Source organism: Chiloscyllium punctatum, chromosome 44, assembly GCF_047496795.1.
Source record: "Chiloscyllium punctatum isolate Juve2018m chromosome 44, sChiPun1.3, whole genome shotgun sequence".
NCBI classification, from domain to species: domain Eukaryota; kingdom Metazoa; phylum Chordata; class Chondrichthyes; order Orectolobiformes; family Hemiscylliidae; genus Chiloscyllium; species Chiloscyllium punctatum.
Genome location: NC_092782.1, coordinates 8,188,151 through 8,310,046, shown reverse-complemented (window position 1 = coordinate 8,310,046; position 121,896 = coordinate 8,188,151). Strand labels below are relative to the sequence as shown.

Sequence of the window (121,896 nt, the reverse complement as noted above, 5' to 3'; positions counted from 1 at the left end):
GATAAGTACATGAATAGGAAAGGTTTGGAGGGATAGAGGCCATGAGCAGGCAGGTAAGACTAGCTTAATTTGGGATTATGGATTAGTGGTGCTGGAAGAGCACAGCAGTTCAGGCAGCATCCAAGTAGCTTCGAAATCGACGTTTCGGGCAAAAGCCCTTCATCAGGAATAAAGGCAGTGAGCCTGAAGCGTGAAGAGATAAGCTAGAGGAAGGTGGGGGGTGGGGAGTGCTGCCTGAACTGCTGTGCTCTTCCAGCACCACTAATCAGAATCTGCAGATTTCCAGCATCTGCAGTCATTGTTTTTACCTAATTTGGGATTATGTTCAGCATGGACTGGTTGAACTGAAGGGTCTATTTCTGTGCTGTATAACTCTACGTTTTTTCGTCCCCTTCCACCCACCCAGTTTATTCCTTCGTCAATAAAAACCGTGAATGCCGTAAATCAGGGTCAAGAGTGGAAATGGCTGGAAAAGCTCAGCAGATCTGGCAGCATCTGTGGAGAGAAATCAGCGTTAACCTTTGGGGTCGAGTGAGCTGTCCCAGTTCTGAGGAAGGATCACTCCACCCAAAACATTAACTCTGATTTCTGTCCACAGAGGCGGCCAGACCTGCTGAGCTTTTCCAGCCATTTCTACTTTTGCCTCTTTATTCCGCCGCCCCTGACCTGGACAATCGCAAAAATGTCAATCCCGTGCTGATTTTGCCGTGATCCAGTCCGCATGTTGTGGCCGATATAGTGGAGGAGGAGGCACCCTCTGTCAATGGCACATCCAGGCTCCCAGGCAAGCAGAGGTTCCTCTCCTGACTGGCGGAGTCGCTGGCAGCAATACCAGTCCCCACCTCTTCTCCCCCCACCCCCCCCAAAAACAAATCCTTCTCCGTTTGCAACCCAGCCAGGACAACCCATTTTCCATGTTGCAGCCTCAGTCTTGTCCCGACCTGGAGTATTGCAGCGGAACCGAGAAGCAAAAGGAGTTTAAACAGATGGGAGCAGCAGCCGCCGGTGTGTGTGTGTGTGTTTATACTTCATGCAGTTTTTTTTTGTGTTTTACTAAGGATGATTATTTAAAGGGAGAGGTGGAAAGTTAATACCACTGGCACTGCGGAAACGGAGTTGAGTGCGATCGGTTCACTGGGGTAATGGGGACTAAGTGAGAATTGTCCTTTTTTTTACCCCCCAGTGCAAACACAACCCCCCAAAGTCTCTCCCCGATTCATGATATGCCGAATCGGTGAATGCAGAGTGGAATACACAACCCCCAGTCCCCTCTCCCCCCTCAGCACTTAAAAGGATGCCGATCCTTGTCACCTTTTGGAATGGTGGGATATAGAGGTTTGCACGTTTGAACCATTTGGTATAAACCTGATACAGATGGAAAAGCCATTGGTTGTTATCTGGCCCAGTGATGGTGATACCGTTAGTCAGTGTCCGCCTTGATGGGGGAATGTGAAGCAATCTCACTGCTTCCTGTATCGGTCACAGATACAAGAACTGTAGAAGCCAGGAGCCGGTGGAATGACAGCAGTTGTTTCATAGCCTTGTCGAGCTGTCATTGTTGGTTTGTGAAAGTAACTGACCCGTTTTACCTTCCACTTTAACATTCCTCTCTTCTGCCACCCCCCCCCCCCCCACCTCTTTCTTTCCCCCAGGCAGAGAGGGTCGGTTTTCAGCTGAAAGGGAATGAAGTTTGACTCTGGACCGGACAGGATCGCTCGGTGTTGATCTCTGCTCCTGGACTGAAGATTGAAGAGGTCCCCTTCCTGTTCCCTGGACCATGGCAAAGAGTGCTGAAGTGAGACTCGCCGTCTTCGGGAGAGCTGGCGTGGGCAAGTCAGGTAAGAAATAAAAAGACAAAATAGATCCTAAATTTCGGGAGACGACCAAGTGCTTTCTTTCTCTTTTAAAAAAAAATAAACAAAAATAGATTTCTTTCCCTCTTTACTCCTCGGCTCCTTTGGTATAAGTTGTTGTGAATCACGAACATACCTGACTGAGACTGACTAACAATGTTAAAAGATAGTGTCCATTCAAACCAATGGGTTGCGATTGAAATGTTGAATTGACAATTTCTCTCTTTTGAAAACCCCAATTCATTCCAAGGGTCAGTGGAAGTCAGCTGCAAATGTTCATTGTTAGTGGAGACCGATTGTCTGGTGGCTTGCTGTTGTCTGTTCACTCAGACTGCCTTTGGTAAACCATACCCTTGCCCTTGAGCCGCCCGCGCCTGTTCTTGTTTCCCCTGGCTGCACGGCAGAGTGAACAGACCGCGCTCCACACTGGGAACGAGTGGCCAGCTCCCGAATGCATGCAGCCGGCTCAGAGAGTGCCACCTGTGGGCCAATGTTGCCATTCCCTTGCCAGTTGGTACCGGAGCTTACCACTCTCTTTCCCCCTCCCCAAAATGCGGAGGTCTTGTTGAATGTCGTCATGAGGAGGGGAGGAGGGATTTGGGGATGGGGTGTGCAGGGGGGGGGGTGGGTAGTTTGGTTGGACTCATACAGGGCTCTCCTACAACAGTATGGGTAATTTCCACATCAGTCCAAGGTACATGGTATTTTATAGGGAGGCTTTGTGGAGGTACCCAACAAGTTCTTAAAACCTGATTGAGATATTTTGCCAATTTAGCCATTTTTCAGTCACCACTGTTCTGTGAGGCAAGTCTGAATTGAGATTTAATTAATCGTTTCCAGTTCATGAAAGGATGGGTTCCCCCATTGCCTGGCATCAAGCTGCTGTTATTATGTATCAAACCATATCAAAACTACTTTAGAATGCATCCCTTGTGATCAAATTCCTTTCACAGGTTCCCGTGCTCTAATTAAGTGTTTTAAAACATGGTGGAAAGATGGGAGTTGTTCTGTTGACTAACTTTCCCATCCGTCCTAGTTTTGTGTTCTACATCAGCCAAGGAGGCTGGGCTGTCTCAGATGATAGACCCCATCACAACTGGTCTCACAGCTGTTCTAGGCAAAAGTGAGTACTGCAGATGAAGGGCTTTTGCCCGAAACGTTGATGTTCCTGCTCCTCAGATGCTGCCTGACCTGCTGTGCTTTTCCAGCAGCACACCCTTGACTCACAGTTGATCTACCTTCTCCCCTGGGCTACAGGCAAGTGAAGCTCATCCAGAGACCAGTAGCCTGGTCAAGTTGACAAGGTCAATTTGAGTCGAATCCCATCGTGGACTCATCTGCTTTTACTTCTTTTTCTTTCTTTTTTAAAAATTTAAACTTATTGACCTTCTGTGGAAAGCACCCAGCAGCTTAAGCGGTAGCTGCATTGTCGAGATCAGCCCAGTGCAGTCTCATGGCAATGATATGGCAACACGGTTCTGCGGTAAGGGGACTCACATTGGTGATGGTCTCAGCATTGGTGTGGAAGATCCTAGATCCAGATCCATGGCTAAGCACTTAACAAGAACATGAGAACTAGGAGCAGGAGTAGGTCATCTAGCCCTTCATGGCTGATCTTTTCATGGACTCAGTTCCACTTGCTCGCCCTCTCACTGTATCCCTTCATTACTTTATTGTTCAAAATGTATCTACCTTAGCTTTAAAAGCGTTTACAGAAAGAGCGTCAACTACTTCACTGGGCAAGGAATTCCATAGATTTACAACCTTCTGGGTGAAGAAGTTCCTTCTCGATTCAGTCCTAAATCTGCTCCTCCTAATCTTGATGCCTTCTTGTCCTAGTTTCACCTGCCAGTGGAAACCGTCCCCATGACTTGTCCGGACTTGTCCTACCTGCCTATCTCCTTTTCCACCTATCCACTCCACTCTCTCCTCCTTGACCTATCACCTTCATCCCCTTCCCCACTCACCCATTGTACTCTATGCTACTTTCTCCCCACCCCCACCCTCCTCTAGCTTATCTCTCCATGCTTCGGGCTCACTGCCTTTATTCCTGATGAAGGACTTTTGCCCGAAATGTCGATTTCGCTGCTTCTTGGATGCTGCCTGAACTGCTGTGCTCTTCAGGAAGGACATACTGGCACTGGAACGTGTCCAGCGGAGATTCACACGGATGATCCCTGGAATGACAGGTCTAGCATATGAGGAACAGCTGAGGATACTGGGATTGTATTCGTTGGAGTTTAGAAGATTAAGGGGAGATCTAATAGAGACGTACAAAATAATACATGGCTTTGAAAAGGTGGATGCTAGAAAATTGTTTCTGTTAGGCGAGGAGACTAGGACCCGTGGACACAGCCTTAGAATTAGAGGGGGTCATTTCAGAACGGAAATGCGGAGACATTTCTTCAGCCAGAGAGTGGTGGGCCTGTGGAATTCATTGCCACGGAGTGCAGTGGAAGCCGGGACGCTAAATGTCTTCAAGGCCGAGATTGATAGGTTCTTGTTGTCTAGAGGAATTAAGGGCTACGGGGAGAACGCTGGCAAGTGGAGCTGAAATGCGCATCAGCCATGATTGAATGGCGGAGTGGACTCGATGGGCCGAATGGCCTTACTTCCACTCCTATGTCTTATGGTCTTATGGTCTTATGGTCTTCCAGTACCACTAATCCAGAATCTGGTTTCCAGCAGTCATTGTTTTTACCTCGTGGAAACATCCTCTCTACTTCCATCTTATCTATTCTCTTCATAATTTTATATATGCAGTAGAACCCCATATCCGTGGATTCGGTTTCTGCAGTTCCAGTTATCTGCGGTTTACTGCAGCCTGAAGATATTATGTGGAATATTCCAGAATTAATTCCAGGGGCTGCTGGGGAGGTAAATTTCCCATTTAAGTGATAGGGTTTGCTACTATCAGTGGCTTTGGGCATTCGAGGTAGGTCTTGGAATGTGTCACCCACAGATACGGGGTGGGGGGGGGCGGTGGGGGAGCAGAATTGTAATGCTAAACTTTTAACTTTGCTTATTTATTTTCCACTTAGGATTTTGTACTTAGGCACCTTTGTAAGTAAGATGACACCAGAAAATGGTGACCTTGTACACTTTTCACTGTATTCCGTAGCCCTGTACCTGAGTATATGTGATAATAAAACCTACCTCTAATTCCAATTTGTTCCACTGTTGAGTTTAGGAATCCAACAGTGTATACTGTTAGTCTTCAGGGATCAATGTTTTGTTAGTGAAATCACTGCTTAAACATAGAGTCAAATCTTTTGAAACTTTATGAACCCTCAATGAAACACTGTTGCCATGGTAAAAGTGAGAAGATGATTGCGAAGGTTAAATGGTAGAACCCACAATCGTGACTTGACTCATCAGGTTGAATATTTTTACTTTAGCTTCAGTGTTCTTAATTAAAAGTACAAACAAAAATATTGAAGGATCTGGCTACAACCAGAATAACATCTGTCACACAGATCCTTGGAAGAAATATCACACTGTAAAGCAGCTGGAGCAGAAGCCCCTATAGCCTACAAACTGAGTAAGCCAAATGCTCCACTGAACTAACAGGAGGTGAATAAGCACTCTGCTGTTGATTTACATTATTGCCTGGGAGCAGATCCTGAGACTTAGTTAACAGAAGTAAGTGGAATATATTTTCCAAATGGCATACTTTTAATAGGCTCCTTTTCTTTCTCATTTCTGGTTTTAAAGTTGTTCGTCACCCTTTTCCACCATTTTCTGTTGTAGAGGTTGGGTGTTGGACCTTTTCCCAGGCCTCTATTGTATCCGTCTGCTGCGATGCGCATTCATAAAGCTTCCATTTCCCCTTCCTTTGGCCCTATCAAATCCCCCATATTGCCCAACAGACTACCTTTTTATCGCCAGCTCCTGCTGTATCATGTAACCTCATCAATCGCCAGAGTGACTTGGCAATTCTCCCATATTCTTCACCTCATGCTGAGCGCTGGTGTGAGCCTGCTTGTGGTTTCCATGATAACTCTGCTACCAATATCACAAGTTCAGCGTTGTCACCCCTTTTCCATCCTTATCCAGTGAATGAAAATAGGGGGAGATAGGGGTAATGTCACCAGATTACTATTCCGGCATCCCTCATTACTGATTTGGGAGAATAGTTTCAAATATACTCCATGGCAGGTTTGAATTTAATAAAATTCTGGAATTGAAAGCTAGCCCTGAATTGTTATAAAATCTATCTGGTTCACTAATGACCTTTAGGGAAGGAAACTTGTCAAGTTTACTATAAAGGTATGGCTTACATGTGACTCTAAACCTGGTTGACTCTTAACTGCCTGCTGAAATGGCTACTAACAGGTCAGTCATTTCTAGGACAATAAATACTAGCTCAGCCTGTATCCAGTGAATTCAAAGAGCAACTGCTTGGGTAAGAGAGTGTTTAGTCCAGCAAAAACAAGATGCTGTGGTGTTAGAAGCTTCTTGTCACTAGTGACATGAAAGCTGGGTAAGTCCCTTTTGCCAGTAGCATTTCTTTGTTTTCTTTTAAGTAACTTTTACATTAGGAATTTCTCGCTCTTTGTGCACCTTCTCTGCAGCCGTAACATTGTATTCTTTGCTCTATTCTATTACCCAAATGCACTTTGCATTGTATGATCTGCCTGTAATGCGTGTGGAACAAAACTTTTTACTGCACCAAAGTCTTTTCCCCAGGGTCAGGGAGTCCAAAACTAGAGGGTGCAGGTATAAGGCGAGAGGGGAAAGATTTAAAAGGAATGTAAGGAGCAGCTTTTTTACGCAGAGGGTGGTACGTGTATGGAATGAGCTGCCAGAGGAAGTGGTGGAAGCAGATACAATTACAACATTTAAAAGGCATCCGCATGGGTATATGAATAGGAAGGGTTTAGAGGGACACGGGCCAAATGCCCGCAAATGCGACTAGAGAAGGTTAGGGTATCTGGTCAGCATGGACAAGTAGGACCAAAGGGTCTGTTTCTGTGCCGTACACCTCTATGACTCTATGTGACAATAATGAATCAAATCAAGTCAAACAATGGACAATTTGAAGTATTATTGATGTAGACCATATTCAAGAGGTTAAGATAAAGTATGGAGCATAGGTGGAGGGAGAGGAGAAGAAAATCCAGAATTTACAAAGGACGAGATGAAACATTCAGGAGCACATTCAGAATAAGGCCTCATTCCTGATGAAGGGCTTTTGCCCGAAATGCCGATTTTCCTGTTCCTCTGATGCTGCCTCACCTGCTGTTCTTTTCCAGCACGACTCATCACTTGACAGATAGCTAGCTTTTATTTGTGTTCTATGCACAGAGAGGTGACAGACAAGTCTTTTCCAGCATGTAGGCGATATTCAAGTCTTGGGCAGAATTATCGTTCATAAAAGCAAAAAAAAGTTGTTAGAGGAAAAAGTGAACTGTTTGCCATAAAAAGACAAAATTATGGAAACAGCTTTAAATATGGAGGTAATGTGAGAGTTCCACGAGAGATCACTGTGGAGATTGACCGATAACCTCAAACAGTGAAGTGGGGCCAAAGGTAGAGCCATCAAAAATAAAGGTTTTAGATAACCTTGTGAGATAGTAAGGATCTTTAAATGAATGAAGGATAGCAGATAATTATTGCCACATTAAACTGTAAGGATAGAAATAAGGTGCATTAATTTAAACATTGATTGTGAGCAGGGTGTTGGTTTTCAAAACTGTGATGAAAGCTTGAGAGTGTAGAACCAAATTATTAGTTCACTAAATTAGTGTTGGATGATGGAGTAAATGATTTATGTGGAACAAATTAGATAAGAGGACAGAGTCCTTTGTCAGTACAAAATAATAGTCAGAGGGTGAACTGCAGCATCCCTGATTTCAGGAGGCAATTAGTCAACCATGACTACCTTTTGGATGCGAAATCTGTGAAAGATTTAATTCTCTTCAGTTTCTGTGTTCTGTTTCTATTGATGCATTTTCAGTTTGTGGGCACATCACTGAAGGAACAAAGGACCGGACCATCGTCATTTGGCCACTTCCTCAAGATTTTTGCTTCTCAACATTTGGCAGAGTCGCAGCCTTTATGTCATGCCTTCACCATATTTGGAGCTCCATATGGGGGGGAGTATTAGCTGTGATCTCACATCATGTTCCCACTTTATCCATAAACTGGCTTTGATGACATTATTTCAAAATGTTGAGATTGGACATGTTGACCTTATTGTAGTTTGATGGTATCACTCCTTTGGAGTATAATTTGGTCAACTATTAAACGTGACCTTATTTATGAACTGCACAGAAACTATTAAATTAAAACGTAACCATCAATTGAAATGAAATAAAAGGAAAACATGTAAGCCCAGCTCTAATCTGATGGTGACTTTCGTAATGTTGGTTTCATAATCCAATAACAGAGTATGACGGCCAATGGATATGAAATGTTAAACAGGTTCAACCTATACTCATTGGAATTTTGAAGAATGTGATGTAACCGTGTGGGACCATAAAAGATTCTGATTGGGGGTGTAGGGTGCTGGGGAGGAGATGGAGGGAATGCTATGACAGGGTAGATGTTGGGAAGGTGTTTCCCTTTGTGTAGGTATCTAGAACAAAGAGGCATAAATTTGAAATAGGGCCTTTAAGGCTGAGACGAGGAGAAATTTCTTCTTTCAGGGAGTCATTAATCTTTGGAATTTTGTACTCCTGGAGCAGTGGAGGCTGAGATAAGCAGATTCTCAAACTAGGTGGGCATCGAGGATTATGGGAAGCAGGCAGGAAAGTGACTTTAAGGTCAAGATCAGACAGGCTATAATTTACTGAATGGTGGAACAGCCTTGAGGGTTTGTGAGTCCTACTCTTACTCCCATTTCACATATTCCTGTGTTAAGTACTGAATACTCAGTGTTGCTGGGTTTAAAAAGCAAGACACACTGTGATAACCTTTGGATTTTAATCTCCAGTCAAACACCATCCTGATTTACAGCACATACTGAACTCAAAATCCAAGCCATGGGCCAAGAGAAAGATGATAAGTTGTATCAGGTAAGGAAGTGCAATACTGACCCAAAGGTTATCTGACTTAACTGATGAAAATTAATCATGAGATATTTATGAAGGTAGTTGGGATGTGTAAAAATATCAATACATTTGATAAATGTCAAAATTTATTGATTAGTTGAATAGATTTGTAATATGGAGAAAGTGGCAGTTTAGTCTTCCACTTATTTTAATAAAACTGTCCAGACTGATTATGACATACACCTCTGGAGCAGGTGGGACTTGAATACAGACCTTCTGGGCCAGAGATAGTGACACTACCACAGTGCCACAAGAGGCCACTTGCCTAGGCTATCTTGTATCTAAAGTATGCTCCTGTTCATGTGGTGTATTATTGACCACTTGTGGTAATTGATGACCTCCTTCATTCAGGGATTGCACATTTGCCTCTGAGTCCAAAGGTCAGAGCTTCAAATCCCACTTGAGACATGAGCACATTGCCCTTGCTGACACTTCGGTGCAGCGTTGATGGAAGTTCTGACTTCTGAATGGGATATTAATTGTTGGATGAAATTAACCTTATTCAAAGAAGAGCGATGGAGTTCTGGCCAATAGCTATTCCTCAACCAACATCACTATTATTCTTGACATTACAGTTATTGGGACCTTGCTGAGTGTATATTGGCTGTCATTTTTCTTGAATTGCAACTGTGTCAGTAATTGAAAAACAATTCATTGGCTGTTCAGTACTTTGGAATAGCACTCCAGCGTGCTGTCTTCCCTGTTTGCTTCATAACATGGGAATTCTGCAAGGATGTGATATTTTCAGTAATCATACAAAATAACTCAATTTGTGCTATCTATAGCTCGTTACCATGCTTAGACTTCAAGCTGAGAATAATTTGTCTTTTCAAAACAATGCAGCCATGGTAACCAATACAAGAAATGTTATAGCTATTTCCCCAACCTTGAAACCAGAACCATTTTGCATTAATCACGTGACATCCTTGCATAATTTTGATGGAGAGTTAATATTGTAGTTTTTTTTGAATTGTACATTAATTTCCCCCACTAGAAATCCGCCATGAATCTACATATTTTTCTGCCAACTGCTCTCAAAGTAAACCTGCTAAATTTTGATAGCTGTGACAATGTATTGTTGGGATGGAACAGAAAGTGACAATATTTATATTAGTTTAATTGCTGCAAAGAAACTTCTCATATAGTTTTTCCTGTCCCCAAACCCATGTTAACTTGTTTCGCCTAGCTTTTGTATATTTCTATTTGTAAATCACAGAACTATGAAGATGTCTTGGAGCTCTTTAAGCAATCCAAGACTAACCTGATTGCTCTCATCATCTCCCTGTTATCCCATATCTTCTTCTCCTTCAAGCAGTTAAACAGTTTTCCCTTAAAATGTGCAACCTCTTCTGCCTGAACCATTCCCCCACGGTCTTATATTTTATGTTCCAACAGCACTGTGTGAGGAAAACACTGCTAACCTTTCCCTCGTAATTTTAAATTGATGACTGTTCAACATTGACTTCCAAACTAGAGGAAATAACCTTTCCCTGTTCGTTCCATAAAAGTGCACCGTGATTTTAAAAACCTCCATTAATTTATGTCTGTCTTGGCACAAGAGTGCCATACTTGCCTCTGAGTCAGAAGAATGCAATGGATTTAAGGAGAGGCCTGAGCAAATAATTTAAACTGCCATATCAGTGCACTGCTCAAGATTTGACCTTTTAAATAATCTGTTAAACCTTGCCCCTGTCAGCTGCCTCAGACACCAGAAATGACTGCCCAGGGCAGTTCTCTTAATGTCCTGGTCAATGTTTGCTCTGCAGTTAGTGTGACTCAAACAGATTGTCTCGTCATTTTATATTGCTGTTTGTGGGCACAATCTATTTGAAAATTTGCTGTCATTTCCTTATCTTACCTTCCTCGCTCTATAATCTCCTCCAGCTCTGAGATACCAGTTCTGGATTCTTGAACATCTGTATCGGCACCATTCAGCTGCCAAGTCCCTAAACTCTGAAATTCCCCCTCTAACTCTTTCTGTCTCTCTCCATTTCATTTTGCACCTTTAGGATACACTTTTAAACTTATGCCTTGGAGCAAGCTGTTGGTCAGCTGTGCTAATGATGCCTGATATGTCTGGATGTCACACTTGGTTTAATAATAGTCCTTGGAAGCATTTTAGGACACTGTGTAAATGCAAGATATTGATGTTGCATTGTAATAGTAACTGCACTTCAAAATAATTTGCAATCTATAAAGTCCATTGCCACATAGAATCATAGAATCCCTACAGTGTGGAAACAGGCCATTTGGCCCAACAAGTCTACACTGATCCTCTGAAAAGCATCCTACCTGGACCCATCCCTCAAGCCTATCCTTGTAAGCTTGCATTTCCCGTATCTAATGCATCTAAACTACACATCACTGAACACTATGGGCAGCCTCAGGCAACTGTCTGTGTGGAGTTTGCACATTCTCGCTGTGTCTGTGTGGGTTTCCTTTGGGTGCTCCGGTTTCCTCCCACAGTCCAAAAATGTGCAGGTTAGGTGAATTGGCCATGCTAAATTACCCTGTAGTGTGAGGTGAAGGGGTAAATGTAGAGGAATGGGTCTGGGTGGGTTGCTCTTCGGAGGGTGGGTGTGGACTTGTTGGGCCGAAGGGCCCATTTCCACACTGTAAGTAATCTAATCTAAAAAAAAATTAGCATGGCTAATCTACTTATCTTGCACATCTTTGGACTGTGGGAGAAAACTGGAGCACTTGGTGGGAATCCATACTGTCATGGAGAGAACGTGAAAACCCTACACAGGTAGTTGCCCGAGGATGGAATCAGTCTTGGGTCCCTGGCACTGTGAGATAGCAGTGCTAACCACTGAGGCACCGTGCAATGTCCTGTGATTAGGGAAACAGGTCTTTCAAGTGCAAATACTTTAAACCTTCTCATAGTCTTTGAGGTTCCAAAGGAAACAGTCTAGCATTTTAAGTCTCTTTCTCCTGATTATAGTTTCTCTTTTCTTGAATCTCTAAGTTTTCTGTGGCTTTATTGTCCTATACCTATACTATTTCACACTACATATAAAGTTCAATATTGTTTTTCCCTTGTGTACAGCTTTATCTACCTTTCTGAGCACCTGTGCATCAAATCATTGAGTTTTCTCTGTTCTTCTACTCTCCTCAAGTGTAGCTTTCTATTAAGTTTATATGTCAGTCCTCTTTTCCATTACATTGCATTTATGCAAGTTAAATTGGTCCTGCTTTCTGTTTGTCCATTTTGTTAAGCTTCCTGTGCCTTCCTAAAGTGTTTTACAATTCCCTTCCAAGTTTGCCAAACCTGGTAGCTTTCTGTTGTCAGTCCATTTTGGATATCCTGTTCTCTCCATCCTTGTTCGAGTCTTCAACATACCTAGAATAAAAGTAGACCAGAGCACCACTCAAACCTACTGCCGTTTGGTGACAGCGTTCACACTAACCTCTGATTTCCAGTTTGTCAGCCAATTCTTCACCAATGTCACTAACATTTCTTCCACTCTAAGCTTGAAATTTGGAACATTGCTTAAATTTACCTCAAATTTGCCTGGATTTTATACTGTTTTTATCTCCTCCATTCTCTGGTTAAAAGCTCAGGCACACTCACTGAAGAGGACAATGAGGCAGGATCTGTGTATCTTAGGAACTGAAAGGCCCAACTCCGAAGCCTACTGGCCAATCCCCCCACCCCGCCCACCCCCCACAGTTATTATGGCTGCTACCAATGTGCCATTTCACTGGGGTCAACTTGGCAGGTCCCATTTAGGGAAAGGTGGGGGAGTGGGACAGGAGTTGAATGCCAGGGGTAGGAGAGCGAAAGGCAAAATACTGTGGTGGCTGGAGATCTCAAAAAGGAACTGAAAGTGCTGGAGAACCTTTGGAAACATCTATGGAGAAAGAAATCAAATTAATATTTCAAATTCAGTATGATCATGCTTAGGAACTGAAGGGAGCTGGAAGTTGTTGTTTTTATCCTATTGACAAAGGAGGAGGAAGTGGAGCAGATGGTGAGGGTGTTAAGTGCTAATGGTAGGAGAGGAGTGATATAGATGCAGAATGGTTGTTGCTGGGTGTGAACAGTAGGAATTAGGTCAGTCTTGCTGGGAGCAAACTCATGCACACACAGCAGGGAGATGGAGCTGGGGCAGGGAACATAAACAAAGTGGAAGATGGTGTTTCTGGCCTTACATTGTTAAACTCAATGTTGAGCCCTAAAGGTGTCGAAGCGGAAGATGAAATGCTGCTTGTGTTGGGCTTTACTGGAACACGGCAGCAGGCTGTGGACAGACTGTTCGCCTGAGATGGTATATTGAAATGGCAAGCACCTAGGCAAAGTTGTTCTGCAAAGCTATGAGCCGATCTGCCTTTGGCCTCTTCGATGTAGGTGCACTGTGACCAACAAATACAGTAAATAGATTTGTCAAGCAAAATTTTGATTCATGTGGAATATGTGTTTGGGGCCTTTGACAGTTAGGAGAGAGGAGGTAGTGGGATAGGTTTTATATCTTATGCTGATTATAGGGGAGGGTGCCATGGATGAGAGAGAGAGTGGCTAAAGGGATGTTGGAGTTTTGGAATATTCATCCAAGGTGCAGTGGAAGGAATGGACTCTCGTATACCTACAAGGGAGGGTAATAGAAGGTATTTGTGGTAATGACATCCTGTGGAATTGGCTGAGGATAATCCATTGAATGCAGAGGCAGATAGAAAGTGAGGACAAAGGATTTCCAGTGTTATTCTGGGACTAAAGGTAAGGGGTGCATGCAGGAAATGGGTCAGATATGTCAATCATATTAGGGATGGAATCCTCAATTGTGAAAAGTAAAGGATCTATTGGAACTATCGGAACAGGTATGATGGAGAAACCAGGAAAATGGAATGAAATCCTTGGAGGAAGCAGAGTGTGAGGAAGTGTAGTCAAGGTAACAGTGCAGGTCAGTGGATTTGTAGCGGGTATTGGCAGACAGCATATCCCCAAGAAAAGGAGAGGAAAAGTCAGAGATGGACCAGGTGAAGGTGAGAGAAGGGTGGAAATTGGAAGCAAAACTAGTGGGTTTTTCCAATTCTGAGAGCAGGAGGCAGGGTCAAGTTGCACAACAGGATTCTGTATATGGGCAGGGAAGCTAATCAGAGGTGATCACCTCACTCTATGCATCACTTTTCGTTTGATTTTAGCTTCTTGATTTATCCATGAAATTCTATTCTTTGATGCAGCTTGCTTTTGGGCCCATTTGAACAACTTTATTTGCTAGTCCATGCAAATCATACATACTGGTTTGCTCATGCTTTTGTCCAATTCGTTCAGCCAAGCCTGTCCTTATCTTTCTGAACTTTGCATTTTTTTCCAGTCTAACAGCCTTACCGTGGTCTCTCTTTTGTTCTTTCATTGCTTACACTGGACCTAACCGTGCTGAGGTCACTTTGAACGTTTAATCTGTGCTGTTTTTTTGTGTCAGCCACGACAGCTGATGAACAGAGTTGATTTAGTAGTGATTTGTAATTATAGTAACCACTCATTCAATAAAGATAATGCAAGAAAATGTCATGATAGCAACAAAATAATTGGTCATTGACTGTGCGCATGAGAATGGTATTGACACAGGTGGTGAGAAACCTGTTACCTTAGATTGGCCTCAGACTTCATTACTCTATTCTCTGTGTGGGAATCACATTATAGTTCAGCGGCTAGAATGTGGGATCCTACTGCTCCCTGTACAGTGAATTCTGAATTATTGAGCAAGCCATGAAGGGGAATGCAGAAAAGAGCATTGTAGTTTCCACACTAGTTGTGAGGGAAGATCAGAATGCAAGGCTTAAGTCATATTTCTCCAAGAAACTGTACTGCCCTGGTAATTGCATCAGAGAACTGTGAGGTGTGTGTTGAAATGGGAGTCACAGTTGTGTTTGTTGTGGAAGGAGGCAATTTGCTCCATTTTGTCGACACCAGCTCTCCAAATAAGCAACACAACTTTCCCCATATACCTGAACATCATTTTTATACAGGTAATCAATCAATGCCGTCTTGAATGAAAACTATTGGAAAGCAACACATATTGAAAATGTAAGTCAGGTAAAATTGCCCAAATCCCCAATGTTACCTGTTTATGATCTTTCACATGTTTCAGAGCTGCAGGGGTGATCCCACCAGTTGGTTTTTGTATCAAAACCAGGGGGTGCAGTGCTCATGCTCGATTTTGTCAGCAGTAAATGCCCTTGTTTATTTTATAAAGTGTTTTGGAAAGCCTATGATTTGAGCGTGGGCTGCGGGGACTTCCCGGAGTTTGGATGCAGAAGTCTGGCTAGTTCCAAGCATTATCCTGAGGAATGCATTGTAGAAATTCGGAGCTGCTGTGGAGGGGCAGTAAAACTGTATAATGTTAGGAATGGGAACCCAGTGAGTACACATTCCAGGCAGCAAGAACACGACTCAAGTACAGCACAAGCTGATGTAGAATAAGTAAAACCTGTTTTGAGTTATCACTTGATTCCCCATATAAATATCCAATTCTTAAAATGATTTCTGAATGATTTTTCAACAATTATTTCACTCTGCCTCAACAATGTTGGTAACTAGTGAAGTTTATAAGGATCTTGCTCATCTTGCAATCGGTGTGGTATTTAGCACTGTCAAGAAAGTTGCTACGATTCTCCAGTGCTGATGTTTGCCCATCAGTGTTCATAGGGGAGATTTGCAAGTGTTTTTGCCTCCAATAGGTGTTTATCCACATTGCGTGGGAATCATAGGGGATATTGGGTGGCTTTTGTGGGGAAAGTGTGCATTTTCTTCTAATTTACCTTGGTATATTTATTTGAGCACTAATGAGAAAGCCCAGTGTTGCGAGCAATCTTTAATATTTGTACTTGTTTCCTCTCCGTTACACCATAGCTTTGCTACTTGGGCAGTGAGCACCTTCCTGGTGATAGCCCCTGATTTGTCCACTGCTCGTCACCTTCTCTTAGTCTCCTATCGCATTGGTCTACCTTTCTTTGGTATTTCCCATTGTAGTGTCCTGTTCAGAAGGTTTGATTCATTCCTCCTTAACAATAAGGATATTTATTTTAAATAAGAGCAATTTAAGAAATAAACCTCCCTGTATAATTAGCTGATGGGTAATTTTAAATTCTTCCCTACTCCCTGGCATTGCCTATGAAAACTTAAAATTGGAAAAGACTCCAACATTTTGCTTGATAACGCTGTGAGTTTTGCCAAATCTGTACAGTCAGAAATGTAGCTCAGATTGAGTGTTAATAGTGCTAATGGCTCAAAGATTTACATCGCTGAAACAGGATATCTGGAGGTTTATTGCAGTTTGGAGGATTACAAAGCTCACAATTTGCTAATATCAAAAAGAAACGTTTGGGGAAAGGTGCCCTTGGTGAACTATTGGGGCACCACAGAACTCAGAAGAGCTCAGGTTTCTCTGTTTTAATGAAGATCAGCACCACATTGTTGTCAGAAACAGTTGCTGTAAAGCCACGACTGTGAGGGAATGAAACCGGTGTTATCTTACTTCTCTGTATTGCATGCTAAGGGAATGCTTTAGGGAATGTTTTAACAAAAATAGTTATGACTTTCTTTCAAAGGAGAAGCCCTTGAGAGCTTGTCGGGAGTCACCTTTGTGAGTCTTGGCTCAGGTGGAGCACTCACAGCTGTCAGTCAGATGTTATGAGTTCAGGCCCTACTCTAGAGAATCTCGATTAGCATATCATGATGTACCAAGGGAATACTGCACTGCCTCACATGCTATCTTGTGTATGACATGAAAGAAAATGATCTGGTGATTGTAACGTTGCTGTTTTTTGGACATTGCAATTTATAAATTGCTTGTTGGGTTTCATTACAAACGAATTTCAGAGATGGTTGGAGCGTGTGTGACGAAATGTGAACCAACCCTGAATTGAGTAACTATTGTCTTGGAGAGTTCCCTGTCACCTGAAAGCCTGTCAAGAACAGTTCACTTGGTTTCACTGTCACTCAATTGTCCAGTTTTATTCCTCTGAAGTAACCATTTGTTATGGAAATATAATGCTCCTGATTACTCTGTATCAGAAGCCACATAGAACTTCTTTAGGGTTTGATGCTTGTGGTAATGAAACAGTTCCTGTCAGAATCCATAGAGGTACACAATGTTTACACAAAAAGTATGTGTATTTACTTCATCCTGAATCTGGAACGCCCAATATCAGTGATGAATCAAAAATTGAATGAAGACATCGATTACTGAGGGAGCACTGCATAGTTGGAAGTTTCATTATCACAATCCAAGGCTCTGTTTGGATTTATTGGGTGAGTGTAAAGGATCTTAGATTGTTATAAAGAAGAGTAGGTGATCTCTCCCTGGTGTCTGGGCAAATATTTAGGCCTGGACCAACACCGTATGACAAGTTATCTTGGCATTATCACATTGCTGTTTGTGGAATTATTTGCTTAAATTGGACCAATGGATCATGAACACTATTATGAACACCAACAAAATTAATTGTTGACAGATATTTTAATTGTGAGCTTTATCAAAATTTTTGACAAGATTCCAAAATAAAAATTCTACTTTCTAATCTTGCACACATTCACAGCATGCATCAGAATTCTCGTAGCCAGTGAGAAATTCTGTACTTGTCTTCAGAGAGCTACAATAGTCCAAATGCTTTATAAGTAGTGCTGGTTGCAGTACATTCACTAATATTATGAATAAATCATATCAGCATCCTGGTAAATCAAATGCAGTGAAGCAATATTTCTTTTCAAATTAAGATTTGCAACTGATATGGCAAACCCTTATATAGATCATGTCTATCACTGAGATTTATGTAATACTGAATCAAATTATGCTAGTTTGCCAATTAAATTACAATATTACTCAACTAGTATGGAATCTTCATTATTGTACTGTGCATATTTGATTTCTGTTTTTAGATTTTCTTATTCAGAGAATTCTGGAAACGTAACTGTTCAGTAAGTATTGATATGGAATGTACCACATGTGTCATATTATTTTCACTAATTAACCATCGATTATCAATGCCAGTAATGGTCAGTTCATGGAGGTCAACATTGTGTGTAATAACTTGATACTTGTGCTCCTGGGCATGATCAATGCAGAAGAAGGAGTTGGGTCAGCTGTTCTCCATGCATATGTTTGTGGACTTTTGATTTGTGGTCTGAGTGATTTGGTAGATTGGTTGGCTGAGCATGGAAATTAGCCATCAGAAACTTGAAAGGCAATGAATTATGCCCAGAGGTTAGTAGACTCAGGTCTATCCCTCTCTATGTTCTTGCTGTTTAAACAACTGAGAGATCCCAGTGTCTGATTACCATCCCATTGAGGAGGTGCTGTTCCAATTAAATTGCTGACCACATTAGATATCATTTTGGTAATGGGATTAATGCAGGTGGAAAAAATGTGCTGGGGAGGCATATAGAAACGTAGTCTGGTTATATTTGTGTCTGGCAGTCCTTGGAGAGGGTGCACATAATGTGCATCAATGCTCTTGATGCCTTTTGAGAGAGGTGGGCACCATGGGGGATGCAGTGTTTTATTTCCCCATCAAACTCCATTTTGATTTATCCCCTTCTCCCTACCCCTCGCCTCACTAGTGATGGTTATAGAAGTTTAGAAAATCATGAGGGGCATAGATAGGGTAAATAGACAAGGCCTTTTACCTGGGGTTGGGGTGTCCAGAACTAGAGGGCATAAGTTTAGGGTGAGAGGGGAAAGATTTAAAAGGGACATAAGGGGCAACTTTTTCACACTGAGGGTGGTGTGTGTATGGAATGAGCTGCCAGAAGAAGTGGTGGAGGCTGGGACAATTACAACATTTAAAAGGCATTTGGATGGCTATTTGAATAGGAAACATTGAGAGAGATGTGGGCCAAATGCTGGCAAATGGGACTAGACTAATTTAGGCTATTGATTGGAATGGACAAGTTTGACTGAAGGATCTGTTTCTGTGCTGTACATCTTTTTGACTCTAAAGTTGCCTGTAAACGGGCTTTGCTTGTAAATATTTAATTGATTACTGGTGGTGGCTAGTGGTTAAGAAGAGAGTCACAGTGATCTTGGTGATGGGAAAGCTGTGTGAGATAGCACTGCTGGGTAAAAAGGAAAAAAGAACTATCATAAGACTTCAATGGTCAGTGATGGTGTCCCTTCCTCTGGTGCTGAAGGCTAAGGTTCAAGCCCCTTCTGAATTCAGACGTGTGACTCTGAACAGATTGACTCAAAATATCTATAGAAATATAATAAGAGCCCAAGTGGTTGAGTGGTAGTGCCCCTACCTCTAAAGCAGTAGGTCTGACTTCAAATTTTACCTGCCCCTGGGCTGTATCACTACATATTTGAACAGTTTGATGTAAAAACTATTGAGAAAGGATGGTTAGTGGCATCACCCTACCTCAAACATACAGAGGCTAATTGGCAGAGTTACTCATTGGGAGGGGGAACAGAATGTGTGTCCTAGGGATCCCTTCAAAGCAGCTTTAATCTGGGAATGCAGTGAATTGCAATCCTATAAGTTTTTAGAAATAAAGCAGGGGTGCAGTGGTAGTATTCCTACCTTTGAGCCAAGAGACACGTGTTCAAGTCTACGTGCTGCAGAGATGTGTTATTACATCTCCGAACACCTTGATGAGAACATTTTTTTTAAAAAAAGCAGACCCAGCTGGTACAGTGGTAGTGTTCTTACCTCTGGGTTGTGGAGGACTTGAACTAAGGCCCCTGTGCTCCAAAGGTGTATCATAACAAATCTGTACAAGTTGCTTAGAAAATATCTGTAGAACCATAATGGGTGGGGCTCTTGTGGTGCAGTGGGATACCTCTGATCCAGGAGATCTAGGCATAAGCCCCACTTGCTCTAGAGGTGTCGAACAGCATGTCTGAACAAGTTGTTTTTTTCAGTCAAAATCAGTAGCAATATTATGAACCAGAGAGCCCAGGTTCAAGTCCCACCTGACCAGAAGTGGATAATTACATCTTCGAACAAGCCCTATGCCAGTTATCACTGTAACTATGGGCTTGCTGGCTGGCTTCCCAATGTATTAAGTATTTCAGTGTGTTGATGGCTGAGAGTGTGAAGGTGGTTATGCTTTATCACTGTCTTCCTGCTTTTACTCCATTGTCTGACAAACTGGAAAGGTGAAAAGCTTGGCTCGTGGTGGTGGAGGAGAGAAAAACAAGAGGCTTTGGCAATTTGTGAATTTGAGAAGCTCATGGGATGAAGAGAAGGTAAAGTATAAGAAGGAGAATTTGGTACCACCCACTTCCAAAGCCTGCCCCAGTGTAACCACGAGCTTGGTCGTTTTTGCTGAAGAGAAAATTGAGCAATGTCTCCAACCTGATGTCGAGAGTGTATGAGTGCACCTCACCCCCAGTTTTGGAATTGCTGTCTCCGGCTATGCACTACTTTGTTCGGCAAATGGGAGATCTCATGGAATACAGAGGGATCTAGCAATTTGGATACAGAATTGGCTCAAAGGTAGAAGAGAGACGGTGGTGATGGAGGGTTGCTTTTCAGACTGGAGGCCTGTGACCAGTGGTGTGCCACAAGCATTAAGTGCTGTTCCACTACTTTTCATCATTTATAGAAATGATTTAGGTGTGAACATAGGAGGTATAGTTAGTAGGTTTGCAGGTGACATCAAAATTGGAGGTGTACTGGATAGTGAAGAAGGTTACCTCAGAGTACAACAGGACCCTGATCAAATGGGCCAATGGGCTGAGGTGTGGTAGATGGATTTTTGTTTAGATAAATGCGAGGTACTGCATTTATCTCAGCAGTTTGAAAAAACAAATCAGAGCAGGACTTATACACTTAATGGCTGAACAAAGAGACTTTGGAGTGCAGGTTCATAGTTCCTTGAAAGTAGGGTCACAGGAAGATAGGATAGTGAAGAAGGCGTTTGGTATGCTTTCTTTTATTGGTCAGAGTATTGAGTACAGGGGTTGGGGGGTCATGTTGCAGCTGTACAGGACATTGGTTAGGCCACTGTTGGAATGTTGCATGCAGTTCTGGTCTCCTTCCTATCGGTAGGATATTGTGAAACTTGAAAGGGTTCAGAAAAGATTTACAAGGATGTTGCCAGGGTTGGAGGGTTTGAGCTACAGGGAGAGACTGAACAGGCTGGGGCTGTTTTCTCTGGAGCATCGAAGACTGAAGGGTGACCTTATAAAGGTTTATAAAATCTTGAGGGGCATGAATAGGATAAATAGACAATAAATAGACAAGGTCTTTTCCCTGGGGTGGGAGAGTCCAGAACTAGAGGACATAGGTTTTGGGTGAGAGGAGAAAGATATTAAAAGGACCTACAGGGCAACTGTTTCACACAGAGGGTGGTATGTGTATGGAATGACCTGCGAGAGGAAGTGATGGAGACTGGTACAATTGCAACATTTAAAAGGCGTCTGGATGGGTATGTGAATAGAAAGATTTTAGAAGGATATGGGCTAATGGGGCTAGATTTGATTTAGATTCCCTACAATATGGAAACAGGTCTTTCGACCCAACAATCTACTCTGATCCTCTGAAGAGTAACCCACCCAGATCCATTCCCCTACTCTCAATTTACCCCTGACTAATGCACCTCTTTGGACAGTGGGAGGAAACCAGAGCACGTGGAAGAAACCTGCGCAGACACAGGGAGAATGTGCAAACTCCACACAGACAGTCACCTGAGGCGGGAATTGAACCTGGGTCCCTGGCGCTGTGAGGCAGCAATGCTAACCACTGTACCACCAGATTAGGTTAGGATGGCTGGTTGGCATGGACAAGTTGAACCGAAGGGTCTGTTTCCATGTTGTACATCTCTATGATTCTACGTGTGACTGTGGTGCCATGTATTAGATCAATGTGCTGATCATGTTTGAACACCTGGCAGTGTGTACAAACTGTGAGACATGCTGGTGAAGTTTTCAGCAGTACAACATGGTGGTTGGTGAACTGTTAGGTCAGAATGATCAAGACTGTTGCTAGGTGAGTGCTAGGGTGTAGTGCATTCAACAGTATGCATTGCTTGTTGGTGGGACGTGGCATTTGAAAATGCAAGTACCAACCTTAACCATTTTCTGTCACTGCATCTAGGTGAATGACCATCACAACAACTTGCTCCAACTACCTCTGAGTTTGGTTGGAGGTCTTCAACATGTAGTTGCCAACATCCCTTCTCTTCCTTAACAGTTTGGTTAAGACCTTCTGTATATTGTCAGAAAATCTTGGATCTCCCTCCCTGCTATCAATCTGTTTTATTCTAGTTTGGTGTCCCTTCAGACCCAGTTCCAGTATCTACTCCAGAAAGAGATACAGGCAGGCTTTAAGCGATGCTTGCTTCATAATTTTCCACTTTGCTCATGTGTGCAGCCACTCTGCAGCAGACTTAATACTGGCTGCATGCTGCTATCATACAACTCAACAGATAGGGCAAAATTTGTGTTGGAAAATGGGGGGCATGGATTAATTGCACATTGCAATCCCCATGACCTTTTTCAAACTTTGTCTCATTTCATGGTCTTAGTGTCTGGAGTGCTAACCTATAAGACCTATATGCCATGGTAATAAAGCTTAGCGTAGAATTTGTAACTAATCAACTTCAGTAGAATTGCTGTTGATCAATTGTTAAACCTTTCTTTGACTGTCATTAAGATCTTAAAATTCACCACAAAGCAAAAGGGAAATAAATCTAACTTAGTATAGTTGTGTGCAAAGCAATGTGTTAGAGTTTATTTATTCTCCAACACACAAAAATAATGAATTCAGTTCTATAAAAATACAGCCATATATCTCAACAACTCTACAACTTGTTGGCAACACATGTGGTGAATATTTCTGCATGATTAATTCCATATTCATATAAGACCAGTTCATGAGAGCATAGAGACCTGTAAAATCAATCTGAAAACATTAGTTGGGAAAAGCAACAATCTCTCTACATATTTCCACTTGTCCTAATCCCTGCATTGCCCCCTCTGTCTCTGCAAACTCCTTCAGCCCCATAGTCTACTAAAACCACTGGTGTCATGTGTCTGCCCCAATTCCGACCCCATAACCAGAAGCTGTGCCTCCAGTATCTGTGACCTGAGCCATGGAGTCCAGCCCTTTAAGGCTCTCTGTTTCTCCCCTTGTCTCTTGAGGACTGTGTGAACACTCAGCCAGGCCATTGCCCTCATCATCCTGTTGTCTGGCGTAAAATCCTGGGTCTGCTACAAGCACTACATCAGAGCTCTGGCACACTTTTCACTCATGCCACCCAGGGTTCACCATGAGAATTCAGTGGCAGAAAGGAAGTCACAAACAGTGAAGTCTTTCATCATGCTCAACACGAGGACCCGTCTTCAGAAAATTCGAACTGGAAGAACTGAGGATGCTGTGAATTGGAAACAAAGACTGAAGTTGCTGGAAAAGCTCAGCAACTCTGACAGCATCTGTGCAGAGAAATCAGCGTTAATGTTTCGGGTCCCATGACCCTTACCTCAGTCCGAGACGTCAATTTTGATTTCTCTTCACAGATGCTGCCAGATCTGCTGACCTTTTCTTGTTCAGAAAATTCAAGTTAGATGGGCAGGCCATGTTTTGTACATGGAAAATTCCAGAATCCTCAAGCTGATCTTCAGTGGCCAATTGCCTCAAGCCAAAAGATATCAAGATGGGTTAGTACCAACTATAAAAAGTAATAGCCTCACAGGCTGCATTTCTGACCACCTCCCCTTGGGAAAACTCAGCAGTTGACTGTGTGGAGGCCAGAAATGAGATTTGGTTCCATATGTTTGGAATAGTCTATGTCAAACCTGCACCATCTAATGTACCAGAGATGGCACAATGGCATTAGATCCCTGAATCACTGACAGTGACAACATGAACTGCCATTTCTGTGGAAACCCGTACTCAAAAATTGAGGCATTAGCAAATATTCAAAAATCTCTCCCTCTGACCAAGCATTCGGGTCCTAATTGTAGTACCAGCATGGTGGTAGTTTATGGGATCATTTTCCTGTGAAGCACCTTGTGAGGATTTGCTACTTTACTGGTGGTATATCAGTGTAAGTCATTGTTGATGAACTTTATTTAAAATCTATGTTGTTCCTTTTTGTTGTGATGAATATTCATAAGATCCTCGCTGTTCAGCAAGCGAAGTGTTAAACCAAATCCATGTCAGCTGTGTGGGAGACCACAGTGGCAGTTTACAGTCTGCACTCGAACCTGGAACCAATGTGTTCAAATCATTTTTTTTTCCCCTGGGCTGGCATGTTGCCAGGTGTCAAGCTGGTTTTAGTGAAGTGGAGCGTTTGTGTGTTTTCTCTTGACACTGCTTGTCACATGAAGGAATGAAAAATGATCCAGAGGTAGTCCAAAGTTCAGCTATTTTCATTGTATTTGCTCCAGACAAATACGGTATGTCTTAAAAGGAACAGTTGTGATTTAAAAAAATGATGATTCTGATCGGTCGTCCATTCCCAAATTGTCTTCCCTGTCACACGGGCAGCCATGCCTCTGACTGTGAAAGATCGAATTCCTTCCCCATCTTATTTCTTCTTTGCTCCTTGAATTTCATCCTTAAAACTTACCTCGTTGACCAAGCTCTGTTCACCTGTCCTAATTTGTGGTTAAATGTCACATTTTGTTTGAAAGCACTGTTAAGAAGTGCCTTAAGGCATTTGCATTCAAAGTATTATATAAGTGCAGATTCTTGTTGTTGCTGCATTTTAGCTTCAAATGCATACAGTCATACAGCATGGAAACAGACCCTTTGCTCCAAACAGTTCATGCCGATCATAATCCCAAACTAAACCAGTCTCACCTATCTGCTCCTGGCTCATATCCCTCCAAACTTTTCCTATTCATATAACTAGCCAAATGCCTGTTAAATACTGTAATTGTACCCATATTTACCACTTCCTCTGGAAGTTCATTCCACATGTGAACCAGCCTCTGTGTAAAAAAACGAGGCCCTCGTGTCTTTTTCAAATGTCTTTCCTCTCACCTTTAAAAATATGCCCCAAGTTTTGAAATCCCCCATCCTAAGGAAAAGACAACTACCATTAATTCTATTTATACTTCTCATTATTTTATAACCTTCTTTCAGGTCGTCTCTCAGTCTCCTACACTCCAGTGAACAAAGTCTCAGCCTATCCAGCCTTTCTTTATAACTCAAACCTCCCGTCCAGGGCAACATCCTGGGAAATCTCATCTGAACCCTCTCCAGTTTAATAATATCCTTCTTCTAACTGGGTGACCAGAACTGGAAAAGTATTGATCACGTTTTGCTCTTAATTGACTCACCTCATCCACCTTCACCCAGAGAAGAGGAGAGGTTCTGAACCTAAAGCTGACCAGCCTTATTATTGCCTGCTTTTACTTTGTGTTTCAAGATTGAGGTTAGAAGTTCCCTCCATTGAAACCTGTGACCCTCCACAATGAAGTATTCTGCTGCCCAATGTTGTTTTGAAAAGAAAATGACATTTGGGAAACTAGACTGAAAACTCTTTCCTTAACTCTGATGCAATGTTTAAGTGATGAGTTTCTAACCATGGGCCATAGGGACAGAGGAACCCAAGTTGTGATCATAACCCTTCTCGAGAGGAAAAAAAAACATTTAATTAAAGCAAACCACCAACCTCTTAATCCCAGGTTTTCCTGCTGTTCCCCCACAGTTTAAAAACCAAAATAGAAAATCCATGTGGCTAATTTAAACATAACTGTGTGGGTTTGCATGTTTGTTCAATGGATGAGGGATATTTATAAAATTGTGGCGACGTGATGCAATTTGCAATTATTTTAACACAGGATGCTAACTGCAGGTTTTTTTAAAAGAGAAACAATAGTCCTTAAATATTTGCCTTCTGCATTTCCATTCAGACACTTGCTGCCAAATCATTAATGCAATGTGAGGATGATATTGTAATTGATTCATATTCATTTAATCCTCTTTGCAGTGTTTTACCAGGTGTGATTTAAGGAATCAAGTATTTTTAGATTTATTAAAATCATCCTACTTAATTGAAGCTGACTGAAGCAATAATGGAAGGATTTTCATAAGCTAGTTCTATCTGTTGTCCAGTACCATCTGTTGGAATGGCGACATTGAGCTGATTAAAAATCAGCAATTGTAGGGGTGCTGGGGTTCCTGTGAGTATGTCAGGAATGTGGAGTGAATTGCTGCAGTTTGAACTCACAGCTTTACATAGCAATGTTAGGCATATAAAGTTACTTATATTTTACACACAAGGCCAAATTCAACAATCCACATTCTCATGAAGGGGCAATATTCAACAAAAGCATACAGCAGAGAAAAGGCTGCAACAGCAGACTGCCAGTCCTCCAATCTACTCTCCATTGGCAGTGCAGGATTCCTGAGTAAACCAGCATGTGTTCAGACTGTTCCCTTTGTCTGCTAATTAGACATTAATAGAAAATTAAATCTCTGGAGGAATACAGTGCTCAGTACCTGCCACGTGGTATCATCAGTCATGTGTTTAACAGATCCAACTGCCAAGAGAAAGGTGTGATTGTTGAGTCATGTCTTCTTTACTGATTTTGAATTGTTTCTGGTGAACTAACTGCTTGTCGAACATTTAGTTTCCTGGTTTGATTTTTCCGACTGGAGTAGGCTGTCCTGTCCAGTTTCACCGAAGCCTCTAACCACATCTTCTGAGCTAACTCAAATTCTTGGATACTCTGTTGCATCAGCCTGTTCTCCAACGAGGAGGGTGACAATCTGACCAAGCTGTGAAGAAGGCTCCTCAGGATTCACAGCTATCTTAGTGAACACCACAACTGTGTAAAATGCTTCCTCAAGACATTAGCACAACTTCACTTTTATCCCACACCTAAAGTCTAAACCTATTTACATTGTTTAATCTGATTCATGAGGAGTCTGTTAGACCTTTGGGATATTTCTAAATTCGACCCAACTTTAACTGAAATGTTTTGAGGAGAAATTCTGAGCTTCCCAGTCTTTAAACATGTGAATTTCTAATTGTTGGAAATAGCAGTGATCCTTCCAGGGCAGGATCGACTTCTCCTCTACATTGTTCCAACCCGGTTAGGACAGGAGATCAAAGATTTGTAAACATGGTTTTGACGGGTTAGAATTCAGAAATGCCATCTTTAGGTAAGAATTTGAATCGTGACCTTGTCTTTGTTTATTGAAATTAAAGAATTCCCTGAGCTTACTCAAAGCACAGCAGGCAAGTAGTTGCTTGGCTAACATTTACCCTGAACCAATAGAATCAAAAAGGTAGACCAATTGATCACTTATATCACCATTGTTTGTGGGATCTGGTGTGCAAATTATCTATTATATTATGTCTTTTCATTGAGTTTATTCCATATGCTATATTGTAAACATATGTCATGTTTTCAAAGAAAATTGCATATAATTACTTAGCACCTTTTCGTTTTTAGGTAGATAATTTGTTCACAGCAAGGTCTCACAAACAATGGCAATATAAATGACCAATTGGTGTCTGCCTTTTTGATTCTATAGATTAGATTCCCTACAATGTGAAAACAGGACCTTCGGCCCAACCAGTCCACACCAACCCTCCAAAGAGTAACCCACCCAGACCCATTTTCCTCTGACTAATTGACCTAACACTATGGGGCAATTTAGCATGGCCAATTCATATCTTTGGACTGTGGGAGGAAACCAGAGTACCCACGCAGACACAGGGAGAATGTGCAAACTCCACACAGAGGGTTACCCTAGGCTGGAATCGAACCTGGGATCCTAGTGCTGTGAGGTAGCAGTGCTAACCACTGAACCACCATGCCACCCCAGGTTCAGGATAAATGTTGGCCAAGCAATTACTTGCCTCCAGCCCAAACAGTAAGGTCAATGAATTCTTTAGTTTCAATAAACAAAGGCAAGGCCATGGGAGAGACTTAAGAAGGACCTGAGGGGCAACTTCTTCTTCACGCAGAGAGTGGTGCGAATATCGAATGCAGTGCCAGAGAGAAGTGGTTGAGGCAGGTACAATAGCAACATTTGAAAAAAAACATTTGGACAGGTTCATGGATGGGAAGGATTTGGAGGGATGCAGACAAAATGCTGGCAATTGGAACTAGCTGAGTGGGCACCGTGGTTAGCATGGACCAGTATGGGCTGAATGGCCTGTTTTCATGCTGTATTACACTCTCTCTGTTGTTCAACATTGTACCTAAAAATTGGCATTTCTGACACTGCAGTATGCCCATTTCTGTGCTGAGGTGCCAACCTGGATATTATGCTTCACCCCTAGAATGGGACTTAAACTTGCAAGCTTTAGGCTCTGAGGCAAGAATCAGAACTGAGCCAATTGACTGTTTCAGATGGCCAGTTCTCTGACTGGGTGCTGTTTGTGGGGTTATAATGAGAACTGCAAGCAGAGTATTCTTTGTGTGGAGAGCTCCAAGATGTCTGGATTCCTCCGTGTCTTGTTCACGTTAATGGTGTAGCCTTTGTGCACTCGTGGAGGTTTGCAGTTGGGGCAGACCACAGAGGTGACAGGTTGTTCAGATAAGAGAGAATTGCTTCAAAAGACTGACTCATAACTAGCCTTGGGGTCCTTGGATGACTGAAAATAGTTGATTATTTTGGCTTGGGTCTGTCTAGAAGTTTGCAATAAAATGCTTTTAATTTAATAATGGCTGAATCATACCCTGAAGTGCTCTTGCAGTTTTTGAAGTTCCAATCTTTGATTTTTATTCATTTCTCCAGAATGGCAGCACTGTGGGGAGGAAAGAGCAGGGTTGCTTAATTTGAGATGAACAGATTGTGGAGAGCTAGAGGACAGTGCTGTACCTCTCCTCAGCAGGGTGTCCCTCGCTGGACTGTAGGCTCACCTCCCATCTCTGCTGTTAAGATACAGGGACCAACCAAATCTCCATAGGTAAAGGGTACCCTCTGAATGGAAAAGGTTGTTAGGAGAATTTGGTCAGAAGCTGTTAACAAATTTGGAAGAATCCAGTGATTGTCTGAAAGGACTACTAAAGTTCAGCTTAAAGAATCCCTGGGCATCCCCGGATAGAGTATCAGTTACAGGGTCAACTTTCTCTTTGCTCCCCCTGCAGCTGCCATGCTGACTTCCTGTTTCACTATAGTTACTGAAGACATAACAAAGGAATGTGATTGAGATGGCTTTCCATGATGGAATTGGAAGTTTCACTGGAAGCAATGCCTAGGGCTGCTCATCTAACATTTAGATAAGTGTAGGGAGCCACACATCACCCTGGGATCATTCAAGAGCTAGACTCCATTGGAATCTCACAGCTTACCCCAGAATTAACTGGGGTTCTTACTTGGTAAGATTGGGAACTACCTTTTCTCCTTGTTCCATGTAGCAATTGGTCCTATCCCCCAATGTCCTGTCAGTGGCATTCCACTTAGAAGGAGCATTCGATTAGCTGGGCATAAAGCCCCAACACAGTGGTGAAAAAAAGTGAGTAGGAAGGAAAGATGTAGTGTGAAAGTGTAGGTGTTTCCATGAAAGTTTATTGGAATTTGATTACCTTTCCTGTCTCACTTTACAATAGTGACATGGGGGATGCAATGCAAGATATATTCACTGGTGATTTGGGAAAGGGCAGATGATTGATCAGTCAGAGTCTCTTTGACCTGGTTGTGCTTCTAGGCTGTTGGATCGGGAAATGGAAGTAAGATTCCCACTCTTTGCCCATGAAGTGGTTGATAGTGACCCTTGAGAGGGGCAGGCAGATACTTTCAGCAGCTGTCAAGAATGGTTGTTGCAATTAAATGTGAATAATCCATTTGGTGAAGAGGATTTTTTAAAAACCCTTGTACAAAGCAACCTCTGTCACTGAGTGAAAAAGAGCTGCTGCAGTATTCTCCAGTGCGTTTTGAAGGTGGAAAACATTATCCTTGGCTTTTGGGGAAGGAAAAGAAAGAGATTTCTTGTTGAGAGCAGCTTGTGCCTTTTGATACAGAATGAGGCCAAAACTGCTTCGTCCTTCTGGCTTGCTGGCATCAGAACTGGTAGAAGGGCCAGAAATGAGGTTGGCCCTCGATACCTGATCCTGGTTGGAGTTTGTGTTTGGCTTTGACTGGATTTGAGTCTCTGCTGACTGCTAAAAAGGCCATTGGTGATGGAAGGTGTAGGAGCTCCCAACACCAGGATTCATGAGGATCCAGTATGAACTTAATGGGCTGTCAGGACCAATTGGGCCAAGCTATTGAATAGTCATTGTAATAGATTAGATTCCCTACATTGTGGAAACAGGCCCTTCGGCCCAACAAGTCCACACCGACCCTCCAAAGAGCAACCCACCCACCTCTGACTAATGCACCTAACACTTGGGCAATTTAACATGGCCAATTCACCTGGTCTGCACATCTTTGGACTGTGGGAGGAAACCAGAGCACCCGGAGCAAACCCACACTGACACGGGGAGAATGTGCAAACTCCACACAGACAGTCACCCGAGGATGGAATTGAACCTAGGACCCTGGTGCTGTGAGGCAGCAGTGCTAACCATTGAGCCGAGCTGTATTGTGACCTTAGCACTGAAATGCAGAAAATGAATGATGGAAATATTCAGGAGGTCTTCAAATGGTCCTGAGGAGGTTGGGGTTGACGCTTCAAGCAGCCTTTTTTTAGTACTGAGGGATCAAGCCTCTCTCACCTCCTGGAACTAGGGCCGTTTCAAGCATTCACTATTAGTTCTGAGCAAACATGTGCTCTTATGTTGTAAAGTAAGGGGCCACCTCTCAAGGATATTGCAAGCAAACAAGTTTGTACATTATATAATATTTATGAGTCCTCATGCTTGAATCACAAAAAGCTAGCATCCAAGTTTAACAGCTAATAGGGAAGACAAATGGAATCTTTATTTGAAAGGAAATGGAGTATAAAAGTAGGGAAGTTTTGTTAAAGCCATTCAAGGTATTTGTCGGACTACAGCTGAACCACTATGAACAGTTTTGCGCCCTTTTTCTGAGCAAAGATGTACTGACATTGGAAGGAGACAAGAGAAGATTCACCAAGCTGATCCCAGTTTTGGGGGCACGCTATTGTGTACTCATTGGCATAGAGAAGAAACATACAATTGAAACATTATTGAAACATACAAGGTTCTTGGGAGACTTGACAGGGTTAACGCCGAAAGGTTGATTCCCCTACTAGGCGAGTCTAGGATAAGAGGGCAGAGGCTCAGAATAAGGGGTCATGCATTTAAGATAGAGAGGAGGAGGATTTGTATTTCTTCTCATTGGGAGTGAATCTGTGGAATTCTTTAGTTCAGCAAGCTTTTGAGACTGGGTCACTAAGAATATTTAAGGCTGGGATAGCCAGATATTTAATCAGCCAGGCAATTGAATGAGGATAAAGCAGCAATGAGGAATTAAAGACTATTCAAATCAGCCATGATTTCATTGAACAGCGGAACAGACTTGGTGGACTGAATGGCCTCAGGCTTCCCCTACATCTTATAGTCTTAAGCTCCTTAGTGCTTTTCCTCCTGCATTTTCGGCCAACAGCATTAGAATTTCCAGGGAGCAGTTGGCCCCTGTACTGTACCCAGTGCTGCTCCTGCAGCAAAACAGATCCTGAAGTGGATTTGCAAGCAGGTTATATTGTTTCACCTTCCCCATGCCAATCCATCCGAAAATCCACACAGGAAATTCAACTGCAACACTATTTAGATACACAACAGAGCAAAAGGATGTCTTTTTTCCATGCTCTTCGCGATTTTTGTTCATGAGCCACCTCCTCAAAAACCAAGAAAATCTGCTGTACCTCATCCTGCATCGTATTGTATGTTGTTTTCACACTAACCATCTGTGGGAAGAGGTGTGTGTGAAGGAGGATGTTTGAAGTATGAGTGGAGTTGGAGAGGCTGAGAGACCTGGAATATGGCTTTAGCCCTGAAACAGATGGAGTTAATAGAAACACTAATAATAATAATAAGACTTATGCCTTTCTGTTTTGAGTCATAACCAGCTAGTCTCTTTATTTTAGTCAAGCATCTGTTGTATTCATACCTCAGGCACTAGGGTGAAACAGCCTGAAGAGCTCAAGATTCAAGACAAATGGAAGCGCTGATGATCTCTTACGTATTGCATTGTGATGTTGAGCTTGCATTTATGTTTGCGTTCATGTCTGGAGATCTCTCGAGAATAGAACAAAAGAAACAAACTAAAGGTGGTGTGAAATTCATCAGACCAGTCAACATCTGCAGAGAGGGGCGCAAAGTTAACTTCTTGGGTGTGTGACCTGTTTCAGGACACACATGCCTGAGACGACAATCCCAATTTCCTGGATGATGTCCCTGAACTTCGCTGTTATCTTTTGAGCTATGCTATCTGAAATGCTCATCCCAGAATTCAATCTGGGCTGGATTCTTTCTGGTATCACCCAGGGCAATGGGTGCTGGAGGCAAGTAACATAGATCACATAGTTAGCCTACTACCTGCCTGCCCAGCCCCTAGCTGCCTCCTATAACACACCAGATGTATGGACAGTGAAACCTCTCTGCCATATGTAAATATATCAAGATTTGTTAACACACTTATTGACTTCAATGATATGCTGTCAGTGCCAAAAAACAAATGATATGTTTTGATTTGATTTATTACTGTCTCATGTACCTAGGTACAACAAAATGTTTTGTTTTGCATGCAGTATAGGCAGATCATAGCATACAAAGTGCATTAGGGTAATAGAACAGAGTGAGGAATACAATGTTACAGCGGCAGAGAAAGGTGCACAAAGAGTGAGGTCAACGTTAACTTAAAAGTTTGCAATGTCCAGTCAGAAGTCAAATAACATTGGGGAAGAAGCTGGTCTTGAATCTGTTGGTATGTGGGTTTAAGCTTTTGTATCTTCTGCCAGTTGGAAGAAGGTGGAAGAGATTATACCTGGGAGGTCTTTAATTACATCTAGTTGCCTTTCCGAGGCAGTGGGGTCAATGGATGGAAGATTGGCTTGCTTGAAAGACTGGGCTGTGTTCACAATTTTCTTATGGCAATCGGTGTGGAGCTGGCAGAATCCTTTTGAGGCCTTCATGAGAAAAGATGGGGTTAGAAGGATAGGGCACCTCATCATGTAATGCAGGAGGGCAGCCTCTCTTTCTTTCTGTGCTGCCCGCAGTACAAAACATGGTCATTTCCCCACTTCTCCGGGCTGTACTCCCAAACCATTAGACATACCTTTCTGAGGTAGCCATGTTCTCCCACACGCTCCTTCCTGCAGTAGCCAGTAGCTCTGGTGCTACTCAGACTGATGGGGCTGTGACCTAATCCGATTCCTCTCACTGAGAGGCAGCAGTCCCATTCTTAACCAGTTTCGCCACGATTGAGGGGCAGGTTGGCACAGAGCAGTAGTTCAACTTCCAACTTTCCTTCTGGGTTCCTTCTGTCTATTTCACTTCCCCCAGTAAAATGGAGCTCAAAGATTCTGCCATCAATGATAGTGCTCCAGTTGTCTTTTACTTCAGATTACCCCTGTCCACCTTCTTTTGCTTTCATGGAAAATAATAGTATTCATCTGAGATTGAATTCAAGAGGCACTTTACTCCTAGTGTCAGTACCTCTTGGCTGCAATGTTCCAATATAAGTTGGCAGTGGGAAAGATTTCCTTCCAATGTCTTGTTGTTCAGAAAATAAGCATCAAAGACTCATCATTATTGGCAAAGTTATGGACCTTTCCTGTGTGTCTGACTCGATGGTGACTCATCTTGCTGTACTTATTTTTAGCACTGAATCAACTGTAGAAAGATATTCCTTTCCCAGGTTGTCTTCTTCTAATAGCAAAAAAAATTTCACCAGAACAAAAACCAATTAAATGAGGAGAAATTCACAGATAATCCATATCTTGGTCCAAATGCTAATGGCAACCCTAATAAGGTCTGAATTTATTGTCCATGAATAAACATCTCTTTGCTGAGCCATGTTAGCAATGGACAAGCTGTTTCAGAAGAAATTCTCCATTTTTAAAGGCTGACAGAAATTTTGCCTCTGTCAAGTGGACATACTAGTGCATTCTGGTTGAACAAAGAATGTTACATTGACTGAAGGCTTTTGTGAGAGTCCTTCTTTACTGCTGTGAATTACCTTTTTCTGAATGAAGCCACCTGATAAATATAGATTTTGTGACTCATGCTTATTGATGATTGCAGCATTTTGCACAAAGATGTGTTTCAAAAACTAAGGAGACAAACATGTTTCCATGAGACCTTGAGACCAGTGCACCCAGTTCCTCAATGCGTAATAAGCTTATCAAAACCTCTTCCTTTGATGTATTTTGGAATGCTGTGCTTATCCCATGATTGATTTATATCCTGCTGTACATGTTTCTGTTCCAATTGTCTTTAATTAAGCAGCTTCTTTGTGAGTTAAAACAAACAGTAATCAATGTGATTTGGTGAATGGATGAATGAGTGACCAAAAGTCAATAATTTGGGGGTTCTGCATCCGAGCTATCATTAACTACAGCTTGTTGTTCTGAATCTACATGCTTCTTCAGTAATTGCATGTGGCTATACAAGAATTCAGAATCCACAATTATGGTAATGAAACTAATTATAAAGGAAGACAAAGTCAGCGGAGAAAGTGGGTGATTAATTACATTTAAAGAAATGACGAGGAGTCTAGCCAAATTGCTGCCCTGGTGTTCATGATTCACAATCAATATTATTGTCATCTGTTGCATCCCTTAGGCATCTCTGTGTGTATAATATTGACGCATACAGGTATCATGTGATAGTTCTTGGCTAAAGCTTCTATCCTTTTGGAAGGGATACTGATGTCTGGATCTCAGTATTGCTCCTGTCCACCACCTCATCACTTTTTACTCAGACAACCACCTGATGAAGGAGCAGCGCTCCGAAAGCTAGTGCTTCCAAATAAACTTGTTGGACTATAACCTGGTGTTGTGTGATTTTTAACTTTGAACATCCCAGGTCAACACAGGCACATCCAAATCACATTTTTACTGGGCTATGCTTAAGCCTGCTGTAGGAATATGTTTGGAAGCTTTCCTTTACATATTTGAGTAAAAACAATAATTGAACAAAACATAGCAAACAGTACTGTCAGTGCTTTTGAGTGTTCTTTGTTCTCCACATTAATGCTCCCATCTTTGATACATTTAGGATAATACTTATAAATTAAAATTATTTATCTTCTACTGAACATTAATTCTAGGTAGCATGAAGTTTCATCTTGTGGTTTGTTGAAAGATAACGACCATGCATTTTAAATGTTTTATCATGTCTTGCTGTTTTGGAGTCCAGCCCTATTTTCAGTACTTTATTCTGAGCATATTTGAACAAAGGTTTTGGAACTCATCCACTGCTACACCAAGTGTAACAGAGCCATAACCCCAGTAGTGCATTGTTCTGTTTGAAATGACCTATCCCTATTTATCCTTATTCCATCACAAAGAGATATTTTTGTACTGATTCCAGTGGTTCTTTCAAGGCTGGCTTCTTCTTGATATGATCACAAATTGGTTTCCTGCCCTCTCTTTCTACTGCTTTTGCGTCACAAAGCATTGAAACTTCACTAGGTTGCAGTTCCATGGGAACATTCCCGGTACTTTACCCGAGTGGTAATATTCATATTTATTCTTCAAATATGGCCATGGTGGAGTCTAACTCCTTATTTAGCACTCACCTATATTCATGCCTGCAGAGGCGTCTGGTTATTTTTTAACCATAACATTTGATACCAGTTGGAACTGTCTTCTCTCTCCTGTTTTCTTTGCAAAAGTCAAAGTAGTCTGGTGATTGGGTAACAGTGGTGTCTATGGCTCGGTTATTCATGGGATCATGAAATTGGAAGAGTCCCCAGCTCAGGGCTGTAAATAATCAGTGAAACTATTTAGAATAGCACATTCTTGGTTAACTATCAGAGGCTAGTCATGAGAATTTCAAAAAGGAGCAGATAGCCATATGATTCCTTTCTTGACGTTTGAAGCAGACAACTTGTGTTTTGCCTTGTCAGGGATGATTGGTCAGTTACCACTCCTGATCTTCCATCTACAGATGCTGTGGGGTGATGATGGCATAGCAGTTTTGACACTGGGCAACTAATCCAGACACCCAGGCCATACTCTGGACACTTGGGCTTGGATCCCACCATGGTGGAGGGTAGAATTCCAATTTTACCTAGTCTGGGACTAAAAGGCTGATGAGCATTAAACCATTGTCAATTATTGTAAAAACCCAACTTGTTCACAAATGTCCTTTAGTGAACTAAATATTTCCTGCCTTCTTTACCCAGTTTGACTTAACCAGACCTACATAAATGTTACTGATTTTTAACTGCTCATTGAAGTGACCTTACAAATTACACAGTTATATCAAACGTTAGAAAAGAATGAAGCCAGATGGATTATCTGGCATTGACCTAGACACCTGAAGTGATTGTGGCAAACTCAGCCTTGTTGGCATTGTAAAGTCTGCCATACTAACATCTGGAGCTAGCGCCAAAATAGGGCAATCAGTCTTACAGGCTACTCAACAGCTTGACTTACGGAATTGTAACTTCAAGATAATATTCCAGACAACACCTTCACCATTCCTGAACGTGTCTTGTCCCACCAGCAAGACAAATGCAACAGACGTTGCGGAACAGTGGTATGCATTTGAGAGGGAGGTGCCCTGGGATTCCTCAGTATTGCCTCCAGCCCCCATGAAGTCTCAACTCATCAGGTCAAACATGGACAAGGAAACCTCCTGCTGATTTCCATAGATGGACTTTGCCGATGATTCAGCACAAGTTAAACATCCGCTGGAGGAGGGGTCTGAGGGTGGCAAGAGTGTAGATGTCCACTGAGTGAAGAAATTCAATATCCACCATGAAATGTGGTTCAGCAACGCAACTACTGACTGAATTGGTCAGGTCCTGTTGGACACTGCTGCTAGACTGGTTTACAGCAGGTGGTGAAGGACCCAACAAGAAGTATCAATAGGAGTGACTGTTGCACATTCCTTGTGGAGGCAAAATCCTGTTTTCACATTGAAGATGCCCTCCATGATATTGTGTGGCAATATCACTGTGGTATTTGGGATAGATTTTGAACATTTCTTGCAAATCAAGAGTGGGCATCCATGAGGCAGTGTAGATCATCAGCACAGGAGAAGTGAACACCATCACAATCTGCCTTCCCATTTCCTGGCATAACCCCCACTCTATTACTGTCAAGCCAGAGTTCAAAACCCTTACCGCCTGATGCCTGGAGGAAGAATGCCTTATATTCTGCCTTGGGACCCTCCAATCACACATGATCAATGTGGATTTCAACAGTTCCCTCATTTCCCCTCCCTCCCCCACTTTATCCCAGTCCCAAGCCCCCAACTCAGTACCACCTTCTTGACCTATCCATCACCTTTCCCATCTATCTGCTCCACCCTCCTTTATCACCTATCACCTTCTCCCCCACCTTCATCTACCTATCACATTCACAGCTACTTCCCCTCAACCCCAACTCCCCTTCCCATTTATCTCTCAGCCCCTCGGCACACAAGCTTCATTCCTGATGAAGGGCTTATGCCCGAAACGTCGATTCTCCTGCTCCCTGGATGCTGCCTGACCTGCTGTGCATTTCCAGCACCGCACTCTTGAAGCCCGAGATCGACCTTGGTTCAGTGAAGAATGAAGAAGGGTATGTTGGGAGCAGCATCAGGCACACCTAAAAATAAGGTATCAGCTAGTGAAGCTACAATATTGGACTAGCTGCATGCCAAACAGCACAAGAAGCAATTGATAGACAGACAGACCGAGCCAAGCCGTTTCACAATCAATGGATCAGATCTGAGCTCCACAGTCCTGACATATCCAATCGCGAATGGTGATGAGCAATTAAGCATCTCTTAATAAATGCTGGCCCAGCCAGCAAAGCCCACACCACCTGAATGAATTATAAAAAGTACACTCTGTGATTTTCTTAGTTTTCTCCCCATTAAATATGTGTTGAGTATCTGTACCTTTCAGAGATTCACTCGCTGCATGGTGCCAAAGACAGATCATGAAATCAGTCACACTTTCTGTGAAACGGGAAAGTTGCAAATGTGTGGAGTTGCTGTCAGACTTCTGAGCAAGGCTAGGATTTTTCCTGTTGTGATGATCCAGCCACATATCAAGAGCACCTGCAAAATTAATCTGGGAATGTTTGATTTCGGGTTATTATTCCAGATGTTTCTCTGGCTATTTCCATCTAGCTGGCAAAGATTTGAGGCATTGCTTTGTTTTAAATTTTAAAAAAATTACTTAAATCTTTTATTTAGTAAGATAGTGTCACGAAGCATTTGAAAAGTTAAGAGTGCGTTGGATTACTTAGCCAGAGTTGAAAAAAGCTATCGTGAGACTTAATACCACCATGGCCAAACTGTTCTTGCAGTTCAATCAGTTTGTATACTTCAAAAGGAAACTTCATGGATTAGTGGGGATAGGGATAAAGTAATAGGAATGATCCCAATCTAAGGAATGGTTGGTTTATATTAAGCTTTGAAAGAATGATATAAGGAGTGGCAGTAAGCATTGCTCTGAGGTAGATAAAGTATTAAATAAGATAGATAAATGTAACTAAAACATCACTTAAAAAATTAATCAGGTCAGGATTAGGCAGTTGAGGATAGACAGTTAAATCAGCGATCCATGTTTGGAATATCTGCACATGGAATTAGGATTGCTTGAGAAAGTACCAATCTATTTGAGACTCAGTGGTCTTTTTCAATCTGAAATGAATGGTGTATATTTCTGTATTTATAACAACATAAAAAGTAGGAACATCGTCCACTCACGATGAAGGGTACTATTGACAGCACCATTAAACAATTAGTATTGTTACATTCTGTTCCAGTCACACTGTTCATAATGTTCCATTACATTTTCTTTCTTTCTTCTTGTTGCTTGTCTAAAATCTATGCTATGTTTTTTTTCCATCCTTGTGTTGCAAGGATTTTCGCAATTGGCAGAGACAGTTTGATTTTTTTTTCCCTTGTGTGACATTAAGTCCACATTGAAGACAGACCATTTGTAGCCCACATTACAAACCCAAGAACCAGTAAGTGAGGGACTCCTCACTCCACTTTGACAGAGTGAAGCCAAATGTATTGGAGTCAATCTTGTTTTGAACAGTGATGTCATGTAATCATAAACACTTTGTCATCGACCTTTATTAAGTATATGTATCCAGTAACAATCCCTATAGACCCAGGAAATAGTTAGAACTTATTACTCCATCATAAAAAAATTGCCAGATCTCTGTTAACGTAGGAGTAGAGAAAGCTGCATGCCAAATATTTTCCTTTTCTGGCAGTGGTTTGGACAGCTATACAACAAAGCAGAGAGGTCTAATTCAACCTTTGGTTTAGTTGCATTTGGATTAGAGAGTTCTTACTGGAAGATGATAAATATGATGAAACTGTCATATTTTCCTTTGAGCTTTCCAAATACTATTTTCCTATAGTTTGTCACCTTGATACCAATAATTCTAGAGTATTTCTTAGAATTTGTAATCGTATTTTCGTCATCTATTTTATTTATTCTCTCAGGACCTCATGCAGTACACGTAACAGACAAGTTAACCTGTTGACGTGAAACTCCTTTTGTTCTATTGTAATGAAGGTGGTATTTTGTGTTCAGGATGTAATAACATGAGATAAGAACTCATTTGTAGGTCTATGTTAGCTATTTTTGCTGGCCGTGGCATAGTCAAGAAAGCAATCTCTATTCTCTGTGTTTATAGCATGCCAGCAGATCTTGTAGGAAGTAAAAAGAACAAACAATACAAGAGTAGCTGTTGTCTTTATGATTCCTTGAGCCAGTTCCACCAGTCAAGAAAGTCATGGTTGATGCACCTCAATTCTATTTTTCCATCTGATTGTCACATTACTCGAATCCCTTGCCTTCAAAAGTCCATGATTTTTGTCACGAATATACTCAAGAACTAAGGGGCCATAGATCAGTAGGGTCGAGGTTTTTTAAAGTGAATTTGGAAATGAAGCACTTTTAGCTCATCTCAGTCCAAATTGGCCATCCCCCATCCTGAGATTGTCACCTCGAGCTCCAAACTCTTCAGGAAGGGAAATAGCCTCTCAGCATCTCCAGCCACATTACTATTGGCAAATTGCATGCACAATATAACACTAGAGACATTTGGGTTGTGTTATAGCAAAGGGATTATAATGATGACACACTTTTGCTTGCAGCCAGTTAGCGAGGTACACTGGGGACAGCACCAGACGATTGATTTGGTTGGGTCCTCAAGGACAAAGCTATTCAACTGGGTCTGCAGCAGGTGGTCAAGGAACCAACAAGAGGGAAAAACATACTTGATCTCATATTTATCAATCTGCCAGCTGCAGATGCATCTGTCCATGACCATATCAGTAAGAGTGACCAGCACACAGGCCTTGTGGATACAAAGCCTTGTTTCACATTGAGAATACCCTCCATCATGTTGCGTGGCACTATCACTGTGCTAAATGGGACAGGTTTCCAGCAGATCTAGCAATTCAAGATCATGAGATGCTGTCGGTCATCAACAGCAGCAAAATTGTACTCCACAATCTGTAACCTCATGGTCTGGCATATCCCCGACTCAACCATTACCATCAAGTCAGGGGATCAATCCTGGTTCAATGAAAAGTAGAGGAGGGAATGACAGACATATCTTAAAATGTGGTGACATGGTGGTTCAGTGGATGGCACTGCTGCCTTACAGAGCCAGGAACCCAGGTTCGATTCCAGCCTCAGGCGACTGTGTGGAATTTCACATTCTCCCTGTGTCTGCATGGGTTTCCTCTGGGTGCTCCTGTTTCCTCCCAATGTCCAAAGAGGTGCAGGTCAGGTAAATTGGTCATGCTTAATTGCCCATAGTGTTCGGAGCATTAGTCAGAGGGGAATGGTTGGTTACTCTTTGGAAGGTCGGTGTGGACTTCTTGGGCCGAAGGGCCTGTTTTCACACTATAGGGAATCTAATTTAATCTAAAATAAAATGTCAACCTGTTGAAACTATCAAACAGAACTACTTCCATGTCAAACAGCATAAGTAGCAAGTGATAGACAGACAGAAATAAGCGATTCAACAAACAATAGATCAGATCTAGCCTCTATAGTCCTGCCTCATCCAGTTACAAATGATGGTGAGCAATTAAACAATTCACTGGAAGGGGAGGGTCTACAAATATCCCATCTTCTGTGATGGAAGAGCCTATCACATCAGCAAAAGACAAGGCTGAAGTATTTGTAGCAATCTTAAGGGAGAAGTGCTGAGTGAATGATCTATCACAGCTTCCTCCAGTGGTCCCAGCATTACAGATACCCGTCTTCACTCAATTCAATTCACTCCTCACGATATCAAGAAATGATTGGAAGAACTGGATACTGCAAAAGTTATGGGCCCTGACAACATTGCAGCAATTGTACTGAAGACTAGCCCCAGAACATGCTGCTCCCCTAGCCAAGCTCTCCCAGAACAGTTACAACACAAGCACTCACCCGATAATGTGGAAAATTGTCCAGGTATGTCTTGTATACAAACAGCAGGACAAATCCAACATGGCCAGTTACTGCCCTATCAGTCTACTCTCGATCACCAGTAAAGTGTTGGAAGGGGTCATCAAAAGTGCTATTCAAGCAGCTCCTGGGAGAAAGTGAGGACTACAGGTGCTGGAGATCAGAGTCGAGAGTGTGGTGTTGGAAAAGCACAGCAGGTCAGGCAGCATCCGAGGAGCAGGAGAGTTGATGTTTCGGGCATAAGCCCTTCATCAGGAATGACCTTATTCCTGATGAAGGGCTGATGCCCAAAATGTAGATTCTCCTGCTTCTAGGATGCTACCTGCCCTGCTGTGCTTTTCCAGCATCAGACTCTTGGCTATCAAACAGCACCTGCTCAGCACTAACCTGCTCAGTGACACCCAGTTTGGGTTCCACCAGAGTCACTCAGCTCCTGACCTCATTACAGCCTTTGTTCAACCATGGACAAAAGAGCTGAATTCCAGAGGGGAGGTGAAAGTAACAGCCCTTGACATCAAAGCTGCATTCAACCGATTGTGGCATCAAAATTGGAGTCAATGTGTATCGGGGGGCAAACTCTCCACTGGTTGGAGTCATACGTGGAACATGGGAAGATGGTTATGTTTGTTGGAAACCAGTCATTCCAGCTCCAGGACATCTCTGCAGGAGTTCCTCCGGGTAATGTTGTAGGCCCAGCCATCTTCAACTGCTTCACCAATGACTTTCCCTTATTCATAAGGTCAGAAGTGGGAATGTTCGCCAATGATTGTACAATGTTTAGTACCATTTATGACTCCTCAAATACTGAAGCAGTCCATGTTCAATGCAACAAGATCAGGACAATATCCAGGCGAGGGCTGACAAGTGGCGAGTAGCATTCGCAACACACAAATGCCAGGCAATGACCATCTCCAATAAGAGACAATCTAATCACCACCCCTTGGCATTCAATCATAGAATAATAGAATCCCTACAGCGTAGAAACAGGCCATTTTGCCCAACAAATCCACACTGAACCTCTGAAGAGTAACCCAACCAGACCCATTTCCCCTAACACTCTATATTTACCCCTGACTAATGCAGCTAACCGACACATCCCTGAACACTATGGGGATTTTAGTCTGGCCAATTCACCTAACCTGTACATCTTTGGACGGTGGGTGGAAAACCACGCAGACACGGGGAGAGTGCGCAAACTCCACACAGTCACCCGAGGCTGGAATTGAACTCGAGTCCTTGGTGCTGTGAGGGAGCAGTGCTAACCACTGAGTCACCGTGCCACCTTTAATGGTGTTACCATCACTAAATCCTCCACTATCAACACCCTAGGGGTTATCATTGACCAGAAACTCAACTGGACTCCCCACATAAACACAATGGTTACACCAGGAAGTCAGAGGTTAGGAATATCATGGTGAGTAACTCATCTCCTGGGCCACTAAAGCCTATCCTCCATCTACAACACACAACTCAGGAGTATGATGGAATACTCTTCCAGTTGCCTGGATGAGTGCAGCCCCAACAACATTCAAGTTTGACGCCATCCTGGATAAATTAGCCTGTTTGGCACCACATCAACAAGCATTCAATTACTCTACCACCAATGCTCAGTAGCATCAATGTGTACTATCTACAGGAAGCATTCACTCCAGATATTTACCCAAGATCCTTAGACAGCATCTTCCAAAGCCATGTTCACTTACATCTAGAAGGACAAGGGCAGCCAGTACATAGGAACACCACCACCCACAAGTTCCCTTCCAAGCTAATCACCATCCTGACCTGGAAATAGTTCACCATTCTTTCACTGTTGCTGGGTCAAAATCCTGGAATTTCCTCCCTAATGGCATTGTGTGTTAACCCACAGCACATGGACTGCAATGGTTTAGGGCAGCTCACCACTACCTTCTTAATGGAAACTGGCGATTGACAATAAATACTGGCCTGGGGATTAAAGTGATGCTGGAAAAGCACAGCAGTTCAGGCAGCATCCGAGGAGCAGGAAAATCCCTTCGGATGCTGCCTGAACTGCTGTGCTTTTCCAGTACCACTCTAATCCAGAATCTGGTTTCCAGCATCTGCAGTCATTGTTTTTACCTAATAAATACTGGCCCAACCAGCAATGCCCATATCCCATGGGTGAATAAAAAACGGAGACAATGTACAATTTAGGAAGATTGTATGCTTTTACCGAATTCTTTTATGATGTTGGACATAAGTATAATTCCAAAGTTGTGAATTTTCAGTCATTGTTTGGCACAAATTCATATTACTGCTAATTCTAAATTCAGACTTATTCCTCCTAGGAGGCAGATCAAATCTAAGTTCTTGAGAAAGATTCAAGAACCTGGAAACTTTAATTTTCTGAGCAGATTTTCTTGCCCCTTTGCTGATTAGAAGACTGAAGGAGGTCAGGATGTCAACCATGTCCATGCTGTCTCAATGTTGGGGTAATGAACATTAATTCCACTGCCTTACTTTTTTCTACTAATCTTGCATCTTCCTCTGCTTTAAGCACTTCTCAAATTTTCAATTAAAATGAAACTTGCCCTGCATCAACAACCCTTGGTTATAAAACATTCCCTGCTTGGACAGCTCTGTGTTCAAATAAATTTCTTTGCTAAGTTCCAAGATTGCTAAGGTACCTTGTATTCTCAATCGTTAGCCATCATTTTAAAATTATAATTTCTTAATGCTGACACCCCAAACAGAAACTTTATATTTCATAATTAAATCTGCTATTGACCTTCATTACTCCATTAGATTTAGTTGTGCCATCTCAAGCCTTCCCTTGCAATTGCCAATTATCTTGATGAATCTATTGTGCATTCTTTATGGCTTTGATTTCCTTTCTCTAATGGGTTACACAAAACTATGCATCATATCTCTGACAGTGCTCTCACTGGTGTTAAATATTAGTTCATCATTACCTTTTCACTGTTGTATCTATCTCACCTATTCACAACCTTTGTGAATAGTTTATGTCACTATTGAGGAATCATGTCCACTTGGTATATCAACAGAAGGAACTAACTCCTGGAAAATGTTTACGTGAAGTTAAATATGAGCCAGTCTTTGTGTACTTGAGAGTGACCAGTGAAAGTCATATGGACCTGCAGTGCTCTCAAAGAAGGGAAGCCACTGACTGAAGTTTAAATAAATAAAGAATTGAGCAATCAAGAAATCTTTGTCTTTTTTATTCATTCATTCACCTTCTCAATGGCTTGGGTTTTGTGCAAAGCCAGTAATAATTGTTTCTTTACTGCTTAGGTAAATCCAATTCTGAATTAGAAAGATTGAATTTCAGTTGAGACTGTTTCCATGCAGGCTTTCTTTCACAAAACTTTCTTACGATTGGCTTACAGTACAACACGCGCATTTTATCAACTAATGTCTGCTTTAAGGAACATTAGCGCGGTAATTTGCTGGTTGCCATAACTTGTTGACTCCAAGCAGATTGATGCAATCATTTATGTCAAAAATGTTTCAAACCTTTTCTAAACCTGTTGGCAAATTCTAACCTTATTGACAATATAATGGTTAAACCACTCCAGGAAATCTCAACAGTTCTCTGAACGAGTTGTTAAAACACCAAAAGTGGAAGACAGATGACATTGCGTAGAAAATACCAGTGTTAAAGAAAGTTTCAAACTTAAAGCTTTGGTTAAGAACCTGGTGCCTCTAACTGCTGTCCTGTCCAACTGCCTCTGGAACACTGCGTTCAGTTTGGTCTCTTTGCAACAAAGGTTAATTAAGAATATATTGTTTATCCTGGGACTTTGTTATCATCGAGAAGAAAAATGTGGAGCAATTAGCCCTGGGAAATTTCTTCTCTCATGCACTTGGGTTCAAGGAATAGGCAATAGATTTTAAAGTTAAGTATTCAAAAGAAACAAAGGCAATGCATTCTTTTTTTGTAAGAAGTGTGTAGAATTGTAGAATGGATTATTGGCAGAAAAGGAAGATCAGAAAAGAATTTCAAAGTTTTGAGCAAAGCTAATTGTTTCTACCTGAGGATATGATTAAAATAAAAGATGGTGCAATAGCTGATGTATTAGTCATAATTTTTCAAAGCTCCCTAAATTTAGGAATTGTGCCTCTGGCTTGGAAAATTGTAACTGTCACTCATGCTATTCATGAAGGAGCTGAGAAAGAAATCAAGTTTCTACAGACCTATCAGTTTAACGTGAATTTATGGCGATTACTGGAATCTATTGTCAGAGAGCCAAAGTGATTGAGGGTATAGGCTGAACAAAATGAGTTAAAATGAATTTGTGAAGGGTGAATATCTGCCTCATCCAACTGAAATTTTCAAAGCATTCTCCAGTATACCCTTTGGTGTATAATGGAATGTTAATTTATATCGTCTATATGAACTTCCAGAAGACATTTGAGAAGGTTCTACACATGAGATTACTGTAAAAACATGAATAAGAGCCATGCTAAATTGGAAGCAAACTTGTGGTAATTTTTGCAATGGCAGGACATGACTTGGAGATGTTCTTAAGGGTCTTTGCTCTGGCCTCAGTAGCTTGGATGAAGGGCTGCTATAACTACAATTACTTCTATTACTGTAAGTAAATTCCCATATACAGAGCAACTTCAATTATCCAAGCAAGACGGGCAGAGAGTATTTTGTTTGGATAACTGATTGTTTGGACAGCAGATATGGGATCTTGAGATCTTGTTCGGATAATCTGAAATTGATATTTGGGTAACCGAGGTTATTATGTAAGAGTTCAGCAGCAGTGATAGGGCTGAATGAATTCACTTCATTCTTGTCATTTATCTTTCTTGCTATCCAGCAATTCCTGGGTGTTCTGTAGCTCCTGTTCTGTGTACCTCTGAGTGTAGGGCGACAAGATATTTTAGCTGCTTCCATTCTTCAAGGATGCCCAAACCTTCGGCATGGTCTGGAGCCTTGACTCAGTCTGATTGAAGGACCGTAATGCTGAGTAGTTTGTTTCTTTTCCAATTTGTTCCTAAGATTTTATGCCTATATTTTGTACCTCACTGAATTCTTTGAGGATGTGACGAAACATGTTGATGAAGATAGAGGAGGGAAAGTCTTAGATACAGTCACATAGATTGGTTAACTCCAGGAAAGGTAAGAGAGCTAGGCACCTAGGGCAGGACTCGTTTGTGGATATACCCATTTCAAATAGGTATGCTGTTTTGGAAAATGTAGGGGGTGATGGATTGTCAGGGGAACATAGCAAGAACAACTACGTTTCTGGTATTGAGACTGGCTCTAATGCAACGAAGGCTACGGTGGCTTCCAAGAGATCAATTGTGTTAGGGGATTCTGTAGTCCGAGGTACAGACAGACATTTCTGTGGCCAGCAGCTAAAAAGCAGAATGGTGTGTTGCTTCCCTGGTGCCAAGATCAAGGATGTCTCAGAGAGGGTGCAGAATGTTCTCATGGGGGAGAGGGGCCAGCAAAAGGTCATTGTCCACATTGGAACCAACGACATTGGAAGGGAAAAGGTTGAGATTCTGAAAGGAGATTACAGAGAGTTAGGCAGAAATTTAAAAAGGAGGTCCTCAAGGGTAGTAATATCTGGATTACTCCCAGTGCTACAAACTAGTGAGGGCAGGAATAGGAGGATAGAGCAGATGAATGAATGGCTGAGGAGCTGGTGTATGGGAGAAGGATTCACATTTTTGGATCATTGGAATCTTTTTTGGGGTAGATGTGACCTGTACAAGAAGGATGGATTGCACCTAAATTGGAAGGGGAACGAAGATACTGGCAGGGAAATTTGCTCAAGCTGCTCAGGAGGATTTAAATTAGTAAGGTGGGGAGGTGGGACCCAGAGAGATAGTGAGGAAAGAGATCAATCTGAGACTGGTACAGTTGAGAACAGAAGCGAGTCAAACATTCAGGGCAGGCAGGGACAAGGTAGGACTAATAAATTAGATTAATTTAGTGGGCGGCACGGTGGCACAGTGGTTAGCACTGCTGCCTCACAGCGCCAGAGACCTGGGTTCAATTCCCACCTCAGGCGACTGACTGTGTGGAGTTTGCACATTCTCCCTGTGTCTGCGTGGGTTTCCTCCCACAATCCAAAAATGTGCAGGTTAGGTGAATTGGCCATGCTAAATTGCCTGTAGTGTTAGGTGAAGGGGTAAATGTAGGGGAATGGGTCTGGGCGGGTTGCGCTTCGGCGGGTTGGGCCGAAGGGCCTGTTTCCACACTGCAAGTAACCTAATCTAAAAAAAAACTGAATTTATTTCAATGCAAGGGGTCTAAGGGGCAGATGAACTCAGGGCATGGTTAGGAACATGGTTCTGGGATATCATAGCAATTACAGAAACATGGCTCGAAGATGGGCAGGACTGGCAGCTTAATGTTCCAGGATACAAATGCTACAGGAAGGATAGAAAGGGAGGCAAGAGAGGAGGGGGAGTGGCATTTTTGATAAGGGATAGCATTACAGCTGTGCTGAGGGAGGATATTCCCAGGAATACATCCAGGGAAGTTATTTGGTTGGAACTGAGAAATAAGAAAGGGATGATCACTTTATTGGGATTGTATTATAGACCCCCTAATAGTCAAAGGGAAATTGAGAAACAAACTTTTAAGGAGATCTCAGCTATCTGTAAGAATAATAGGGTAGTTATGGTAGGGGATTTTAACTTTCCAAACATTGACTGGGACTGCCATAGTGTTAAAGGTGTAGATGGAGAGGAATTTGTTAAGTGCGTACAAGACAATTATCTGATTCAGTATGTGGATGTACCTGCAAACCTTGACCTACTCTTGGGAAATAAGGCAGGGCAGGTGACTGAGGTGTCAGTGGGGGAGCACTTTGGGGCCAGCGACCATAATTCTATTTGTTTTAAAATAGTGATGGAAAAGGATAGACCAGATCTAAAAGTTGAAGTTCTAAATTGGAGAAAGGCCAATTTTGACGGTATTAGGCAAGAACTTTCAAAAGCTGATTGGAGGCAGATGTTTGCAGGTAAAGGGACAGCTGGAAAATGGGAAGCCTTCAGAAATGAGATAACGAGAATCCAGAAAAAGTATGTTCCTGTCAGGGTGAAAGGAAAGGCTGGTAGGCATAGGGAATGCTCAAAAGAAATTGAGGGTTTGGTTAAGAAAAAGAAGGAAGCGTATGTCAGGTATAGACAGGATAGATTGAGTGAATCCTTAGAAGAGTATAAGGGAAGTAAGAGTATACTTAAGTGGGAAATCAGGAGGGCAAAATGGGGACATGAGATAGCTTTGGCAAATACAATTAAGGAGAATCCAAAGGGTTTTTACAAACATATTAGGAAAAAAGGGTAACTAGGGAGAGAATAGGGCCCCTCAAAGATCAACAAGGCGGCCTTTGTGTGGAGCCGCAGAAAACGGGGGAGATACTAAATGAGTATATTGCATCAGTATGTGCTGTGGAAAAGGATATGGAAGTTATAGACTGTAGGGAAATAGATAGTGCCATCTTGCAAAATGCCCAGATTACAGAGGAGGAAGTTCTGGATGTCTTGAAATGGGTAAAGGTGGATAAATCCCCAGAACCTGATCAGGTGTACCTGAGAACTCTGTGGGAAGCTAGGGAAGTGATTGCTGGGCCTCTTGCTGAGATATTTGTATCATCAATCATCACAGGTGAGGTGCCAGAAGACAGGAGGTTGGCAAACGTGGTGCCACTGTTTAAGAAGGGTGGTAAGGATAAGCCAGGGAGCTATAGACCAGTGAGCCTGACCTCGGTAGTGGGAAATGTGTTGGAAGGAATCCTGAGGTGAAAAATGTGGTGCTGGAAAAGCGCAGCAGGTCAGGCAGCGTCCAAGGAGCAGGAGAATCGACATTTCGGGCATAAGCCCTTCTTGAGGGACAGGATGTTCATGTATTTGGAAAACCAAGGACTGATTAGGGATAGTCAACATGGCTTTGTGCGTGGGAAATCATGTCTCACAATCTTGATTGAGTTTTTTGAAGAAGTAACAAAGAGGATTGATGAGGGCAGAGCAGTAGATGTGATCTATATGGACTTCAATAAGGTGTTCAAAAAGGTTCCCCATGGGAGATTGATTAGCAAGATAAGATCTCATAGAATACAAGGAAAACTAGCCATTTGGATACAGAACTGGCTCAAAGGTAGAAAACAGAGGGTGGTGGTGGTGGAGGGTTGTTTTTCAGACTGGAGGCCTGTGACCAGTGGAGTGCCACAAGGATCGGTGCTGGGTCCTCTACTTTTTGTCATTTACATAAATGATTTGAATGCGAGCATAAGAGGTACAGATGGTAAGTTTGCAGATGACACCAAAAGTGGAGGTGTGGTAGACAGCGAAGAGGGTTACCTCAGATTACAACGGGATCTGGACCAGATGGGCCAATGGGCTGAGAAGTGGCAGATGGAGTTTAAATCAGATAAATGCGAGATGCTGCATTTTGGGAAAGCAAATCTTAGCAGGACGTATACACTTAAAGGTAAGGTCCTAGAGAGTGTTGCTGAACAAAAAGACCTTGGAGTGCAGGTTCTTGAAAGTGGAATCGCAGGTGGATAGGATAGTGAAGAAGGCATTTGGTATGCTTTCCTTTATTGGTTAGAGTTTTGAGTACAGGAGTTGGGAAGACATGTTGCGGCTGTACAGGACATTGGTTAGGCCACTGTTGGAATATTGCATGCAATTCTGGTCTCCTTCCTCTTGGAAAGATGTTGTGAAACTTGAAAGGGTTCAGAAAAGATTTACAAGGATCTTGCCAGGGTTGGAGGATCTGAGCTACTGGGAGAGGCTGAACAGGCTGGGGCTGTTTTCCCCTCGAGCGTCGGAGGCTGAGGGGTGACCTTATAGAGGTTTACAAAATTATGAGGGGCATGGATAGGGTAAATAGGCAATGTCTTTTCCCTGGAGTCAGGGAATCCAGAACTAGAGGGCATAGGTTTAGGGTGAGAGGGGAAAGTTATAAAAGAGACCTAAGGGGCAACTTTTTCACGCAGAGGGTGGTATGTGTATGGAATGAGCTACCAGAGGAAGTGGTGGAGGCTGGTAAAATTTCAACATTTAAGAGGCATATGGATGTGTGTATGAATAGGAAGGGTTTGGAGGGATATGGGCTGGGTGCTGGCAGGTGGGACTAGATTGGGTTGGGATAACTGGTCGGCATGGACAGGTTGGACCGAAGGGTCTGTTTCCATGCTGTATATCTGTATGACTCTTTGACTCTAAGTGGATGTGATGTATGTGGATTTCAGCAAGGTGTTTGCTAATGTTCCCCATGGTAGGCTAATTCAGAAAATAAGGAGGCATGGGATACAGGGAAATTTGGCTGTCTGAACACAGAATTATCTAGCATATAGAAGACAGAAGGTGGTTGTAGATGGGAAGTATTCAGCCTGGAGCTCGGTGACCAGTGGTGTTCCGCAGAGATCAGTTCTGGGACCTGTGCTCTTTGTGATTTTTATAAATAACTTGGATGAGGAAGTGAAAGGGTAGTTTGCCGATGACACCAAGGTTGGTGGACTTGTGAATAGTGTGGAAGGCTGTTGGCAGTTGCAACAGGACATAGACAGGATGCAGAACTGGGCTGATAAGTGGCAGATGGAGTTCAACTTGGAAAAGTGTGAAGTCATTCACTTTGCAAGGTTGAATTTGAATGCAGATTACAGGGTTAAAGGCAGGATTCTTGGCACTGAAGAGGAACAGAGGGATCTTGGGGTCCGTGTCTATTGATCCCTCAAAGTTGCCACCCAGGTCAATAGGGTTGTTAAGAAGGCTTGTGGTGTGTTGGCTTTCATTTGCAGGGCCATTTGGTTTAAGAACTCTGAGGTTATGCTGCAGCTCTATAGGGACCTGGTTGGACCACACTTGGACTATTGTGTTCAAGTCTCGCCGCCTCATTGTAGGGAGGATGTGGAAGCTTTAGAGAGGGTGCAGAGGAGATTTCCCAGGATGCTGCCTGGACTGGAGGGCATGTCTCATGAAGAAAGTTTGAGGGAGCTAGGACTTTTCTCATTGGAGCGAAGAAGGATGAGAGGTGACTTGATAGAGGTATACAAGATGTTGAGAGGCATAGGTAGAGTGGATAGCCAGAGATCTTTTCGCATGGTGGAAATGTCTATCATGAGGGAGCTAATTGGAGGAAGGCTTAGAGGAGATGTCAGAGATAGGTTCTTTACTACCTTTTATCTTAGCCTGTTTGGCACACTTTTCTCATTCCTGAAGAAGGGCTCATGCCCGAAACGTCGATTCTCCTGCTCCTTGGATGCTGCCTGACCTGCTGCGCTTTTCCAGCTCTCTACTACCACCTCTGGCATTGCATTCAATGCACCCACCACTCTCTGAATAGAGTCAGATACATTAGGGACATTTAGGGACATTGGGCGGCACGGTGGCACAGTGGTTAGCACTGCTGCCTCACAGCGCTAGAGATCCGGGTTCAATTCCCGCCTCAGGCGACTAACTGTGTGGAGTTTGCACGTTCTCCCTGTGTCTGCGTGGGTTTCCTCTGGGTGCTCCGGTTTCCTCCCACAGTCCAAAGATGTGCAGGTCAGGTGAATTGGCCACACTAAATTGCCTGTAGTGTTAGGTAAGGGGTAAATGTAGGGGTATGGGTGGGTTGCGCTTCGGCGGGGTGGTGTGGACTTGTTGGGCCGGAGGGCCTGTTTCCACACTGTAAGTAATCTAATCTAATCTTAAGTGACTCTTGGATAGGCAAGATAGTACAATGAAGGTTATGTAGGTTAGTCTGATCTTAGAGGAGGATAGAAAGCTGGCACAACATTGAGGCCGAAGGACCTGTACTGTTATATGTTCTACACCTTTGTACCTAAAATGGCGCAAAGGACTGTAATGCTGAACATTTCATTACTTTATTTTTTTAAATTCATTCCTAAGATCCTGTACCTGGTACCTTTATACCTAAGATGGCGCCATAAGTGGTGACTTTGTAAACTTTTCACTGCACTCATTGAGTACATGTGATAATAAACCAAATTCTAATTCTAATTTTTCTTGGATCTTCTGCCAAACCATTGATTCAAGCCATTTTATTCTGTCATTCTTGGCTTTTTTGCATGCTGAGTGCTTCTAGTATATCGTAAATCTAAATATGTCTTGCTGTATGGTGGTCCTGTTGTTCTAAAATCACTTGAGTTATAAAGGATGATGAGCTTTGTGTAGTTAAATTTGCAGGTGACATGAAGTGTGATGTGTGAAAAAGAGATATAAATTAACTGAATGAGTCACCAAAACTAAGATGAGGTTCAACATGATAGAAGTTTGACATTATCCACTGATGGATAAGTAAAAAAAGGCATATGGGAGTATTTTAGTAATGTTGAGAGCTTTGGAACCCAAGAATTTACAGTAGGAATAAGCCACTCAGTATTTTGAGCCTTTCAAGACAGTCATAGCTGATATTATTGTGACCTCAAACCACACTGTCTACCTAACACCACCTCCCCCCAACAAAACCTTAGGCTGCCTGGTTGAGCAAATATCTGTTTAACTCAGCTTTGAACATACTTAACAACCCAGCCTGCACTGCTCTCTGTGAATGACAATTTCACCGAGCAGAAAAGTACAAAATATTATTGAGGAAACTAATGGTATGTTGGAGATCTTGTGGCACGGTGGGTAATGTCTCAATCTCTGAGTCAGCAGCTCGCTTTTGGATGGCACAGTGGCTCAGTGGTTAGAAGGGCAGCATGGTGGCTCAGTTGTTAGCACTGCTGTCCCGCCAGGGTCCCAGATTTGATTCCAGCCTTGCCTGTGTGAAGCTTGCACATTTTCCCCGTGTTTGCGTGGGTTTTCTCCGGGTGCTCCGGTTTCCTCCCACAGCCCGAAGGTGTGCAGGTCAGGTGAGTTGGCCATGGGAAATTGCCCATAGTGTTTCGGGATGTAAAGGTTAGATGCATGAGTCAGGGGTAAATATGGGTAGGGAATGGGTCTGAGTGGGTTACTTTTCAGAGGGTCTGTGTGGACTTGTTGGGCTGAAGGGCCTGTTTCTGCCGGGATTCTATTAAAAGCTGTAGGCTATTTCCCACTGTAGGACTTGATGGCCAAGAAAGGGGTGTTTGTACTGCAACATTGGGTTTGTTCCCATTTTAGTTATAATTAGGGCAGCAAGATGGCTCAGTGGTTAGCACTGCTGCCTCACAGCACCAGGGACCTGGGTTTGATTTCAGCCTCAGGCGACTGTGTGGAATTTGCACGTTCTCCCCGTGTCTGCGTGGGTTTCCTCCGGGTGCTCTGGTTTCCTGCCACAATCCAAAGATGTGCAGGTCAGGTGAATTAGCCATGCTAAATTGCCCATAGTATTCAGGGATGTGTAGATTAGGTGTATTAGTAAAGGTAAATGTAGAGTAATAGAGTAGGGGAACGGGTCCATGTGGATTACTGTTTGGAGGGTTGATGTGAACTTGTTGGGCCAAATGGCCTGTTTCCACACTATAAGGATTCTGTGAATGTTACTTTGCCCTAACTGTGGTGAAGATCAAAATGCAGTGGGTCAGAACTGTGCTCAGACAGAACTGAAGACTAAGGAGAAAGATGCATCAGATTTAATCTCAAAGGGATCACAATTCATGAATGAAAAGGTGGTGCTTTTAGTTGTACAATATCTTGGTCGAGAAGAACCAGGAGTAATTTTTTTCAGGTTTGGACACGTGACCTCAGGAAATGTATACACAGAAGGGATATGCCACAGATTCACCAAAACAATGCCAGGGTTTAAAGGGTTACACTTTGAGGATTTGGTTTGAATTTGGTCAAGAAATGTCAAAAGTTGAGGCAACTGTGATGTTTCAGACAATAAAGGGGTTCAGCAGGTTTGATTCGGAGGGCTTTGCCATCTGCGAAGGGAATCCAGAACAAGAAGGTATAATACTACAACTAGAATTAACCCATTTAAATCTTTTCACACAAAATGTAATGAAATTTTGGAACTCATTCCCCAAAAAAAGAAATATCTGGAAATTCTGGGTTAATGCAAATTTACCCAACTTTAATCGACAGATTTTTCCTGGGAAAGGGTATCGCTGGATACAGAGCGAGAATGTGTAAATGGAATTGTGGCACAAATTACCCATGAGATAAGCAAATGATAGAACAGCTTTGAGAAGCTCAATAACCCACTGGTTTCTGGTAAAACATTCAGTAAAACCCCAATAGCACTTAGGGGACAATTGATTTTGTCTAACAGTTTGAAAAACAAACTCATGAGAGCTTTGGAAGGTCAAGATGGATAACTAGCGTTGTCCGGCTTACGTATTACCATGTTTCTGTCAAAGCAATAATGAACTGTTATTGAAGTACATTAAGAGCATATTCTTCTTTGTGGTGCTGGTAATTTCTGTTGTATTTTACAAACAAATTGTTTCCTTATAGCTGTAAACTGTAACTCAGAATTATCATCAAAATGCACTTAGATAATAAACCATTGAATTCATTGTTGTAACAAATGTCCTAATTTAAGCTATAGATAAACAGTCACTAGACCAGAAATATGCCCCCTATAGGAAAGGTGGACTGGAAGATGCCCAGGTTTCTCAGTAAAGAATGAGTTGCTAATGAACAGCAGTTTTAAATCTGCACATCCCTGCAAATTTGGAGAGGATTATTGATAAGCAAATAAGTAGACACTTGCCCATTATTCTTTGAAAGGATGAGTTCTATTTCTGGTGATCTATAATCAGTATGTCGATTGGCATTCTGTCCCCAGGAATGTGGAAATCGAAATAAGATCCAACAGATTGGTGCTTTCTGCTGAAGCGAATAATCTTTCATATTACATGGTTTGAAAAGACTGCTTTTGATAAAGTCCCACATAGGAAGTTAGTGAGCAAAATTAGGGTGCAAAGTACTAACTTGGATTGAAAGTTGGTTGGCTGATAGGAAACAAAGAGTAGTGATAAATGGCTCCATTTCGGAATGGTAGGCAGTGACCAGTGGGGTACCGCGGGGACCAGTGCTGGGACTGCAGCTTTTTACAATATATGTTAATGATATAGAAGATGGTATTAGTAATAACATTAGCAAATTTGCTGATGATACTAAGCTGGGTGGCAGGGTGAAATATGAGGAGGATGTTAGGAGATTACAGGATGACCTGGACAGCTTAGGTGAGTGGTCAGATGCATGGCAGATGCAGTTTAATGTGGGTAAATGTATGGTTATCCACTTTGGTGGCAAGAACAGGAAGGCAGATTACTACTAAAATGGAATCAATTTAGGTAAAGGGGCAGTACAAAGAGATCTGGGTGTTCTTGTACACCAGTCAATGAAGGTAAGCGTGCAGGTATAGCAGATAGTGAAGAAGGCTAATAGCATGCTGGCCTTCATAACAAGAGGGATTGAGTATAGAAGTAAAGAGGTTCTTCTGCAGCTGTACAGGTGAGACCACACCTGGAGTACTGTGTGCAGTTCTTGGTCTCCAAATTTGAGGAAAGACATTCTGGCTATTAATGGAGTGCAGCAGAGGTTCACGAGGTCAATTCCTGGAATGGTGGGACTACCTTACGCTGAAAGACTGAAGCGACTGGGCTTGTATACCCTTGAGTTTAGAAGACTGAGAGGGAATCTGATTGAGATATATAAGATTATTAACGGATTGGACACTCTGGCAGCAGGAAACATGTTTCAGCTGATGGGTGAGTGCCGAACCAGAGGACACAGCTAAAAAATATGGGGTAGACCATTTAGGACAGAGATGAGGAGAAACTTCTTCACCCAGAGAGTGGTGGCTGAGTGGAATTCTCTGCCCCAGACGGCAGTGGAGGCCTAATCTCTGGATTCATTTAAGAAAGAATTGGATAGAGCTCTCAAGGATAGTGGAATCAAGGGTTATGGAGATAGGCAGGAACAGGACACTGATTAAGGATGATCAGCCACGATCATATTGAATGGTGGTGCAGGCTCGAAGGGCAGAATGGCCTACTCCTGCACCTATTTTCTATTGTAATGTGTTTCTTCTCCCAAGCCTGTTGAGAGACCATACTAGATTTACTAGTGGTGGGTAAGATCTGAAATGGCCTAATTGGAGAGGTGCCTAACTCTAAATATTAAAGAAATATGAATAGAAAAGAGCAACTAATGCATCAATTGAACTTTCATATCGGATAGTGGAGCACAAACCTTGCCATTAATTCAAAAGGCCATTGGATTCTGTTTCATAAGTACCGTGGGTCACACGGTCCTTTTAAAGCATGTAATTGTGTGGAAGGTTGCACTGTTTCTGATTTGTAACAATGTCATGTTTAATAGGCACTAATTCTTTCCTTATTATTTACAGCTATCGTAGTCAGGTTTCTGACCAAGAGGTTCATCTGGGAATATGACCCCACACTGGGTGAGTGATGTCGATATAAATATTAACAGATAGTGACAAAAGAACTCCAGAGGTATTTCACATAGACAAAGTGTCCTGCAGGACAGGGTGCACCTGATATTTGTGGAAGGCTTGGGGGATTGAAACAACAGGGAGAGGAAGGGATGCCAGAGACCCCTCACCTTAGTAAGAAATGGCTGGAGCGTGTTTGAATTGTTCGTTCTCCATTTCCCAGACAAGCAGCTTGCTGAGTAACGGCAGGGGGTGGAGGTAGAGAGAAAGCAGTGATTGGGGGTTTTGAGGGAATGGGGGGAGGGGTGAGGTGGAGGTGTACATGCAGATAGAAGCACAGGTCATGGGGGATACTAGAGCACAGATCAGGGGAAAGTTATCTTGGGAGAGCCATGGGGATATAATTTTGTTCTTCCTGACCCTCAAACAGTGTCAGAGAGGCTCAATCCAGCCTTTACCACCACTTACTAGCATCTAGCTGTCCTGAACTTAGGGAATTCTGGTCTGCGGTTGTTCAGTCAAAAAGGCTGTTAAAATGTTGAGGTACGCATGCCATTAATGAATCCAAATTACAGGCTTGCCTCAAGAGGGCTGGTTGGTCACCCAACCTCTATTAAAACCTGGGGATTGGTCTGGGATGTGGGTTCCGGTTGAGCTTCAAACTTTTTAACTTATAATTTCTCAGACCCGTCTCATGAATCCCCTATCACACCCAATGGACAGACTTTACTATCACCCTGGCGACAAGTTTGTTGGGGAGATCATTTAATCGACTGGAAGCCAGCCTATTTGCAGATGTATCCCATCACCACTGGCTGAAGACTAGCGGCAAATGGGGACATCACGCCTCAGGAGCGCAATAATCAAGCGGTGTCAGGTTTGCTTTGGGCTTTCAGGAGATGTCTCAAATGCAGTGTCTGGTCAAGAAACAAACATTGAGAGGGGGCCAACATCAGTTCTCGTATTTCAGACACCCTTCACTCATGTTGTCCAAGCCAGCCACCACTTCCCTGCATCCCACCATGCCCAATCCTGGCTTCTCTCACCTGTAACCTGAGTACATTGCTGGTCTTAGGCCTTTGGCAGGTGCATTACCAGGAGCAACCACCACTTCTGGCAGCATTGAAGGATGCTGGATTGATGTTTAATCCTATCCCCAGTTAAGCCCAGTTAAGTGTCTGATGGGCCCGTACTTTTGGCAGCTTTTAGTTTTAGGATGTAGCTTTGCTCGCTGAGCTGTAGGTTTGATATCCAGATGTTTCATTACCTGGCTAGGTAACATCATCAGTGGTGACTTCCAAGTGAAGCGAAGCTGTTGTCTCCTGCTTTCTATTTATATATTTGTCCTGGATGAGGTTCCTGGGGTTTGTGGTGATGTCATTTCCTGTTTGTTTTCTGAGGGGTTGATAGATGGTATCTAGACCTATCTGTTATAGATACACATAGATCTAGATATCATCTATCAACCCCTCAGAAAACGAACAGGAAATGACATCACCACAAACCAAAGGACCCCACCCAGGACAAACATATAAATAGAAAGCAGGAGACAACAGCTTCGCTTCACTTGGAAGTCACCACTGATGATATTACCGAGCCAGGTAATGAAACGTCTGGATATCAAACCTACAGCTCAGCGAGCAAACCTACACCCTAAACCTCAACCTGAGCTACGAACCTTCACAAAGCTTTTGGCTCTCTTGAAGGGCTGAATGGCCTATTCCCGCTGCCATGTCTGAAATCCTTTTCCCAAACAGCCTTCTGCAAGGTGCCGCACAGATTAGATGAAAGTTTATGGAATTTGGGACCAAGTAGAAGAATGGATGGATAGTTGATAACTGAACAGAAAGGAGACAACAGATGGTGGAGCAACAGATGGATAAATGTTTTAGCAGTTTATGTGAATGACTTCGACTTCAAAATCAAAATTCCTCATCAGAAATCACAAATACCATTCGATTTTGGGCATGGTGGTGTTTGGGAGATGGGGGGAGATCTGAATACAAAGGATGCCAGTGATGAATTATAAGGCGGCCAAAATAAGCTTGCAGAATTGGTGTGTAATTTGAAGATCCGTGTCAATGCAGTCAAGTTTGAGGCATTGCTGAAAATGTGTTGCTGGAAAAGTGCAGCAGGTCAGGCAGCATCCAAGGAACAGGAGAATCGACGTTTCGGGCATAAGCCCTTCTTCGGGACGGACATTGCATTTTGGTAAGAAAAATAAGGAGGTCTTATATTACTTGGAAGATGTGAATCTAAATGGGATAGAGGAACTGAAGAATCATAAAGTACAATTACACAAATCACTACAAGTAGCGATGCATGTAAATGAGGCCAAACAGAAAGCAAACCAATATTGCAGAATTTATTTCTAGAGGAATCAATTTGAAAAATGAAAATGTTATGTTGATCTGATATTGCACCTTGATTAGTCTGCACTTTGAATACTGTGTACAGTAATCTGTTTGCCATATTATGAAAAGATGTAGAGGCATTAATAATAAATAACCAAGTGAGGAGAAGGGAACAGAGGTAACACTGATAAAATTAGATAAAGAAGAATGAGGGGTGTGGACTGGTTAAATGTTGGCCTGTTTCTTTGTAATTCTGTGTAATGTAGTGCATTGTCAGATCTGTCAGATTACCATATATTTGCATTTGTGTTAGAGGTTAATCTAAAGCCATTTTGCCCTTTGGTTGATTGAGGGGGAGTGTTGACTGGAACAATGGGGAAATTCTTGGTTTTTCATTGCCTAATAGCATTCTTGTTCAACCTGAAATAGAAAGATAGAACAAGTTAGCTTACTTCACCTGAAGGACGGAACCTCTGTGACACCTTAATGCTGCACTGAGTGTCAGTGTAGGTTCTGTTGACTTTTCCCCCTCCTGATGCTTCCTGGCTTGCTGTGTTCTTCCAGTGTCCTGCCTGCCTACTTTGGATTCCAGCATCTGCAGCTTTTTTTGTCTCTAATCAAGCATAGGTTCTAAGACATATTATTTTCACCTGTTGGCTGAATCTTATTGACTTTCTTTTCTTGCCAAAGTGCAAATTGCATTGGGCTTTTTGGGGGACTTTTCGCCCCAACTTGCCTCATTAACTACCTACCTCTCGCCATGGAAACTTTGGTCTGATTCCACCCACATCTTACCGCATGCTGTTCCAGAAACCACTCAGTAGGTATCTCCTAACAGATGGGCGTTCCCTGTGCCTACACCATCTTTAGAAGACCTAAGCAAATGGAGGCAGTCTGACATTGCCCCTAATTAGCAAGGAAATGGTACAGCAGCCTCAAAAACCACACTGCTCGTGGTACCCAGCAGGCAGGGCGGCCGCACACATTACCCCAGAAGGGGAGTAATACTGCACCACAACATCATGAACCATGCCGCCACCATTCATTCAGCTTCAGCCTCAACATGTGCATCAACTTTGTGAAGGTGCTGAAATAAAAGCAAAATACCGAGGAAGCTGGAACTCGGAAATAAATACAGAAAGTGCTGGTGAAACTCAGCCAGTTGTTAGACTATGGGCGACAGGGTGGCTCAGTGGTTAGCACTGTTGCCTGACAGTACCAGGGACTTGGGTTTGATTCCAGCCCTGGTTGACTGTGTGGAGTTTGTACATTGTCCCCATGTCTGCGTGGGTTCCCTCTGGGTGCTCTGGTTTCCGCCCATAGTCCAAAGATGTGTAGGTTAGTTGGATTGGCTATGGTAAATTGCCCAAAGTGTGTAGGGATGTGCAGGCGAGCGAGATTAACTTTGGTAATTAGGGGGATAGGGTGGGAGCTGGGAGGTCGTTCAGAGGGTCTGTTCAGGATTCGGGTTGAATGGCCTCTTTCTGCGCTGCGGAGATTCTATGGTCTGACAACATCTGTGGGGAGAAAAAACAGAGTTAATAATTTCAGTCTGATTTTATTGTGATGGTGGAGTAGTGGTGACAGAGTAGTGTTGATAGTGGAGTGATGGCGACGACAGCAGAGTGACGTCGTTGTTTGTGGAGTGTTATTGATGGTGGATTGTTGGTGATGGTGCTGTTGTTATGATGTTGGAGTGATAATAATGTCACAAGATGGTTAATCAAGAGCTGCAGGCAGTCCTCTTTGGACCTGCATTCAATGTATACAATGAAAACTGGTGGAGTTTAATTACAATTAAATAATAAATCAGGAATTGAATGCCAATCTCAATAATGAATGAAACTAACATCAACTTTCAGAAAACCTCCTCTAGTGTTCACTAATCCCCTCCTGCTCACTAATTTCCTCCTGTATCAAGGAAACTTGCAACCTTTTCTTCATTTGGCATAGATGTAACTCCATCCTCTCAGCAATTTGGTTGACTCTTGACTCCCCTCAGGGAATGTCTGATCAAGCTCCTTAGCTGCATCAAATCACTAGCTCTTTGGGTTTACCCGCATCAGATAGGCTGCAGGGGTTCTTAAGGCAAGTTAACCCCCCCCACCCCCCACCCCTGCCATGTTCGCAAGGGCAAATAGGAATGGGCAATGAATGTTTGCCTTGCTAGATCTCTGGCCAAATCTATTTTTAAAAGTTAACATGTTCCCTTGTCAGTTGAAAAGTGAAGAGACTTTCAGCCAATTAAAACCCCTTTATGAGTGGTGAATGGAAAAGGCTTTGGTCCAGTATTTGTATAAATACAGTGCAGTTTTTATCAACTCAAAAATATCATCATTGTCTGTCAGTCGGGAACATTTTTGTGAATTGTATGATACTTGAAGCCAATTTTATATTGAAATGTTGTGTAATTGAGGCAAGAGATGAAGCGCTTCCTTTATTAAGTCTGTTTACACTTAGATTTGCCTTGCTGATACATAAATCACTTTTCTGACGGGTTAATGGTTTCTGATAGATGTGGATGTGTATTATGTCGTGGTATTATTAAAGTACGTAGGAGTGGGAGAGGTTTGACTCTGGACTTAATTGTAATAAATTAGGAACTGTAAAATGTGAAAAAAGTATAAATACATTTAAAAGAGCTATCTTGATTAATTTTATAGATGTGAATTTACATTGTCAACACACAGACTTCTGAATTCCTTATATGTGTTTAACTATTAAATGGATGAAAAAACTTGCATGTATCTTGCCTAACTGACAACGGAGGAATAAGATATTGTTTCAAATCAGAATGGAATGACCTGCAAGTAATAGTGTTCCCAAAGGCCTGCTGTCCTTATTCTTTTAGCTGGTAAAGTTTGTGGATTTGGAAGTTGCTAATGAAGTTTGCTGCCATGAATCTTGCGAAAGGTATACACTGAATTACATTAATGGAAGAGAAAGTTAATCCTTAATTTGGGTAATAGAGTGCCTCTCAAAAAGCCTGCTTGTTCCAGGCAGCGTTAAGCTTCTTGAGTGTTGCTGGAGCTGAATTCATCCAGGCAATAGGGATGTATTCCATCACTTTCTAGACTTGTGCCTTGTGGATGGTGGAAAGATCTCTGCTGTTAGAAGTGGAGTTTTACTAGCCATAGTATTTAAATGGGTAGTCTAGAGATGTTTCTGAGAAATGGTAACCTTCCCAAAAGTAACAAAGCAACATATAGCCCTTTTAACATATAGAACATTCTAAGGTGCTTCACATTAAATTTATAAAGGTTGACACCAGGCCATGAAAGGAAATAAAGGTTAGATGATCAAAAGCTTCCTCAAAGACAGAGTTTTAAAGGCTATCTTAAAAGAGGAAAGCGTGGTTCAGAGGAGTTTACAAGGTATGGCCACCAATGGAGACTGGTTGGAATCAGAATATCAAAGGGATTAGAATCAAGACAGCATAATCACCTCAGTGGGTCCTGGGGTGTTAATGGAAGTTGTTTACATTGTGGGATTTAGGATAGGATAGGGAAAGAAAACATTAAGCAATTAAACACGGTGGCTTAGTGGTTAGCACTGCTGCCTCACAGTGCCAGGAATCCAAGCTTGACTCCAGCCTCTGGCGACTGTCTGTGTGAATTTCGCACATTCTCCCTGTGCCTGCATGGGTTTCCTTCCACAATCCAAAGATGTGCAGGTTAGATGGATTGGCCATGCCAAATTGTTCAGGGATGTGTAGATTGGGATAAATGTGGATTAGTAGGGTAGGGGATACATCGATTAGGTGCATTAGTCAGGGGAAGTGTAGAGTAATAGGGTTAGGGAATGGGTCTGGATGGGTTAGTCTTCAAAGGGTCAGGGTGGACTTGTTGGGCCAAAGGGCCTGTTTCCATACTAATTCTATATATTAGTTTAGCAGATGTTAGGATGAGAAATTTAAAAGCTTTTGAATTGAGTTTGAAAGAGACCTGACCGAAGTTTAATGTAAGAACAGCTTCACAAAAAATGGGTTTGTTCAGATCAGTTAAGGGAATAATTTACTTCTGGTGTAAGGATTTCAATTTGTGAAAGCTTCCAGAGTAGGAACATTTGATTTGAAATCTGCATTATTTATTCAGAGCTGAGGTAAGTTCACAGTTGTGTGAATCAAAGCGAAAAGGCTTTGCAGTTCAAAGAGATTAAACTTGAAAGAGTGCAGAGAAGATTTACAAGGATGTTGCCAGGTTTGGAGGGTTTGAGCTATAGGGAGAGGCTGAATAGGCTGGGGCTGTGTTCCTTGGAGCGTCGGAGGCTGAGGGGTGACTTTTTAGAGGTTTATAAAATCATGAGGGGCATGGACGGAGTGAATAGCTAAGGTGTTTTTCCCAGGATAGGGAGTCCAAAACTAGAGACCAAAGGTTTATTGTGAGGGGGGAAAGATATGAAAGAGTCCTAAGAGGCAACCTTCTCACGGAAATGGTAGTGCATGTATGGAATGAGCTGCCGGAGGAAGTGGCGAAGGCTGGTGCAATTGCAACATTTAAAAGGCATCTGGATGGGTTTGAGTAGGAAGGTTTAGAGGGATATGGGCCAAATGATGGCAAATGGGACCAGATTAATTTAGGAGATCTGGTTAACATGGATAAGTTGGACCAAAGGGTCTGTTTCTGTGCTGTACATCTCTATGGTTCTATGAATGAAAATGTAAACAAGCGGTTAAGATTTGAAAAAGGGAAGGAAAATTTCTGTGGATTTTGGTTAGCTGTAGTAATAGTTTCAGGGAGTCAATGGAATTTTTTAATGTTCTTTTAAATTGTTATACTTGGCTTGGCTTGGTTTGTTTTATTTTACTTTTCTTTCTTTCGTGTAATAAACTTCTGTTTTTTGTTAAAACCAAATCTGTGGTCGTGGGTGCTCACATTTCAGTGGAAGACAACCATCTTAAATTGAGAAAAAGCATGATCTATCACATTTCATTCTGGGCTCTGACTTCTCAGTAGTAAGATAAAAACAAAGATTGGAGGGCTAGGCAATGGATTAATTTGAAAACAAGATGAAAATTTTAAAATTGAGGCATTGCATTTTTGGGATGGGTAGAAGGGGCTTGGCATGAGTGATTAGACAGGAAGCTGAGTTTTGAATGACATCACTCTTATGGAGGGTAGAACAAGGAAGTTGGACAAGCATGCATTAAATAGCCAAGTCTGTAGGTAACAGAAATGTGAATTTCAGCTGCAGACAAGTAGATGCGCAATAGAGTCGAGTGATGTTAAGGAAGTGGCAAGAGGAGGTCTTAGTGCAGAAATATGATTGGAAGCTAATCCTGGATTTAACTATGACACCAAAGTTGCAGTTTGGATCAGCCTCATATAGTTACATTGAGAGGGATATAATTGGTGGCTAGGGAACAGAAGTTTATAGTGGGCAGAAATGGCTCTTGTCTTCCCTATTTTAGTTGAGAAAATTTGTGCTTATCTCTTACAGGACTTTAGTGGGTTGGTGGGGCATTTAGTAATTTAATGTCATTGTTTGCCAAGGAGAGGTCATCGGGTTCTCTCTTGTTGGATTCTGACATTGCCTGGCACTTGGGTGACCTGAATGTTGCTTGCCAGTTACCAGCCCAAGCCTGAATGTGATCTTGCTGTGTGTGGGCACTAAGCGCTTCATTTTAAGAGGGGTTATAAATGTTGCTGCCATTACCAATGAGCATTCCCACTTCCAATATTATGTTGGTGAAATGGTCATTGAAGAAGGAGCTGCACAGTGGCTCAGTGGTTAACACTGCTGCCTCACAGCACCAGGGAGCCGGGTTTGATTCCCACCTCAGGCGACTGACTGTGTGGAGTTTGCATATTCTCCCCGTGTCTGCGTGGGTTTCCTCCAGGTGCTCCGGTTTCCTCCCACAGCCCAAAGATGTGCAGGTCAGGTGAATTGGCCATGCTAAATTGCCCGTAGTGTTAGGTAGGGGTAGATGTAGGGGTATGCGCTTCGGCGGGGCGGTGTGGCCTTGTTGGGCCGAAGGGCCTGTTTCCACACTGTAAGTAATCTAATCTAATCTCAGGCAACTGTCTGTGTGGAGTTTGCATGATCTCCTCGTGTCTGTGTGGGTTTCCTCCGGGTGCTCCGGTTTCCTCCCACAGTCCAAAGATGTGCAGGTCGGGTGAATTGGCCATGCTAAATTGCACATAGTGTTCAGGGTTGTGTAGGTTAGGTGCATTAGTTAGAGGTAAATGTAGAGTAGTAGGGGAATGGGCCTGGGTGGGATTCTCTTCGGAGGTTCATTGTGGACTTGTTACGCCAAATGGCCTGTTTCCATACTGTAGTGATTCTACTCCATGAATAGGCCTCTAATAATCATGACCATCTTTTTTGTGGGAGGTTTGACTCTACCCAGTGGTGAGTGGTACTTTTGAGAGAAACCCGATGTCACATTAATTGGTCATTTAGCATGCGTGTAGTCTCATGTTGTAGTTTTACCAGACTAGCCACCACATCATTTAGGTGTGCCAGGTGCTATTCCTGTTCCTGGCATGCTGTTCAACTCTACTGATTCAACCTGGGTTGATGCTGTGGTTTAATGGACATAGCAGAGTGGGTATGGTGTATGTATGGTAGGCCATGAAAGTACAGATTGTTGTGAAATGTTGTTCTACTGTTGCCGATGGCTCAAATTGTGTAGTGTATGCCCAGCTTTGAGCTGTTTTGAGTCTGTTCCATTTGACTAGTAAAGTACTTTTAGAATGTAACCACTAGAAACATGGGAATTAATTTGCACATTGCAAATTCCCACACACAAATAAAATTACAGTACAATAATCTGGTTCTAAATATTGGCCAGGACGGATACATGCAACACTTCTTTGTTTTAGTTAACTTTGCAGTTTTCCAAGTCAAAACCATGGCAGGGCTGACATTGTGTCATCTTCTGCCAGTGAAATCGAGTTAGATAATTTGTTCTTGAGATTTGAGGACACATGATTTTCAGAGTAGTATTGGAGGGACAGGAGAGGAATGCTGTGTGGAAGTACACGTGCTGCTTATTCTTTCTTCCACCTTTTTCAGTGCTGTCAGCAGGGAGAGATGTCAGTTTTGGGGAAAGGAACATTTGCAGTTTTTAGCATCCTCACAGGTCAGGAATAATGCAATAAGATGAAGTATAAGGCTCTGTCTATTCTGTCCTAATGATGTGCTTCATCCCTCAACTGTAGAAAATCATCTTTTCCTTAACCTTGTCATTATCCCTCCATTTTTAAAGTTTCTTAGAGCATAGATTCTGTGCAATTGAAATGAGCAGTTACGGCGCAGGACTTGAGGACTGTTTTGAAACCTAGGTAGAGATCCATCAAGAAGTGAATTGTCCTCATCTCTCACATGATGTTAACAGCAACAAATAAAGAAGGCTTTTATACCGTCAGCATGGTTAGATTTGAACCCAAATCCCAAGAGTTGAATGCTGATGTCTAATCACCTCGTTTCCCCATTTCTTTTTTCTTTTTGATGCAAGATGACTACTTATGTGACTGGGACCTATATATGACGAATGAATAACATGGCCATGGGCTGCTGAAAATTACAAGTTCAATGGTAACATTCTTTGTGTCTAATTCTGAGAGTTATGGGTTCAAGTCCCATGTGCCCTCTCAGTGCAAAGGGCATTGGAGCACTACAGGAAGATCAGGGGCAATCTCTCAAAGTCCAGGCAAGAGTTGTCCATCGCTGAAACAGATTATCAGGATACTTATTTTCACTGAATTTTCACTTCCGCATGAAACTTATTCTGCCAGAAATTGCTGTAGATAGTAGTGAGGGCAGTGGTTAGCTGGAGCTTCACTGAATGACAGGAACAACTTCATCAAGGTAGACAATTAAAATGAGAAAGAAAGGAATAGGATAAAGTCAAATCCGATGCAGGAAGGGAAAAGATAGAAAGGAAGGGAAAGATTGAATAAGAGGGAGAGTGAAAAGAGACAAAAACAAATCTGGTACTTTAACTTTCATAAACCTCAACGCAGAATTTCCAATCAGCAGGGGTGAAAGTTCAGAGTTTAAATGTTTCCCTTTCGGAGTTGAAGAGGCATTGCAAGAACATTTCAATGGTCCTCGTGTCAGGAAGTGTCTGCCCCGCCTTTCTGCAACCACCTCAATGTGACAAAGCAGCTCAAATGCAGCATTTTCTCCAAACTGCCAGGGGTTGGGGTGGGGAGGGGGAGTGGTGGGGGGAGGGGGGGGGTGTGGGGGGGGGGGGTAGAGTTTAGCACCAGTGGAGTAGTACAAATCAAATTGTAATTTGTAGTCAATCTCAACGTGCAGTGTATTTTTTTCTTCACCACAGATTGCTCTTTTTTAAACACACTACTGTAATTATGGTGTCTGCATTAAGCTCACTGTTCATTTCCCAGCAACTCCTTTCTTGAGGAGAGCTATTGTTGAAATTAAGGTTCTTTCTTTATATGATTTGAACTTTCCTACCACTTTCACCAGCAATCCTATGCAAAGGGATAGAATGAAAATGTGGGTTTTAAAATGTACCCTGATTGAGATAGACATCTCTTATTGACTTACTTCATTATACCATCCTAAAGGAACATGGAGATAAGCTGGAGATGAAAAACTGTCAATGGCACATTCTTGATGAGCTCTCCAGCTGTTATTCTCTGATTTTATAGTGTAAGGATAAATGTAGATGTTCCAGGTCTTTGCAAAAGTTCTGTGCACTGGGCATCAAGGTCAGTGACCACTGAAATGTTTTCTGACTATTAAAATGAACAGACAAGAATCCCTGTGGAGTCTGCTGACTTCTGTTCCACACTTGCTGTTATGTGTGCCCAGCTAGCTTTGTGAATTCATTAAATCTACACTTTACTCTGTATGAGAGTGTTCCTGGCACGTCATCATGTTGCCTTTATACATACCTCAGCATGTCTCAATTTAGGAATGAAGGCAGATTGAACTCAGCCTGGCCTTTCACGTTACTTTATAACTGTTTTATGAACCCGCCTGTATACCGAAGCACAAATTCAGAGCTCACCCAATAATTAGCAGAATTAACAGACGCTGATGGTGGTTTCCATTAAGGTTTTGATATGTTATTCATGGACAGACAAGTCTTAATAGTTGTACAATTACGTTTGGAGCCTTCTCTCTGGAACGTCATCTATAAATTTGCCACCACCCTTCCCTTGACACATCTCTTTGACGAACCTGTTTAATCAGCCTGAATTGTGACCCTTTAGCATTTGCTTTCCATTGTCCAGAAAATTAATTCTGATTTGAAAGGGGATTTTATTTCATACGTTGAAAGTATTGTACAAATGTAAGTTCCAAATATTGTTGAAAGACAAAAAGCAGAATTGCTATAAATGTTATTACTTTTTTGAAAATCATGTTTATAGGAGACATATAATTGACTTTCCCTTGAGTTAGCTTTGAACCTCGCATTTTACCAATTTCGAGCTAATTAAAGTTGTGCCATAAATTTCCTTCAAGTAATAAAAGGATAATAAAAGTATCTTTTATATTGTGCAGTGTTTATAGTACAGATTATGGAGATGCAGTCTCATTCATTGTGTTATAGTATCTGTTGGCACTCGCCAATCTTCTGCTAACAAAATTAACTTTGCAGAGAAAGGAAATGAAGTAAAATTCAAAGTAAAGAATCTTTAAATTTCTTAAACAATAATCAGTAAGAAGGCCATTAAAAGAAGAACACTATTACTGGAAATGGTTAAACAGATTTTGTGTGGAAATGGAATCAGCTTAGGTAAGAATTGACACAGATCTCTGACAAAACAAGGGCAGCATTAAAATTTGTGGAGGTGCTCTGAGAGAATCTAAACTTTCACATTTATGCACAGGATAGATTCTGAAACTGTGTAATGTATGCTTGGGAACTTTTGAAAGTCATTGTTTGTCATTGGTGTAATTACAGCTTAACTTATTAAGATCACAAGTGTAACATCAGTGAGACAGTTCAAACCCAATGTCGATGGGAATGCAGATTGAGGGGAAGGCAAAAGAAGTCAGGGTCGCTGATTTGTTCAAGATTTTCCAGTAATCAAAATCTGAAGGAACACATGGACCTCCATGGCTAATGCTGTTGAGTTTGCAGGCTGGAACACCGTCGTTTTGAATTTACCATCCCAAGATAGAAAATCTAACCAAATGAAGCTAGTTGTGCCAACAGGCAGAAAGGACAAATATTAATCAGGGCAATCAGCATGAAAAAGGGAAAGCGTTATTAGAAGAGTGGAGTTCTGCCATCATTAGATCTAGCTGTGAGGAGATGTTAGCTGGGGCTACTGTCTTTCAGTCAAACACTATAGACAGATTGCTGAGAAAGCTGTGCATGTGAAGTGAGGTGTGAGAGACACAAAGAGGATTTTAAAGTTGACGAAACACAGTGAAACGATCCTGGATTTATAAAATATCAGGAAGCAAATATCTCTAGTAATGACATCTTCATATCATTCTGTCTAATAACTGGCATGAGTTCAGGAAGAATGCCAAGCACAAACACTTTTGCTTTCAAGGAGTACATCAGCATTGATTTAGTGTTGGGGGCAATTTTAACTTAAACCACTCATCAGTAAAACTAGCTGGAATCAGTGAACACAATTTTTTATACTCTATCCAGCTTTACTATGCAATGAAGTCTCTGGTGTTCTACCTGTTTGTTTCCCACAAGGTAAATTAGACTATAATTACATCGAGTCTATGTGTATCTTAATATATTAACTCTATCGGAGTGCTCAGTGCAGTGTTTAAAAACAGAGCAAACAAGATTGCTCTTTATGAGACACTACGACTCCAGTAACCAATTAAATTATATGATTTAATAAAAAGATTTTGTTTTCATAAGCAGCAATTTTGGGTGCCAAACTAAATAATGTTTTCTGCATCTTAATTCCTTTTGCATTTACAGTTTTTTCTGTGTCCCAAACACAACCTTAGAAACAAAGATCTTCCAAATTGTTTGTTGAGTGAACTTGGTCAGTTTTGATATTCCATAATCCCATGTCAGTGCATCATTAAGAGCTCCAGGTTTCTATTGGATTCGAGGAGAAATATTGTGTGTATTTGAGATTAGAGGGTTTGTGATCAGCTTATAAGTACTGTTGTTAAACTTAATGCTTAACCAAACCAATGTAATGTGGATTCCAACATTAATGAAAGATTTCTTTTTAATATAAATTTTCAGAGTCAACCTATCGCCACCAAGCCAGCATTGACGATGAAACAGTTTCTATGGAAATCTTAGATACAGCTGGCCAGGTGAGTTAGTGGTGCAGGCCACTCTCCTAGATCATTGTTATATTCGTCATTGTACACGGTTTATTTATTTCTTAGTTGATTTTGTCTTTTACTTTATTCTCTCTGCATGCACACTTGAAAATGCACCTAAAAAAGATATCGGAACTGTGTAACTATCATGGTGTGCCAATTCGAAACGTTTATCATAAAAATATTTGTTCAGGATTAGCATATCCTTGTATTCCTAAAGTTCATTTGCTAAAGTAGCCCCACACGTTGAAATTTTCTTTTGCAGAACTGGTAGTTGTACTCACAGAAGCTTACGCATGTGTATACGTACATGTTAGCACACCCTTCATTAAGACAGAATTTCTGTGCAGTTATAAATGCTTGAAGTATATACCCAGCTTCACAGATCTGACCATTTTAAGACATAGATTCGTTCATCTGATTAATTCACGAGGTTCACTTTCTTCAGGGTGAAGGTTTGTATTTCCACACTTTTTCATGTTTGAGTCGAAAAGTGTGTGTGTGTGTGTGTGTGTGGCCAAATTATTCATCTGCACTCTATTGCAACAACAGTGTTTTTATGCAGTGCCTATATTGTAGAAGAACATTCCAGGATACTTCAAGAGAATATTATCAATCAGTTCTGAGGAAGGGTCACTCAGGGCAGGACGTATACACTTAATGGTAAGATCCTAGGGAATGTTGCTGAACAAAGAGACCTTGGAGTGCAGGTTCATAGCTCCTTGAAAGTGGAGTCGCAGGTGGATAGGATATTGAAGAAGGTGTTTGGTATGCTTTCCTTTATTGGTCAGAGTATTGAGTACAGGAGTTGGGAGGTCATGTTGCGGCTATACAGGACATTGGTTAGGCCACTTTTGGAATATTGCATGCAATTCTGGTCTCCTTCCTATCGGAAAGATGTTGTGAAACTTGAAAGGGTTCAGAAAAGCTTTTCACGGATGTTGCCAGGGTTGGAGGATTTGAGCTGTAGGGAGAGGCTGAACAGGCTGGGGCTGTTTTCCCTGGAGCGTCAGAGGCTGAGGGGGTGACCTTATAGAGGTTTTTAAAATCATAAGGGGCATGGATAGGATAATTGGACAAAGTCTTTTCCCTGGGATCGGGGAGTCAAAAACCAGAGGGCATAGGTTTAGGGTAAGAGGGGAAAGATATAAAAGACACCTAAGGCGGAACTCTCTCATGCAGAGGGTCGTCTGTGTATGGAATGAGCTACCAGAGGAAGTGGTGGAGGCTGGTACAATTGCAACATTTAAAAGGCATCTCAGGTATATGAATAGGAAGGGTTTGGAGGGATATGGGCCAGGTCCTGCCAGGTGGGACTAGATTGGGTTGGGATATCTGGATGGTACAGAGGAGCTGGACCGAAGGGTCTGTTCTGTGCTGTACATCTCTATGACAATGACTTTATGACCCAAAACGTTAACTCTGATTTCTCTTCATAGATGCTGCCAGACCTGAGCTTTTCTAGTAATGTCTGTTTTTTTGTTTCTAATTTACAGCATCCACAATTCTTTTAGTTTTTATTATCAATCAACGACTTGCTAACAATAAAGGACATATTAGGAATTTGGTGTAAAAGCTTAATCTAAGAGGGAGAGGCCGAGGGAGGGAATTTCTCAGCTCGATTTGCAAAGTACCAATGCTGGGATAGAGAGAGAGTGGAGAATGAGTAAGAGGTCACATTTGGAGGATATTTATTTATGCTTTCACTGGATGTGGGCATCACTGGTTACACTAGTATTTATTGCTCAACCTTGGAGGCCCTTAAGTGGTTGTGAGCTGCCTTCTTGAATCACAGTATTCCATGTCATATTGGTAGATTCACAGTGCTGTTAGGGTTTTGATTCAGCAATAATGAAGGAATGATGGTATGGTTCCAAGGCAGCATAGTTTATAGCTTGGACAGAAACTTACAAGTTGGAAGTATTCCCTTTGCATCTGCTGCCCTTATCCTTCTATGTGGCCGAGGTCACTGGGTTAGAAGGTGCTGTTAGAGGAATGCAGAATTCTCAGAGGGGTGTAGGACAGAAATGGGAAGAGCAGAGGCTGTGGAGGGATTTGAATACAGGGATTAAGATATTACATGTAAGCATTAATTAATGAAATATAAATATTACATGAAAAATATTGACCAGGAATCAAAATAAGTATCAAGTGCGGGAATGATGCGTGAGCAGGACTTAGACAAATGTTGGAAACAGAGTATTGGATTAGCTTAAATCTGTGGAATGCAAAGATGGGAGATTGACCAGGTGAGTACCACATGCTGAAAATGACTGAAGCATATCCTGCACGGTATGTGTGTATGGTTATCATGACTTTAAAGAGTTCAGCATGACTCAGTTTGTGCTCATTTCCCTCCTTGGCTTGAAAGGCACTCGCACCAATCCATTGAGTATGGAGGTCACAAAAACATGAATGAGAGCTTCAGCACTTCATGGTGTTAAGGCAGGAGAGGGATGGGTAACCCAGTGGAGATGGAAGTTAATCTGGCACAGAGATAAATTCATGTGTGCCTTTAGAGAAATGATTCCTTTTTGGGAAGTACATGGACTCTCAGGAAAATTGGCAGAATCTTTTGTAGATTTCTTTTATTCACTATTAAGAGAACACATCAACATTTTGTTAATAGGAAATGCACAACTCTAAATTAATTATCTAATCTTTCTATCTTGTCACGTAAATTACTAACATTCATTACTGCCCTGTATGAAGAGTGATGACTTTCCCATACAGAATAGGAAGGTCACATTATTTATTTATTGTCCTTTACTGTAATCCTGATGCACAGAGTAGTCACACATAAGCAAGAGTGGATTTGTGCATTCAATAACTTCAAGGCCATATTAAATCATGAAGCGATGGTTCCGTCAGCTCAGAGTCTAAAAATTATCTTTTTTAACATGTCCTCGAAAGAGTGTCACTTTGTGTGGGGGGAAAGCTAGAAATTGCAGCAAGCGCTTTCAGTGGCTGAAAACCGGAGAATTTCAGAGCCAGGTTAGACATTCACTTCAATGTTCTCTCTCTCTCATGCTGTTGTTTGACTGCACATTATTACCATTTCTCAAGTGGTTTATTGGACGTAAAAATAACCAATGTCATAAGTTTTAAATTCTTGTGCGTGCGACTTCAATTAAATCCGGAACCTCATCTTAAACCAGTTAAGTTATTTATATTAGCATGTGAGAAATGTATGCAGGTCTGCCAACTGACAGAAACTACAATGGAACTTAATTTTCTAAGTATTCTTGGACTTAAATGTTTAGGTTTGGATACATAGAATATTAACATTCTTTTCAATTAACATGTTGAAATGATTTATCTTATTCCACTTTTCCTCACTTCTAAAAATCCTAAATATCATTGGACTAAAGTATAGTCACCATCAGCTGGCTCTGCTACATTGCCCAAGAAATCAATTTTCACTCCCAAACTCAACATAATGCAGCTCAAATTGAGCAAGTTTTTTCTGGCACTGTGGAACATTGCCTTCCACCATAATAGGGTGGTAGGCATGTTGCTTGCTGTTCTTTGAAATCGATATTCTGCTATTTGCTGAGGAGAGGAACATTGAAGACAAGAAAGTTAAGCAATGTTCCTCGCCTTGAGGATATTACCCTCAGTGCAAGTAGAATGTTTGATTGTCAGATCATCACAGCCAAACATGTTCCTGTGCTCACCCAGTGTCAGTTGGTGTGTAGATAAACGCAGCAGCCTGTTTACACAGAGCAAGCAAAGATAAGTATTGATTCAAAGCTTTGGTGATGTTGTTTAAGGGAGGATTATTGGCCGGGGGGGGATGAACTGATGAATTCCCTGTTCTTCTTTAAGTAGTATTGTAGGATCTTTGGCGTCCACCTGAACTGCTGGTGGGTAGGCAGAGTCCCCTCTGACAACTTACCACAGCCTAAATACTATGTTGTAGAATCAGTCTACGTTCAAATCCTGGGGCTGATGAGAGTGCCTTTTAAACCAAGGAGGAAAATGAATACGAAATGAGTCATGTTGAAATCTTTGAAGTTACGTTAACCATACTTACTTGCCACACTTCAATCATTCTCAGCATTGCATAATTTAATGTCAGTTTTGGGGATTATGAGACAGTTGTGCAGTAAATAAATAATCTCAGTACTGGCTGTGGGCAGCATGGCGGCTTAGTAGTTAGTACTGCTGCCTCATAGCACCAGGGAGCTGGGTTCAATTCCACCTGCTGGCAATTGCCTGTGTGGAATCTGGACATTCTCCCCATGTCTGCATGGGTTTCCTCTGTGTGCTGCAGAGGTTTCCTTCCATAGTTCAAAGATATGCAGGTTAGGTGGATTGGCCATTCTAAATTTCCCATAGTGTCTAGGGATGTGCAGTCTAGGTGGATTAACCATGGGAAATGCAGAGTTCCATGGAAGGGGAAGGGGGTGGGGGGGGTCGGGGTGGGTTGGGTTGGGATGCGCTTCAGATGGTTGGTGTGGACTCGATGGACCAAATAGCCTGCTTCCACAGTGTATCGATTTTACGACTTGTATCATTACCTTTTACTGTAATGTTCAGAACCATGTCTGTATGTACTTGTCATCTGTGTAGTACTGAGTACATTAATAAAATATGTCTGCAGAAGTATGAAACAAATCTATCAGTTACTGAATTTCCTTGGCAGCTTTTAAAATTTTGCTGTACAAAAAAAGCAGACGTATTACAGAACAGAAAATTCATAGCTTCCAAATAGAACAAAATACCTCAAGCCTCTTATAATTTGGGTTTGATCGAAAAAGAGTAATTGCACATCCTTCAGACTCTGGTGTACTGTGAGGCTTTCAGTTTGGACAGTGCTCAAATTCTGTCTTACTGTGTCATAAATATCATTTTAATGGTTGTTAAAAAAAAGCATAAACAATGAACTAGACAGGGTAAAGAACATTCTTCACCATTTCAGGAATGCCTCATTCACCACAGGAACGCATCCAGTCTTTATTGCCTCTTTGTTATTTTGTTCTGCTGCCTTTTGGCCTCCTCCCAATGGGACCTGTGTAATAGATCCCCCCAAGTATTGAGAAGGTTTCCAAGCTCCCCTGGTCACTTTCACTTGGGATCCAGAGTTGGACACTGCAGTTGCTTAATGAGTTTATAGAGAGAGATAAATCCTCTTCCTAAGTGCTGAGTTATTTTATTTTCCTTTCTTTAGTGTATTGCTGTGCTGTGAGCTCAGTGGGGAATCATTCCCCATTGGAAGAGGAAAGAAAGTTGTGTGTTTATATTGCTTTGATTTAGAATAGGACTCTCCAAACCTGGGTTCGGGACCTGCAGTAGGATAATGACTAGTCTCCAACTTCATGACCCTTGTGGAGCTAACATGGCCCCGCTCTCTCAGATCTCCCTTCCACATTCTCTCTTTCCAAGGTCCTCCCTTCTCCTCTTCCCTCCAACTCTAAAAGTTGATCCTCCCCTCCACCACTGTTCTGACTGAGGGATTGTGACAATCTTCAGGGAGGGGATCACAGTGGGAAATTGTTTGGGAAGTATTGCTTGAGGATGTTTGAAATGGTTTAACAGTTAACTGATTAACTTTGGAATATAGTCACTGTTGTAAACAATGGTTGCTGATTTTCACAAAGCAATGCCCCACAAACAGCAATGTGATAATGACCAGACAGCATAGAACAGTACAGCACAGGCCCTTGGTGCTGTGCAAAATATGACTCCATATTAAACTAATGTCTTCTGCCTACCCACAGTTCATATCCCTCCATTCCTTGCTTATTCATGTGTTTATTTAAAACCATCTGTCAATAACTTGGGCTGGATCCCATCAGGCCCTAGGGACTTATCCAGCTTAATGTTGTTCAAGAGATCCAACACCGTTTCTTCCTTGACCTCAAAATGCCCTAGAGACTTGTTCATTCACGTGGTTGAAGGTTAATATTTGCCAGGACGCTAAGACGGTGTACTCTTTTTATTGTAATAGTGGGACATTAGGTTTTGGGAATAATCCGATGAGATTTCCTGTTTTGAGTATGATGTCTCCTCCTCTCCAAATCTCTGTTATGCTAACATTCCTTTGTTCCGCAAAGGCCAGAAAACAACAAAAATACCAGGGATTCTCAATTGGGCCTGTTGGGTGGCTTTCTTTATAGCACTCATGAGATATCCACAAACTAGTTTTTGTTTTATATTGAAAAGCAATGTTTGTTATGATTGGAAACATTTGCCTTTTCCCTTCCCAATTAATGCATACCCAGTTTCTGGCTCTCATTGTGTAATTGGGGTCATCAAAAATAAAGGGAGCAGAGATTTTCAAATCAGGACTAGGTCATTTACAATTGAAGTCAGAGAATGAAGTCCAGTGGAAGTCTTAAAACGCACTGCTTTGAAACACCTTGTATGCTGGACCAATGAAATAACTGCACAGAGGCTGATATCCTGTCACCAAGTTACTCTTTATTCACTTGTGCACGCACTACACTGGCTGTGTACGGTCAACCAGCTTGGAGTCAGTCCCCTCAACTGAGGAAATTCTAAATCCCCATTTATATATTTGTTTCTTAATCCCCATTTATATTGGTTGGCCAGAGCTTCCTGCTTGGCCTCGGTAACAATCCTAATCAAGGGCTTTGTAGTCAACAAGATCCACCGGGTAGGAGAAAGTGAGGACTGCAGATGCTGGAGATCAGAGCTGAAAATGTGTTGCTGGAAAAGCGCAGCAGGTCAGGCAGCATCCAAGGAGCAGGAGAATCGACATTTCGGGCATGAGCCCGAAGAAGGGCTGAAAAAGGGCTTTCCTGAAAAAGGACTCATGCCCGAAACATCGATTCTCCTGCTCCTTGGATGCTGCCTGACCTGCTGCGAAGATCCACCTGGTTCCAATCACTACAGCCAGACTGTCTATTACTTCAGAATTTGGAGATGTTTCTGACCACAGGTCTTCACCTTTGCTGGGGCTGCAAATTTCCATTTCTGTGCCATTGTCCAACTTCACCTCTATCCCCATTCATATTTTGCTGCTATCCTTATTCATGTCTTCATTATCTCAGACTTGATCAATGTGTCCCATATATGCTAATCTTCATAAACTTGAGGGCAATCAAAACTCTGCTATCCCAATTCTTACTCACACAAGTCCCTCCTGTTCATCTGTCACAACTGTGAACAACAAAGGAGCCAATGTTTATTGGGGTTAGGTAGAAATTTAGAGTCAGGCCAAGATCAGATTGACTATGCTCTTGTTGCATTCGTTGCTGGAGCAAATGGCCTATTCATGCTCTGAAGTCACATGTTTTTATTCCATTTTGGGGTGGGGAGAGAAGGAGGTTTGTTGGCCCCTGTTACGATCGCTACTCCCAGTCTGCATCCATCTCCTTTATAATTGGCCGAACCTGAGTTTTTGTCATTCATTAAACTTGGGTGTTTTAGGGAAATCCTAGCTATTACATATGTTACATGTAGAAGTGAGGTATCTGATAACATGATAAAGTAGTATCTTGCAAATTAACTGCAGAGTATATTCTGTTATTATCAATGCATACTTGAGAGACTGGGTTAATCATCATTCTCATGTTTCACTGTTACTTACACAGCCTTGTTAGGGTTCCATCTGCAGTTTAAATCGGTTATAAGGCCTGTTTTAAATTGGTTACATGGGAAGATATTAAGGCTTCCCTCCTCTATTGTGGTACCGTTGTAGCCTGAGTAATGAAAAGAAAGCTAAGATTATATCACTGTCTGCCACAAGTATTCACCAGGGTCATACGGCCATCATGTTGTCTTAGGGTCAAATGCATTTGAAGAAAAACCATGGAGCTATGTAGATGAACAACTCATCTTACAGTTTCTTAGTTTCTACACAATATTTTCTTTTCTCATGCTTTTCTTACAGCATTTGTTGCCCATCCCTAATTGACTTTAAATGTCATGTCATGCTAGGCCATTGCAGCAGACAGTTAAGAGTCAGCCATATTGTTCTGGGTCTGGAGTCATATGTAGGCCAGACCAGGCATGGATGGCACACCTCCTTTCCTGATGGTCGTTAGTGAACCAGATGGATTTTTACCTCCATTGATGGCAGTTTCATGGCGCCATTACTGAGATTAGCTTTATGTTCCAGATTTATAAATTAAACTGAAATTCTGCCAGCTCCCATGGTGGAATTTGAACCCAAGTCCTTGAGGATTAGCCTGAGCTTCTGGATATCTAGCCCAGTGACATTACCATTATGCCCCCACCTCCACATTGCAGTGACAACCATTGCGTTGAAGGGAATTCTTGATGAAATCCCAGTGGTAGCACAAAATCATATTTCATATATAACTAACTGACTAGTCACTGCTTACTGCTACAGTTGTCATTTTCTCAGTGGATGGTTCATTCAATTTTGGGAACTTAAAGAAGCTAATAGGACAATGTGCAAGTGTATAACTAAAGGAACATTAAAGACAGAGTAACTCTTGCTTAGCAAGTTTTGAGAAGATTTGTAGCTCAGGTTGAGGTTCTGGATGTAGGTTTGCTCGCTGAGCTGGAAGGTTCATTTCCAGATGTTTCGTCACCCTACTAGGCAACGTCTTTAGTGGGCCTCAGACGAAGCACTGCTGATAAGTCTTGCTTTCTATTTATATGTTTGGGTTTCTTTAAGTTGGTGATGTAATTTCCTGTGGTGAGGTCACTTCCTGCTCCTTTTATCAGGGGGTGGTAGATGGGGTCTAACTCGATGTGTTTGTTAACAGAGTTCCAGTTGGAATGCCATGCTTCTAGGAATTCTCGTGCCTGTCTTTGTTTGGCTTGTCCTAGGATGGATGTGTTGTCCCAGTCGAAATGGTGTCCTTCCTTATCCATATGTGAAGATATTAGTGAGAGAGGGTCTTGTCTTTTTGTGGCTAGTTGGTGTTCATGTGTCTGTGTGCTCACCAATTTCTCAGCAACAAACCCAAACATGCAGACAAAACACGTCCAGAAACCCTAGCCACTCTTCCCTACATCAAAGACATCTCAGAAATGACTGCCAGACTACTCAGACCCCTTGGTGTCATGGTAGCCCACAAACCCATCAACACACTAAAACAGCAGCTAATGAACTTGAAAGACCCTATATAGGCAACAAGCAAAACTAATCTCATTTATAAAATACCATGCAAGGACTGTAACAAACACTACATTGGACAAACAGGCAGAAAACTAGCCAGCAGGATACATGAACACCAACTAGCCACAAAAAGACAAGACCGTCTCTCACTAATATCCTCACATACAGATGAGGAAGGACACCATGTCTACTATGACAACACATCCATCCTAGAACAAGCCAAAGACATGCACAAGAATTCCTAGAAGCATGGCATCCCAACCTGAACTCTATCAACAAACACATCGAGTTAGACCCCATCTACCACCTGCTGAGAAAAAGAACAGGAAGTGACCTCACCACCGGAAATGACATCACCAACCCCAAGAAACCTAAACATATAAATAGAAAGCAGGACTTACCAGCAGTGCTTCGCCTGAGGCCCACTGAAGATGTTGCCTAGTAGGTGACGAAGCGTCTGGAAATGAACCTTCTAGCTCAGCACACAAACCTACATGCATAACTCTTGCTTTGATGCTACTTGTGCAGATTAACTAGATATCATAAAAAGCTGAAGTGTCACTTTATGTAGGTTTGGGTTTGATTATGAATTAGTTTGTGTTTCTCTAAGTAATCTCATAGATGTCCTCAATCAGTATGTAATGCGATGTTGTTTTTCAGGAGGATGCCATTCAGAGAGAAAGTCACATGCGTTGGGCAGAGGGTTTTGTCTTGGTGTATGACATCACTGACAGAGTTAGCTTTGAGGAAGTGATTTCATTGAAGAACTTCCTGGATGAAATCAAAAAGCCAAAAAACGTGACGCTGATCCTTGTGGGTAACAAAGCTGATCTGGACCACTCCAGGCAGGTCAGCACTGAGGAAGGGGAGAAAATGGCTACTGAAATGGGCCTGTGCTTTTTACGAGTGTTCAGCCTGTACTGGAGAGGGCAACATCAACGAAGCTTTCTATGAACTGTGCAGAGAGGTGAGGCGGCGTAAAATGATCCAAGGCAAGACCAGACGGAGAAGCTCCACCACCCACGTCAAGCAAGCCATCAACAAAATGCTGACCAAAATCAGTAGCTAAATATTTGTGAAGGGGGGAGACGGGGGGGGGGGGGGGGGGGGGGGGTTGGAGAAATAATTAGAAACTGAAAACAACAACAAAAAAAGTTGAATTATATCACACAAAATAGGAAATAAACAGTTAAGGATGTTAGCGTTCCAACTCCATGTAACTTCAGATCTGTTTTTTGGACAAACCCCAGTCTGACAGAAACTATTGATGTCCCATAGCATTAGGTACCACAATTAAGAGTGTGGATCAGGCTGATAACTCTCACTGTGCAAATGTATATGAGACTAATTTTTAAATCCTTCCATGCCTAAATACTTAATTAATTTTAGGTTGAAATGGGTCAAAGTGTAAAAGAATAAGGGCTTCAGGGTTTTAACTGTTTCAACTGGTGTTCTAATTTTTAAGTTTCAGAAAAGAATCCATTCCATTTGAAGTCAATGTTTGAGCAGGTAAAGTAAACAGGATATTGGACTGCAGCTAATAACCTGAATTGTCAGGGGAGTAAGATCTTCAGAGCCCTAACTGGTTAAGGTAATGAACAGTCCCAGAATCACTTGGGCTAAGTTAGCTGATCTCACTTTGGTGCAAAGTAGACCGTCTGTAGTTGACCTCAGCACCCCCTGTGTTAAGGTGGAGAAAGGATAAGCTTTGGCTCCCAATGGCCATCTTGCAGTTGATGCTGCAAGCACTCATATTTGCACATGCAAAACACAGGCTTGGATTTGCCTGAAAACCCCCTTCATTACAAACCGACTGCCACCAACTCATCATTTAAATAGAGAGGTGGGTAACATTATGGAGAGGCACTACCTCCCATGGAACAGTACCTTCATTCTCCTTACAAGGAGTTAAAACCATCAGAGCGGGGTATGACTCAACAACAAAAAAAAAGTAAGTGTGCATTGTTGCCACTATATGTTTGAAAATATGATAGATGTCTAAATTGTATATATATATATATATATAAAAATACATATATCTAAATAAATATGCTCTTTTAAAATATCCAAGTTAAATTGGATCTATTTGAAAACTATGCAGTTGGAACCCATTGTATCGCTGACCATTTATCATTGAGATAGTTCATAGATACAATCAATGCTGTGCTTGGAAAAGCTGTCGGTCCCTTTCATTTAGGTTGTGTTTTTAATATGAAACCCAAGGTTGGCTATCTCCTGTTGGTTGTTTCCACAGCACTTTGTACAATCTATAGTAGGTTGTCATTTTTGGGGACTGTAAATGGTTAATTAATGTTGTGATTTGTTAAGCTATTAATTAAATTCATTAGGTCTGTAAATCAGTTACTAAAATATCAAACAGCCTTTTGAAGCTTGGAGCGGTTTCTGTGTTCTGTATAAGTTTGCAATTGTAGATTTTTTTTCCCATGAAAAGTAAATAAGTTGCTTGTTCTTTTTTAAATTAATGATCTCATGATTTATCTTGTAATTCATTTTTTAAAAGGACCAACTTAGTTCTATATATAAAATGCAAGAATATTTCTCTTGTTAAATGCCAGAAAATACAAAATGAATGCATTCAAATTTGAGAGATATTTTTGTTAAACCCTGAAATATTTAAGATGTTTTGTTAAGGGACTGATTTATTTGCCTGTAGGTAACTCCTTCAACTATACAATTAACCGATGATTTTCAGAGTATGCTGAATGTTGGAAAAACCGAGCAAATGTACTGAAGAGGTCTCCTCATATAATTGCTGTCACTTTGCTGTTGTAACTTGCTTTTCCATGTAAAATAAATCCTGAAATATTTGTTATTCTTTGAAATGTTTGATTAACTGCATCAGTGTACATCAGTGCACTCACATTTCTGCATCCTGATTTGTCTCAACTTGACAGGTATGTACTGGCATTGATAGGAGAGGAGGCGATTACACTGCAGGGTTGTGATACAGCAAGATGAGGGCATTTATTCATGGTCTTTCACATCTCTATCAGTGACACTTCACAGCTGTGCTTTTTTCTTAAATGCTGTGGATGTGCACAAAAGTCCTTTTCATTATGCTAGAGATAGGGGTAGCTGAGTTTCCCTTCCGCTACCAGCGATAGTAATTTCCGTTCAGGGCACAGCAGATAATATAATCAAATTCAGGCAATATAGATCTTTGATTTGAACCTTATCATTTCTGTGGCAGACTATATGGACTCTATTAAGTCTGTTTCAATCCCAAGGTCACTTATTAGTCGTGATGTGGAGGAGCTGGTGTTGGACTGGGGTAGACAAAGTTAAAAATCACACAGTACCAAAGTCCAGGTTTATTTGGAAGCACTAGCTTTTGGAATGCTGCTCCTTCATCAGGTAACTGTGGAGCAGGACCATAAGACACAGAATTTATAGCAAAGGATTACAGTGTCATACATGGTACATTGATGAGATCAAGCAGACTCTACGGCAATGGATGAATAGATACCGCGCAACAATCGCCAGACAGGAGTGTTCCCACCCACTTGGGGAACGCTTCAGCGGTCAGGGACATTTGGCCTCAGATCTTCAGGTGACCATCTTCCAAGGTGGATTTTGGGATGTGCAACAATGCAGAGTGGCCGAGCAGATGAACATAGCCAAGTTCAGCGCACCCGCCCCCACACTCTGAGGCTTAAACTCCATCACATTCAGATACACACTTTACCAAACATGTACACATGCAAACACTCTCTCACACAATTACACTCTCATGCACGCGCACACACCTAAGTTTATTGAGTGAATTTGCATTTGCAGAATAATATTTGCAGATACATTCTGTTTTGCTTAAAAAGTGCACAATCTACAAGCAGTCAATCCATGTAATATTTTATAAATTCCACTTTGGAAGTAGAACCAGTCTAACTCTAGACAGGGATCCAGACAGACTCTAACCTAACACATATAATGCATTGTCTGAGCTGAGATGTCACCTTTATTTTAAATAAAACCTTAAAGTTATCTCGAGAATGCAACTTTAAATTAAGTTCTGGGATTTACATTTTATGAACCAAAACCTGCAACCCATTCTAAAAGATGAAAGACAACAATCTCAGTTTGTTCAATATATCATTTCAGTTGCATGACATTGTAATCTTTTGCTATAAATTCTGTGTCTTATGATCCTGCTCCACAGTTACCTGAAGGAGTGGTACTCCAAAAGCTAGTGCTTCCAAATAACCCTGTTGGACTATAGCCTGGTGTTGTGTGAATTTTAGTTTATTCATCAGAAATAGTCCATGGACAGAAATTTCAAATCCCATAACATGTGTCACGTAGTTCACCAGGATATCTGGGGAATAACTTTCAGACCAATGTAAAGGTTCATACTCAGTATAAAAAGAAATGCAAATTGATGGAGATTTCACTGAAGTGGTAGACATTAAGGTTGTTTTCAATTTTGATTCTAGTCTAACTTATACAATGGATTTTCGGTTCTGTGTAAGGTCGAGAGCCCTGTAAAGCTTTTAGCCTTTTTATTGTACAGAATTGACTTGATAATTACCACTCTCTACAAATAAAACTGTTTTAATACTGTCTTCAAATGAGGTTATTGATGAGGTTGAGAGAAAAAAAAGAGGTGAGATGAGAACTTTTTTTTAGCAGAGAGAGTTATTACAATCTGGAATGCATTGCCTGAAAAGATGATAAGTGTGGATTTGCTAATACTTTGAGGAAGTTTTTAAAAATTCTATAAATCTCTGAAGGAAAAGACTTTGCAGGGTTATGGGGAAAGTGCACTACACTGGGACTAATTGGAATAGTCTTTCAAAGAGTCATTAAGAGCAGGATTAGCCAAAGGCCATGTTTCCACGTTCAGGAAGTCTCACAAAATGGATAATGGCAGTATCCTTTACCAACAATACAATGTCACAATGCTACAAGCTCCCCATAGTACTGTATATAAAGTTCCAGCCACTGCAATATTATGTATGGAGCACTGTAGTGGGCTAGCAGTCTGCTGTTTTCCTTGGAATTTAGCTCAAAATCTGTCTGTCGCTAATGACTTGAAAATCTCTCTAATGGATGTACTTTAAGTTTGTGTGTTTTCTAAAAACTTGTTCTCCAAATACTTTTATAAGCAATCTTTAATTCTCTCAGTGTTTCCAACTTGTCCTGATCTCTAGACAAATTTGCAGCATTCACAAGGAAGTCTCAAAGATCCCCCTTCAGCATAGTTCAAGTACTAGAATACTCACATGGTCTCCTGCTTGCTTTCAAAACGTACTAAGTAGGATAATGCCACTTGACTGTTATGTAAATCTTAACTGCTAAGTTAAATAATGGAAAAGTACAGGCATGACATGTTTTTATAGCAATAAAAGTAAAATACTCTAAATGCTGGAAATCAGAGACAGAAAATGCTGGAGAGTCTCAGCAGGTAGCATCAGTGGAGAGAGAAACAGAGTTAACATTTCGAGTCTGGTATGACTCTGCTTTTGAATCCTTGTTCAGGACCAAGCATGAGAATCAAACATGTCTGGAGTCAAAGAGAAGGAGAAATAACCCCACAAACATAGTAACATTCTGGGAATCAGACTGGACTTAAAACATTAACTGTTTCTCTCTGCACAGATGCTGCCAGATCTGAATTCCTGTGCACTTTTTGTGTATATTTTTATAGCAGTTATTGGGCATCAGTAGCTATTTGAGCAGATACAAAATAATAAGAAATAAAAAATTGCTTGTGATATCTCCATAAATCTATCATGTAAGTGTGATTTCCTTTGTAATGGTTACTTTCTTCTCAGTTTGGAATCTGTGGCCTGACAATCCCTCTTTGGACTTGCGGCAAGATCACAGATTCTGAAAAGACAGGTTGATAAATGAATTCAAGAAATATGACATCAAGCAGAACAGAAATTCAAACAATGCCAGTGAAAAAATACATTTGAATAAATTGCAAAAAAAAATGCTGTCTTTTAATTAACTGAGTCTGTCCCTCCCTTACAAACTAGAGAAATGTTGTAAAGTTTTATATTGGTAGTTACAAAATGTGAGATAGAAATATTTTGAGAGTGAGAATGAATTTAACTCTAAACGGTATTAAACTTCGCACCCCTTTCATCAGATTGCTTCATTTTTGAGGCCTTTCGTGAACTGGGAAAGTTTTTGATCGGATTTCTGCTCCTTGGTTGAATGTTTGGAAATCACCTAAGGGGAAGACAAGAAGGTACAATAATAACTAAGGCAAGGTGCACAATCATGGCTTCTGTGTTAGGGATTACTACTTAGTATCTACACACGTAGCTGCACCAACACAAAGCGATATCAGTCAGTGATCCTCCAAGTTGGTAGTGATTGTGGGTGGAAGAGGGACTGTGCCCAGTGCTACATAAAGGACTTCCCAATGGGCATAAATGCTATGGAATGGAGCGAGGGCCCAAGAATTAGCTGACCCTATTGTTCCCTGTAATTTGTTCGCAGATCACCCCATGCAGACAAGATGACAGGTCAAATCAACCCTGTACTTCTGATAACTGTGGTGTAGCTGCAAAGGAGCTAGCATAAGATGGCCAGGAGCAGACAGACCAATGGCCAGAACAGCACTGGGGAGCAATGGTAGAGGGTCAAGGAGTGCTGGATGCTAGCCAGTGCCAACATCCAGTGCAATATTGACCGACATATCACAATCATTGCAGCTCTCTGCAATTGTCAAATAGGCAATGTTGGAGCAGGCTGAGCAAACTATGGCCTGGAGTCACTCATTTATGCCAACTCTTCCAGGAGGACCTGTTCCACATTAGGTAATTCAATTTCAGTGGTGTTGAAAATCACAGCATTGAATTTCTATGCCTTTCCAGCAGTTCCATGGGTGAAGTATCACAGTCTGCCATTTGCAAATGTATTGGGGATGTTCGCAAATGCCCTGTTTAGCAGAGTGTATGCATTTGAGACAGTTACAGTAGACCCTAAGGGCCAGCTGCCCATTGTAGCATTTGTCAGATGGGAGGGGCAATTAATGGGAGAGTCAACATTCCCTGGAATCAATAAGGGATATGATGGCTGGAAATAGGCCTTCAGTTCTGTGCCTGCTACCCAGGGAACTCTTGACTCCTCATTCCCCCTCACCAACCAGCCAGCTCTCCCCCACTAACTGATCAGAGGCATATTGGTGACAATGGGCTATACCTAGAAGGCTCATGACACTAGTCAGAACCTGTAAGAGAGAGAGAATATCAAGGATTATAATATCTGCGGGGACCCTACACAACCTCATTCAGTGGGACTGGAGGAATTTAATGGAGGGGGAACAGGAGGAGTCATCACCTCCTTGGTTGAGAAGGAAGGTAGGATTCTGTTGTGAATGGTGTGTCTGAAGTTGTGCCGGGACAATAGAAAAATGCAATGACAGGCCTGAGACCACCTCATTGCCACCTACCTCCGTTGCAGTTTATCAATCTGTGGTGGCTGGTCTCCTGGGATTTTCTCATGGACATGGATATCTTTGTTTCATTCCATTGTGCTTTCCTTCTGATGGCTTCATCAATGTTGATATCTTCACCTTAACACTGCTGGTATTGTGATCCGTTGTAGGTGCCAGTCTTGAAACTAACCCCATCCTGATGGGGCTAGATGTGCTGCTAAGATAAAATTCCAGCATCAGAGCCCAGAGGGCCAAATCATTACCTAGATAGGAGACAGTGGCATAATGGGGATGTCCATAGATTGGCAATTCGATACACCAGGCTAATGTTTTGGACCCATGGATTCATTTCCTACCATAGCAAATGGTGAAATTTGAATTCAATAAAATTTGGAATTAAAAGCTAGCCAAACGGCAACCATATAGCCATTGCTGATTGTTGTAAAAACCCCACTAATGTCCCTTTGGAAAGGAAATCTGTCATCCTTACCTCGTCTGAGCTACAAGTGACTCCAGACCCACAGCAGTGTGGTTGAGTTAACTGGCCTCTGAACTAGCCAGTCACTTAACTCAAGGGCTACTAGGTATAGGAAACACCTAATGCCAGCGATGCCAACATACCACACAAAAATAAAGCAAAACACAACACTTGTACATTCCTGCAATCTCAGGCACCTGAGAGGAAAAATCCTGCAGGCGTCTGGCATTGTAAGCAAGCTAGATTAGAATCACATACACTAGAATTTGGCAGGGAATCACAGAGAGCTCACTGACACATTCTCCTAATGGAGGCAATGTCTTGCAAAGTACTCTGTCATATGGACATCAGCAATACATGCATTGGTATGGCTGCAAGCACTGCTCAGACAGCATCCTCGGGGAGATGATAATCAAGTGAACACCAGCCACTGGGATGTCAGCTGCATTTTAAGTTCTTGACTTTACAAAATGCACGTTTCAAGCCTACAGCTGTCGGTATTCTCAGAGATCCCAGTACTGATTATATTAATGACACAATAAGTGGAGTATCCATAAGCCCACATTAACCTGGAATAAAATGCAAAACCCTTAAATCCATGCAATCATTGCAGAAACTAGAAACACAATGAAAACACAGCATATATGATCAAAGTGAAATTAAACATATATTTATAAATTGCTCCAGAACTTGCCTCACCCTAGACAAGCTGTTACAACACTGGCATCTATCTGACAATGTGGAAAATTGCCCAGATATGTCATATACACGGAAATCAAGACAAGTCCAAACCTGGTGATTCTTGATCATCAGTAAAATGATGGAAGGTGCCATCAACAGTGCTATCAAGCACCATTGCTTTGAGGTTTGCTCAGTAATGCCCGGTTTAAAATCCACATGCAGGATTCTTGTCCAACATTATCCAAATATATGCACACAGTTCCTGACCTCATTACAGCTTTGGGCAAAAGAGCTGAATTCCAGGGTGAGGGAAGGGTGATAGCTCTTGACATTACACAACTAGAGTCAATGAGCATTAAGTGCAAAACTGTCCATTAGTTGGAGTCATACCTGACACATAGGAAGATGGCTATGGTTGTTGGAGGTCAGTCATCTCAGTTTCAGGACATCTTTGCAGAAGTTCCTCAGGGCAGTGTCCTAGGCCCAACCATCTTCAGTTGCTTCATCAATGACCTTTCCTCCATCATATGTTCACAAGTGAAGATGTTCACCGATGATTGCACAATGTTCAGCACCATTTGTGATTCCCCACATATTGAAGCAGTACATGTGTAAGTATAACAAGACCTGGAGAATATCCAGCTTTGGACTGACAAGTGACAAATGGCATTCCCGCCACACAAATGCCAGGCAAAGATCCCCTCCAACAATTGATAATCTAACCATTGGCCCTTGACATTCAAAGGCATTACGTCTCTGAAATGTATGCTACCTCTCCAATGAGCCCCAGGTCTAAAATGTACAAGTCGAGCTTTGAATGGAAGATTTGATGAGGCAGCTGCACTCTAACATGTGTATCACAATTATGTTAATTACAACATTCTCCTGGTACCCCAGCTCTGAAATTCCCAGGGATCACATTTAGAGGTGGGGATTTCAAATTCCATGCCACTTTTGTGAGAATGGAGAGCCTAGCTATTTGTCAGACCTTTAAATCACAAATTGTTGAAACAAGTGTGGTGGCCATCTATCTTGTAGAAGATGTAAATTTTGCATGTTATAACTGCATGTTATAAGTGATAAATCTGAATCATTTCACATTGTTGCAGTTTAGCTGAGGAGGTTAGGTGCTGAATGTGCCTTACATATTATCTAATGGAATTTCCGAAAAGCCTTTTATAAAGTCCTGACCAGCAGGTTGTTTAACAAGATAGAACATTGTGGAATTAGGAGGGAGATACCGAAAAGCATAGAGCTGACTACATGGGGCAGAATTTTATTATTGATGCCTGTGAGTTTGCTTCAAGCTTGTAACTTTGAAGGCGATATATTAAAAAAACTGCTTTTTGTGTTGGGCTTGTCCCAACTACGAGATGTTTCAAAGCACTTTACAGCAAATGAGGCAATTTTAAAGGGCAGTCCCTGATAACACGCAAGAAATTTTGAAAGTGGAGTTGCAGGTAGATAGGATAGTGAAGGCGGCGTTTGGTATGCTTTCCTTTATTGGTCAGAGTATTGAGTACAGGAGTCAGGAGGTCATGTTGTGACTGTGCAGGACATTGGTTAGGCCACTGTTGGAATATTGCATGCAATTCTGGTCCTCCTTCCTATCGGAAAGATGTTGTGAAACTTGAAACGGTTCAGAAAAGCTTTTCAAGGATGTTGCCAGGGTTGGAGGATTTGAGCTATAGGGAGAGGCTGAACAGGCTGGGGCTGTTTTCCCTGAAGCGTCGGAGGCTGAGGGCGACCTTATAGAGGTTTACAAAATTATGAGAGGCATGGATAGGATAAATAGGCAAAGTCTTTTCCCTGGAGTCGGGGAGTCCAGAACTAGAGGGCATAGGTTTAGGGCGAGAGGGGAAAGATATAAGAGACACCTAAAGGGCAACATTTTCACTCAGAGGGTGGTATGTGTATGGAATGAGCTGCCAGAGGAAGTGGTGGAGGCTGCAACATTTAAGAGGCATTTGGATGGGTATATGAGTAGGAAGGGTTTGGAGGGATATGGGCCGGGTGCTGGCAGGTAGGACTAGATTGGGTTGGGCTATCTGGTCGGCATGGACAGGTTGGATCGAAGGGGCTGTTTCCGTGCTGTACATCTCTATGACTTTATGACTCTAAATCCAGCAGCCTTTTTGCACATAACATACTTCCACAGCTGGCTATGTAAGAATGACCAGATTATCTGTTTTTCTGATATTTGTTGGAGAATAAATAGAAATATTGACAATAAAGACCCCTTTTACAAATTGATATTTGACCAGCAGCTCTTTAGTATCTTGATGAATAACCTAGAGATCAATGCTGAGGGACCAGATTTCAACTTCACGGGTGATACAAAAAGTGTGCGCACATATTTGGATAATGTTGGACAAGAGTCCCGACAGGTGGATTTTAATGCATTAGAGAAATGGGTCAAACTCTGCCAAACGTTACTTCACCTAAATAAGTGCTGTGTTACACATTTGGGCAGAATCATTGCTAAGTTCATTCCACATGGAGGAGAAACAAAATCTGGCAGGAGAGAGAAGATATTGCTTCATTATTCACTAAGATTTCACGCCTAACACTGAAGTTATAGCCAAACTAGGAGTGCAAGCTGTTATAAAGATGCAAAGAAGTTGTTAGAAGATATAGCCATATTAGGTGAATGGGAAACAAGTTTGTCTCTGGAATATAATGTGGGGATCTTTGGTCTGAAGAGCTGAACTACAGATTATTTAAAAGGCACAAAACTTGTTGATGCTATGTTCAGACAAACCTGTAGAAGCAGCAAAACAAAATGTTAACATGTAGGTGCACCGAGTAATTAAGAAGGCATGTTGGCCTTTATGAGAAAGGGACTGAAGTACAACAAAAAAAAAGTCTTGCTAGGCTATTTTAGGCCTTTAGTGAGTCTATACCTGGAATACTATGTGCAGTTTTTATTACCATGGGTAAGGACAATACTTGCATTGCTCACTGCATTAAGAATCCTGTGCTATGATAAGAGGTTAAGCAAATTGGGCCTGTATTCTCTGGAGTTAAGAATAAAAGGTGATTTCATGAAATTATATACATTTATAAATAAGCTTGACAGAGTAAGTACTGAGAATCCACCTGAATAGGGAATCTAGAATACAAGAAACATTCTCAGGACAAGGGGCCAATCATTTAGCAAGGAGATGAAGAGGGACTTCTTCACCCAAAGGATTGTTAGTCTTTGGAATTCTCTACTTCAGAGGGAGTTATGCTTGCTCTCTTCTCCTTCATATTTAAGGCTGAGAGATGAATGTTTGGGGCATCAAGGGATAAGGAGAGTGGGTGGGATAATGTAGTTGAAGCTGAGGATCAGCCATGATCATATTGAACAGCAGAGCAGGTCCACAGGGAGCTGCAGAGCCTTCTCCAATTCTTTTTCCGGCCCCACATGTTTCAGGGAATTAATTCCCCTTGTTCAGCTTTCCCTTTGTTCTCTTTCTAGTCCTCTTTTGTTGTGTTTTAAAACTTGTATTTTGTTTCACCATTACATTTTTCAACATGTTTCCTGTGAAAATCAGAAAGTAAAACCCTTTGTAGTTCCCAGTGTTGGTGAAACAGCTTTAACAAACGCTGGGCTGCCATTGGACGAAACCTGACGGCTCTAGTTTCTTTTTCAGCCAATCAAAAGCCCAAGCACAAAAACAACATGTCTGCTCTTAGATTGCTCCTGTAAGTCTCATGAAGTCAGCATTCAGAAGATTACAGATCGTTGTAAGTCTGAGGAGGTAGGAAACAAAGATCCGGGAATAGACATAATATGGGACTCAACAACAGACCTTCATTTTGGAAATTGTCTGGATTGCAATAATGCACTTTCCTTGTGTTCAGACAACCTCCCCTGACTTTTTGTACATGAGCAACTTGTAGTCTGTTATTCTGATTTTGACTCATGTTTGAGTGAAAAGCAAAATTGTACACTTACTCTTGATATTGATCTATCTGGCATATCTTGAGAGGAGAGATCAAATGATTAGATTACTGTGCAGAATGCCATTATCTGCTTTGAAATCTTTTCTTAGAATAGCCCATTAACCTGCAAAGACCATTTCATTATGTTGTGATTGTAACATGCAGCTGCTTTTTTATGACTGAAAATAGGAACAAAATAAAAATGTTGACAACCTGTGACAGAAATGCTATTTTCAAGGAGCAAAGGGAGCTACAGGGAGAGGCTGAATAGATTGGGGCTGTTTTCCCTGGAGCATCAGAGGCTGAGGGGTGACTTAGAGGTTTACAAAATCATGAGGGGCTTGGATAGGGTAAAAAGACAAGGTATTTTCCCTCAGGTGGGGAGTCCAGAACTAGATGGCATAGGTTTAGGGTGGGAGGAGAAAAATATAAAAGGGACCTAATTGGCAACTTTTTCACACAGAGGGTGGTGCGTATATGGAATGAGCTGCCAGAGGAAGTGGTGGAAGCTTGTACAATTACAGCATTTATAAAGCATTTGGATGGATATATGAATAGGAAGAGTTTAGAGGGATATGGGCCAAGTGCTGACAAATGGGACTAGATTTGGTTGGGATATCTGGTCGGCATGGACAAGTTGGACTGAAGGCTGTTTCCATGCTGTACATCTCTATGACTCTAGCTATAGTTTTCCTCATAAGAAAAATCTTCTGGGGACATGCTGTTTCTTGCATGTTCCTGAAATCCACTAGAAATAGATATTGTTGCATTTGCAACAACAATTGAGCCTTGGTACTTCCAGCTTTTATTTGTAGATCTTTTATAGCTGATTCCTTAAACGCTTAAATGTTTTAAGGTACTGTAAACTGTGGTAATAACCTCCATTGCAATCAAGTCGTGATCTAATTGATGTGAGCCGAATGGGAATCAAGGCTGATGACTCAGTTGGCAGTAAACCTGTTTTAAATATATCAATTTAATCTAGGTTTTTATTCCGAGAAGTAAGTAATCAAGACCATGGAATTGTAATCGTCTTGACTAATGAGTTCTGACTAGCAGATAGAACTATAGTAACAAAGCTTGCAGCAAATGTAATGATGTAAACAGACTGTGTTTTATTAGCTATTCAAAAGCTGAATAAAACTGAAATACTAGTCACTACACATTTTGTTAAAATTATTTCTATCAACATAACATTGTTTATGTTGCTAGTATTGATTTTATTGGCACATTTGTCTAATGAGAAATAAAAATACTATCATGTTACAATGTTATATAAGAGTGAGAGCTTGAAAACAAGAACATGAGGATGTCAAAAGATAATATGTAAATTGGAGTTAGGATTGTACAGCATAGAAACAAACCCTTTGGTCCATCTTGTCCATGGCAACCAGATATCCTAAACTAATCTAGTCCCGTTTACCAGCATTTGGCCCTTATCCCTCTAAATCCTTCCTATTCATACGCCCATCCAGAAGCCTTTCTTTTGAGTTGACTCGATTACAGAGAAGATTTGGCAATGAACGGCACCCATGCTGATTTTACAAATGTGCCGGAGAAGGACCTTGCTCCCATGAGGTTGGGTGAGTTAGAAGTAGGTTGCAGCGAACAATGTTAAATTTCTCAAAGCTGGACCTAAAGAACCTACTTCTGGTTTTAAATAGGTGACTCTGTGAGTAAACGGTTAAGGAAGCAGCATGTCTCCACTTTACTTACTCATGTCAAAGTCAGAAATTCCTTCAGGTAAAAATATGCAAGAAATCTATCTATTAGGCAGAGTAACTATGCAGCACTGGATGTGGGTGAGGAGCAGTCAGAATGCTTGTCCTATGATACACGAATGATTCACTTTACAGTGATTCAATCTTTTGATATTCTGCCTATTACAACTACCATCCAACTTCTGTTCCCTGCTTCCCCATGTTCTCAGGTTCCTCACTACCTCCCTTAATCTGAATGCTCTCTCATTCCTTCTCCCCAGAGACCAGCAGCTGGTTACAAATTTCTTTCCCGCTCAATAGGCAGCTAGCTGCCAATATTGTCTTTCAAAAATCCTGAAATAACCTGGATTTTCAAGTTCCTTGCCCGTAAAGCTCCCACCCCGACAAGATTCCCAACCCCACCTATCCATCCCTTCCAAGCTTCAACAAAAATATTTAGAATTGCTGAATAAGATAGAAATATGTGCCATTTAGAGAGTCAGAGATATGCAGCACGGAAACAGACCCTTCAGTCCAACTCGTGCATGCCGATCAGGTATCCCAACCCAATCTAGTCCCACCTGCCAGCACACGGCCCATATCTTTCCAAATCCTTCCTATTCATATACCAATCCAGATGCCTTTTAAATGTTGGAGTTGTACCAGCCTCCACAATTTCTTCTGGCAGCTCATTCCATACACGTACCAGCCTGTATGAAAAGATTGCCCGTAGGTCTCTTTTATATCTTTCTCCTCTCACCCTCAACCTATGCCCTCTAGTTCTGGACTCCCCCACCCCAGGGAAAAGACTTTGCCTATTTATCCTATCCAAGCCCCTCATGATTTTATAAACCTCTGAGGTCACCCCTTAGCCTCTGATGCTCCAGGAAAAACAACTCTAGCCTATTCAACCTCTCTTTACAGCTCAAGCCCTCCAACCCTGGCAACATCCTTGAAAGGGTTTAGAAAAGATTTACAAGTTTCGCAACATTCTTCCAATAAGGAGGAGACCTGAATTGCACATAATATTCCAAAAGTGGCCTAACCAATGTCCTGTACAGCCGCAACATGATCTAACTCCTGTACTCAATACTCTGACCAATAAAGGCTTTCTTCACTATCCTATCTTCCTGGAACTCCGCCTTCAAAGATCTATGAACCTGCACTCCTAGATCTCTTTGTTCAGCAACACTCCCTAGGACCTTACCATTAAGTGTATAAGTCCTGATAAGATTTGCTTTCTCAAAATGCAGCAATTTGCATATATCTAAATTAAACGCCGTCTCCCTCTTCTCAGCCCATGGGATCTTGATCAGATGGGCCAATTGTAATCTGAGGTAATTTTCTTCGTTGTCTACTACAGCTCCAATTTTGTGTCATCTGCAAACTTATTAACTATACCTCTTATGCTCACAAAGATCATTTATAAAAATGAGGAAAAGTAGTGGACCCAGCACCAATCCTTGTGGCACTCCACTAGTCACAGGTCTCCAATCTGAAAAACAGCACTTGACCATGCTGTATTCCATGAGATCTAACTTGCTCACCATTCCCCCATAGGGAACCTTGTTGAATGCCTTATTGAAGTCCATATAGATCACATCTACCGTTCTGTCCTCATCAATCCTCTTTGTTTCTTCTTCAAAAAACTCAGTCAAGTTTGAGATATGATTTCCCACGCACAAAGCCATGCTGACTATTCCTAATCAGACCTTGCCTTTCCAATTATATGTACATCCTGTCCCTCAGGATTCCCTCCAACAACTTGCCCACCACTGACATCAGGCTCACTCGTCTATTGTTCCCTGGCTTGTCCTTACCACCCTACCACATTAGCTAACCTCCAGTCTTCTGGCACCTCAAATATCTCAGCAAGAGGCCCAGCAATCACTTCCCTAGCTTCCCACAGAGTTCCAGGGTACACTTGATCAGGTCCTGGGGATTTATCCACTTGTGTTTCAAGAATCCACCACTTCCTCTTCTGTAATATGGACATTTGTCAAGATGTCACAATCTATTTCCCTACAGTCTATATCTTCCATGTTCTTTTCCACAGTAAACACTGATGCAAAACACTCATTTAGTATCTTATTTGACTGTTGTCAAAAGATAATTTCTTCAAGTCCAGCTTCAGGATTTAATAACATGATTGAGTGTCACTTCTTTGACCCTGGAAATGAGCTGCATTGTCAAAGGTGCAGCCTTTTTAGTATAATGTTAATCTGAACCCCTGTTAACTCTGGTGGATGTTCAAGATGCCACGGTGCTATTCAAAAAGGGATATCCCCCCACGATCCATTTATTCATCGTCAAAGATGTAAAGAGCTTACTTGGGCAATTATTTCATTGTTATTTATGGAAGCTTCCTATACTGCTAAATTGCTGCCTTGCCTCCTATACTACAAAAGGGGAAACACTTCAGAGGTACATAACAGATACAAAATACTTAAAGTTTGTTCTGGTGTTATAGAAAGGAAGATGCATTTTCTTTCTTATTTGAACAGATGAGAATAAATTTCTCTCTCAGAAGTCATAGCGATAGAAAAAGTAAACGAAGAATATCAGTGGTGGGTCTGTTCTAATGAGTTTTACTCTTTGCTCATTTCAAATCGCTACCATAGAATTTCATTGTGAACAGATGACTGTGATATTATTAGGAGATAAAATCTCGCATGAAGTAGCATGAAGAGCAAAAAAAGAAACATAAACCGCAACCAAAAACATTTACCCCTGTATAGAGCATCGCCTATGATGTTTACTTTGTGTACACTTTCTGATAAGAACTGTATTAGATTGTTTATTATGCTGGAGAAATAAAGTTAATCACGAGATAAGTAAATAAAAGAAGAAAAGTGATGGATGCAGTCCAAAGCTTGAACCAGAGAAAATTAATTGGCATAAAGTTACCCCAAATTATCTGAAGGCTAATTCACTCTGAAGAGCAATATTTGGTTAAATTTCTGAGACACGAATTGTGAAAGTGATTAAAAGCATTTAAAGCTGGGGAAGAACATCTAAGAAGTTATTTGAGATTGAAGCCATGGGTTTAAACTCAGTGTAGACATCAATGGACATTTCCAGTTGTGGTTTATTATGTTATGAGCTTAATTTTTCATATGTTGTCAACTGTGTCAATACTGTTCCAGTCATTGTGTAAAATAAACTCAAAACCAATTACCCTATTTAATTTAATAAATTCTGAGGGCTTTTATTTTCATCTAATTGAATAAAACTAGTATAATTTGTGGCATGTCACATGTGATTGTGAATCCACATTGCTAAAGCAAATGAAGACACCAGTGTACAAGCTATTTACTTGGAAAATAACTATTTGCAAATAAAATGGGCTGAATCTTTTTCTGGCCATCTTTGCTGAGTTACACACAAGCTTTCTCTCCATGAAGGAGATGTGAGATCTATTGCCCCATCTTAGCAAACTCATTAACCATCTACTCTGTCCCTTCCACTGGCACAAGCCCCATTCTACCAGATCGAATCACTACTAATTGGACACCTGCTGAAAGACCAAGGTCTCAAGTTCCTGCAGCAGCTTGGAAAAAAAACACTATGCATCTTTGATTTGGAGATGCTAGTGCTGGACTGGGATGTACAAAGTTAAAAATCACACAACACCAGGTTATAGTCCAGCAGGTTTAATTGGAAGCACTAGCTTTCGGAGTGCTGCTCCTTCATCATCCACACCCACCTGATGAAGGTGTAATGCTGTGAAAACTAGTGCTTCCAATTAAACGCATTGGACTATAACTTGGTGTTGTGTGATTTTTAACAATGCATCCAGACATTCCATGGCTTTCTGAAGCTTGTTGATAGATGATCACCTCGAAGATGCCTGAGAAGGGGGTAATGGGCACTGTAATAGTATATTAGGGACCTGTGAGATCACTTAGTCATAGAGATGTACAGCATGGTCCAACCCTTCCATGCCAACCAGATATCCTAAATCAATCTAGTCCCATTTACTAGAATTTGGCCCATATCCTTCTAAATACTTCCCATTCACGTACCCATCCAGATGCCTTTTAAATGTTGTAATTGTACCAGCCCTGACCACCTCCTCTGACAGCTTATTCCATACACGCACCACCCTGTGTATAAAAAAAAGGTACCCCTTAAGTCCCTTTTAAATCTTGCCCTTCTCACCCTAAACCTATGCCCTCCAGGTTTGAACTGCCCTGCCCTGGGAAAAAGAACTTGTCTATTTATCCTCTCCATGCCCCTCATGGTTTTATAAACCACTAAGGTCACCTCTCAGCCTCCAACACTCCAGGGAAACCAGCCCCAGCATATTCATCCTCTCCCTATAGCTCAAATCCTCCAACCCTGGCAGCATCCTTGTAAATCTTTACTGAACCCTTTTCCAGTGGATAAGGTGATCCAAAGGGAAGCCATCCTCCCAGACCCTGGCAGCATGGTCAGATGTTGCCACTCGTGTCAGTGCTCTGTGTTCTGGTGGAATGGCCAACAGTGCGACAGGAAGGTCAACAAGCTTCTCCACTCCATCAGGGTTAGCAGCTTCTCTCTGCTATTTCACACTTGTTCTGTCTCTGTTACTGCACTCACCTCCCACCAACGCTCATGATCTCCCACTCTTACGATTGCCTGCATTATCTTCCCTCACTTGCTCATCTATTGTCACCTCACTCAATCACTCCCCCTCCCCAGCTTTAGTGAGAGGCAGCCCAGAGGGCAGACAGTCAGGATGGGTGGAGGAATGCCTCACATTGGACTTCCATTGACTACAATGAGAGAATCCTGCTCATCACTCCAGTAGGGATGCTGAACCATTCAGGTCCTGCTAGCTGAGTATGATCCATTATTTATTCCACTGCAGTTCTCACCTTTGCTGTTCTGTCAGCATTATTCATTGCTCACAACTACAAGCTTTTGGCTATGATGACACTCTGAAGAAGACTGATTTATTCCTCCCCTCTGTCTCTTCTACTTTCTTTCTCACTTTTTTTCTGAGGTATGGCATATGGATAACCTAAAAACAAAAAGCATTGCACTTAAGAAATTAAACAGCCCTCAAGTAAGTAAATAAAAATTTACTTATTTATACTTATTTGTTTAAACAAAATAAACATAGCAGCACGGTGGCTCGGTGGTTAGCATTGCAGCTTCACAGCACCAAGGACCTGGGTTCAATTACATCCTCGGGCGACTGTCTGTGTGGACTTTGCACATACTCCCTGTGATTACAAGAGTTTCCTCCCATAGTGTCCAGGGATGTGCAGGCGAGGGAGATTTTCCATGGTTATGGAGGGTGGGTGGGTCTGGCTTGGATGCTCTTCGGTGGGGTCGATGTGGACCAGAGAGGCCAAATGGTCTGCCTCCCTACTGTAGGAATTCTATGGAAGCGTAAATGTGCAAGTAGGGGAATTTAATCGAAACTCCGGGTTGTATCAGACATTGTTAGAAGTTCAATTCAGATTGAAAAAACAAAATTTGTCGGTGCATAAGCAAGTATTGGTATACTCAGCTCAGAATACTTAGAGATGGAATGATAAAAGGGGTAGTTTTACTCAAGTGCTACTTGACAAAAAAGTTTTCAAACATGAAACTTATTGTCTGCTATTATAACAGAGGAAATATTATGCACATATTAAGTACAAACTTTCTAATTGGATAAGGATTTCTTAGCTTTAACCTTAGTGCATTGCCAAATGCATTCTTTGAAGCATCAAGAATAATGATTGTCCTCAATTTCCTGATTGCAACAACTAACGGTAATCCATTTAAAATAAATGTATTACCATTACAAGTACAACTGGTAAATCTAATAACATTTCCATCAAGTTCCCAATCACTTGAAACCATTCAGATTGCTCTACCAGAATGGCTTTGAAGAAAAATAGATGTTACCTTCCAATGATTGTACTTTTAAAGCAGTGTACACAACATTTCTTAATAACGTCTGATGAAATGGGATTAACATTATGAACTGTTCTATTAAACCAAGATTGCTGTACCAATGTAGGAGGCAAATATGTTAATGACAACTTAGTGGGATGTGGAGACTTTAGTGTATTCATGACATTGTATTTTTATATGAAGGAAAGGCTATCCTAGTTGGATTAAGTGAATCCAATCAAATTCATTGCTGTTTGTTCACTTGTTATGAAATAAACTGATTTAATGATTTGCATCAAGTAACCTTTGAAAACAACTCCAGAAGTATGCAAGGATATGTGCAAAAGCCTTAGTGCTTGGCCAAATGTTGCTCTAATGTTAAGGAAGGAGTTCAGCTGTTTTGTCGGTGTTTGGACCAAAACTATAATGAGGTCAAGAGTGAGTGGCCCTGGTGTATTGAAACTCAGCATTAGTGAGCAGGTTATTGCTGAATAAGTGCTACTTGATAACACTTTCAGGAAAACCTTCCAACACTTTGCTGAGAATATATCACTTGGATACTAAGTCAGTGGGTTGGATATGTTCTGCTTTTTATGGATGGGACATACCTTGGCAAGTTTCCACATTGATGTGTAAGTGTTACTATTGTAGTTGTACAGGAGCAGCTTGACTAGGAATTCAAGCTGAAATTAAATCACTTGCTCTTGTGCAGCAATGTTCATCTTCATCACCAGAATGTTATCGATGCCCATAGCCTTTGGAATATCGAGTTGCTGTTTCTTGATATCGTGTGGACGCATGGAGTGAATGGAATTAGCTGAAGACTGGAAATCAATAATTTTAGGGACCTCAGGAGTAAACAGAGATGGATCATCCACTTAGCAACTCCAGCAGAAGAAGATGTTTGCAAATGCTTCAACCTTGTCATTTGCACTGATGTGCTGGACTTACCTATTGTTGAGGATGGGGATATTTTGCATCCTTCACCTCCTGCCAATTGTTTAACCATCCACATTTTTTTTATTTCAAAAATATACTTTATTCATAAACTATTTTAATGATCTGTACAATTGGTCATGCCATACATAAACATTCCATTTCTTTGCATACAGAGATCAGAATTTATCATTTGTACGTTTACTATCCATATATTTAGCTGTAGCATCAGCAAAGCCCACTTATTGCGTGGGCCTGATGTTCTTTGGCAGTCAGACATTACACGGTGGTTTTTCCCCACTGTGCCTTGGCGGCAGCTGCCCCAAACTTCAGCACGTTCCTCAACACATAGTCCTGAACCTTGGAATGTGCCAGTCTGCAACACTCAGTCGGGGTCAACTCCTTCAGCTGGAAGATCAACAGGTTTCAGACAGACCAAAGAGCGTCTTTCACCGAGTTGATGATCTTCCAAGCACAGTTAATGTTCGTCTCGGTGTGCATCCCGGGGAACAGGCCGTAGAGCACGGAGTCCCGCGTCATGGAGCAACTTGGGAAGAACCTCGACAAACACCACTACATTCGTCTCCAGACTTCCTTTGCGTAGGCATATTCCAGAAGGAGGTGTGTGTGACAGTCTCATCCCCTCTGCAACCGCTTAGAGGACAGCGTGCGGTGTGGCTGAGTCTGGGTTTGCATAAAGGATCTCACAGGCAGAGCCCTTCTCACCACCAGCCAAGCCATGTTTTGGTACTTGTTGGAACGTTCTGGCGATGAGGCATTCTGCCAAATGGCTTTGACAGTCTGCTCAGGGAACCGCTCGATAGGATCCACCCTCTCCTTTTCCCGAAGGGTCTCAAGGACACTACGTGCTGACCACTTCCTGATGGACTTGTGGTCAAAGGTGTTTTTCTTAAACAATTTCTCTACAAAGAACAAGTGATACGGAACGGTCCAACTACTCGGAGCGTTCCGCGGCAGCGAGACCAGGCCTGTCCTTCACAACACTGGGGACAGGTAGAACCTCAGTACGTAGTGACACTTGGTGTTTGTGTACTGGGGATCCACACACAGCTTGATGCAGCTACACAAAGATGGCCATCAGGGTGAGGGTGGCATTTGGTGAGTTTTTTTTCCCCCCGTTGCCCAGAGCTTTATACATCAAGTCCCTTCAGACTCTGGCCATCTTTGATCTCCATATAAAAGGGAAGATGGCCCGGGTGACTGCAGTGGCACAGGTTCTGGGAATAGGCCAGACCTGTCCCACATAACAGCAATGACAGTGCCTCACACCTGATGACCAGGTTTTTACTTGTGATGGAGAGTGACCGTAGCTTCCATCTGCCCAGTTTCTGCCTCACTGTCTTGATACACTCCCCCCAAGACTTTGGCACATGCCCCAGCCCCTCTGGACCAAATACCCAGCACCTTCAGGTCGTCAGTCCTGACGGTGAAGGGGATGAAGGATTGGTCGGCCCAGTTCCTGAAGAGCATGGCCTCGCTCTTGCCTTGGTTGACCTTGGGCCCCGTGGCCTGTTCGAATTGGTCACATATGCACAAGAGTCTGTGCACGGACAGTGGATCAGAGCAGAAAACGGTGACATCATCCATGTACAGGGAGGCCTTAACCTGTAGGCCCCTGCTGCCAGGAATAGTCACCCCTCTCAGGCTCGCATCCTTCCTGATGGACTCAGCAAATGGCTCTATGCAGCACACAAACAAGGTAGGAGAGAGGGGGAAGCTATCTGATTCCCACCCATTGTCAGTGCAGTCTCAATGTTGGTGTAGAACAGTCTGATCCAATTGCGGATTCCCTCCCCAAAGCCCATTTTGGAGAGAACATCCCTCATATACATATATGATATCCTGTCAAAGGCTCTCTTCGTCCAGGCTGATGGGGCAGGTGTCCAACCCCCTGTCCTGCACGTAGGCGATCGTATTCCTGAGGAGTGCGAGACTCTGTGATCTTCCTGACTGGTACAGCACAGGTTTGGTCAGGGTGGATCACCAATCCCAGAGCAGACCTGACCTGGTTGACGATGACCTTTGCCAAGATTTTGTAATTTGCATTTAATAGTAAGGTTGGTCTCCAATTTCTGATTTCCTCCCTCTCCCCCTTCCGCTTGTAGATTAACCATCCACCATTCAGATTAAAGCAGAGTGAGTATGGGTTTGTTATACTAATGCATCTTCGGTTAGCAGGCATTACAGATGTACTCCTTAAAACACCTAGGCTACTCACTGAAGTAACTAGCACTGTTGCATTAAAGAGTGTATCTGACGACATCCCTGGCATTTTAGAACTGAAACTTTCTGATCTTGGTGCTCTCATTGCTGATTGTTAGGTAATTAGGTGACAGTGCAGTGTCAAAACATTTATGTGTACAAATGTAAGCAAGACAGCCTATAATGCTAAGTATTGAGTTCCCTACACTCTGAGGGGTGTAGTTTCTATTCCCTTGCAACAGTGTGATGTAGTCATGATTTGGAGATGCCGGTGTTGGACTGGGGTGTACAAAGTTAAAAATCACACAACACCAGGTTATAGTCCAACAGGTTTAATTTGAAGCACACTAGCTTTCGGAGTGACGCTCCTTCATCAGGTGATAGTGGAGGGCTCGATTGTAACACAGAATTTCTTGCAAAAATTGACAGTGTGATGTAACTAGACAATCAATTTTTCAGTTACATCACAGTGTCAATTTTTGCGAGAAATTCTGTGTTACAATCGAGCCCTCCACTATCACCTGATGAAGGAGCGTCACTCCGAAAGCGAGTGTGCTTCCAATTAAACCTGTTGGACTATAACCTGGTGTTGTGCGATTTTTAACAGTGTGATGTAGGAACAGAAGTGTTTGTAACAGATAGGAAGAGGTTAATAAGTTGAGTGAAACACTGAATTGATATGCATTTTTAGACTGACTAAGGAGCAGCCACTGAGCCTGCAGATTCTTTGTAAGTAGCAGTTTAAGGAAAACTGGGTGATAATTAGACCCACTGTGTGGCATTTAGCACCACAGCATGAAGCTACATTAAGAAAGCTGCTGCATGAACGGAGGGCTGAAAGGACATCCTCGAATGGAATGACAGCATGTTCCTCACTCTGTCCCCTGCCTGGACACATTTGCAGGGGCTTTCACTCATTTCTGAGAATTGCCTGCACTCATACAATTTCCCCAGGAGACCTGCGAGGAAGGTATTGTGATTGACTGCTCAAAGTGTCTTTGTGAAATCACTGTTTTAAAGACTGACCAAGTGAGAAAGACTATCATTAATTCTTCCATAGAATTCTCATCATTGAACCTGATGAGTCATTGGAGTGAAAGCAGCAAGGGAAAATTTGATTTTAAAACAAAATCTGTATAGATTGTATCTGCAAAGATATATATCTGTAGCTTGCATTCCTTTTAAGCATCTTTTCCTTCTTTGAAAAATGTTGGCATTAAATACTCAGCAGAATTGATGCAACATCAATTGCTGTAATATATCTTAAATATATACAATATATAAAGGTACATTTTAAATAGGTAGAAATTAAGAAATCAATACAAGGTGCACATAAGGTAGACATTATTTGTTAATGGGATGTGGGCGTCGCTGACTAGGCCAGCATTTATCTGTCCATAGTTGATCTTGGGAAGATTGTAGTGAGCTAGTATTGAATAGCTGGAGTCCATGGAATGTAGGTACGGTCACAGTTCAGTTGGTGAACGACTTTTCACCCAGTGAAAGTAAAGTAGAAAAGTTCGAAGTTACAGTGGCTGGATCTTGGAGTTGAGGTTGCTCGTGATCATTTTCCTGGCATCTCCAGCCCTTGTCCTTCTAGGTGGTTGAGAACATGGCATTCCTCATTAATACAGTAGTCAGCAGCCTTGTCTGGCAAACAGAGACAGTGAGGACTGCAGATACTGGAGATCAGAGTCAAAAAAGTGTGGTGCTGGAAAAGCACAGCAGGTCAGGCAGCATCCAAGAAGCAGAAGAGTCGATGTTTTGGGCATAAGCCCTTCATCAGGAAGTGAAATGTCGCTTCACCTGCTCCTCAGATGCTGCCTGATGTGCCAAACTTTTTCCAGCACCACACTCTTACCTGGCACACAGGTTGCCAGGATTCAATTCCCTGACCAGGCATGTAGAAGTGTAGGGAAGTCCCAGAGGCAGTCAGCACCAGTTAGCAGAGCAGGTGAAAGGGAGAGAGCGAGAGAGCGAGAGCGAGCGAGAGAGAGAGCGTGTGTATGAGAGATCAAAGACCTCTGCAACTACGAGAAAAGTGAGGGAAAGCAAGACATCAGAGCACTTTGGATCTACTAAAACAATTGATATAAGAGGAGAAAGAAAGGTCAGAACTCTGGCACCACAAAAACGATGCCAGAGAGAGGCAGAGGGTTCAGGGCTAGTTGCTGCTATTACTGCTGGTGCATGAGAAGAATCAGAGCTGTGTTTGGAATAAAAATGAAGGGGTGGAACATTACAGGAAATGTAGCACTGTGATTCTGTGGTTGGGCTGATTAAAACAGTAAATTATTAAGCATTGGTAGTAAAGAGCAAGTAATTAGCTGGTGAGTATAATTTTTTTTAAAGAAAGGTTTATTGAAACTGATAAAAATGTGTTGAGTTAATGATATTCATCAGTACTTGAGTAACTGCAGTAAGATGTATTAATATTTGTTTTCAGGAATGTTAAGTAACAGAGAGAGGACTGCCCCAAACTGAAGATTGAGCACCTTGTGGGAAGTCTCAGATGATTCCTATGTTTTGGTTAACCACTTGTGCAAAAAAATTCTATTGATTAGCAGCAGTTTGTGCTCAACAAACAGCATTATAGAACATCAGAGGCTGAGAGTACATTTATACACATGGACATTCTACAGCTTAGCAGTATGCAAGAGAAAAAGGGAATAGGTGACCATCAAGGCACACTCAGGTAGTACATGGAGCTCCACAGTGAATCCCATTTTTTACCAGTAGTTTACTGCTGGCTACCGATGAAAATAGTGTTTCATGTGAAGAGTACAATCAGGGACTGGTTCATGGCAAAGCAGGGAGCTCAGGCAGATACATGGGAGTCAGAGTCAGAGCCTTCGGTCAAACTCGTCCATGCCAACGAGATATCCCAACCCAATCTCGTCCCACCTGCCAGCACCTGGCCTATATCCCTCCAAACCCTTCCTATTCATATAACCATCCAGATGCCTTTTAAATGTTGCAATTGTACTAGCCTCCACCACTTCCTTTGGCAGCTCATCTCACACACAACCTTCTGCATGAAAAACTTGCTCCTTAGATCCCTTTTATATCTTTCCCCTCTCACCTGAAACCTATGCCCTCTAGTTCTGGATTCCACCACTCCAGGGAAAATCCCTTATCTATTTATCCTTTCCAGGCCTCATTAGATTCCCTAGTGGGGAAACAGGCCCTTTGGCCCAACCAGTCCACACCGAACCTCCGAAGAGTAACCCACCCAGACCCGTTTCTCTGACTAATGCACCTAACACTATGGGCAATTTAGCATGGCCAATTCACCTGCCCTGTACATCTTTGGACTGTAGGAGAAAACCGGAGCACCCAGAGGAAACCCACACAGACACGGGGAGAATGTGCAAACTCCTCACAGACAGTCACCAAAGGCTGGAATCGAACCTGGGACTCTGGTGCTGTGAGGCAGCAGTAAGAGGTTCATAAACCTCTATAAAGGTCACCCCTCAGCCTCCGATACTCCAGGAAAAACAGCACCAGCCTGTTTAGCCTCTCCCTGTAGCTCAAATCCTCCAACCTTGGCAACAGCCTTGTAAATCTTTTCTGAACCCTTTCAAGTTTCACAATATCCTTCCGATCAGAAGGAGACCAGAATTGCACGCAATATTCCAACAGTGGCCTAACCAATGTCCTGTACAGCCGTACCATGACGTCCCAACTCCAGTACTCAATACTCTGATCAATAAAAGAAAGCATACCAAACGCCTTCTTCACTATCCTATCTACCTGCGACTCCACTTTCAAGGAGCTATGAACCTGCACTCCAAGGTCTCTTTGTTCAGCAACACTCCCTAGGACCTTACCAGTGTACAAGTCCTGCTAAGATTTGCTTTCACAAAATGCAACACCTTACATTTATCTAAATTAAACTCCACTTGTCACTCCTCAGCCCATTCCCCATCTGATCAAGATCCCGTTGTAATCTGAGGTAACCTTCTTCGTTCTCCACGACACCTCCAATTATGGAGTCATCTGCAAACTAACTAACTCTCCCTCTTATGCTCACATCCAAATCATTTACATAAGCGATGAAAAGTAGTGGACTCAACACCCATCCTTGTGGCACTCCACAAAGGCCTCCAGTCTGAAAAACAGCACTTGACAACCACCCTCTGTATTCTACCTTTTGAGCCAGTTCTGTATCCAAGTGGCTAGTTCTCCCTGTATTCCATGAAATCCAGTGGGAGAATATTCAGGGGAATGGTGATCCCTTATCATAAGTCTCAGGAGGAGTATAGAAATTGATAAGGAACAATCCAGAGCAAGAATAATTAATTGGGAGACAACTGACTAATAAGGTAAGAATGTATTTAAGTTGAATAAATTGGAGGCAAAGTTTGGCAGAAAAAGTATTAGCTAAACAATGGGCCACCTTCTAAGTAGAGATATTTCAGGCACAGTTAAAGGGGAAAGGTAGTCTAAATTTGTTTGTTATATGACAAAAGATGGAGAAATTATCAAAAAAAAGGAAAACAATGGCTTGTGACAGCTGTCCAATTGAAAACACAATCGATGACTAGGCTGAAGGTAAAAGATTCAGCGGGACCATGAGAAAGCAATTAACTGAAGCAAAGAGGGAAATGAAAAGAAATTGGCAGGTAATTAAAAGGAAACCTTGTTTCAGTCTGGATTCAAGTTTTTTGGTGTGATATAAACCAAGATACCATTCATTGTAAGTAGAACCTATTAACTATTCAGTCTTATAGTTGTCCATGCTTTGAACAATTCACCCAGTTTAAGTATTCAAAACTCTATCCAAGTGCTCTTGTTGGTAAGGTGGACTCAGGGACATTTCGTTTGAAGTTCAACTTGATTTTATCATCAAAATATTCTCCATTAAAACACTGAGCATTTCCCAAATTCCCATAACATTTACTCTCTAGCTAGCCCTAGCCATCAGAGAAAGGGTATTACTTGCAATGATCCACATGTTTGAGCTGCACGTTTGGAATCTCCTTCCTCTCTAATGTAGGGCTGGCTCTCTTCCACAAACGTGGGTCTCAGGTCGGGGGGTGGGGGGAATCTTTTGCATTTTCTTGGGTTGCTACACGGTCTTCTGCCATGAGTCTTGTTTCAAATCTTCATGGTGGTGTGTGTAATAATCCCCCTTTGTCCTTGACCTTGCAAAATGTTCTGTGGCCTTTGGCCAATGGGATCATGCGAACACCCTCCACTGTTGCCAGATGGAAAGTGCACAATCAAGATGACAGAAAATCTGATCAACACTTGGGCTGGTTGTAACTGATTCCCCTTGACCCCTTTTTAACCCCTTTGGTCTTTGTTCTCTGTAGCTGATAGCTACTAGCTGGTTAATTTAGATTGGCCAATTTTCTGTTTCCCCATCTTATTTTATGGTCTCTTTCCCTCATAAATCATCTCACCTTAGATATTGAGTTGCCCCTTCACCCTTTTACTGTGGTCATCATGCATCCCAGCATTCTGTCTCCAAATTCCTCAGAATTCAGTTTCCATCTCTCCTCCAGCAGAATTGTCCCACTGTCCTGAAAACCCCTTCCCCTGACATTTAGTGTCCAGACTCCCAGGACTGACCATGGCCAATCTCTGAGTGAATTAGCCAGGCTGCTTGAGTGATTAATGACAAGAACCCTGGCAATTTCTGTACAGCTCCTCTTATGTCTATGCTGCCTATGGACAAAGACTTCTCCAGTATCTGGGAAGTTGAGTGGTACTGAACATTATACAATCAGTGAACATTCTCATTTTTGACCTTATGATGGAAGGATGATCATTAATAGAGAGCTGAAAAGGTTTGGGCATAAGACCATAAGACATAGGAGTGAAAGTAAGGTCATTCGGCCCATCAAGTCCACTCCACAAAGGAGTTTTTATCCCGAGGAAGTTGTGAGATGGGAATATGACTGGCCTCCACCAACCATCTTTCTTTATACTAGGCATGACTTCAATCAGTGGAGGGCTTTTCCCGGATGCCCATTGACTTCAATTTTGACAAGACTTTTTGATGCCCACACTTGGCCAAAAGTTGCTCTAATGTTAAGGATGAAGTTCAACTGTTTTGTCTATGCTTGGACCAAATCTGTTGTAAGGTCAAGAGCTGAGTGGCCCTGGTGAACACAAACAGAGCATTGGTGAACATGTTATTGCTGAATAAGTGCCATTTGATAGCACTTTCCTCAAAACCTTTCATCACTTTGCTGGTGTTTGAGAGTGTATCAATTGGCCATTACGTCAATGGGTCAGATATGTTCTACTTTTCATGGATAGGACATACCTAGACAAGTTTCTACATTTACCCATCAATGTTACTGTTGTAGTTGTGCAAGAGCAGCTTGACTAGGATTCAAGCACAAATTAACCCCCTTGCTCTTGTGCAGTAATGTTCAGTATCATTGCCAGAATGTTATCGATGCCCATAGCCTCTGGAGTATCCCGTGCGAGTAGCTGTTTCTTTATATTGTGTGGACACAGTGAATCAAATTAGCTGAAGGGTATCTGATTTTAGGGACTTCAGGAGGAGACCGATGGGTCAGCCATGCAGCAACTCTGGCAGAAGTTTGCAAATGCTTCAACCTTGTAATTTGTACGGATGTGATGGACTTTCCCATTGTGGAGGATGGGGATAATTTTGCAGCCTTCCCCTCCTGCCAATTGTTTAACTGTTCACCATTCAGATCTAGATGTGGCATGACTGAGTTTTTAATCTGGTTCGTTGCCTGAGATGGTTTTACTGTATCCGTCACTTGCTGCTTTCACAGTGTGACACCTAAGTAGGCCTGTGTTGGAGCTTCAGCAGGTTGACTCTTGTTAGATACATCTGGTGCTCTCCTGGCATGACCACCTGCAGTTGTCACTGAGCCAGGCTAAATCCCCTGGCTCAATAATAATGGTAGCCTTAGGGATATGCCAGGCCGTGAGGTAATAGATTGTGGTTGAGTACCTTTTTGCTGCTGCTGATGGCCCCCAGCGTCCCAAGGATGCCCAGCTTTAAGTTGCTAGATATGTTTTGAATTTATTTCATTTAGCACAAAACATTATGGGAGATAGTCCCATCTTCATGCTGAACCTCTGACTTCACTAGGACAGTGTGGTGTTCAATCCTACAATTACTGTCATGGATAGATGCATGTGGACAGGTAGATCGACAAGGACCAACTCTAGTAGGTTTTTTGCTCTGGTTGGTTCTCACTACCTGCTGCAAAGCCAGTCTGATAGATACATCAATCAGGCCTGGACCAGCTTAGTTAGTAATGCTGATGACCCTCTCCAAATAATGTGGAATGTAGAGGAGTAATTCTGGGGGGGGGGGGGGGGGGGGTGCGGATGTTGGCAGCAGGTACAGGGTGGGTGCTGCTGCTAGGCGCAATCAATGGAAAGTTTTCATTCTTCTGTTTGATCTGACGTTGAGATGTTTTGGAGTTCAGATCCAATACTTCCAGAACATTTCCATCTCAAATGTATATATCACTGTGCCACTGCCTCTAGTTGTCCATCTAACTAGTGGGTCAGCACATACTGGGATCGTGATGGCAGTGCCTGAGACATCACTGGAATGGTAATAGTGCTACCTGTGACATTAATTACAGCTTTATTAATGCAATTATGCCTATACCAGCCCATTGCTTGATTAGTCTGTCAGACAAATGTCAACATTAGAATAGATGTAAGTGTCCCAGTATTTAATAAAAAAAGACTTATTTTGGGCACATTGTCTGATTTTACTCTTTTGAACTATTTAATTATTTTTGCCTGCTGTGTTTTCCTACAGTGTAAGTGACGCACTTCAAAAGTGCTAGACTGGATAAAGTCTTTGAGGTTATGAAAGGTGCTACAGAAATGCAAGCTCTTTCACTGCATAGATTTTCCTCAAGCCACGTCTGGTCATTAAAATTGGGTGCTGTTTCCTTTTCCCACGTCAGCTGTACACTCCTATTGCTTTCTTCCATGGTATCAGAGCAAAGGCAGATCCTAATCGATTTAGTCTACATTTGGTTCTCTCCCACTTGGATCCCTGCTGCTCTCTTATCAGGCCAATTCTCATTTTAAAGGTGTGTGCCTTTTCACGGGAAAGTTGCCAGTTGTGTCTGAGGTTGTAATTTCCATTGGTGTGGCCTTACAGACTCATCTGGAGCCCATCTTAATTGTCACAGCCTCTGCGCTTCAGTCTGTCTGACTTGTCTGACCTGCAACACTGTTACATGTTACATTTACAATTACTGTTACATGTTGACAAAACAATCAGGGTCATATACCTCAACATCAAGAACTAACATTGAGCAGTTTTAATGCTTAATATCTGTCTGTTGAGAGAAGTTTCTTTGCTTGGAAGATTATCTGGAAAGGCCACTCTTCCATCTGAAGGATGTTCTTGCCAGGACACACGCTAGATGGCTGTCTGCCATGCATTTACCAAATATTTATACTGTCTGCATTTGAATTATATTTGCAATGTCATTAGAAGCCTTGGATCACAGCCATCTTGTAACTCCTTACTACCTTCTATTATTTAGTCAACTCAACTTTAAAATGATGTACAGTTAATGGGCCTCTTTCAATTATAGTGACCTTCTTTGACTGTAAGTATGTTACACAGCTGCCATCTTAATGCAAATGATCGTTTGTGTGTTTGGGTTGAAGCATTTGGAAACAAATGGTGTGGTTTTGGCATGGGCACCAGAGTAAAAGAGTTCTTGATTGTCAAGGCTAACAAAACCTGGTGCCAATCCTTCAAGATGGGACTTGTTTAGTTATGCTGGTGCCAGAAAAGCCCTACTTACAATTAATTGATCTGAGGCTTAGTGCTAAACTTGGCTCTAGGTATATCATCCGAGGAGCAGGAGAATTGACGTTTCGGGCATGAGCCCTTCTTCAGGAATGAGGAAAGTGTGCCAAGCAGGCTAAGATAAAAGGTAGGGAGGAGGGACTTGGAGGAGTGTTGGAAATGCGATAGGTGGAAGGAGGTTAAGGTGAGGGTGATAAGGTGAGGGTGATAGGCTGGAGTGGGGGTGGGGGCGGAGAGGTCAGGAAGAAGATTGCAGGATAGAAGGTGGTGCTGAGTTCAAGGATTGGGACTGAGACAAGGTGGGGGGGGGGGGAAGGGGAGGGGAAATGAGGAAACTGGAGAAATCTGAGTTCATCCCTTTTGGTTGGAGGGTTCCTAGGCGGAAGATGAGGCGCTCTTTCTCCAGCCGTCGTGTTGCTATATGGTCTGGCGATGGAGGAGTCCAAGGACCTGCATGTCCTTGGTGGAGTGGGAGGGGGAGTTGAAGTGTTGAGCCACTGGGCGGTTGGGTTGGTTGGTCTGGGTGTCCCAGAGGTGTTCTCTGAAACGTTCCGCAAGTAGGCGGCCTGTCTCCCCAATATAGAGGAGGCCACGTCAGGTGCAGCAAATGATGTGTGTGGAGGTGGAGGTGAATTTGTGGCAGATATGGAAGGATCCCTTCGGGCCTTGGAGGGAAGTAAAGGGGTGGGGGAGGAGAAAAGGTGTGGGCGTAAGTTTTGCATTTATTGCAGTTGCAGGGGAAGGTGCCAGGAGTGGAGGTTGGGTTGTTGGGTGGTGTGGACCTGACGAGGGAGTCACGGAGGGAGTGGTCTTTTTCGGAATGCTGATGGGGATGGGAGGGAAATATATCCCTGGTGGTGGGGTCCGTTTGGAGGTGGCGGAAATGATGACAATGTATATGGAGGTTGGTGGGGTGGTAGGTGAGGACCAGTGGGGTTCTGTCCTGGTGGCGATTGGAGGAGCGAGGCTCAAGGGCGGAGCGGGAAGTGGAGGAGATGCGGTGGAGTGTATCGATCACGTCTGGGGGGGGGGGGGGGGGGGCGGAATTGCAATCTTTGAAGAAGGAGGCCATCTGGGTTGTTTTGTATTGGAACTAGTCCTCCTGTGAGCAGATGCGGTGGAGACAAAGGAATTGGGAATATGGGATGGTGTTTTTACAGGGGGCAGGGAGGGAGGAGGTGTAGTCTAGGTAGCTGTGGAATTCAGTCGGTTTATAGTAAATGTCAGTGTTGATTCGGTCGCCCATTTCTATCTCGGGCGACCGATCCATGCCCGAAACGTCGATTCTCCTGCTCCTTGGATGCTGCCTGACCTGCTGCGCTTTTCCAGCAACACATTTTCAGCTCTGATCTCCAGCATCTGCAGTCCTTACTTTCTTCTAGGTATATCATTAAAACATTACTAGCCATCCCATTTCTCCCTTCCCACTAGTGCACAGATAATGGGGAAATCAACCAAAACTAAAGATGTAAACATTATGACAAATGGTAACTAGAACTTCAAAAGTAGTCATCAGAATACTATTTCATATCTAATACATGTGATACACAACTAGTTATAACCTCTGTATAGACCTTGGTGTTAAAAATAAAATTCAAGCTTCCAAATAATGACTGGAAGTATGAAACATCTTATGTTTTAAGAATTTTACTGCAATAAATAGACCAAAGCACTCTTGACTAAGCATTATTTTTGTAGGCAACTTGTACTTTAAACTACAGGACAGGATTTGCCTTGTAACCTTTAATGTAGCTGAGAAACCAGTTTCACAGGTATTGTTTATAATGTCCCTTGATTAGCCATTTGATTTTCCCAGACCCAGTGCAAATTGATTTTTTTTCTTCTAAGAGTTTGCTTCCATTGTTTCACTTTCCAAGCCAAGTCACATTTAATGCTAGAAATGACTTTCATGGTGAGGATTTTTCTTGCTGATTCTATCTTTAGTATAAACTGCATGAATCTTCCAGTTTAATTTCAAATCCTAATGGATTTCGTCTACATTTGGTCTTTCCCATTTGAATCCCTGTACAGTAAACCACAGAGAATTTTGACCTCAGACAGTTCCCTCACTCCCAGCAGATGAACTCAGTTTATGAGTTTCAGGAATGTCTTAGAAACTCTGGCCCCTCAGCCCATCTCAATGGAAAAAGAGTTCTACAGCCTTTTCAGACAGGTAAAAGTGCTGATCAGCTATCCTCGAGACCAGAATTCTTTTTCATTTGTGATTAAAGAGATGGTTTAAAGCATAAATGTCTACAGCACCTTCTTGGGACTTTGAAGAGTCGCAGTCTAATTACTCTAAACACAGATGCTTCTACTTATGTCTCCAAGTGTGATCACTTTTCACCCTCTTTCTAGCCAGCAACCAGACCCTCTTTTTAAATCTTTAACAGCTGCATCACCCAGACTTGTCAGGCAAATCCCAAGACAGGCCAGACAACCCCCTTCACTAAAGGTGTCAGGTTGGTTCGGTGGTTAGCACTGCTGCCTCAGTCAGGGACCTGTTTTCAATTCCTGCCTTGGGTGACTGTCTCATTGGAATTTGCACATTCTCCGTGTGGGTTTCCTCCCACAGTCCAAAGATGTGCAGGTTAGGTGGACTGGCTAAATTGCCAATAGTGTTCAGGGACATGTCAGTTAAGTGGATTAGCTACAGGAAATGTAGGGTAGTGGGTCGGGTGGGATGCTGTCCAGAGGATTGATGTACGGAATGGCCTGCTTTTATACTATACGGTTTTTGTAATTTTATGTGCCCTAAAAACACAATCCCAAAATATAACAATCTTATATTTGTAAGACATTGCCATAAGTCATAAAGGAAGAGTAAGATGCAGATCTACAGTTTTAGGCTTAAGATTGTCCTTTAAGGTGGCGCACAGTAAAGCCCAATTGCTTTCATTGAAGAGGGAGTTGATTTGGAGGGAATCAGTTCAGAAGATAAGTCAAAAGCAAGTTATTTGACGTGTATAGCTTTTCCTTCTACATTTACCTTTTTGTAACTAAAACCAGCTACACCGTCACCGAGCAGTACTGTTTCTAATTGGCTTGTTGCCATAACAGTGACAATTGTGTTATTTCTTTGTCAAGCATGTTGATTTATGCTGAGTAAAGCATTCACTGTAGTTCTGACTTTTCATAGATGAGCTGTTATAAAAGATTTGTTTTTGTTTTATTTAGAAAACTACAGCTTTCATGATTTCACTGCAGGAGTATGCATATAGTAATTTATAGTGAATGAGGGGAGTGGCAAATTATTTAAGCTTTGTTATTTAACTGTAACCATTTGGTGACAACAAAGGCAGGCTTACATTTACATTGTTACACTGAAATTAGAACCCTGAAGTACTGTAGATATTTTAACATTGGATTTCTGAAATCTATTTCTTTAAAGAGAGGGCTGATACAACCATGATTGTAGAAAATTTACATTTGAAGCCAGAGATCAATGGAATGAGTGATAGGATATGGGGTGGCACAGTAGCTCAATGGTTAGCACTGCTGTCTCAGTGCCAGCGACCCAGGTTCACTTCCTGCGTTGGGTGACAGTGTGGAGTTTGTACATTCTTGCTGTTTGCCTGGGTTTCCTCCAGGTGCTCCAGATTCCCCCACAATCCAAAGATGTGCCAGTTGGCCATGGGAAATTGCCCATATAGTGTTCAGGGATGTGTAGGTTAGATGCATTAGTCTGTGGTAAATGCAGGGGAATGGGTCTGGGTGGGTTACTCTTCAGAGGGTTGGTGTGGACTTGTTGGGCTGAAGGGCCTGTTTCCACACAGTAGGGATTCTATGTAACACCTAGAGTGTCAAAGACACTTCAAACAGAATACTGTGATCTCTTGTGACTACAAGGGGCTGATGATTTCCTGCTCAACAGCAAGCCATCCCTACAGGTAGAATCTCAAACTGCAGGCACATTATCAGTTTTCCCTTAGAAGAATACCCAAAACAGCTTTTAAAAAACCCATTTAGTTTCAATTAGAGTGGACTAATAGGACTGCACGCTCTCACCATACCATCCTACATTCAAATGTTAGTGTGCTAGGAAGGTCACGGTTGAAGAACTGTGTTAGTTACCCCTGTGTTGCAGGTAAGGGAAGACTCTCACTCAGCATGCTGAAAATCAGTTTAAAAAAGGAAGCAGGACAAACAAATGTCCATCAGCCAAATCCAAGATTCCGACTGGCAAAAAACTAAAAATCTTGAAAATTATCTGTTCAGCTACCATCAATCCTACTGGGGCAACATCATAACCACAATATTGTCTTATCTGTTGTTCAAGAACAGCTCAGACTTATCCATATATCACCTTATATATAAGGACTTCTTGCTTTTTGGCCTCTCCTCTAATATCTGATCTGTGTGTTGTGTTACTGTTTCTTCTCACATATGGTAACTAATAAACTATTTGTTAGTTCAAATAATCCAGTTAAATTGGGTTATTTTAAAACTCCAGTTCATTTGTTCAGGGAGAATGGCAAGGCAAGGGAACTTTTTAAAATTCACTTCATTGCAGCCCACTGAGGGGGCAGTTAAGGAAAGAAGGGGAGTCCGTTCATCCCTCACCTGAGAGTTCAACATACTGAGGTATCCCATTGGGAACTGCAAAAATTGGAGCACTTCACTTGGGGTCTGATTGTAACAATTGAGGTGTTGTGACCTCCAAGAGTTTCCAAGACTCTTAGAGAAAAATAAAGTAATTTGAATGAGAGTTAATTCTTTAAAAATACAGGAAATATTTGTATACAGCAAGCTCCAACAAACAGCCATGTGGTAATGTCTAGATTATTTGTTTTAGAGGAAGTTATTGAAGGATCTATCCTGCAGACACATGGTAAATTCCCCTGCTCTCCATCAAAACAGTGCGACTACTGACAGATGAGGTAAAAACAATGACTACAGATGCTGGAAACCAGATTCTGGATTAGTGGTGCTGGAAGAGCACAGCAGTTCAGGCAGCTTCCAAGTAGCTTCGAAATCGACGTTTCGGGCAAAAGCCCTTCATCAGGAATAAAGGCAGTGAGCCTGAAGCGTGGAGAGATAAGCTAGAGGGTGGGGGTGGGGAGAAAGTAGCATAGAGTACAATGGGTGAGTGGGGGAGGGGATGAAGGTGATAGGTCAGGGAGGAGAGGGTGGAGTGGATAGGTGGAAAAGGAGTTAGGCAGGTAGGACAAGTCAAGGGGACAGTTACTGAGCTGGAAGTTTAGAACTAGGGTGAGGTGGGGGAAGGGGAAATGAGGAAACTGTTGAAGTCCACATTGATGCCCTGGGGTTGAAGTGTTCCAAGGCGGAAGATGAGGCGTTCGTCCTCCAGGCGTCTGGTGGTGAGGGAGCGGCGGTGAAGGAGGCCCACGACCTCCATGTCCTCGGCAGAGTGGGAGGGGGAGTTGAAATGTTGGGCCACAGGGCGGTGTGGTTGATTGGTGCGGGTGTCCCGGAGATGTTCCCTAAAGCGCTCTGCTAGGAGGCGCCCAAAGTAGCGGAGACCGCATCGGGAGCAACGGATACAATAAATGATATTAGTGGATGTGCAAATAAAACTTTGATGGATGTGGAAGGCTCCTTTAGGGCCTTGGATAGAGGTGAGGGAGGAGGTGTGGGCGCAGGTTTTACAGTTCCTGCGGTGGCTGGGGAAAGTGCCAGAATGGGAGGGTGGGTCGTAGGGGGGTGTGGACCTGACCAGGTAGTCATGGAGGGAATGGTCTTTGCGGAAGGCGGAAAGGGGTGGAGAGGGAAATATATCCCTGGTGGTGGGGTCTGTTTGGAGGTGGCGGAAGTGTCGGTGGATGATTTGGTTTATGTGAAGGTTGGTAGGGTGGAAGGTGAGCACCAGGGGTGTTCTGTCCTTGTTACGGTTGGAGGGGTGGGGTCTGAGGGTGGAGGTGTGGGATGTAGACGAGATGCATTGGAGGGCATCTTTAACCACGTGGGAAGGGAAATTGCGGTCTCTAAAGGAGGCGGCCATCTGGTGTGTTCTGTGGTGGAACTGGTCCTCCTGGGAGCAGACACGGCGGAGGCGGAGAAATTGGGAATACGGGATGGCATTTTTGCAAGAGATAGGGTGGGAAGACATGTAATCCAGGTAGCTGTAGGAGTCAGTGGGTTTGTAAAAAATGTCAGTGTCTAGTCGGTCGTCACTAATGGAGATGGAGAGGTCCAGGAAGGGTTGGGAGGTGTCAGATGGTCCAGGTAAATTTAAGGTCAGGGTGGAATGTGTTGAAGTTGAATTGCTCAACCTCCTCATGGGAGCACGAGGTGGCACCAATGCAGTCATCAATGTAGCGGAGGAAGAGGTGGGGAGTGGTGCCGGTGTAATTACGGAAGATCAACTGCTCTATGTAGCCAACAATGGGCCCCAGCTATGCTGGTCTCTTACGTGGGCCCATGGCTACCCCTTTGGTCTGCAGGAAGTGGGAGGATTCAAAGGAGAAATTAAGGGTGAGGACCAGTTCAGCCAAACAAATGTGTCGGTGGAAGGGTACTGTTGGGGTCGTCTGGAGAGGAAAAAATGGAGGGCTTGGAGGCCCTGGTCATGGCAGATGGAGGTGTAGAGGGATTGAATATCCATGGTGAAGATGAGGCGTTGGGGCCAGGGAAATGGAAGTCTTGTAGGAGGTGGAGGGCATGGGTGGTGTCTCGAACGTATGTGGGGAGTTCCTGGACTGGGGGGGTGGGGGGATAGGACAGTGTCAAGGTAGGTAGAGATGAGTTCAGTGGGGCAGGAGCATGGTGAGACAATTGGTCGGCCAGGGTGGTCAGGCTTGTGGATCTTGGGAAGGAGGTAGAACCGGGCAGTGCGAGGTTCCCGGACTGAGGTTGGAAGCTGTGGGTGGGAGATCTCCTGAGGTGATGAGGTTCTGTATGGTCTGGGAGATGATGGTTTGGTGATGGGGGGTGGGGTCATGGTCGAGGGGGCAGTAGGAAGAGATGTCCTCGTTGACGTTTGGCTTCAGCTCCTCGAGTTGACGTTAAAGGAGCCTTCCACATCCATCCACCTCCTCCCTCCCCTCTATCCAAGGCCCTAAAGGAGCCTTCCACATCCAAAGTTTTACTTGCACATCCACTAATATCATTTATTGTATCCGTTGCACCCGATGCAGTCTCCTCTACATTGGGGAGACTGGACACCTCCTAGCAGAGCGCTTTAGGGAACATCTCCAGGACACCCGCACCAATCAACCACACCGCCCTGTGGCCCAACATTTCAACTCCCCCTCCCACTCTGCCAAGGACATGGAGGTCGTGGGCCTCCTTCACCGCCGCTCCCTCACCACCAGACGCCTGGAGGAAGAATGGTAAAAACAATGACTGCAGATGCTGAAAACCAAATACTGGATTAGTGGTGCTGGAAGAGCACAGCAGTTCAGGCAGCATCCAACGAGCAGCGAAATCGACATTTCGGGCAAAAGCCCTTCATCAGGAATAAAGCACTGGAGGAAGAATGCCTCATCTTCCGCCTCAGAACACTTCAACCCCAGGGCATCAATGTGGACTTCAACAGTTTCCTCATTTCCCCTTCCCCCACCTCGCCCTAGTTCTAAACTTCCAGCTCAGTAACTGTCTCCTTGACTTGTCCGGACGTGTCCTACCTGCCTATCTTCTTTTCCACCCATCCACCCCACCCTCTCCTCCTTGACATATCTCCTTCATCCCCTCCCCCACTCACCCATTGTACTCTATGCTACTTTCTCCCCACCCCCATCCTCCTCTAGCTTATCTCTCCACGCTTCAGGCTCACTGCCTTTATTCCTGATGAAGGGCTTTTGCCCGAAACGTCGATTTCGAAGCTACTTGGATGCTGCCTGAACTGCAGAATCTGGTTTCCAGCATCTGTAGTCATTGTTTTTACCTCATCTGTCAGTAGTCGCACTGTTTTGATGGAGAGCAGGGGAATTTACCATGTGTCTGCAGGATAGATCCTTCAATAACTTCCTCTAAAACAAATAATCTAGACATTACCACATGGCTGTTTGTTGGAGCTTGCTGTATACAAATATTTCCTGTATTTTTAAAGAATTAACTCTCATTCAAATTACTTTATTTTTCTCTAAGAGTCTTGGAAACTCTTGGAGGTCACAACACCTCAATTGTTACAATCAGACCCCAAGTGAAGTGCTCCAATTTTTGCAGTTCCCAATGGGATACCTCAGTATGTTGAACTCTCAGGTGAGGGATGAACGGACTCCCCTTCTTTCCTTAACTGCCCCCTCAGTGGGCTGCAATGAAGTGAATTTTAAAAAGTTCCCTTCGAAATGTCGATTTCGAAGCTACTGACAGATGAGGCCTTTGGTAAAGTGAAAGTATTGTGAAAGTCAGCTCTATAAGTTTATATTCAAGCACTAAAATAGCAGAGGTGAGAGTGATTTAGCCATGGTCTTGGCTGCCAAATGGTGATGGGTTAGGAGCATCTGAAGGGATGAAGCAAATGTCTGACAACAGTAGGAGGAAGGTGGTCATGGATTAAACATAAAAGTCAGGCAACTCATAACAGGAGGGGAGGGTAGTGTAAGTAATTCAGTGAAAAATGAGAGTTTACATCCAAGTAAGACCAAAGAACCTAGGAGTAAAGCACATGCAAGTTATTATTATGACCAGCACAAATTGATCTTTAGGAGATTGGGAAAAAGTGGACAGCATCACTTGGAACAGCAAATTCAGACAGCTATCTAGTATTAGATTCATAGTCAGAGATATACAGCACAGAAACAGACCCTCTGGTCCAATTCATGCTGACCAGATATCCTTGTCTAATCTAGTCCCATTTGCCAGCATTTGGCCCATATCCCTCTAAACCCTTCCTATTAATGTAACCATCCAGATGCCTTTTAAATGCTTTAATTGTATCAGCCTCCATAATTTCCTCTGGTAGCTCGTTCCATTTTAGACAACTTTTTAAATAAAGAAGTTTTAAAGAATTTTGAGCTATATTGTTAATTGATAGAGTGCAGGTTTAGCCCTGACTTGCAGAAGATTCCCCCAGGTGGTTGATAAAATAAAAGCACATGAAATACTGATATATACTGGCCTGGATTAAAGATTGACCGACAGGCAGGGAGAGAGTAAATGGGTTGTTCTAACATTGACATGCTGTTATCTGTAGGATATGACCAGATCAATACTTGAGCCACAGATATTCACAACATCTCACTGATATGGAGACTAACTATAATATTTACAGGTTTGTGATGTAGCTTTTTGTCATCTGCAATGTGCTTTGCAAAAAGTACAAAGCAGCTTCAATGAAATGTTTACTGTTTGTGACAAAAGGATGGCAGTAATCATGGGCAAATTTAATCTACATAAAAACTGGGAAAATCAGATTTACAGTTGTAGACAGGAAGAATTCATAATAGTTTTGGAACAGTTTCTTAAAGCAGTATGGCAGTATATAATATATCTGGAGTTGTGCAATGTGACAGGATTAATTAACAATCTCAGAAAAAGCACTACAAGTTACTACAATATGATTGTATCTGACGTTCATTTTAAAAGGAAGATGGCTGGGTCCAAGTCTTGTATTTTGACTATAAATAAGGGGAAATATATGGGCATGAAAGCTGAGCTGATGTGGAGTGGAACACTAGGGTATGGTGTGATTGGAGACCAGTAGCAGACATTTAATGGAATATTTCACAATATTCAGAATATGTATGTTCCTACCATAAATAAAAGTTCCAACAGGAGAATCCACAGTTAACTAAACATGTTAAGGAAAAAATCAAACTTGAGGCAAGACCATTAATTGTATAAAGATGAGTGGCAATTAGATGATTGGACAGAAAACAGTGAACAGTAGAGAATGACTCAAAGATTAAGCAGGAGAGAGTAATTAGAGTATAAAAAGGAAGCTGCAAAAACAAAAAGTGTAAAAACCGCCAGCCAGAACTTCTGCAAGAATGTAAAATCAAAACATGGAATGAGTGTTGGTCCCCTAGAGAGATGGAATGGGGAGTTAATGGTAGATAAGGAAATGCGGTTACAATGAACAAATATTTTGCTTCTATCTTCACTCTTGCGGATACAAGAACATCGAAATTGCTGTAAATTAGGAGGTAGAAGGGAAAGAGGAATTTAGTGAAGTCATAATCCCTATGGAAGTACTGAGTAAGCTGATGGGGTTGCAGTTTGACAAGTCCGAGTCCTTTTACACACTTAAGACCATGGTCTCAAAAGAAGTGCCCACTGAGATAATAGGTACTGGTGTTACTTTACCAAAATAAACTCAATTCTGGGAAGGTTCCATCTGACTGGAAAGTAGAAAATACAACTATTTTCTATTCAAGGAAGGAAGGGAAAGCAGATAACTTTAGGCAAGTTAGTTTGACATCTGTTGTGTGAAAGCTGTTAGAAATCGATCATGAAGGAAGTTGTAACAGTGCACTTTGAAAAATCTAAAGATAATCAAGACAAGTCAGGATGATTTTATGGAAGGGGAATCCTGTTTAGCAAATTAATTGGAGCTCTTTGATGGAGTAAAAGATGGGGCAGGAAGTGAAGTTGAGTAGTGGAGAGTTGGATGTGAGCGAGACTAAGATTGTAGGATGTTGATCTGATAAACCAGATGCGTTCAGCAAGAGTTGGGGGAGAAAAGGAAACAAGTTAGAGATATATGTCAGGCTCTAGACTACTAA

At 42.2% G+C, this 121,896-nt stretch overlaps 1 protein-coding gene across 1 annotated transcript; it reads left to right on the top strand.

Moving 5' to 3' along the window:
- The first annotated feature begins 779 nt into the window (after positions 1–779).
- On the top strand, positions 780–80,352 carry LOC140466699 (ras-related and estrogen-regulated growth inhibitor-like). The gene is given in 6 exon segments (XM_072562174.1): positions 780–1,005; positions 1,653–1,838; positions 56,559–56,615; positions 70,113–70,186; positions 79,917–80,144; positions 80,146–80,352. Coding segments are annotated over 5 exon segments (600 nt in total). The 5' UTR covers positions 780–1,005; positions 1,653–1,777; the 3' UTR covers positions 80,326–80,352.
- The last annotated feature ends 41,544 nt before the right edge of the window (positions 80,353–121,896 follow it).